Consider the following 144179-nt stretch of genomic DNA (forward strand, 5'->3'; position numbering starts at 1 on the left):
ACCTAGGATTGCTACTTTTAAAAATACTTAAAGGAAAGACTAGCACCCAGCAAAACCCCAAGAGATGCAAAAGAAATAAAAAGTATTGTTACTAGGAAGAAAAAAAATAATTAAAAGACTAATAATTTTAAGTCTGATCAATTTTTTGCTGACTGTACACATGAACTAGAACTATTTTTCACATCTCTTTTTCATGTTCTTTGGCTTGTCTCACAACATTAAACAAATGTGTTGTCTCCAGTTTAGAGACAAGGATGCCATGTGGGACAATGAAATGCCTTGCACAAGTCCAGGTTAATCACGTCAGTTGCTCTTCCCTTATCCACCAAGGCTGAAAATCAGACCTAGAAGGCCACCAAATTTGTCAGGCATGATTTGCCTTTAGTGAAGCCACGTTGGCAGTCACTAATCACCTCCTTATATTTCATATCCCTCAGCATAGATTCCAGAAGGATCTGCTCCACGATCTTGCCAGGCACTGAGGTGAGACTGACTGACTTGTAATTCCCTGGGTCTTACTTTTACCCCTTTTTAAAAAATGGGGATTATGTTTCCCTTTTTCAGGTAATGAGAACTTCACTGCATTGCCATGACTTCTCAAATATGAAGGATAGTGGCTTAGTCACTTCATTCATCAGTTGTTTTACTAGAATCATGTATGTGATGAAAGTTCAAACTTTCTGCATAGTTGAGACAAACCAAAAACATTTAGAAAAGTCAAATCACGTAAAATAGTCATAGCTAAGAGGCAGCAGGTTTTGCACCTCTGTCAGTTAACATTATGTATGAAAGGACTGATAGACTCAGAAAAATGGAAGGTTATTACATCAGAATGAAATTACATCTACTTTACTCTGAAACAAGATGATAAATGCATGTGCTGTTATTTGTTCCATATGACAAATGTACAGTTTTAAAAAACAAGCTCTTCCCTGTTACAGCAGCACTGAGCTGAGGTTCCCATTTGGACATAGATGAGACTCCTTATAATCATAATATAACTTTTGAAGCTTGGGTAAGATTTACCCAGAACACCCTGTCTGCTTGTTTGCTGTTGTCTTCATCTTAGAGCTCACAAAATTTAGGAACAGAAATATCTCTCTTCCCACTGTATTTATAAAGATGATTCAGAATACAGATTTCAATTAGTACATATTTATACTGCATTAACTCTTAGCTCATTTATTCTTTTCAAGAAATACTTTTTTTAGCAGAGCTTTTTTTACAGCATATTTTTTTTATTGAGGCAATTTCATTGACTTTTTTCCCTCAAATCATATCTGGAGATCAGCAGTTTATGTGTCAACACAATGCATTACCATCTCCCCAAGGTGGATTAGAGGTAAGTGCTTGATATTATAATATCTAAGAGCTTGCCACAATTGTTAGCTATAGGAAGGAGGAAATGTCACTTTGAAGTGGCAGAAGTAACAAGGTATGCCTCCACTATCAAGTTAGATAATATAAGACAATTCCCAGTCACTGGCATGTGAGTACGTATGTATGGCCAAACTTCATGAACGCAGATTTGGGCAGGGCTCTCCCCACGTGGGTGTGCCCTTCCAGCCTGCACAGTGGATTTTTTAGGTGAGGCACAGCGTGCACAGAACTGGCCCCACCGTTTTAAGTCCCAAGGTCCATCTGCCACGGCCGAGCGAGCTTGGACAGCGACAGTGAAGTCCTCGGGACTGTCACAGCACCCAGTACTAACCGGGGCTGACCCTGCTGAGCATCCGAGATGTGACGGGATGGGATGGCAGGGAGGCATTGAACTGCCAGGGGACGGTCCCACTGAGACTGGAACTCAGGTCCTTGGGATTCAGAGTGCTCTCCATGACACCACGGGACCGTCCTTGGCATGTGAGTACTCACAGTATTAGGGCATTACATGTTCCTTGTCATACTTCAAACTTCTGCCAATTCACATCTTCCCACTTTCTGGGCATGATTTGGGAGACAGAACATTCCCATTACCATTCCTGTTAGGCAGGCTGGATACAAACACTCAGGCTTGAGGACCAGGTGGGTTCACTAATTTAGGTGAGGGCCATGCCATGCCATGCCAGCCACAGTCTCTGCAGGAGTTCCTGGGCATGGAATGTACCAGCATAGATGCAGCCCACTGATTGCTGTGTACATCATGCAAACAGGCTTGGTAATCTATCCATGCTGCATTTCGCATGTATATTCAAAACAAAAAGCTGTATATAAATTTAAAAACCCCTGCAATATTACAGACCTCTGGCTCTACAATCATCTCTTCCTCACTCTGTAATCAAATGCTTGCATTAACAACAACATAAACAAAATCCAGTTCAGTGATGCATTTCCTTATTCAGTTTCCCTGCTAAGACAATGAGAGAAGAAACACAGCATGGCAATTTTAGCCAGGGAAAAAACCTCCCTGGTTCTTTTGTGGAGGGAGAATACAGCTTTTAATATTTTATACGATGTTTATTCCTACAGAGTCACATGCATTAAAAATGTAGATGGAATATTATCATTTAAATATTGAACAGAGATATAATCTCTACAGTTCTTATTTCTCTATGTGAAGAAGACAAGATTAACACTCTACACTTGCACCACTCTCCTACTGAGATCTCAGAAATAAATCTGGTACTCACCTAGCTATTAAACACAAATTTAGCTCCTGCACTCTGTTTATCGTGAATGTTTTCAGCCTGCTTTTCTCCTGAATGCATAAGAATTTCACTTTAATAATGAACACACAGTGTTCAAGGATTTCTATTACCTTCCTGCTAAAAGAGAAAAGATATTTTCTTTTGGCTGAGAAAATTTTCATTCCTGCTATCCACCTGACTAGTCTCTCATATTCTTTGCAATTCTAGGAGATTCCAAAACAACCCATTTTATCAGCATGCTAATTAAATCCACTCAGAATATCTCTTAATCAGTTTTACTCATTTTGTTTAATTATGTTGAAAATTCAGTGTGACCTACATTTTCAGTAAAATCATGGCTTGAACTAAGAGCAAACTCTAGTCTTGATCTCTTGCTGCTAATACCCGCTATTAGGAATGTGGAATTACCTTAATTTGTACTGCAACAACTTCTCCTTCAGTTCCCTTCTCACACTGAACCATTATAAAATAACTCTTCTGTTCAAGACTGTAAACTGCTTTTCATATTTCCACTCACTGATTCATAGTCTGCAAATATTAAAAAAAAATCCTCACAGCACAACACTTAAAAAGAACTTTGGAAAGCTGATCCAGACTAAACCCAATGCAGCAAACACACACCACACCCCCAACAACAAAACCCCCCAGAACTGAGAGGCTAGTATTAATCCAGATCTGTTTTCCAACAGAATTCACCCTCTGGACTACAGCAAAAATTCACAGAAAGGAGTACTGTAGCAGTGGAAGTGATGGGGAGGCTGGGGGAGATGGAAGTAGAGGCAGTGATGCTCTTCTCTGTAGCGTCAAACTAAATTGTCTGAAAAACAACTCAGGTGAAAATTGTCTGCATGCCACTTGTGACAAACTATGCTAAGATATGAGAAGCTGGGAAAGTTTTATTTAAACATGCATAGAATTTGTGACAAGAAAATGACAGCATCTGGTTTAAGTGATTAAAATGTATTATCAATGTATATTTGTTTGCCCTGATGTTTGTGAGTGTAAAGTTATTTCAAAAGTTGGTTAGAATGCTAATCATTGTGTAAATGAGCACACTGCACAGAGCACTGACCTCTTTGTATAGTATATGAGCTCCTCAGCATATCATGGGGCTTTCTTTGCTTTTTCAGAGCCCATCAGTGCAAGTTATCAGGTCATATGACTGGGTGGGCTCAGACAGAACAAAGCCAAAAACAATGCCCCCACTAAGCTTATTTGAACCACAGTGCCCAGTTTAATTTTCTCTGAAAGGAATTCAGAGGGTACACTTCAAAACCACTTTGAGAACTTAACATAAGGCAGCTTTTGATTTGGCTTAAAATTGCATCACTGTGCCAAGCCAAATTGCTAATGCAGACACCCTGCTAGTAACTCACATGAAGAGGATGTATGCCTGTAAAACTAAACATTCAGGTCATAAATTCTTCTTACCAATGAATGTTTGAATCCCACGACACGACGTCCATATCTCACCAGAGATTTGTATCAGTGTCACTGCCGAAGACTTTTACTCTGTTTATATTTCTGAAAAAACCTACTTGATGATGTAAAGTTTCCACAGTGACTTAAGGCCGAGTAATTTTATTTGTGAGATAACTGGACAAAGCTGACCCTCTGGAATACTTGGCCTCTCCAAATTCATCCTGGACTCACAGGATGAGGCAGAATAAATCAAAAACAGGTTGTTCAAAAATAATGCGAAAGGAGAGCTGTTGCAAACCATGTCCTAGTGAGACTGCACACACCAATATGATGTTCAAGCAAATCCCAAGGTTATTCAAAAACACAGGTATATGTGACTTCAAGTGACCCCGCTCTAGGTGCAGTGGTCTGACTCCAATTGGTTGAGGCTGGAAACATGTCCTTTTAAGGTGAAAATGAAACTTGTAAGGTGGTCATTCAGACCCACCAAAATCAGGGGCTGCAACATCTCCCCCTTTTGTTTCAAAGAACAAAGCAAAAATGCAAACAACATAATACACATAACTCCTTAGCTAACTTATCCAATGGGGAAATTGTTACCATTAGGATACTATCCAGACTCATGCATATTGCAACTTGAACAGAAAGGCTGAAAATTTTGAAAATTGAGAAATAACATTTTGAAAGTCTTAAATTTTGCTGATTCAAGACTTAACAGGGTATTTTGCAGGTTATACATCCCTACCTCCCCCTCTCTTTTCAAAATAGACCTTTGGAAGGAGGTACAGTAACCTTTGTAAACTAACACAAACCAATACGTGACTAAGACATGTATGTTTGGAATTTGCAAACTTACAACTAGTGCAAAACAAGAAACTTTTCTTTCACGTGTGAAATTGTGGTCTTTTTGTGCACTCGTCACCACACAAACCACTGTAAACAAAACTACAAATTTTATTAAACTTTGTGCAAAGTGTGTAAGAGTGCAGTCTGACTTCACTTAGCAAAGAAGCAAGTTCAGTCCAGCTGAACTAAATCTCCTTATGTTCAAGGTCCATTCTCAGAACTTCTGTGTGGCCATCACAGAGGTTTGAGAATGAAGCTTTGATTTTTAGTCACCTTATACACTTCTGGTAAAGCAGCAAACAAGTGTGAATTCACAGAGAAAATTCACAAAGGCTAAACATAAACACTTACATTTTGCAGAAAATGTTCAGCAGCTGAGGGGACAGGTGTCCTTATCCCTACAGCCTGCTGGGCAACTTGGTAGTGCAATAAGCTAAAAACTGCACTTTAACTGAAAATTAACAGAATTTCAAAATACAGGCTAAACAACATGCTAACTTGAACTGGACTGTTCTTGTTTGATTGGACAGTTAATGACTAGTCCTAGGCTACCACTGCTTGTGGTTGTGGTTGCCATATGGGGAAGGCAGTTTGGCTCCAGTTTCCATGAGATATTTGACTGGCTGCGCCCCATGGCTTGCAGCCCCTCTGGTTTTTTGGAGGCCTAGCTCCCCACCCCATGTTTGTTAGAGGAGTACCATCCTTTTTATATTTAGAATGACAATCATGGGTCTTGTGACCAAGCCTGTGACAACGGTTACATCTTCCAGTGAAGCTTTGAGTTCTTCTATATTTTGGTTGTGCTGGACAAGATTTTGTTGTTAAATTCCAGGGTCTTTTCCCCCTTTTTTGGATGGATTGTTTGCCAAGAGCTGTGGCCAGAGCAGAGGCATGTAGCCTTGCTTTTTCTTCCTCTTCTACCCAGGGCAATCTGGCACAGGCTTCAATTAACTGTACCAAAGTAGCTGTAGCTGGTAGAGAGGCTATGAGCTGTTTGCATTGAGGATTGGCATTATTAATTACCAGATCTTTCAATAAGGCTGGTTTCATTTCAGAGGTGAGATTTGGAGCCATGTCCAGGGCTTCTTTTACTTTGTCTACAAATTCCATAAATGTTTGTCCAGGTTTCTGCATTATTTGCATATAAGGTAGAGAAGGTTTTCCCTTCTTAGGCAGATTAGAGAATGCGGTCAAAGCAGCATTCTTTGACTGTTGCAAAATATGCATGTGTAATGCAGCTTGTGTTTGTGGGTCTTCATAAGGTCCTGATCCCATTAGCTGGTCTAAAGATGCTAATTTTAAGGGATGTCCAGTTTCTAAGTGTATATTTTTTGCCTGTTCCTCCGTTAACTGCTCTTTCCATTTCTGTAGAAATATCATATAAGCAGTAGAAGGTAGAATAAACTCCATTAAAGCCTTAGTGTCTGCTGGGATTAGGTTATTGTATTTTATGAAGGCTGTGACTTGGTTTTTTACCAAGGCATTGTCATAGCCGTATTGAAAGACTATACTGTGTATTTTTTGTGCAATTTTCCAATCAAGTGGCTCCCATTTTAAGCCTTGTGTAGTGTTAATCACAGGCGCAGAAACCAGGGGTTGCAGGGAAGGTGAAGGTGTACCTACTTCCGCAGCTAAGGATACTAACTCTTTGTACCTTTGCTGGGTATTAAATGTGAGGTCGTGAGGTGGCTCTGTGACTCCATCTGCAGAATCCGGTACCTGGGTATCAGAAAGCTTTGAAATTAAGTTAGCAGCATCGCGATTCTCAGCTCCCCCCACCCTGTTCCAAACAGGGTACCTTTAAACGGCTGTGATGTTGCTCTCCATTCTGGAATACAGCCGGTGGGTGTGGCTGTCGGTGATGGAGGCTGCAGGTACCAGGTTGCCGGCGCAGGGGGTTCCAGTGCCTGTGTTGGCAGCTGCGGGCAGCGCACGGCTATCGGGGAGAAGGTCCCCGCTGGTGCTGCAGAGCTTGGGTCCCGCGCGCCCAGCGCTGTGGGAACTCACTCCCGGGAGGCCTGCACTGTGGAACACCCAGGGGGAGCTCCGAGGGCTCCGCTCCACTGGGGAGGAGTCTCTCCCCTCTCCATGACGCAGTTGATCCACGCAGGAGGTGGTGGGGGTGGCGTGGGAACTGATCCGCCCCAGGGGCGGGCGAATTCGGAGCCGACCCCGGCCCCTGCGGGCTGTGGGGAACTTGCACCTGACGCATGCGCCGTGATTGGCAGGCAGTAGGGAGGGGGGTTGGGCGGTCCTTGCACCTCATGGTAAGCGCGGGCAATTCCTTTGTTTGATTTCATGGGCTTTGCGATCACGTGGTCTCTTTGTTTTCCTGGCCACGCGGTTTCGAGCCCTGCTGAAATGTCTCCCGCAGCAGTCTCCTGCTGCAACGGAGCGACTCCGGCATACCCACGGGGCGGCGGGGAGCGCCGCGGTGGCACCCCAGCCCCGAGGTACCCGCAGGGCATTGCCAGCAGCGGCGGCAGAGCCAGCGCCAAAGATGGATGGACGGGGGAGAGAAACTCCATGGGGTTTGTCCCCCCCCTCCACATGTCTCTCTTGGCTGAGGGCATCCCCCATTGCGCCTTCTCGGAGTTAGGATTTAAATAAAAGTCACTCACGGTTTGGCATGGCTGAATGTTTTCTGCAGCGTGTCTCGTGGGGTTCCAAGGTTGCTGCTGAGGTCCGGCCGCTTCTACAGCGGCAGCCGGTGGTCTCATTTGCTGTGCATAGGCTGTTCCTTGGTAGTTATAAGGCGGTGCAAAGACGACTTCTTGGCTTTTTGCAGTGACGAACGGCATGGAAAAGCTTTGATTCCATGGTTGCTGTGATTCCGTCGGGTTTCCCGGAGCGCGTGTGGGTACCGGAAGGGCACAGCGCTGGCTCCGCGGCTCAGCTCCAGGCTCCACGCTTGTGGATAGGGCGGCACGGGTGACAGCGGTGTGGCAGAGGAGTACCGCGGCGGGGGTCCCGAAGGCGGCACGGGCGGTGCCAAAGGGTACCGCGGCGGCGTTTCTGTGAGCGGCGGTGCCCACGGTGGTGCAGAAGGGTGCTCAGAGGAAAATCCACCCTGCAGAAGCAGGCTTTTTTCCCTTCTCTCAGGTAGCTCGAGGTTTTTTATGGCTTGTTCTACCTCTAACAGCATTTTCCTTATAGCTGCATATGACGAAATGGGCAGCAAAAACTCTTCGGGTGCAGTTTGCGCTAAATGCCACAAATCTGCCCCAATGTTATCACACAATTCTATGGAAAATGTGGAATTGGCATCGGTTAAGTGCCCTCGAATGAAGCACCAGTCCAAAAATTCCTGTAATGCTTGTCTTTCAATGTTTGTTTTTGTAACACGAGCTAAATTTTCAAATTTATCAAGCAATAAGTTCATTTTAGTCGAGTTGGTATTTCCCATGTTTCTTTAACTCACCGGTTTGAAGGTCGTGGTTCCTTCAGTCCACGTTCTTCCAGCAGCTCTCTAGGCCACTACAAAAAACTCCCAAGTTTACGGGAGACAGAAGCTCTCGGAGGCTTCTCCATAAAGCACCCAAAAAAATTGGGGCACAGCAGCTCTCGGGGGCTACCACTTAAGGTTCTAGGCAGGTCTGCAGATGGCTTCCATGTCCTCAAATCACGTTGAGGGTCCACCAATTGTTGCCAATCAGGCTCTAGTGAGACTGCACACACCAATATGGTGTTCAAGCAAATCCCAAGTTTATTCATAAACACAGGTAATATATGACTTCAAGTGACCCCACCCTAGGTGCGGTGGTCTGACTCCAATTGGTTGAGGCGTGAAAACGAAACTTGTATGGTGGTCCTTCAGACCCACCTGAATCAGGGCTGCAACAGAGAGCAGTTTGTGTATTATGGAAAAACGTTTGATATTAAACTGCCCTCTCTCTTAGGAAGGCCATTTGGAGGAAAAATGACCTTTCTTTAGCTTGATGAGAGCTCCACATAGACTGCAAATTCTGATCAAATTCAAATCAAATTCTTCTATCTTTCTACTTCTGTAAATAAACAACACCTATATTAAAGAGTGCAAAAAAAGGAAAGCAGATGCTGTTTGAAGTGTTTGTGTTAATGTACTATTTTTTCTACTCTATGTATGTGCAAACAAGGAAACATTTATCAGAAGTTTCTCTACTAGTTTCTTAGTACTAAACCCAGAGAACTTAATTACCCAATAGGTCCTTCTGGCTTTAAAATTAGTGTTGGTTAAATTGCATCAAAGCCTTTACAAGGTCAACAAAACCTTTGCATCAACCCTGCAGAAAGATTCCACTGCAGTGTGGATAGAGAATAAACCAAGAGACAGAGTCAATGCAGAGGAAATGTTTAAATGACACTGTCATCAGCACTTCACAATCTAATATAAGATTATGGTTTGATTAATTTATCAAGGACCCAAGTTGAGAGGAGATGATTAGGATAAAGTTTCAGATAAAAAAAACCTCCAGCAAAACACAGTAGCCTGAGGTAATTTTAGGGTGAGATTTAGAGCATGTTACCTATACTACATTTAAGGAATATGTTTATTACTCTGTGACCTGTTTGATTTTCAATGTTTTTTCAGTGCAGTATAAAAGGAATCAGATGGCCAACTACTGTGGAATAACATAAATTATTAGGTAAAAAGCAAGAAGCAATTAGTCAAGGAGAGAGAGCAACATGATCCACTTGAATCTGGGGTTTCATTAAATGTGGAAAACCAACAGTATCAGACACAATTTTATCCATGTCTGTAATACTATATGCCTGATAGTACTGGCAACTCTGTAATGGTAATATGTGCATTTAGGTCAGGTAGGTAGCAGATCAAAGGGCACACAAGGTCATTATATACCTATATTTTGTGGCTCTTGGTTTTGTTTTTTGTTTGTTTTCTCATTAGCAGTCCTTTTGGCATAAAAGTACTCTTCTCACACAAAAAAAAGCCAGGACAACGCAGTCATCAATCACATCCAGCATAGGTTCCATAGGGGAAGGTACTACTTGACAAAATTTCTTTGTACAAGGTAACACGCCTAGTTGACCAAAAGAAGCCATCTGGTGTAATCTTCTAGGATTTCAGTAAAGCTTTTGAAACTGTCACAGCATTCTTCAGTCAAGGGAGGTGATTGTCCTGCTCTGCTCTGTGCTGTTGTGGCCTCACTTCAGTTCCTGTGGACAGTTCTGTGTGCCACAATACAAGAAAGATCTCAAACTATTAGAGAGCACCCAAAGGAGAGCCATGAGGATGGAGAAGGGTCTGGAGAGGAAGCCACGAGGAGCTGCTGAGCTAATTGGCCTGTTCAGCCCTGAGGGGAGACTTCATTGCAGTTCCAGCTTCCTCATGAGGGGAAGAGGAGGGGCAGGCACTGATCTCTTCTCTGTAGTGACCAGTGACAGGACCCAAGGGAATGACATGAAGTTGTGTCAGGGAAGGTTTAGGTTGGATATTAGGAAAAGATTCTTCCCCCAGAGAGTGGTTGGGCACTGGAACAGGCTCCCCAGGGAAGTGGTCACAGCACCAAGACTGGCAGAGCTCACGAAGGGTTTGGACAATGCTCTCAGGCACACAGTGTGATTCTTGGCACTGTCCTGTGCAGGGCCTGGAGTTGGACTTTGACAATCCTTGTGGGTCCCTTCCAAACCAGAATATTCTGTGATTCTATCAACTTTGGAATACCTGATAGAGAATAGGAATTTGAGTTAAAACCTGTTCAACATCTGTCCCCAGTAGCGTTTCTCTTTCTACAGTGAGGGAGATTTCCACTATTCTCTCATTGTTGATATATCCCATTACTGGATAGTAGCCTCTCTTCTCCTATTTCCCCAGAAAATACCCTAAAGAAACTTCTTAAGGAATTTTAGAAGTGTTTGGTTTTACTATTTTTGAGTGGCAACATTTCCAAAATTCAAAATCAGAATAAAACACTGTTGTATTTAATCTGTGTACTTAGAACTTATTAATTGCTAATAAATACTTTTATAACTGGAATAGCGTCAATGCAGCATCAAACAAGGAAGTTATTATCAGTGAGGCTGCTGATGATTATTTATCACTGGTTTAATTCCTACAATTTTAATTTATGTTGGTGGAGATCCATAAGGTCCCAATAGCCTCAAAAGGATTTCACACAAGCATGCAAGCCTGTACTTCGTGACCAAACCACAAACTCAACGCTACTGTTAGCAATGGATTTTATTTTTATCACTCAAAAATAGACCATGAATAATCTGTAGTCTTGGAAGGCCTTCAGTGTGCTTGTAAATGGAAAAAAATAAACCCAAACCCCCCTCTACTGTATTTTCCTACTGAAGATGTCAAAGGGACTGAATGTGATGCTGTGCTTTAGAAAGCCACAAGTATAAATCCTTCCCCATTCTAGCAGTCGCTTAATGCAGAATCCAGTGTGACACAATCATGGAGACAGTATATTTCTAACTTGTGGGGCGGTCCCGTGGTGTAATGGAGAGCACTCTGGACTCTGAATCCCAAGGACCTGAGTTCCAGTCTCAGTGGGACCGTCCCCTGGCAGTTCAATGCCTCCCTGCCATCCCATCCCGTCACATCTTGGATGCTCAGCAGGGTCAGCCTCGGTTAGTACCGGGTGCTGTGACAGTCCCGAGGACTTCCCTGTCGCTGTCCAAGCTCGCTCGGCCGTGGCAGATGGACCTCAGGACTAAAACGATGGGGCCAGTTCTGTGCACGCTGTGCCTGACCTAAAAAATGCACTGCGCAGGCTGGAAGGGCACACCCAGGTGGGGAGAGCCCTGCCCAAATCTGCGTTCGCAAAGTCTGGCCATACATACGTTACATATTCGTAACTCGTCAAACGCAAGTCCAGGAAAAATGATGAGAGGTATTGCAGAGAGAAGCCCTATGGGACTACAGCAAGAAACAGCAGAAATTAGAACTAGCAGTAAGCACCTGAAGGGGCTGCCGTGGGCTCGTACAACCCAACCCAGCGCCCGGCTCTGCAGCCGTGGGATCAGGACACGGCCGGCGATTTTGGAGCGTGGTGCTCTAACACTTTCTGGAGTTTAGAGGCAAACACTACTTTCGCTCACTAAGAGCGTGCCTAAAGCACAAAGCGTCAGGAGGTCGGGGGCTGCTTTTTGCCCCTTTATTTTTGCCTTCCTCCCGCCCTGCTGCTGTTTAAAAGGGCGCCACAGCCGCAGGAACAGCGCGCTGCAAGCCCACAGCCTCACGCTGGCAGCAGAGCGGCGCTGACACCAGAGACATCCCGCTCCGCCCTCGGGGAGGATCCGGGAGCCACCGGGCCCTGCGGGCGGCTCAGGCTCCAGGGGCACTCCCAACCCGGACCACATCCCGCCGCCGCCTCCCGCCCGGGCAGCCCCGGGACATACAGCCTTCCCTCCGCACGCCCATCAACGGCCTCTTCGCCGCGGAGGCTCTTGGGAGCTGTAGTTCAAACCCACCGCCTCCTCTGCCCAGCTGCCCGGAGGACCCACGGCGTTCGAACTACATCTCCCAGCATGCCCTGCACTGGGGCGGTGCTCGCCTGTGGCGCCGGGAGGCTGTGCGATGGCGGCAGGTTTGTAATAGAAAGGCAGCACTGGCGGCCGGGGGGCTGGGCGCGGCTGCGGGACCGGCGTGAGGAGCGGGGCCGGGCTTGGGGCTGCAGCTGCCGCACCGCTACCTGCGAGGGGCCGCGGGGCGGAGCTGTCGCGGGGCGGGTGCTTCGGGGTCGGGGGAGCAGCGGGGGCTGTTGGAGCACTTGGAGCGTCCTGTGTGAGGGCCGTGTCCGTGTCCGTGTCCGTGTCCGTGTCCGTGTCCGTGTCCGTGTCCGTGTCCGTGTCCGTGTCCGTGAAGGAAGGAGGGCGCTGGGCCCCACCGAGGAACGCGGCTGTGCTCGTCTCCCCACCGTCGACCTTTGCAGGGATTCCTTTGTCCCGATCCCTATCCCTGCCGGCTCCTCGGGTTGGCACCTCCGGCAGGTGCTGCTGCCGTGACCGCCCTGGGAAGGCCTGGAGTGGCAGGCAGTCTCCGGAGGGTGTCTGAAAGGTGACGGGGGAAACAAACTGTGCTTGAATTTGCCTCTGCAGCAGTCTGTACCTCGCTGGGAATCTTCCGTAGCGTCTCAAAACGGAAGGCAGTCGGAAAACATCTCTGTGAGGGAATTGCGCTGTTTCTCGCAGTTCGTGCTTTCAGACTCTGGTTGCAAGCATCAGCCTTTGTACAGCAGGAAGATTAAGCGAGAGCTGGCATGGACTGATCCCTTGGGAACGAGGAAGTTTTAAGAAGTTATTTCCTCATCAGCAGGACTGTTGAGCCTGGGCTGCTGTGGTTGCCTGTCCTTTGTGTCTGGCCCCTTCTTTCCTCTGTTCCCTCTGACACACCACATGCACAGACAGAGCTACTTGCCCCGGGACTAGTTTGAGGTAGCAGGGCTGAGTGGTCTGGCTCCTGCAGCCACACCACCACCGGCAGCAGTTCTGGCTCTTTTTCTTCCTAAGTGAGGAAGTCATTCCTGGTTTATGGCACTTGCAGGATATGTTGCAGTCTTCAAACTTCCTTTTGGATGGATTTTTATCTTGGGATAAAGAAGCTAACAGGCAGTGTGGTTGTAGAGTTTCCACAAGGAACTTAGGAAGGCACAAAAATCATAGATTGTTGCACTTAAATATGTGGAGTAAAAACTTTGTATTTAGATGGACATATTTGAAACTCCGCATTAATATGAAGGTCCTGTGGGGGAAACCTCTCAACTCATCACCTCTCTTCTTTTGTTGCAAGTGTTTAAAAGAAATTCTAAATCCTTCTCTTTATTACTGAAGAGAATATTATACACAGCTTTATAATATTTGAGATGGTATTGCACTCAAATAAGACAATGCAGAGTTGGATTATGTTGATTTTTTTTTTGCACAGGATGTGTTTGTTACTCATTGTCCAAATTGTTTCTATTGATTGTGAATTATTTTTTATAAATACATTAGGTTGGTTGTAAGAGGGTAACTTTCTTTTACTGGGAATCTGTTACTGTAGATTTCTTAGTTTGTTTATCTGCTTAATTTTTAGGTGCTAAAAGTCGATAACCATCCAAATCCCTGGAACTTTGAAAGTTTTACTGTCCTAACCCTACATAACATAATAATGTTTTGTTAGTGCTGATCAGCAAAGAAAGGGGAGTACAATTTACAAGATGCCAAGTGTTGAAAATCTGAGTGGTGAACAAAACTTCATTGGACATTGGATGTTTGACAGTTCCCGAGCTGGAGTCTTATTAGATCCTGGTTTTACTGGTTTGAACTTCAAGAAAGAGAATTTGTTGCTTGCTTCTGAAAATAGCACAGCTTTACCTGCTGAAGTGTTGCGTCTTTCAGACAGCTCTTCTGTGAGTGCTGACTCCCTGTGTGAAGAGTCTGGCAGCTCTCAAACACTTCAGCAATATCCCACTGGAACATCTTTTCCAGCAGCAGCATGTACCATGGAAAGCTCTAAACCAGACTTGGTCCGTGCTGAAGTGGATGGGCAGAAAAAATCCAGTCACAGCGATCCACTCTTACAAAAGCTTGAACAGGTAAAAGTCCTAGGATTCCTTGACATACATCCATTAAGATTTAGTTTGTTCCTGCAAGTGATTTGTCATACCTGTAAGTAAGCAAAGGCCTTGCCATGTATAGGCCACAGCAAGCTTAAAGAGCAAGTCCCAAGTTACAGTTACGTGCACAGAAAAGTTGGTGTCCTCCTCGTGATGTGCAGTTACTGAGTGTCTAACCGCCATTGTTTCCAGGTGGCACAGGGTCCATTTGAAGCAAAATTGTTCTCAGAATCATTTTACCTGAAAGGTACACACAGTTTTACAAAGTTCCATTGTTGCTTCCCTGGGAGCTGTGGAAATGGCGTGCTGGTCATTACAGTGGTAGTTCTTCACCACAGGTATTTACAACGTGGTGAAGTTGTGTGTTCTTGTGTCTGTAGCAACTTCTTTTGTTAGTTCTCAAAGTAGGCGTGAACATTCATATATCTGGTTCTGTTCAGATGAAGACCCATGTTAGTGTTGAATGTGATAAAGTATCTAAGACATCAGGACAAAAGCAATTATAATGCTTTGATGTTCCTTACCATTTTTTTTCTAATGCAGGTATGTCAGTTAATCCACTGTAAGTGGCTGTATGTTACCTCATAGCTCTTCCCAATTACTAGGTACAAATTGTGTTAGCTGAAAGTGTTCAGCAGCACTTTAATAGATCTGACTCTTAAGGATTATGAACTCTTACCTTCTTGTCCACTCTATCAGCAGCTCCATCAGCACAAATCTCTGTTCACTCAAACGAAGAAGGAGAGTGTGTGTGTGTCTCTAGAGGAGAATTCCACAACTCACCTGGTGTTGTAAAAGTTTTCTTCTGTATTTTATGTGATAGGAAAATATTTACTCACTTTTTAAGTATTGTCAGCAGTATCAGTCAGTGGCTAATGACAAATATTAGCTGGTTTATTTGTGTCGTTAGTGCAATTATTAAGTCTCCTGTCTTAGGTATTAACAATCTATAACAAAAAATAAGCTGATGCTTGTCAGTTTGTTTTTCTGAAGATATTATTATCAGAACAGGTAGAAGTATGATTAATTTATTGAGTGAAGAGGTTGGAGATGAGACTCAGGTGATCTTTAGATCTTGATCACTAGCTCATAACTTCTACTTGCATAGTGCCTTCTGCTTTTACTGGGACTACAAGGGAAATTCCAGGGAATTTTTTCTTGTGTCTCGGATGACAGTTGTGATCCAGTTGTTTATCTGTGGAAGGATTGCATCAGGCCTCCTTCCTTTCCTTTGGAGGAGCTGTACCTAGTATGTATGTGTGCATTGGAGATACAAAGATGGACATGGAGGCTGCTGCCCATATCTGTGGTTTATCATAGAATCATAGAATACATTGGATTAGAAAAGACCTCCGAGATCATCAAGTCCAACCCTTGGTCCAACTCCAGTCCATTTACCAGATCATGGCACTCAGTGCCACATCCAATCTCAGTTTAGAAACCCCCAGGGATGGTGAATCCACCACCTCTCTGGGCAGGCCATTGCAATGCCTGATTACTCTCTCTGGAAAGAATTTTTTTCTGATATCCAACTTAAATTTCCCCTGGCAGAGCTTGAGCCCGTGCCCCCTTGTCCTATTGCTGAGTGCCTGGGAGAAGAGACCAACCCCCACCTGGCTAGAACTGCCCTTCACGTAGTTCTAGACAGTGATGAGGTCACCTCTGAGCCTCCTCTTCTCCAGGCTAAACAACCCCAGCTCCCTCAGCCTCTCCCCATAGGGCTTGTGCTCCAGTCCCTTCACCAGCCTTGTTGCTCTTCTCTGGACTCGCTCCAGGTTCCACTTCAGTTCCTGATGGAAAGGCCATTTCTGTAAAGGAAGTCTGGGTTGCAGGTTTGGTAGGGTACAGGATGCCCTGCCTTCATATGACCCTCAAAGCTGGTATTGAGGCAGTGCCAGGGACTCCTGCTGTGCAAGAAAATGAAGACTGGATTACTGAATTTAATCAGCATTTAAATGCTTGTTTGTTCAGAGAGCTTCGCGAGTCTTAATGTTGTTCAGTGCACTTTCTCTCCTCTCTTTTTCTTTTGCATCAGTACTGTACCTGAGACCTTGGAGAGAGGAACCACCCCCCTCCCCAACTTTTTCTAAAGATTTAATTATTATGAAATATTTAGTTTTTTAATAAAAACACAGCATATAGTAGAAGTTAACATTGAAAGAGCAGAATTGGAATATTTTCCCCATGCAGTAGAAATGAATCTTCTGATTTCTGTTGTTTGCAGATTGGTCAATTAAAGACTAATAGAACTGTTAATTGGGCAAACTGTGTATTCATAGATAAAAAATCCTTAATTTCCTTTATGTTACACTTGCCTAATGGAGTATCTTTGAAACAATAAATACCTGTTGTCTTGATGCTGCTAATCCTGTGGAACATTCTAAATAAACCTAGCCTCTGATACCCTTAATTTTTTGTTTGAAAAGCTGAAGGAATTGCAACAACAGAAACAGGAACAGCTAAAGAAACAACAGATGGAGCAACTTCAAAGGCTAATGGAAGAGCAGCAGAAGCTACTTAGTATGGTATCTGGCCAGACAGCAGCTCTTGGTAAGTTGAAAAAAAAAACAAACTGAAAAATTTAATCTCATTTTCCAGTTAAAATCTTAAAGTGTATTCTGTGTTCTTCATCTTAAGACCACTTGATTAGTCAAAGATAAATGCTGCATGGCTTCAGGGCCTGAAAGTTGAGAACTGCTGTAGAAGGAATATTGTCCTGTTTTTATAAAATGCCAACTGCAATTGTAACTTGATCAGTCTGCACTATGATGGGAGGCCTTGTTTTGCAGTACATATATGAAATAAAGTGTAAATCAAACAGTTACTTTCTGATGAGCTGCTTTCTCACAGTATTTTTGATTGCTTTAAGCTTTCAGTGTAGCCAAGTGAAGTGGTCCCTCCTTGTTTGTGCTCACACACGTTGCATCCAGGTGATGAACGGAACTAGACTCGAGAGCTGATCTGTATTCAAAAGCAAACACCTGTAACCTGTGTCAGTCTTCCAGTATGTTTGCTGTGTGCAAAGAGAGGGGACAGTTCTCTGCTGAAAAAAGCTTTTAGAGTTGAACAGTATTATTTTCTTCTCTTAGCAGTACCAGTCTAACCTGACTTAAATGATTTTCCTTCACTCTGCCTACCTGAGACAATTAATTTAGGGCTTATCTTAGGACAAGAAAATCAGGATTGCCTAATCACTTATTCTTGATCAGTAATGTAAGGATGGAGTCTGGGTGATCAATCTTGCTCACTCAGTGTGATATCTTTTCTCCTGTGGAACAGTAGTGTTGGAATACAAATACAGTGACACAGCCATTTTTTTCCTTCTAATTTCAAGGCTATACTCTAACAGCTGAAAGTCAAAAGCTCAGACCTGGGCATTCAGCAGGCTTAACAACTTCACACCAATTGCCATCATCTGGATATCAGAATGTCTTTGAAGACATAACTCATGCTCCAATTGCTTCTTCACATACACAAGACAATGATTCTTTACAAAAGTTAACCAACAAAGAATTCACCTCATCTTTGAAGAACAGCCCTTCAGAAGTGTCTGCCTGTGAAAATCAGGGCCTGTGTGTGCCTCTGAAAAGGCCAAATTGTTTGAATGACAAGGAAGGCAAATACATTACTGGTTAGTCATTTATAGAAAGATAATTTAATGTGGTGGGTTTTTTCCCCTTGTAGTTACTGAGTATAATTTTATACTACTTATTTTGAAAATTTTCTGATTTTTGTTGGTTTACTTGATTAGTTGGTTGGTTTGTTGACGGCTTACAGACCTCAGAGTTCCTGTTTTTGTCCATGGGAGTTTTGTTAAAATCAGTATGAGACAAAAATCAAATTGTTCTCAATTTATACATATGTGGGAAATAGAAGCCTGATAAGGGAATGCTTCAGTACAGCAGACATCAAAAATCTTTCCAGTTATTTTTTTAAGTCGTACATTAACAATAGCAAAGAAGATAAACAATCAGAGTAGACTATTTAAAGTCTGTGGAATTTTTTTTATGCATAACTGGATGTTCCTTTAAAAAGAAAGTGCAAATTCAAATAAGAATTAATTTGGGGAAATCTTAGGAATATTTTGTGTAGGAATTAAGAGAACATTGCCATGATGTTCCCCTCTGTTTTTAGTCTGACCTGAATGCTGCTTAAAGTATGTCCTGAAAACTGATTTGTTGTTGGGATGAAAAAAATTCTATTACTTTCACAGGAAAAAACATGTGGTGTCCAGAAAAAAAGATGGAACTGTTAATGGTGAATGAACACAATCACACTGATCCTTTATGTGTGGGAAGTGCAGATCTCTCTGAAAATTCCAGCAGAGGTGAACATTTGCAGACTGATACAGAGGAAAGGTAATTCAGACCATGATTATGCAGTTCTTATCGAATAACACAAGTTTGGTTGAATTCTGAGTCCTGATTGAAAGAGTTTGATACTCTCAATTTGTGTAGCTTTCTCAACCAAGGATTCAGTTTTTCCAGGTACGGTGGTGACCTGTAGTAGGAGAGGTTCTTGCTTGAAATTTCTTATGCTGTAAGAGGTGTGGTGTTGTGTATTGAATGAAGAGGTGTGTGTGGAACCTGGGCCAGGTTGGATGGGGCCCTGAGCAAGCTGGTCTAGTGAAAGGTATCCTGCCCATAGCAGGGCGGGTTGGAACTGGATGATCTTTAAGGCCCCTTTCAACAAAATCATTCTGTGATTCTGTAAAATGTCTGTATATGGCCAAGAACTATTGATAGTGGTTGTGGCAGAAACCTTCTCCTATGTGTGTGTTGGGTTTGTGTGGCCAGGTTTTGGTAGCAGGGAAGGTTATAGTGGCTTTTCTGAGAAGCTGCCAGAAGCTTCCCCCATGCCCAGTAGAGCCAATGCCAGCTGGCTCTAGGACAAACCTACCACTGGCCAAGGCCAAGCCAATCAGGAAGGATAGTAATGCCTCTGTGATAACAGATTTAAGAAGGGGAAAAAAAGTTATTGTGTGAAAATTGCGGCCAGAGAGGAGCATAGTGAGATTATGTGAACAACAATGCAGACACTGAGGTCAGTGGAGAAGGAGGGGAAGGATGTACTCCAGGCAGCAGAGCTGAGGTTCCCCTGCAGCCTGTGGTGCAGACCATGGTGAGGCAGCTGTGCCCCTGCAGCCCATGGAGGTCCACGGGGGTGCAGCCATCCAGTTGCAGCCCATGGAGGAGCCCACGCTGGAGCAGGTGGATGCCCAAAGGAGGCTGTGACCCTGTGGGAGGCCCATGATGGAGCAGGGTTCTGGCAGGGACCTGCAGCCTGTGGAGAGAGGAGCCCATGCTGGAGCAGGTTTTCCTGGCTGGACTTAGGGCTTGTGGGGGACCCATGCTGGAGCACCCTGTGTCTGAAGGACTGCACCCCATGGAGAAGTGACCCACGTGGCAGCAGTTTGTGAAGAACTGTTGCCCCTGGGATGGACTCACGTTGTAGAAGTTTGTGAAGGGCTGTCTCCAATGGGAGGGACCCCACAGGGAGGCAGGAGAAGGATTCCTCTCTCTGAGCAGTGGCAGAAACAACCTATGATGAAATGACCATAACCCCCATTCCCTCACCCTGTGTCACTGGGGGGAAGGAGGTAGAACTTGGGAAGGAGGGAGGGTTTGGGGAAGGTGTTTTTAAGATTTATTTTACTTTTCGTTATCCTACTCTGATTATATTTGTAATAAATTTAATTAATATCCCCACTTTGAGTATGTTTTCCGGGTGACAGTAGTTGGTAGGTGATCTCTCCTGGCCCTCATCTCAATTCATGAAGCCTTCGTTATATTTTCTCTCCCCTGTCCAGTTGCAGAGGGGAGTGAGAGAGCACCTTTGGTGGGCGCCTCATGTTCAACCAGGTCACCTCACTACAGTATGGTAAAAGATTTGTGTGTCGCATTGACACAATAACAGTAGCAGTTGGCATTGTTTTAAAGCCCCTATGTTATCAAGGCTGTTGTAGTCACAGCCCCAAAACACAGCACCATAGGGGCTGCTATGAATACAGCTCACTGCATCCCAGCCAGACCCTTATCCTGTGGAGGAAGGGGAGTATCAAAGGCGACACAGGGAACATGATCTCAGTAGCACTCCTGAGTGGGAAGGTGAGACTGTAGAGATCAGCAGTGTGACTAAACTACAAGTGAAAGGTTGGTGATTTGGCTGAAAGAAAGGGTCATTAAGAAAAACAGTGAAAGAAAAACAAAACCTGCAGACAATATATTTGAGATATGTATATTAACTGTTGCAGGGATTTGATAAACTATTTCTCAAAAGATAAACATGTAGTGTTAAAATGCATTTCTCAGTTTAACTTAATGACTAAAACACCTCATAATTTGTCATCTCTTACACAATTACACCTTAGGTTTTTGAATAGCAGTGATGTTAAACATAGTTACTTTATATAGAATTATAAGAGTTATTAGAGGGTTATTTTATATAGATTTTTTTAAATTACACTAGGCCTATTAAAGCTACAATGCATGAGAAGAAACAGACTTTTGAAGAATTCTTGGAAGAACAGATACAACTAGAAGAGCAACGTCTGGAGCAAAACCAGAAGTTACAGGTTGTTTATTAACGTTTTTTTAAAACTTTATTCTTCTTTATATATTGTGCCAAGATGTGATAGGTGCTTTAAAAATGTACAGGGAAGATGCTGGCATTGAAAGCTAACACTTCACATTCCTAAAAATAAAATAAAATAAGTTCCAGATATTCCACTTGTTTAAGTATTTGGAAATCCAGTAGAAATGTACCATCTAAATTCTACTCTTATGTGGGGCTTATTTGAAGAAATATTCAAACTGTGTAAGGAGCTTTTTAGCATTTTGTGGTTTAATTTTTTTACTCATTTTCAGGAGACAAATGGATCAGCTGTTCAAAGAATAATGATCAAAAGACCCTTCCTGAAAAGAGGGGAAGGCTTAACAAGATTCACTAATGCCAAATCTAAAATTACAAAACATGGAGAAAACATCTCAAAACTTCAACAAAGGGCTTCAGATGACAGAAATGTTATTAAAGTGGACAGATCACAAATACAGAAGAAAACTGTGCCTTCTGGCAAGGAACTGGTTTCTGAAAATCCTTTTGCACCAAGTAAAAATTACAACCACCTCAATAAAGCAAAACATTGCCCTATTCAGAAGATGGTGGTACTCAGGAATCACAATGGAGAAAATATCTTGCCATTAGAAACAGGAATGCAATCAGGAAAAAATCAAGATGGACAGATGAGAGATAATTACCCATCAGAAATTAATAACAAAACAGAAAATAAAGAGAACAGAGTAGGATTTGCTAAGTCTAACACTGGCAAAATCAAAAGCAAATTACCTGGCACAGAAAAGTCTCAGTTGTCTCAAGATCTGGCCAGTGCCTTTTCCAATCCTAAATGTCCTGTAGGTCACCCCGTAAAAGATTCAGAACTATCTTTTGAAATGTCATTTCAGAATAAGATGGAGAACTGGGAAAAACAAAAAGAAAAAGAGAATCTAGAATTAGATGAGTTTTTGTTTCTAGAACAAGCCGCAGAGGAATTATCTTTCTCAAGTAATTCCTCATTTGTGCAAAGGATCTTGGATCAAGATCAGCAAATTTTAAAAGGCCGTAGAATGTCTTCTACCCCTGTCAAGGCAAAACAGCAGCAAGTAAAGGCACTGGCTGTCAAACATACTAATGAGAAAAATAAAAGTGCAGACTGCATGGCAGAGGAAAATACACGTAATAGCCTAGTTATGCACACATCATCAAATTCAGGAACAGATTTTAGAATGGAGGATCCATTGAATAAAATAGACAATGTAGTATTTTCAGCTTCTTCCATGAAAACAGCTCCTGATTTAAAAAGTAATCATTGGATTGTAAATGAAGATAAGGGTGAGGGCAATGGAGATACTACTACAGATTCTGAGAGTGGATTTAAGACCTCAGTGAAGCAAGACAACAAGGATGCTAAGGCAGCCTTTGTGAGCCCTAGAGAAAGTGATCCAGAATTTTTTGATTGTAGAAGTTCTGTTACAGACATCAGCAAAGAAAGCATAAATGGAGATACTGACCTTGGCTTGTCAGACACAGATTGCATTGCACTGTCAAAGCAAAGGATTAGAAGAGCTACAGATGATCACAGAAGCATGTCGTGTATAAGTCGGAGTAAGTTTGAGTTTGATGATGACAGAACATGGAGTGACCTTGATGAAAATTATGTTAGCAGTGTTTTACCTGAAAAATACACTAAAATGCCTTCACAGATGGACTTCCTCAGTAAGAATGATTCAACTGTCCCAGATAAAGCAATAAAGAGAAAAGTTGCCTCAAAGAAAGCAGATGAAATGTCCAAAGAGTCTGCAGTGGACAGTGATTCAAGTGGACCTCCTGCATCAAGCCTGATGATGAAACTGTTTCCTTCACTGAAACCAAAACAGAAAGCAGGCTGTCATTTAGAACGTGAAACCAAGTTGAACGTGGAACAGGAGCCAGGAGGTGAGAGAACAGCAATGGGTAGAAAATGTTGAAGAAGATACATATTACAAGTTTTTCCTTCTAGCACTTAAGCTTCAACCTGACATTACACCAAAGGGTGTAAGTACAGACTTCTGCTGGAAGGAATGGCCCTGTTCTCCCCTTAGATCTCCTCTGGTTGCATGTCTGATGCCAGGTCTAACAATTATGCAGCTTGCAGAATGACAAGGATTGGTGAAAACTTTTTTTTTTTTGGTAAATGTTAGTTTAGTTTTTGATTTTTCCTTTTTCCCCTCTGGAGACTAGTTCTTTTGTCAGAGCAGCTCATTGAAGTAACTTGATCTGGAGCTGCTTGATCATTGTTTCTGAATGAAGGAAAGTATCAAAGGCCAGGTGAAAATGAAGTGGTACCTCCCTTTCCACTACAGTAAGGTAATGCTATGCATTGCTAGGTTAGCTTATTCCTCTTATAAGATATAAGGCAGTGGCAGCCCTGCCTGTATTTTCCAAGAGTAGTATAGTATGTAGGGAATTCATGTGGAATATGGGAAATGTGGATTAATTTTTCTGTTTTGCACAAGTTGATTTCATCTATATGGTTACAGTCTGTGGAGGACTGTCTCCAAAACCTCCTGTTGAAGCTGTTGTGTTTCTGCTATCATAAAAAATGGAGTTGTTCAGTGAAAGTGATGGCACAGCCTCCCATGTAAATCTTTGCTCTGTAAGGTTGTGATCTTGGTTTCAAACTCTGCTCCAATGAATATTTAGAATTTTGTTTAGGTTTTTAATGATAAGTCAGTTGACATGATCTTTTTGGATTTCAGAAAAATGGTACCATGTCTCCCAGTATCCTTCTGGAGAAAAGGTCCAGCACACAGCTGGATAAACACATCATGTGGTGGGTGAGCAATTGGCTCACAGGTTGAGCACAGAGGGTAATAGTGAATGAGGTAACATCAGACTGGAGTCCTGTCACTAGTGAGGTTCCACAGGGCTTCATCTCAGACTCAGTGCTCTTCAACATCTTCATAAATAACTTGGATAGAGGACTGGAAAGGATACTGAGTAAATTTGCCAATGATACTAATTTGGCAGGAGCTGTTGATTCTCTCAAAGTCAGAGAGTCCATGCAGAGAGATCTCGACATATTAGAGGACTGGGCAATCACCAGCCATACATATTTTAACAAGAGCAAGTGCTGGATTCTGCACCTGGGATGGGGCAACCCTGGATATTTGTAGAGACTGAGGAATGAGATGCTGGAAAGCAGTGCCATGAAAGAGACCTGGGGTCCTGGTTTATGGCAAGTTGAGCCAGCAGTGCCCTGGCACCCAGAGGGCCAACCATGTCCTTCCTGGGGGGCATCAGGCACAGCATCACCAGTGGGTTGAGGGAGGGGATTATCCTGCTCTGCTCTGCACTGAGGCGGCCTCACCTTGAGTATTGTGTGCAGTTTTGGGTACCACAATATAAGAAAGACATTAAGCCATTATAGAGTGTCCAAAGGAGGGCAATGAAGATGGTGAAGGGGGAAGCCACATGAGGAGCGGCTGAGGGCACTTGGTGTGTTCATCCTGAAGAAGAGGAGACTGAGGGGAGATCTCTTTGCAGTTACTACTTCCTCATGAGGGGAAGAGGAGGGGCAAATACTGATCTCTTCTCTGTGGTGCCCAGTGACAGGACCCAAGGGGATGGCCTGAAGTTGTGTCAGGAAACGTTTAGGTTGAATTTTAAGAACAAAGATGATAGATCTACTCCATATTTGAGGTACTTGAGTAAATAGTACAGAATGCTTTAAAATGTATCTTCTGTGTTACTGGAATAGTAGAAGTTTTTTGCAATATTACAATTGTCTCTAAAATAGTATTATTTTTTTACAATTTTTAAGCTGGTGTGTGATAATTGTTTGCTTCAGTCTTATGGATGCAGCTTAGATAATGTACATCTGGCTTTGCTTTGGCAGGAAACTCTGTTCCATCCCAGCTACTGAGAGAGAAACTCACTGAATTGGAAACTGAGATAGAGAGATTCCGAGCTGAAAACACAACTCTAACTAAACTCCGTGAAGAAAGAGAGCAGGCCTTGGCAAATATCAGGTGATTTTTAAATGAAACATTTTGGTGCATTCACTTACATAGGACATTGCAGACTATCATGCTGTCCAGTTATCAATAGCACCAGTAAACAATTCATGGGTAACAGTTACATGGGAGACAGGTCAAGAAACTTACACGGAAATTATAATATTAAGAACCCCTGCTAGGTTTATATGATATCATTGAAAGTTATACTTGAGAGAATTTGTGTACTTTTGTTCTGAGGGATAACACAGTCCTAAACTGGTCTTGCAGAACTGGTCTTCACACTGACATGATTGATGCTTTTGCTTTGGGTTAGATGATTGTACCAACCGAGAATCTTTTAATTTGAACTGGGGCATTTATAAGCGACATACAGAGTAGAATAATTACCTCTGATGATGTTAAATATGGCACACCTGTTCCTACCACAGCCACTTTTGTTTTGTTTGGAAACAGCATTGTGTCTTTGGCTGATGTTTGTGACCTCCTCTGTTGGCAAATTCTTTTCCCTGGTACTTTTGGGAGAGTGGTGTTCTAATGTTTTGAAGAATGTTGGAAGATTTTAGCCAAAGCTTTGCTAAATTCAGGATGACTCTTGTGACTAGAAGATACAAAAATATAAATTGTTTGGCTTCAAACACTAACTGTATGACAATTCTTACTCCTTAAATAAGTAATACCATTTATAGGTAAGTCTTCCTGGGGTTAATAGATGCTGAATTGGAATCAATGACCACAAAATACTGAGTCTTCATTTTCTTTCTTAAAAATCCAGATTTGAAGTAGATTTGGAATAAAACAACAACTTTGTTTCATAATTACAGGAAAGAAATTGCAGACTTTGAACAGCAGAAAGCCCAAGAACTGGCTGAAATAGAAGAATATAAAAAAAAGGAAATAAAAAAACTTCAAAAGGAGCGTAAAGTTTTTGAGAAATACACCACAGAAGCTAGAGCAATTCCAGATAAAAAGGAACGTGATGAAATTCAGGTATAAGGACATACTATTCTTCCAGTCCTCACAGGAATGTGGAAATTCACTTAAAGGCAGTCAAGAACTAAATTGTAACTTAGTTGAAATTTTGCAAGTGATATCAAAATGGGAACTGTTAGCAGATGTGGGTTAGTGGTGGACTTGCCAGTGCTGGCATAACAGTTGGATTCCACAATCTTAAAGGTTTTTTTCCAATCTAAATGATTGTAATTGAGGAATGGAACTACAGTCTTCCCAATGTTGTTTGATGATTTTAAGGCAAAACTCCTAACAAGCAAATCTCTTTGTCACATTTCCATACTAAAAACTGCTTGTGACTATGACAGATGATCTTCAACTTTGCCACAAAATTACCAAAGTTAAAATATTAAGTTGTGAGTTTTTATTCATGGTAGTGGATCAAAAGCCAAACTAGAACTTCACAGGAGTTTTATTCTGTCTAATGTAGTAATCTTCTGCAAGTTTCAAAGTTACATTTTATTATCACTTGTAGGGCTTCTGATACCAGAGATGTAGGAAACAAGATCTGTGTGTTTCTTCATTGTCAGGATGTATTGTATGTGAGATGTATAGAGAAGTCATACTAAACACCACACAGGGATTTCCCTTTTCCTTCCCTACAAATTGGCCTTACTTCAAAAGACTGAAGTAACATTTGCTGAACTGGCTATGCAGATTTATGTGTGTTTTGTGTGACAGTGTCCTCTCTGTTTTCCTGAGCCAAGATTTTTGAAGGGTCCTCTCAAAAGGTAGCCTTAAGGATTTCATGCTTCTGTCTCAAGTGTATTTGTATTGGCCAGTCTGTGAGGTGTAAAGGATGCCAAGAGAGCAATAAAACCAATTCCTGTGATGGAAATTGGAGCTTGTGAAGCTGAGCTGATGAATTTGGTACTCTAAAGTAAATAGTATCTTTCAGGGAAGAAATTTCTCCTGCCTTTCATCCCCTGTGCTATTAAGCTGATCTCACTTTTTTCTGCATGCTTGTATTTCTATCAGAAACTAAAAAATAATTTAATATATTTAAACATGAAAGCTCTTTAATTTATAAATGTGCATTTTTCTAAGGCTTTAAAACAGCAGATTGCAGAGTTACAGGAAGATTTAAAACGAAAAGAGGCAAAATGGTCAACCACCCATCGGCGCCTGAAAGATCAAATAGAAGCTTTAGTAAATGAGAATTTGGAGCTAAAAGAGGAAATCAAAATTATGGAGAAGTTTCGCCTAGAAGCATGGAAGAAAGTAGAAGCTGCTGGAAGCAAGAGGAAAATAGAAAACACTGCTATGACCCCCAAAAGAGCAGAATGTGTAAGTTATTTATCTTGATGTTTTACATGTATCTGAATACTCACAAGTTTTGTGTCATGTACTTGAACTCCAGTAGCTTCAACTTAGCTGTTCAATTTTAATTTACTAATGTGGGGACTACACTAGTGGTGACAGAGACAGAATTTTGTCAATGTCACATTCTCTCCCAGTGTGAATGTTCACAATGTGCAGCATCCTTTTTGTTGAGGAACTCACCTTAGAAACTCAGAATTATGCATTTATAAGAGAAAAATCATCGATGGGGTCTAACTTGTGACCCTCTGTCCCTTACAGATCAACCAGGAAAAGCAGGCAGTTCACTATTGTCTAAAGCAATTATATTAAGTTTAGAAACTGTAACTATTATTCTGGATTGCTTGTACCAAATTAACATTCTGTAGTTGTTGGTAGTGAGGGAGCAGATGGAGGAAGAGTTGGGCTACATCACACACGTCCTTCTGCTGACCACATCTCAAATGTGTAGTTTATGAAGAAAGCTTCCAGTAAATTTCATGTCATATGGTGTATAAGTTTTGTTGATGCTGCATGAACAGTTATATGTCACATAAACCACAGATACTCCCTTTCTTTTAGTGTTTACCAAACAGAGGCCCCAAAAGTCAGACTGCATCTCTGCCTTGTCCACTACAGAAGTGCAGCAAAATGAATGGCAAAAGTTATTCACAGGCAAAAGGTAAAAATGTTTTTCTGATCAGAGAATTTTGTTAAGTCTTTAAAATAAAAATAATGGGAATTTTTGCTCTGTGGAGTGCATCAGCACCTGAAAGTTGTAATGTGCTTGAGCATATGGAAAAATGCCTCCTCATAGGGTAGGATTCTGGAGAAAGCTGTGATGAGACTAGTGTCAGAGTGAAAATGCTTCTTGGTTGTATTTGGTGGTCTGGAGCACAGCAGAAGCTGCTTTGACCCTAAGATTAGCTCAGCTGGTTAAAACTTGGTTGTAATAATGCGAAGGTCATGGGTTCAATCCCCTATGTGGGCCATTGACTTAAGAGTTGGACCCGATGATCCTTGTGGGTCCCTTCCAACTCAGAATAGTCTGTGATTCTGTGGTCTGTTGCTTTCTGTAGTCCAAAATGGCATTCATCATTGGTGTTCTCCAACCAGCAGATGTTGATTAGATCACAGAAGCACAGAATGGTTTGGATTGGATGGGACCCACCCAGTTCCATCCTGCTTCCATGGGCTTTCCACAAAGCCCATTCGATCTGGCCTCAAACACTTGCAGGGCATGCACAACTTCTCTGGGCAACCTGTTCCAGTGCCTCACCACCCTCACAGGGAAGAATTTCTTCCTAACTTCTAGATGACTGTGTTGATAGCATTGGAACTGTTGTGTCTCTTCTGAATCTCGTTATCAGGATCTGTAATCATATGGGCAACACTGTAGCAGGTGTTCCTTGTTCACAGATAGGAGCAAAGGCTCTTTGCTTTCCTGATGAACATACAGAAAGTCATTACAGGATATTTTTTGACACTTCTGACAGCTCAAGCAACCATCATGTTATCTGTCAGAGGAGTATGTGCCAGAACTGGAGTTAGTTTTATTTTGATAATTTAATAGGAGAGGCATGGGAAAAGTGTGTGCTAATCAGTTTCTGTTAAAAGGTTATATTAACCTTCCTTTATTCATTACAAGACGTAACTAATAATGTTGTCTAAATTCCTGGGGGATGGGAATCCTATGTAAATCCACAGAGATGAAATAGGAGAGAAGGTGCATTATGCCTTTTGCAGTGATTCTTCAGTTGCAGCTTCTTGCTGATACAAGAAGCAGTGGCAATGACCAATTCTTTTATTGGCATATGCCTATTCTTTTAATAAATATGCCACTTTCAATTCCTGCTGCACTTCAGAAATGTAGATGTCCTGCACAGCTTAACCTCATATATAATTGTAACAGTTTCAGTCTCCAATTTAACTATTACATGTATCTGAGTAGGAAAACTTCCTAGAACACCTGCATCAGGACCTGCTAATGAGAGAAGCAACTCTGAGACAGTGACAGCAGTAGAAGATTCTTCTAAGACTTCTACAGTAGTAAGTCTTGTGTCTTGATTTCTAAGAGGGAGGAAAAAGCCTAAAATGAAATAATAGTTATTTGTACTTAAAAGAGTATCTGGAAGGTGACTGATAAGGCTGCTTCTTATATTCTTCAACTTTTACTGTCATACCAGAAAATGGCAAGGTATTAGTCAATGAAGAGTGTTTTACCTGTGTCTAGTAAAGGAATTATTCTTTGGCTCAGGAAAAAAAATAAAGTAATAATCTCCTGCTCTTTTGAATTTTGCAAAATGTTTTACCTTTTAAGAGAATTAAAATAGAGGGATGTTCATATGCTCCATGCAGAGCAACTGCACAAGGATCTTGTAAATAGCTGAAATAATTCTTACATTAATTAATTGCTGTAGGTCACATTCAGGCTTTATGGAACTTGTTTCATACCCTAATATGTATTTCTTAGGGAAGTTGAGCACCATGATCAACATGCCACTGAATTCCACTTTAGTCCAGACTACAGCTGACCACAGACAACCAATTATTATAGTCTGGTTTACCACTTGAGTTATACTAGAATGCCAGATTGTGTTTATGCCTTCCCATACTTGTCTTCCTTCCATTCCTAAATGTTTCCTAAAATGCCTGTCAGCACAGGAAAAAATGTATAAAGACAAAGCTTAATGTGAGTTTGTTTGTCATCTCAGGACACCTCTCCTAATGAAGCTCATGTATCACTACCATCTGGTCCTGCTTACACAGGCAGTGAAGAGATACAGAGAGAAACTCCTTATCCTGATGGAAAGGTGAAATGAGAGCTTGGCACTCTGAAATTCAGGAAGACAACTCTTGTGAAAGATGAATGAGAATATAAGTGTGATGGCTCAATACTGACCTCTCTGCAATGTTTTCATTAGGTTGAGAGGGTTTTGAAAAATGGATGTCACCTCACATTTTTCCCAAATGGAACATGGAAAAAAGTGGGTTCTGATGGAAAGACTGTAACTATAACCTTCTTCAATGGGGATGTGAAGCAGGTTATGCCTGATCAAACAGTGGTATGTACCCTACATCTTCCACGTTTTCCAATAAATACTTATTTATGCATATGTGTGTACACACATATTTAAAACTGCTTACTTGTTATGTTAAATCTGAGCTGTTTTCTGCAGATTTATTATTATGCTGATGCTAAGATTACACATACTACATACTCTGATGGCTTAGAGGTCTTGCAGTTTTCAAATGGACAAATAGGTAAAGAAAACACCCAACCTAATTGTCAGAGTAAGTACCCATATATATATATATGTATATATGTAGTAAATATCTTGTCTCAAAATACATTTCAGAGAAGCATTATCCTGATGGCAAGAAGGAAATTACCTTTCCTGATCAAACGATCAAGAATTTATTTGCAGATGGACAGGAAGAAAGTATCTTTCCAGACGGCACCATTGTTCGTGTTCAGCCGTAAGCTTTGCCTTCTTCTTGGGTCCCTGGGCTGGGACAGGAGCACTTGGGGCTCACGGGCAGGGGCACTGTGTGGTTACAGATCTACTTCTCCAGGTTGACATTTGCATAAACTGTACTGTGAACATGTATGTACTGCTTGAGGTTTGGGGGTTTTCGGGTACCTGGGAGGAGACAAAGACTGAATGCCTGTGGGTGTTGTCCTGACCTGACTTTTCTATTTGTACATAATCCTAGAAAACATGGGAGAGCCTGGCTGGGAGGCAGGTCTGACAGACAGCTGGGAATTGCAGTGCTCAGAACAGTGTTCTAAACTCTTCTTGCACTGCAATGCATTTAGTGCATAGGAAGCGCAGTAGAAGCTCCCAAGTATAAAGAAGTCATCTCAGTTTTACAGAAACAGGTTTTTAAGTATGAACCAGATGGGATATTTAAGAGAACACATTTTTTGCACAAATACTGTATTTTCATTTCTTCCTTCGTTTACCCTTGCACATTTGATGTTTGTTCTGAGATTAATCTTAAGCCTATGTATAATCCTTACAAAATACTTTTTTTCCCCTTTAATGCAGAGATGGAAGCAAAACTATAGAGTTCAATAATGGCCAGAGAGAACTACATACATCACAGTTCAAGAGACGGGAATATCCAGATGGTACTGTCAAGACTGTGTACATGAATGGACAGCAGACAACAATGTATGTCTCTGGAAGAGTCAGAGTAAAGGACAAGGATGGGAATATTATCATGGACACTAAGTTGTAGGCAATGTCAAAACTAAGTCTTAAGACATCAGCAAAAATAATGTACATTCCTGTAAACAAGGAAGTGACAACCCTTGAAACTTTTTGTGTATATATTGTTTATAGTTTTTACAAAATAAATTTATTTTTATTTGGTGCTACTACATCACAGCTTTTGCTAATTTTTTCCCCATTTCCACTTTCAAGGAGCAGTTTATTAAGTTAGTATTCTGTTGTGTGGTTTAGAGAGTGTTTTTTAAATCAGCTGTCAGTGGAAACTCAAGCAGCTGTAGATTACCTGATTTTAGACATCTAAGGACAGATTTCTCAATCCAAGTTGTGCTGTTGTTACCTCTGCTGTGGTGAAATACAGCAGGTGGCTACATATAAGAGTTGGGTGTCAGTTTACTTACCGTTTCACTTGAGAGTATATGAATGGCAGCACTCCTTTTCAGTCAGCCTTAGGCTATTCTTTTTCCTTCCTAATATTATTGTTTTTTCTTCATCTCACAGTTAGGAGGCAACGGCCTTAGGAAACCACAAAATCTGTTCCATAAACTGCTCATCCATAGTCATAAGGCTAGGACAGGTGAGACTTGGGGACAAGTCAGTTCTCTAAGCTACTTGAACACCCAAACACCAGAAAATCAACAGAAGTAATTTCATCCAGTTCTTCCACCTATCAGCTGTTTTTAAGCTGACTTGACTTTTAAAATTCTGCAGTACATACTAGCAAAGAGCTGCTGCCAGGCTGGTTGCTCTAATTCCATTCTTGGGGATGCTGAAAAATTTGTTTCATTCTCTTGCACAGTGGAAGGTCCTCACTTTCTTCTTGTCCCTTTCTCCTCCGTGAAAGCAAGCTCCATCTTTACTGTGTCTATGCCCTTTTTTGTCCCAGAGTAGCAGTGAGAACTGTGCTCACTCACACCCAGAAGTTGCTTGGTTGGGTGGACAGACAGGTCCTGGCCTTCCTGGCACTCTCAAACAGCAGCTCTTACATAATTCAGGGATAAGTCCCTTTCCAGCTGGGTGATAATCAACTGGGTTTTGTGTTTGTGTTTTTTTTTAATTAAAATATATTGAAAATGAGCACATGACACCTCTCTTGGGTCCACACGTCTGGTTAGTAGCAGAGTAAGCATGGAAATTGTGAAAGAATCCTTCCACTGCCCATCTAGACTGGCACAAGGTGCCCTGCCCTCACAGCACATCTGGGCCCTGCTGCTGAGGTCAGCTTTGTTTCTCTGCTTTCATGGGAGCCTGAGGGAAGAGACGTGTGCAGGGATGTATGTATGAGCACAGACTAGAGCACAGGAGGTTCCCTCTGAACAGCAAGAGGCTTTTTTTACTCAGAGTGGCTGGACACGAAAAGCGGTTGCCTGGAGAGGCTGTGGAGTCTTCATGGTGTGTGTGTTCCCTCCCATAGGGAGACTGAAAGGGGCTGAGCTTTACTTGTAATAGATTTATTACAACAAAAAGACTTCCAAAGAAACCTTACACATTACAGCAGTAAAGGATAACAAGCTCTCAGATGCATGCTGAACAAACTGTTTATTCCCAAAACTCTGAAGTGAAAGACGCATAACAACACCTAAAAGTGAAAACAGAAAACCACAACACAGCAAACATGTTTCAGAATAAAGACAGTAATGCTCCCCCACCCAACTGTTTTCTCCCTCTCCCGGGTGCTGGAGATGTCTGTCACCAAATAAACCTGAAACAGAAGTTATGTTACAGTAACAGAACTATCATCTTCTCTCCAAGTCTTCTAACAAGATACTAAAACAAATGTGCCCACCATCAGCTTGGTATCTTTTACCACTATACGTTAGTTCCATCTACTCCTGTGATAAGGGTATCACAGAACAATACTTAAGGCTCCAAGGTCAGAAAAGATTGAGATGGGAATACAGTTTGACTATTTCAAGATCAAAAAGTAAACATCTATTAGGAGAGTGCTTATTAAATGGGAGGGGAAAATACTACATAACAGAGTTAGCCAAGAAATCTGAAAATCCAAGTCTCTGACTCTGGATAACACACTGTAAAGCCCTTCATTAAAAATACTCCATGCTTGACTAGCTCTATGGATATGGATGTCTGCCTGAGTAACCACTGGCATCTGGCATTGAGATCAGATGAAATAAAGAGAATTAATTTTGATTATATGGGGAGAGTGCACCACCACACATCTACAAATTACTTTCTTCAGTTACTGGCAGCAAAACCTCTTTATGTTACATCACATTAGAGCTCTTTGTTTCACTACCTGTTAGTTCTTAAACCTGTAACTGGGCTTCAGTTATGGTATGTAAATAAACTATTTTTTTAAACAGCTTTCTGCTTTATATCAAATACTTATTAATCGAGTGAATGAGGACAAAAGGGATTTTTCTTAAAAATAAATTCTAGAAAGTCAACATTACTGGCAGTTTATAATTTTTTAAAAATTTGTGAAATCATCCCTCCACAATGGCATGAATTTGTAGTTCACAGTCACTGTACTTACATGTCACTCGTCCAACTCTGCAAGTCCCATTTCTATCAGTTTCAGATGAGCTAGAGTTTTGTCATCTCCATACAAATAAATGGTGACCTCTGGTGAAAGAGTCTGAAAGTTGACAGTTTTGACAGTAACAAATTTAAATCTCATGCTGACCAATACTGAAAGTTACTTTACTGGCTACACTCACTGCCTAAATGGAACTGTGAATATACGAAGAGTACTTCAGTTTTTAAGTAAAGAAAACTGGTTTTAAAATAGCAAGAATGCTCAGAGACTTTGTGATTGCAGGATTAGGAAAAGCATCATATCACTCTCTCTCTTTGTCAGCCTTCCTCCATAGTAAATAGTTCTCAAATTATGAGGATCCATAGTAAAACAGCCACTTAAAAATTAGAGTGCTAGAAGTGCTAGAAGACATTTTATAACCACAAGGGCTAGCCTTTGAAAAAAAAAAAAAGAAAAAAGTGTTTCTCACAAGCACGGATGCAGAGAGATGTTTTCCTTCCACGCAGTCTGCCATAGCCCACAGTGCTTGCAGGCTCCATTCTGGGGAATAAGGAATTCGATCCGTGTTTCTGTCATCTGAAGCAGGTTTAAATCCAGCCAACAGAACTCGTACTGCCTGGACAGGGTACTTCAGTAGACAGTAAGGTATGTAGCGCAATCTACAACAAAAATGAGAAGTGTTTGCCTGCAACAATGCACCCATCGAGCTCAACCCTCCGTAAGGATGTAAGGACGGACAGCTGAATGGTTCATGCGGGTAGATTTACAGTCTGGAAACTGGGATCAGACTCCCTGCTCTACGGCAACATGCCAGCATCAGACCAAACAATTCCCAAGGTAGCTGGGCCTGCTGCAGGACTCTGTACAGCACCTATCACAGAGAGGGCCAGCAGCACACAGGCCCCTCAGCCTGCCAGGCACAGACTGCCCCTCCACCACAGCCCTTGGGAGGAGGGCTAAGGGCCTAACACAGACCTGAGCACAGGAATCCAAGTGCAAATCACGACAGCACAGGCTCCACAAACCTCTGTGGCTCAAAGTGCTGGATGCCTGAATGTGCTCTAGACACACTACTGGAAACAGGTAGCTTGGGTTTGTATTATCACCTCCCCATTGTTCTATCTCTCTACCCCAGAAGCTAAGCTAGGGAATGGGGAGCAGAGCAGGAAATGCAACCCTGAAATAAAACACACCATCTCCCATATCCTAACAGTCTGTGAAGGAGGAAATTGTTCAAATCCCCATTTTATCTCATCTTTGGCAAGGATGCTCAGATTCCCCAACCAGTAAAGAGCAAGTCAATGTGAATAAGCAGTACACAGAACCCCCCCCATGTATATGTACATGTACTATATATACATACTATAGTTCTATCCACATATATACATTGTGTGTGTGTGTAGATATCTGTCTGTCTATCTTTGAGAAATTCAGACAAGCTTAGGGAACCCTAAAAGCCTGGAGTGTTTGAGACACTCAGCTGACATCTGTGTGTCAGCACAGGAGGAGTTCTTAGCATGGCTCACCACCAAGCAAAACAGATATTTGAAATTCCACTTTCTACACAAGCAGGGCAGAGTGTGTCTCACTCAGATACTCCCCCAACCCTTATCTTACTCCCCCAGTTATCTGCTGTGCAGACTGCAGTCACACAGGATTGGAAGATTTTTTTGTACACCTGGAGGGCTCAGTCCTTGTTTTGAGTAAGCTTCTTGGGTGCAGAAGCAGATTATACGCCTGAGCCTACTCACAGGAGACTGGAGATAATAGAGAAATCTGATATTGTAATAATGGGCTTTTCAGAACAGCCTGAGACAGAAGCAGGTGCACAACCCCATACCCTGCAGACGGTTATCTAATCAGGCAAACCCCTTTTTCTCCAACTAAAATCAATGATAAACAATATATATGTAGTTATACAAAAAGAAATTATATATGTAAAAATACATGAATTTCTTTATAAAGACATATTTCATAATTTAAGTGTATACATACATACAGACATTTTATGTGTATTGTATTCTTATATATTTACCTGTGCATTGGAGCAACCGAGTAAGTCCCATAGTCAACGAACTGAATCTGAATCTGAACAGGGTCAGACTCTGTAACAGAGAGGAGCTTTGCTCTATACCATAAACCATCCACATATTCTGCAAGGCAAGGCAGTTCTGTAGAAGAGGAACACCACGTAACACCTCAGAATACTCAGCGCAGTACAAACTGAACTTGAAAATCCACTTTACTCTGTGACAGAGATTGTTTCTTTTTCCTTCTCAAATTCATGCTATGATTTCATTCTATACATCCACCAATTTTCTCTGAACTCCAATTCACAATCACTAGGTATGCAATTTAAGTCAAGTTCCAATACTTCACAAGGTAATTACAAGAAATAACAGTAAATTGCTTGGTAGTGATCCAAACACTTTAATGTTAAAACTCTTCAACCTCTACTCTTTTGCACATGCCAGTAAGTAAACAAACTGATCACTAAGAGAACAGACCTAAGTCTGGAGGACACAGGGCAAATGCTGCCTAAATCCCCAACCAGAGTTTAACCAGTTGGTAGAATCAAGTACTAGCAATAACCGTTTTCTTCACAAAGTTTTAGACCCACATACTTTATGTTATTTTAGGCCCAACCGCTGTGGACAGGGGAATTGCCCATCTTTTTGCCTAAATGGAGAAATCCAGAATTAAAGTGATGTTCCTTAGGGTTCACATTACTTCTAAACCTTGGTTACATGATTTGTTGTACATAACATTTGTCTTTGGAATACTTAATAGCAAGAATTTCATAGTTACAGCTTCCGTTACAAGCACCTTACGGGAAAAGTTCTATTACTGCCAAATGCAATCTAAACTCAGTTCATAACTTTAACAGGCATCAGAAGTCTGAGTTGTGTCCATTATTTTCAAGTGGATCAGAATGACACAAATGCCTCAATTTAAAGAAAAGTAAAAATGTTATTGTAGTGTATCATATGATTATAGTGCAGTGTTACTACTTCTGCTCCAAAAGTTCTATTTAAAGATGCATAGAAATATTCCTATTTTTTAAAGAGAAATCCAGGGTTTTGGTACATCTACATGAAACAATAGGGAAAACAAACACAGTAATGTACCTTTTACAAAGCTTCTTAGAAGAGGAAAAGACTCCACAATTTTATTGCACCACTTCAGGGCCTCATCAAGGCTGCCTGTATAACTGCTGGCAGCGCTCTCTATGCCAGACTGCTTCGGAAGGTTCTCAGAACCATCAAGGCAAATGTAAACCTACTCAAGGAAAAGACCCGCATGTTACAACTTTTGAGCAGATGACTTAAAAGCTTTCAATCCCATTGGTGATCAACAATTATTAAAAGATGACTTGTTCCTATCTTTGAAAGGTTAAGCACATTCTTGCTCCCTTTTCTTCTCTATTTATCATTCAACATTCGAAGTCCATGTAGGAATCCTGTATTTGATTAATGCACAATACATTCTGCCTTAAAAATCATCATTGTTCTGCCAGATTAAATCCAATGACCTAAATTCTTATTATACAGCGTTAAGTACCAGACAGCAGCATTGTGAACTCTTAAAATTCATTTTTTTTAGAGAAATAATTAGTATTTCTCTGCTCCAACCCATGAAGGTGTTTCATTAAGAGTTCACTCAGGTGGCTGCCCTGCATAACTACCTGCATCAATTAACTCAGTACCATTTTGCAACATCTCTAATGCTCTGAACTTGTTATCCATGATGTCCTTTTCATCAGCTCCAGGGGACTGCAAGATATGAGAGATGTTTCCGAGACATACCTCCTTAGGGGACACCAAATGGGTGACTCTGACAGGAAAGGTATCTCCTGGAACAGGCAGTGGTGGCAACACGTACCAGGGCGAAACAGGAATGTCTCCTGCAGAGAGCCCCTAGATCAAGACAGACTTCAGATGAGCACCACATTTAGTGACAAAATGGAAACTAGCTGTGGTCTGACTCTGGGTTCAAAGAAGTTACCTAAGAATGTGTATCAAAATGAACAGTGTGTCCTTGACAAAAAAAAAAGAACTTTTTCTTTCAATACTTACCTTTTTTTAAAAAGAGCTTTAGCTAGAATAGAACTAATTAATAATTTTAAAATATGAAGAACATATCTTTGAAATGATCTGAACATACTGACATACTAACTTGATTGCTGTTAATTTAAAACTGCATTAAATATGGAATTCCCTTTAAAGAGAGAAAAAAATTAGAAAGAGAAACTAAAATCACAGCAATTAATTGGCACAGATAACCCTGCATGTCATGCCCTGTTTTACTGCAGTTTGTCAGAGCAAGTTATCCCTTAAGTGCAGGGCAAAGAATAAATTACACTCCTCAGCCCCCACAACTATCATTGCTTCAAAAAGGCAACAGATACTGCAAAATACAGACACATCTCCTCAGTAGCATCTTCCTTTACACCCAATGTATTTTACAGTTTGAAATTCTACATGTCATTAATGCATTTGGTTCACAACAAAATAAACCCTGGTGCATTAAACTATGCCTTTATAAGGATGCACAGCACATAGCTAAGCTGGATCACACATCATGAATACAGCTCCTATTCTCTCTTGTACTTCACTATGATGCACAACAAAACATACAATTTCTGCAGTGACAGCAGCGTACTATGTACAGTAAAATTATTTTCTGAATCAAAAGACATAAGTTGAAAAATAAAACACATTGGCAGGCTTAAACAGAATTAAGAAAAAAATGAAGTAACAGTCTTAGCAGTTTAAATAAACTTGATCCTCAGAATCCAAGAAAAAAATTTAAATAAAATACAGAGCAGTTACTTATATAGGGTGTTTTTAAGACAACAAAGACAGGTGAAAATTTCAATCTTTCCCTAAAGAAGAACCGATAAATATCCCAGACACTTGGAATAAGGAACCTACATAATTCCCTTAGAAATCACTGGGTTTATGTTGAAATACTTAATCCAGTTTACTTTGGAATATCTTCATCCTTGGATATTTTTCTATGAATAACTAATCCCTTCAAGTGATACAAATATTAATCTATTCCTATCATCATTTTAGGCTTTAGAGGAACACAAAAACTAGTTGGACTTCAAACAGAAATGCAAACATCTCTTTTTCTTAAAGGAGTCCATGAAGAAACTCTTGGCTATTCATTATTCCACACAATCTTATCAACACATCGCACGTACTCAGTTACTGCTGTTCACATCACAAAACCATACGAAAATGTCAAACAAAAAAACAATTAAAAAAAATAAAAGGTCACAACAAGAATCTGAGCAATCTTTTCCATGTTAGAGTAACAACAGTGAAAGAGATGGACACACACACGTCTCACCAGCTTTTGCATGTCCAGACGATCCTCAGCAATGCAGTACTTCTGCTGTGCCATGAAGGACGAAAGTGATATCCCACCAAAATACAGGCTGATGGACAACTTGTCCCATGGGTTATTTGGTAATTCCTATTTCCACAAGACAAAACAGGATTATAATAGTAATAGTGTGACTGAGGTTTTAGAAGCAGTGACCAGGAAACTCAACCCTGTCATGCTGATATGCACCATATTAATTCACCAAAGACACAAAACCAGTAAGCATGGCTACTACATTAATTATCACATGAATGGGACTGTATCTCTGGAATGGCAGCACCAACTACTCATTCTGACACTGAAATATTATTCCATGCTTGCTCACTCAAATTCTTCTCCTTCACAATTTATCATTAGAAATTAAACTATCTGAAATTGCTTGGTTTTAGTCAATACAGACCATATGTTTCCCTATAATGTTAATGTATACATTTAAACATGTCCCTACTTAATCATATAAAAATTTAATCACTTAAAATAGAACTTATACTGTTGGTAGTTAGGTGACTTGTCAAAATGACAACACAATAAAAACAGGATGAAAAAATGTGACTACCTCTAAGGCACACATTTAATAATACAGTAAAAGCCATGGGAGATAAAAGGTTAATTTTGTTTTGTCTAAAAAAAAGTATTTACTGCTATACTCCTTCATGTATTATTCTCAATGCCAGTTAATAGGAAACCCCCACCCCCAACTAAGCTTCATTCCACATCTATGACTAAATTAAGCTACCTCAACATGTATTTCAACCTCTTCATTTGTAAGTAGTTCTTGTAGGCAATGTACTGCATCCTGCTGCCAAAAATTTCCAATCTATTTGAAGAAAAGCATGAAACAGTAAGATGCTGGTAAGTAATACTCTTCCTATTCCTAAGATAGGTGAAAATATGTGATTATCATTAAAAAAACTTACTTGAAAACACAAATCATTGGTTTGATTTGTCTACAACCATTTAAATAGTATCTATTTGGTGCATTAAAGCTTATGCAACAATGCCAACCCACCATTTTCAGATCTTGAAATGGCTTAGAAAGAGATGCTGCTTGCCAAATCTAACCTTTACTATGTACATAATAATGTGTATGTACATAATTATCTGAACCATAATCCAAAGACACAATAAAAGAATCTAAGATTACAGACAACAAAACACAGAGTACTTTCAATACTTCTTTTATTCCCTGCAGTATGTTTGCTTCTCAGCCCATAGCCCTACAAGCCAGTCTTTCACAGAATCATAGTATGGTTTGGGTTAGAAAGGACCTTAAAGATCATAGATTTCCAACTCCCCTGCTATGGGCAGGGACACCTTCCACTAGACCAGGTTGCTCAGAGCCCCCTCCAGCCTGGCCTTGAACACTTCAGGTACGGTGCATCCACAGCTTCTCTGTGCCACCTGTCCCAGTGCCTCACTACTCTCAAAGTAAAGCTTTTCTTCCAGCCCTCTGATCATCTTCCTTGTCCTCCTCTGGACTTGCTCCAACAGGTGCTGCTCTTCAGGTGCTCTCTCGCTGACCTGTGATCCCTCTCCAGGGTTTACAAGCTTATGACCAAAAGATGACCTTCCTCTCTGACAGATGGACCCCACAGGCCCCCAGCAGACCAGGTTTCTAAAAGCCACAGCCACTGGAAAAGTAGCCAAACCCCTGGCTGTGGCACAAGTCCTATAATAATCTGTTAACTCACCAGGCTGGGACTGGAGCTTTCAACCCCCTTCTCTTTGACAGGCAGGAACAACTCCCCTGAGATTAGCTCAGTTGGTTAAAATTTGGTTGCAATAATGCCAAGGTCATGGGTTCAATCCCCTGTGTGGACCATTGACTTAAGAGTTGGACTCTACAATCCTTGTAGGTCCCTTCCAACTCAGAACAGTCTGTGATTTTGTGACTGATGAAGAAACCTATTAGTGCTCCAGAGACTCTTAACCACAGCTCTTGGGATCTGCAACCCTTCTTGATCCTGCTCAAACTGCTCCGGGCTCTGTCCTGGGGCCAACATGAAACTGCAGCACCAGGTGATAGGAGTAGGCTGTGTGATTCTTGGCAGTCTCCCTGTGACATCCCTCACAGGAACCCCAGCAGGCAGTACCCCTCACTCAAGAGCGCTCACTATTATCACCTGTTGCCTTTTCTTAGTTGCACAGGTGGTTATATGGGGAGCAGATGGCACTGCCTTACTCAGCTGATGTGACAGGTTTGTCCTTGTCAGCCTGCAGTGCCAAAGCTGTCCTGCAAGTGCACACCTCAAACTTTGGGGCAAGTCTCTTCTTCCTGCAGGTCCTTGCCATTGCAAGCTTCCACTCTTCTGCATTATTGCCTCCACTCCCTTCTGTGTGTGCCACTGGGGGAGTTTTTCTGGCTGTTTGGCCTCTGGCTGCAGGTCCACTGCAGACTGCACCTGGAATCAGCTATCCAACCCTTTCTCAGCTTCCCTGATGTTACAAAGTCCTCCCACCACCTCCTGCAGTTCAGCCACTTGCTGCACTGAGTCCCCCACATGGGCACACCCTTTTGCAGGCAAGTCTGCTGCATGTCCCTGCCCCAGGAGAAAGGTCCAGGCTCTTCCTGCAGTCTGACATCTGCACCAGCAGGATTGATATTGCAGACCCCATGCCCTCACTGGAGCTGCAGCCTTTATCTGTTTAACTGCTTCCAGCAACAAAAAGGCTTTCTCTAAAAGTTTAAGTGCTATTTTCAGTAATTCACATTTACTAAATGCACCATATAAATGAAGCAAGGCGTGATAATATGTGAAGATGTTATTTACAAAGCAAATAATTACTAACAAAACCACCTAACACAATTCACTTGTACCCGTTTACATTGTTTCCTACACAGCAAAGTTCAGAATGATAGAAACACTTCTGCAGAACTTGAAGATCTGCAATTTTCTGTCGATTTTGCATTAAGAAATCCAGGCCTTATTTCTTGTTGCTGTTGCAAATGAAATTGTCACTTCGAAGTATCACCCTGCCAACTACTCCAGTGTCCTGTCTCACAAAGGTTTAGCTCTCCTGACAGTGCCTTTGAAGCACAGTCCCTTCATACAGCAATCTGTCTGTTCCTGATAAAAGGCTGAAATGATTCTCATCAGGTCTTCTCTGAATCCTTGTAGGCAAGAAAAAACACCAGGAACTAATCTCAACTTTTCCGTAACAAAACAGTGTACAGATTTGAGCAAATACCTACTAACACACAAATTTGCCATTACTCACCGGTAATGTCTTGTAGAGCTGACATGGGATGCAGAAGGGAGGAATATCAGTATAAAGTGTAGTTGGATACAGATGACACTGAGGAATGCTCTCTGTGTAACCACGGTCTATGTACTGTACCTATAGGAAAAGCAAAGCTTTCCTGAAATCATTCCTGGATTTAAAGTTAAGTTTAGAAAGAGAAAGCATTCATTTACAACATTCACTTTTTTGGAGGGAAAAAAAATGGTGTGATAGTAAACAGGTGATGTGACAAAGTGGAAATGAAAGAAAGGATTAAAAAACTGGTATGGCAGATTACAAGCTCTGTTTCCAAATTTCTCTTTCAAGATTTGTGAACCAGGATAGTGTTAGACTTTGCAAATCTACATTCAAAAATCACAAGCAGACTCAAGAGGTTAGGTAAGATTAACTGCTGATGAGAAAAAGTAGCAGAAAGAATTGAAAACAAACAGCCACTACTTTCAGCATGGGGATAGGGCAGGGGCAACGCCAAACCTAATTGTTTTCAAAGCATTCTGCACATGGTAAGAAAAACAATAAAACAAGAAAAAAACCTAAAAGGGATTACTTACAGGTGACCAAGGGTAGCTTTTTACCCAAGGAAATTTATCATTACTAGGAAAACTATGGGAAAAACTGTGACAAGTGAAAGAGGTACAGAATTAATCTTTAAAACAAATGTAAAATTCAGGACAGTAATCACACTTTTAAGCAGAATGAGCATCTGCATTGTCAGTTCAGCTGAATGAGAAAACATGGAGATTCTAAATTTAGTTTAAAGGATTGGATTATTTGCCACTATTTTTAAATGTACATATGCATATATTCATACATACAACCTCACTGTAATCCAACTCACCTGGAGAGTACTGCCATTGACTTCTACAACTTTCCCTCGATACCACATGATATCTGATCCTCTTACAACACAAGCTTCTCCCCTTTTCCAGCCATAGGGTATCAGAAGACCAAGGCCTTTGAAGGCACTTTGTATTTCAGTCATCAATTTGCTTAGTGCATTTTCTTCAAGGAAGGGGGGGGGGAAATAAAAAAAATAAATTTAAAATAGTCTATAACATACTCATGCAAAGGGTTTCCATACTTAAAACCCAGCAGATTCACACAAAGACATGTATAAACATAAAATACATGTGCTGCAACAAAAAACACCTTCCAAGAGTGATACAAAATATATGTGCAACATCTAGTATATATGCAAACAAGCTGATACTTAAAAAGTAAACTGCCTCCCCAGTTCAGAAGCCCTTAATAATACAGGATTCTCATCTCAGAGCAGAGTCTATAACTATAACTGACACCCTGGCAGGACTAATTCAAGAGCCATAAAAAGCACAAACAAGACAACAGACTCCCAGAGACACTGGTAGGATGCCACGAAACAATACATAGCAGGTGTCCAGAAGAATCTTTTCTGCTATAGGTACAGTCTACAGCACTAACTCCTGGAACAATACAGCCCTGGGCAACTCAGGTTCCTGTATTTTGAATTTCAAAGTTTTATGGTATGATCTAGCAGTTACATGTACTTGTGGAACAAAAAAATAAATTAGTGTTCTCATATGTAAACATTTCTCTAAAGCACAACATACTGCCATGGTACTGAATACTGACACTCCACCTGTCAGATAAAAATGAACCCCTTTCAAACAGTACAAACATAAAATATTACAAGGTATGGAATCTATCACAATACAAATAAAGAGCCCAAGGAAATTGGATACTGAGCTCAAACTGAAGGAAAAAACCCAGTAATATTTGAGAGTCAGGCTAACTCCCAAAAATCTTTATGACTGTTTCATGGTTAAAGTAAATTACTCCTTTTACTTTATTAGTAGTATAATGTATCACAATCTCAATGTTCCAAAATAAAGCACTTGCTGCCTTATACAACACTGCCTAGAGAAGAAAGGCAAGTAACCTGCCTGTCCAACTGCTTGGGGTTTTTTTTATTTCTTAGGAGGTGGAAGGACAGGAGAGCTGATTCAAGGACAGAGCGACATGTCTTGGGCATTTGGGTTCCCTCTGCTGGGAAGTTGCAGGACCTCTCCCCGCAGGAGGAGGGGCATGTGCCCCTTGCCCCCCATGCCAAAGGACATGTCTCCTCCCAACAGCGATTTTTCAAAACTGTGTTCTGATGCACGACATGTATACTAGAATATGTATCTGGTATATGCTGATACACGAAAGTGCTCAGACGCATTAACAAACATTTTCTTCTATGTAAGCTTACCATATGATTTTGGTATTATATAAATAGTTCCATCACCTCCAACACAACTCACAACAGCCAGAAAAATTTTTGCTTCAGGTACGACAGGAGATGGGTATGCTTCATCCATTCCTGAGTGAGGCAGTGACTTGTCTGTTTTGAATGACTTTTGTTCGCTCTCCGAAACAGTGATGTTTTCCTCTGGAACAGCTCGGTTTCTTGCACATGCAGTTTTGGAATTACAAACATCCACTTGTGTGTTCTCTTCCTCTAAATGTACATTCAGATATTCCTTGGAGACTGAGCATACCATGTCAGCTTTATCAGTTCTGGTAGATTCAATCAAATCGTATCAATAATTAACCGACAACTTGAGAAGCACCAAAGGATAAAATAATAGAAGTAAAAAACCACAAAGGTGGAAAATACTTGTTAAAATACTGTCAAACATCTTGTCTACCAACTTAAGAGAACTGAAATGTGCAATGGATACAATTAATGTTGCGCTCAAATAAGTTCTCTGAAGATCAAGTTCTCTTGCTATATATGCTTTAGAGGACAATCCAAATTTTTTATTTCTTAGCTTATCCAAAAGTGAATATCAGAGTCTACAAGAATATAAAAGTATCCAAACCTCCTGTTTCTAAGAGCCAAACCCTGTTCAATAAGGTATTCGGAAGTATCAACCATTTTTCCTCTTTCATCTTTGTGAAGAATTTTCACAGGCAGTGCACAAGACCCATCACTTTCCTGGAAAAAAATGAGAGAGCTGGGAAACATATTACAATACGCATTTCCTCTAAACTATAGGCATGTTTTTAATTTTATTTGTACTGACTGCAAATCAGACATATTTTCCCTTGTTTTATTAGAATGAACTGCCAAACACTTGTCTTCCTTCAGCAGGAGCTTTAAACCCACTCATAAATAACTACACTCATCACTGCTTTTATTTCTATACACATTATAAAACCTCAGTGGCAGCTGCCAACAGACACTGAACAAATCAAACCTTTAAAGTTTTTTTTGTTAATAGCAGGGAAAAATCAATTATTGATGAGGTTCATACAGCACTGGATTATTTTTTTCATTCTTTGATGCCTGAAAACTAATACAGTAACTGCTGAAATCATTCTCATCATGAACTTGAGCATCTGGCTTTTCTGTCCATAAAGGCTGTCAGCATCCAGTGATCCCAAAGATACAGGTATTATTCTCCGGTAACTAAATATATCCAAGACTAAGTTCTTTCCACACTGGGTAGCCAAACTGCTCTAATGCTCCAGTGAGTAATACAAATAGAGCAGAAAGAAGAAAATGCACCTTTTTCCCTACAGCAAACAGCTATCTAAGCAAATTCCACTCAGAGCTTTTTGAACAGTAAAATATTCAGAAAAAACTGAATTAACAGACAGCCTAGCAGAAATTTTACAAATACTACTGGTTCTGATTACAAACCTGTATGATTATTTTTACTTGTGCTCCAGTTAGGAGATAGGATAAGAATTCACACACTGTTGCTGTCCACTGTGAGCTTCCACCTGTTGGTCTAACATAGAACAAAAGATAATCTCTGGTACAAGAGAAGTTGGTGTCTCCTGAGCATAACTACAAACCCTTCCCTTCACTGAGAATTTTTTTTTTGACTGCCTGAACTGTCAGGGGTAAAAAAGATAATCCTCTTTCATCAACAGTAAAATGAAATGATTATTCATTTCTGGATCTCTTTGAAAAGAAGGATTAAAAAAAATATACCCCCAAAACTTCAAAATGAGGAGTATCGTAAGTTCCAGAAGGATGACCCCTGTCTTAACAGTCTAGAAAAAAGGAGACCTTCTGTGCAGTTCCATGAGATCTGATTCAGCTCAAATTCTGAGCCAAGGAAAAAATCAGTGACATAGAACTGTTCACTATTTTATAATTCAACATATAAATATTATTTACTTCTATAGCACAGTTTCTGCTTTATTGGTAATGTGGTAGAAAAAGCCCCCAAACCTTTATAAAATAAACCACAGTCACCACTCCATTGCTTCGTTATTCAAAAAGCAAACCACATCCAACTCTTAGATAACCAGTGCTAACACAGCAAAATAAGTTATGTCATTATTAGTTTCCAGTGCGGCTACTCAGAGTAAGGGAAAGGCTACCTTATATCCGTCAACCAACATTCTATTGCTAATGTGCTAATTGCCTTCATATTTTCCTCAAGTTTTCTTAGACAGCTGATCTCCACTGTTTTTTCAACTCCAGAATCATAAAGTATTACCTGTTACAGAGAAGAAACACAATAAAACAGAAAAAACACTCTCAGTGTTACCTGTAAGTAATTCAAAGCACACCTGAAGAGGCTAAAAAAATTTCAAACATTACCAGGATTCAACAAATGGTTTCTGCAACAAAGTACTTCATCACACCATACCAATGACTACCACAGCATACAAAGGAGACAAACCACACAAGTGTGCTCAAAGGGGGTTCAATGCCTTTTCAGACTTTTAGTAAACCAAGAATTGCTGAAATAGCTCTGCCACTCCGCTCCCTTTTTATTCTCATGCGGTGGTGCATCACCACCAGCTTAAGGTTCAAGCAACAACATGACTACATGTGTTCCTGTGGTGCTGCACTCTGTTCAACTGGCTCCAGCTCTTAACTAGGATCATTAGGTTTGAATTACTGTGACTGATTTCAGTTTCACAGACCTTCTGGAATCTAATCTGAATTGTGAGGCCTGTACCTCGGGAAGCTGTGCCATGTTCCGAAGTTTAGTGTAAATACACAGAAAGTCAGCCCCTCATGAGCCTTCCTGAACTTGCTAAAGGCATTGGAGCTTTGTCAAGACAGTCAACTTACTTGCAGCAATGCACAACATAACTTAAACCCTTAACAAAAGGCCATATGAGAAAATATTAACACAGAAGTAAGAAGCAAAGATTTGACCATATTTTAATTAGTGAATGCTTACAAGCTTAGAAACCAAAGTATGAAGCCTACTATGCTAAGAGGTTTACCTCTGCACTTGTTTCAGAGATAATCCTGCTTATTTGACCTCTTTGCCACTGTCCCACATCAGGTACGTAAACAGCACAGTGCATACTGCCTTCCCACTTCACAGGCTGTGGCTGGGATTCCTTGTAGATGGAAGCCATCTCCTCCTGTAAACTAACATTAAAAAACCCACTTTTGTTGTACTAAAATTTTATATAGCGAATAAAGGGCTTATTCAGTCAATCACTGCTTAAGTAGCAAACTATAAAGTTTTAGTAACAGTTTAACAGAAACACAGTAGTTTTTCTTCATGATGTGTTAGGAAAACATCAAACAGGAGCTACAAAACACATGCAACCTGATGAAAATTCTGCAAGACTATCGTGTTTCCTTAAACAGTGGAATCAACCTGAGTGATCCTGACCACATTATACAGCACTACTTGAAAGATCAGTGTTCTCTCTTGACAACTTCAGAGTGTGGGACTCATTTAGTGCCATGACGAATGAAGCAGAACTCTAGGTAGTTACAACCAAGAAGGTTAAAAAGATAAATACAAAATAATCAACTTGCACTAAGCCATAACCTGTCCATTTAACTGTCTTCAAACAGTACGTACTATTATCTAAAAGTTACCTAAATATTTATCAAGAGAAGGCTCATGTACTATGCCCAGAAATGTTCTTCAAACTTCCTAACAGTTTACTGGAATCACAGTGAAAATTACTATACTTAATTCTGTGCCTTAGGATACTGGTATTAAACCAGACTTCTAATGAAGGAATGGGAAAGAGAAAAGAAAGAATAAGATTTCATCCTTCTGGACAACGCTGCATTCATCAGGCCTCAATATTTACTACATTAAAACTGAAACAGGAGTCAGATCATGTACTTAATTTGGAATCAGAAATATTAATAAACTAAAACATATTGCCAACCTGTCTTCTGTTCCTATACTTTCCTCAACAAAGCATTATCAGACAGCAGCCTTCAAAAAGTACAGTGTCAAATGCAACTCTATTCAGAATTTGTTACTTCACCACTCTATAGTAAGAGCATCTTACATGAAAAGTTCTTTGAATCTTAGTACCTTTTCAGTATTACTTCAGATGATAGCAATCGTAGAAAAATTTTACTAGGAGACACGACATGGCTAATTCTCCCCCTCATCTCTTTCTTAGAAAGCAACATGAAATCTCCTTCATCCACTTCAGAGGTTTTAGGAATTTCTTCTAGAGGATCATCCCATATTTCATTGGGCTCTACCACAGTGTTTTTGGTGTACCTGTAAAGAGCACAAAATAATTAGAATGGGAAGTTTAAACACATTTTAAACAAGCTAAAAACAGTTCAATAATCCCACTTTGACACGAAGGGAATTATAACTTAAAAAAGCAGACAAAAATCCCAACAAAAGACAAAAACATTTATAAATGCTACTTCTGAAACACTCAGGATAGTAATTTTTTTCTCCTTCAGAAGGAGATTTGACATTCTTATGTCAGATGGAAACAGTATGTGTTCCAGGCTGCCAGTGAAAGCTGAACCTCAGTGTTTGTGTCTGTCTTAAAAGACATTAAATTATCTGCTTCTGGAAAGCAGTGTGGCCTCTGAGTAAAACCTGCAACATTCAACTTCTACAATGTGCAAATACTTCTTTCAGAAGAATATTAACATTAGCGAAATATTTACCTTTCTAGCATTCCCTAAGGATACAAATACAACATAACTGGTGCTAGCACTTTCCTAACTGAAGTGTTAGATCAAGTATAATCACGGTAATACCTTGTTTGAACTTGTTTAAATTGTGTGGATTTGACAGAGTGAAGCCCAGTAGCAATCAATAGTTGCCTGGTATGTATTTTGAGCCACCACCAGTTTAGTACAAATCCACACAGACTGTGCCACCTAGAGATTGTACCAGGCTGCAGCCTGAAGAAACACCCTTTAATACAAAAGAATTGGTTTCTTGCAAACATCCCTGGTTGAAAGAGACAGCAAGCCTGAGTTTAACTGCTGGCCATTTCTGCGCCTCTGGGAGGAAGGTATTTTCTGTTTTCAGAGATCTAACCACCTGTCTTCTTCAGGGGAAGAAAAACCAGTGCTTTGTCACAGAGAAAATTCCTTGATGTTTAAGTACTGAATCATCCACTACGTAGGCTACAATTGTTCATGCAAACCTTCCTGATGCAGGTGCTTGGAAACTGCTGGGTAAAACACTTAACCTGCAGAACGAGGATGGAAATGTACACCATAGCTCAGAAATACACTTACTCTGTAAGCAACTCTTATGAACTATGAAGAGAGAATCTCCCATGGAGAGCTCTCCCAAGCGAAATACATGTTACATGTCTTACAATCCCACCCTCTAGTAACTCCAGTATGGAATTATGAACCCAGATCCATCAGGAAAAAAAACCTACCAATTTGCAATGGACTTCAGACTCCCAGGTTTCATTCTGGAATTCTGTATGGACTACCTCTTATCCCAGCACAAGAGTAAGTTTACTGATGCTTGCTGATCAGCAAGTCAGCTTAAACAGAGCATCATGTTCTCCTGCTCATACTGTACTAGTTTAGAGGAGGCCTGAGTATCCCCTAACAGCATTAAACATGAAAGGTAATAATACCATAAATGTGATTCTAAATGATCTAAAGTGTATGCATGGCCAGACTTCGCAAACGCAGATTTGGGCAGGGCTCTCCCCACCTGGGTGTGCCCCTCCAGCCTGCGCAGTGGATGTTTTAGGTGAGGCACAGCACGTGCAGAACTGGCCCCACCGTTTAAGTCCTGGGGTCCATCTGCCACGGCCGAGCGAGCTTGGACAGTGACAGGGAAGTCCTTGGGACTGTCACAGCACCCGGTACTAACCGGGGCTGACCCTGCTGAGCATCCGAGATGTGACGGGATGGGATGGCAGGGAGGCATTGAACTGCCAGAGGACAGTCCCCACTGAGACTGGAACTCAGGTCCTTGGGATTCAGAGTCCAGAGTGCTCTCCATTACACCACAGGACCGCCCTAAATGATCTAAAGTAGGTTTACATTATTCAGTCTTGCCTTGTTGCAGACATTCACCTTCACAAACAGGAAATTCAGTAAGAGATTATGACAAATGAACTCTGAAGAGCTACACACCTACACACACTGGAAAACAAAGTGAGCTAAAAAGCCCCAAGCCCCCCAAGAACACCCCTTTGCCCATCCTCCCCAAGAGGAACATCACTCCAACTAAACTCCACAGTGTACTGGGTGTAATGTTGGTAGCTGGGGGACGGGGGTTGCAGGGTGACAGACGGGAGAGGCAAGTGCTGCCCCATGGCGCACACAGCTCTGCAACACGCCCTCAACAGGGCACGGCTTAGCCCTCCCTCAGTAATGCTGGTGACAACTCTAACTTAATGAAGGGCAGAAAACAGCAGGGAGAGAGAAGACGGAATACAAAGGACAACATAGGAAACTCCAAGATCCTAGGAACAGAAGGTATTTTGTGGGGCAAAGAGGCCCACTCCTGAGGGACAGAAGCCTGTGGAGGGTCCATGCTGAAGCACAGGATGGAAAGAAGGAAGGAGTGGCATAGATAAACTGTGTCCAGAACCCAACGCCTGCACCACTCACTGCCTCCCTCAAGTGTAACCTGAGTGTAGGAGGGGGAGCAGAAGTGCTTGGAGTAAACCTGATCCCTAGGGAAGGGGGAGGGTAGGGGCTATAAATGTTTGTCTTGTGTACCAATGCTGGAATCAGTAATTAAATATTTATGCCAATTAGTAATAACCAAGATAAATCAAATCTGTTGTGCCTGCAGCAGTACTTGGTAAGCAATTTCTCTGTCTTTATTTTGATCCATGAGGTTTTTTGCTCCTGTTTCTTTGATTTTTCTCCCAGTCCAACTAAAGAAGGGGGAGTGAATAAGCAAACAAAAAATCCACATTAGTCGAGTTACCAGTGTTACACAGCAACTTCTGTTAAAATAATACACCTCTTGATTGAGGGCTGGAAGCAGGCATCTAAGTATAGATGTAACATAACAAAATACCTTAGTGACAGTGACAAAACAACTCAGTTGTTCAGGTTTAAATAAAGCTGCTCAACTTTACAAAAATCTTGCTAAAAATTGTGGCTGTGACAAGTACAAGAACTAAGTGTCCCTAAGATTTAGTTGTATTTCTGAGGTAGAGATGAAAAACCACTTATATATTTCCTCCTGAGAAAAGCAAATACAGGAATTTCCTTTTGGAATAAGAACTTCCTGCTTAACACTCTTTCCATTTCCATCAGCATTCAGACATTACTAATGAAAGAGTAATTATAGATTTTCATGAATACAGCCCATGGATTTTCTCTGTAAAAAGGCAGCAAATTAAATGCAGCAGTGTTATGTCCTAATTTACACCAGCTGATGAATGGGATTTGTAAATTCATTTCTCACAAATGTGGTAAATTCCAGCAACCAAAGGTGACATACTAACACCAGTAATTTTGGTACACAAATTCAGTATTTCCAAATATTTTAAGTTATGCACAGTGTATTTACCCAGGAATGTAGGATGCTAGGTCTTCTTCAACTAGCTGGCAGTTAACACTAAGCTTTCTCCCATTATCAACAGGGGAATGGAAGAGTTCAACAGATAAGATGTTATCAACAATTTCTGTGAACGAATAATATAAACATAATTAGTGCCAATCAAAGACAGTATAAAAACTATTTGTTATTCTGGAGGTGTAACAAATGGTACTAGAAGACAGAATTTTCTAAAATTACATTTGATACATTAATTCATTCTTAACATCAACAACATGCAGAGGCTTAGCTCTTCAAATACCCATAAAATTCACTTAAAATACAACAATAATTACTAAATAGTTTTGTACAAAAAAACAACTCCTACATTTAATTCCATTTATTAGATGGGTTCCAAACCACCATTCCACAGGGGCTGAAAAATAACGAGCTGCATATGAACAATAAATGATATTGAGAAAAATCCTACTAAGGTATGTATGTGTTATCTGAAACTTTTTGGGGGGTCCAGGGGACGATTTAGAGTGGCAGCATTCACACACTCAACTACCAGTAGTCAGGAAGTGTCAAAAACAGCTAGTACTCATGGAAACAAGATCATCTGAATAAACCAGAATACTTTTATGACCTAATGCTGGTGTGGTCTGTAAAAGACAACATAAACAGAGCTTTTGTCAGAAGTTGTATCTGTTGTGTCTCCTCCAATTAGTTCATGTTTAGATATTCTCACTCCAGGCTACCTTTAGTATGTACGAACATAAGCATTTCAAATAAATTCTATTCAGAATATGAAAGTGCATATTTATACACTTGAGCTGACTTAATAATAAGTAAATAAAAATTAATACACTCTTGATAACTTACCAATAATTAAACACAGCATAAATTTATCTTCAGTCATTTCTTCAAATCTTTTCTTGGCTTCTCTGTTCCACTCATCTGCCCCTTTAAAAGGCTCAATGCAAGCCAGCCTACACCTGATTGCCTGAAGAACAACTCAAAATCAGGCATCTAACATCATATATGTGTCCAGACCATCTCATTACAACGAAATCACAGACTTCATTTTGCTCTCATGCAAGACAGGATGACCTTGGCTTCTGGTTCCACATTACCACTATTTGACAAAGTTTAAAATCATGCCCCTTCCCAGTAGCTGAGTATGAACCTCAAATTCAGATACATTTTTGCTAAAATAGAAAGAGCTTATTTCTCCTTGCCTTTCTTTACAGTTAGGCACAGAACTGATGCAGAGATCAGTAAAGATTACTGTTGAGAGGTGATAAAGAAAGCCTTTCTCCTATTTTGCTTATAATGTAATAATCTTAGATGCTTTGAGTCTGAGTTAACATGACTATATCATTGTAAAAGTCTGAAGGTCAAAACAGAACCATCACAACAGTACCCATGACAGAAAAAAAACTGTCAAATTTTGAACTTTATTAACTAGAAGACATAAGAAGGACACACAAGGAATCTGCTGAGAGTAAAAGAATTTTTGTTTAGCATCTTTGTTGCAAACTTTGGCTCAATTTTAAATTCACTGTGAATGTTACTGTTTCCCCCTTTTTTACTGCACCAAAAATAACACAGGTGAGGGAAAAGGGAGACAAAGGAAATAAAGGTAACAGAAAATGTTTTCTGCAGGTATTCTTGGGCAGTCAGAAATATGAAAGTAAGTCTGACTGACAGATTAACCAAACGTTCAAAGAATGGGCTGTGAGTGACAAAACCAGAACTATATTAAGTACTGCTTATTCCGATCCTGGCCAAAATTTCTGCACCACCCAAGCCCAAGACCTGCAAACTGCTATTAATGGGCTGAAAGAAGTCTAACTTCTCTTAAAACAGCCTCATTCAAAACTCTTCAACAACCAACCTACATTTAAGGCAATGCAGTATATGGGTACGTGTGAAGATTTATCAATGCTTACATGCAACAGGATAAAGCCGCATAAGCAATCTCACTTCTGATACCCTCACCTTCTGAATGTTTACTTTGCAATCCTTTGTTCATTCACATTTCAAAGAATTCTAAATTCTTAAAAATTGCTTTAAAAAGACATACAGACAAAATATATTAAGTCATCACAAACCCTGGCAAAAAGGAAGCTGTTTAATTATTTAAGTTATTTATTTCATAGTGTAAACAACCCTCTATCTTCCTTTTCATTCACTGAGATGCTATTGAGTGTTTAATGCAGGCCAGCACTGACTTACCTTTTCTGGAAAACTCAGAAACTCCTCTTTTACTCTGCGTATGTCTTTATGAGATATATTAGCAGTGTTGCCGTAGTCAACATATTTTACTGTAACTTCTTGACAACTTGGCAGCCCTTCAAGAAAAACAACCCAAGTTACTAGAAAAAAAAGTGATTATCTGACGCAGGTTAAAGCACCAGAATTTCAGAGCAAAACTGAAACATCACACCATATAATCACTCACACAGTATAGTCAGTCAGTATAAAATTTTCACATTTTTATTACCCAATTCAAAATCTGTATTCTTTTAAGAGCCAGCCCTTTGTCACTGAACTGACAGCATTGGCATTTTGGTCCCCTAACAGCTAACCACTTTATGAGACACTGGCATGAATACATGACAAGTAACCATATGAGCATGCAGACATGCTACACTGCCCATACAGGCAACACAGAGGTCAGCAAAAGTACAAGCCCTCTCCATTCCCTTTGGAATTACTACAGGGAATTATTAACTTACACTAGATACACTCACAGGTTGGCCATAATAGCCATACCAGTAGTTCAAACTAACAGTTAGTGAAATATTGTTTAAAATAATTATACCATACAATTCCAATAATATCTAGAAAATTAAGTATACTGCTTCTCTCTGTTTAAAAAGAACAGCTGTATAAACCAGTGTATTAATAGCAGAAGAATCAAAATTAGTGCTGCTGACTTTATGAAACCGTTAGTACCAGAATGCCTAAGGAAAAGAAAGGCTGCTTAATACTGTTTATATTCAGTGTGTGACTCCAATCCAGGAGCACATCCAACCTTGCAACCCAGCATTAAACAATCAGTGCTTCACCTTTTATCTGTGCTCTGTACCAATTCCCATCCTCTTGTTTCGCAATACAGGCTTGGCCTTCAACTGGGCAGAAAATTCCCAAGTTTTCCTCATTCTCATGTTTATATACCTCCTGAATTTTCTTTTGAAGAGATAAAGATTCCAAGCTTTCTCTCTAAAATTGGAAAAAAAAACCAAGCCCAAAACAAAACATAAATAGTAGGCATTTTTTCATGACATTTTTGCTCTTTAAAGGGATAATAGTTTTCTAGTAGTATACTTTCTCATCTACCCCCCAAAGTTAAAAAGTCATTATGAATACATAAAGTGAATTAAAGAGTCTAAATATTGTTGAGTATTGCCCTGCTCAATCGCCATTCTAAACAGTAAAACACACAGAAATTAACCATGTAACATAACATTTTTTGTCCGTTAACCTTCTGTGATTTTAAGAATTCCTGAAATTAATCTAGGATCCCTCTAGGATTGTAGGAATTAATATTACTTGTTAGTTCTAGGAATCCTAACACTGGTGACAAGTGACAGAACTTAATAGAAGTTGTAGCTTGTTTTGTGTGGACTACAAGTAGCTCAACATTAAAACGTTTGCTGAGTTTTATTTAAATATTCTTTATTTTTAAACTTACCAACCAGAGGTAGAAATCACTTGGACTATTAATGTGACAAACTACAACAAAGACTTCTTCTCCTTCTTGCGGAATATTAGGTGGATTGTAGCGCAAGATGGTATTCTTTTCTAACTGACTGGGAGCCTGTAATCTAAACTCAAGGTAAACAAAATGAAATCTGTAATGAATTCACTCAAAATTAACTGAGAAGGAACAGTTTTACATTCATAAAAATCCACCACATGGTCCTATAAAAGTAACTTGATTCATTATACGTGTAGCTTAAACTTGCCCTCTTGCAGCTTGTACAGTTAATTATCTCTATCTTCTCCCATCACAAATGTAACGTGCAGAGAATGATACATGGCAGCTGGCTCCTAAAAAGCTTTTATTTGGGATGCAGTGGTGTACGTTTGAATTGTTAAAGAAAAGGTAAAAGGCGAGATTCTTCTACCCATTGACAACACCATTTTCTTTTAGATTTCCTTTTCCTCACTTGTGAGAAAAAGCCATTACATGAGGAACATAGATGCAGTAATAAAATTATCTGCCACTGCTCCAGCTACTGTAACTAGTTATACTCCAACACAAACAATGACCTTTCAACGTGTGCTTCACTTTGCAAGTATTATTCCATTATCAATTATGGCATAAGAGCATAAACTAAAGGAAAAAACATACCTTGCCAAATCTAAGAAAACTAATGTATCTTGGAGAGACACTGGTACATCACTGCTGATTTCAACAAATGGAGGTTTTCTCAAATCCACAATGAGAACATCATTCTCTTTTCCAAATACTATCATCGAAACAACTTTATTATTTACGATTTCTACAAATTTTCTCTTTGCTTCCTCTCCCCAGCCTTCACTCTGTGTTAGAAAGAAAAAGTCTCCCAAGATGTCAGAGAACATTAAAACAAAAAAAAACAAATAATGATTAAAAATAAAATCAAAGCAAATGAAATACTGAATGCAGACTGTCTAGTCTGTAGCCAGGACAGTACTGGATAAAATACACTTACTAATCCATCACAGAAGAATTCAACTGTATAAAACTGAGTCAAATTAAAGGGCTGCAGTTTCCAGCATGTTTCTTCTGAAGATTCAAGTCTTATTCCCTTTTCATTATTCTGATAAACTACAATTGTCTCTTTCATTTCATGTCTTATACTTCTACTCTACCCATTCATGTTAAAGTTTATTATCTTCTCGTGTCTTTACAAATGTACAGCATGGTTTAATCAATTTATACATTCCTCCTCTCCACAACATCCTGTATGATGTTTTATCTACCTCAAAAAAACCTGACAGAATTTATTCTCTGGGATCAAGTTAATGCATTTCTCATTTGATACTGCAAATCTGTGACTTTTAGGTGTGAAAAAAAATGAAAGCATGTATAAGGAAGGCATTTTACCCACATTTGTGAAAATTGTCCCAGATCATTCCTATTTCAAGTTATTTTAGTCAACATCTCACATTGGTAAAAAAAAACGAAACCCAAACTGACCAGCAATGATACTGTCAGAAATACACAGCTGTACGGGACATAGGGCATTCCCATGTGAATGTGGCAAAAATAAAGCAAGCCTAATAAAAAGTGAATACTGAAGAAAATAATGCTGTGATATGTATCCTTTTCTTTGTAATGGAATACAGACTGATAGCACTTTTCAGTATGTGGCAAAAAATTTTAATGAACAAAAGGACAACCCCTGAAAAGAGTCTCTTAAAAATTCTGAAGCCATTTCTTCTCTGGATGATTTTTGAAAGTTGCTACTTGCATACACTTATCAGGCAGATATGAACTAAAAGTACCAGTTTTGCAATTCATTTCTAAATTTGACAAAAGAACATATCTAAAATAAGAGTAGTGAGATTTCAGCCCAAAATACATATTTGTAAACCTAGAGGTTTTTTAAGAGAGACTGCTATAAGCTTTTATTTGCTTTTCAAAGAAAGCAATGCAACCCATGTGTTTACAGGAGGTAATTTAACTTCATTAAAAAATACAATATACCCTGTACTCTTAAGTCTCATTTTGTTTATAGCAGAATCAGGTAATTTTAAAATACATATTTAAGTTCTTGAATATAAATCTTAAGGAAAAAAGCTCCTGAAATACTTCAAAAGCAGCTTGTACTTACTGCATTTTTGGGAACAATATCCTTCAATGAACACCGTACTGCTAAAGAAGGAACCGCTGCAAGTTGTGTCTCAATGTGCCGATCAGGCTTCCTCACAAACAGACAAATGTCATCGGTTTCGATGGTTTGCAGAGCAGCAGAATCAGGCCTTTCACTGGGATCATATCTAATGTCAATGGGAATAAACGCAGTACTAGATTAAAAGCAAAAACCAAACTCAACACCTAAAAACCCCAGACTTCTAATAAAGGTCATTATTGCAGTAATTGGCATAAAGTTCTATCAATGAAATAGAACTAGAAAGTCTCAATTAAATAAATTTTTCTTTTAAGGAAGAGGACTTGTGTTCTCTTTTACAATGCAAGTCTAAGTTAAATATTTTAATGTATGAAGGCTTGCACACTTTTGTACTTAAATACACTACCACTTTTTCTGTGGCAAACACATAAATAGAGAATACTAGTGTCATTTGGGTATCCAGTTATCTATTTGTGTGAAGGTGAGGAAGGGCTTGTTTCTCAGTAGAGATCTTCTTGAGTAACAACAGTTAAGGACAACAACTGCAGACAAAAACCTCTCTCTGTAAACATACCCTGAGAAAACCAGAACTATGGAACTTCCAAAATCAACCAGGAATACTTTCAGCAATGCAACATCACACACTCTGTATCTTATTGGATCACAAGGCTTCCTCCGACTTTTACTTTCTAGGGGAATTAGTTCCATGATAGTTCCACGGCACCACATTCCAGTTTCCTTATTCTTAATGAAAGTTCTAGCACCTATATGGAAGCGAATAAAAAGGGCTCAATTTAGTACTTTTAATTATTTCACACTCCAACTATTATTACAGTTCTGCATAATATTCCAATGTTCCCATCCTCCACACACATAGTAAAAGTGCTATTGCTAAAACAAAGACAGTAAAAACCATGTCTCAATAGCCACTGGAAACCCCCTCCACATTCATTTACAGTGTCTGTAAGGCTAGTATTAAGAAGTCATTTCTAGCAAACTTTCTCTACCTCTTAGTAAAGTGGCAAAAAAGCATTGATGTATGAGGTTATTAAATACTTGTTATCCGTTTTCCAAACACATTCTAAGAGTGGGCAACATGATCAACACATGGATTAGAAAATTCTAGTTTTTTAGCCTTTCATTTTTACTTCTAGAACAGTGCTATTCAGTGAACTTTAAAAAAAATTCATCTATCCACTAGAAGGGAATGTTGCTTGCATGACAGAAAGCTGTTTTACTGAAGTCATTAAAGAACTAGGCTTGCCATTACAAGCAGTATACTGAACAAGCTATCAGTTAACAATTACCACTTAATGCTAGAAAACGTGAAGTTTACAGCCAGGTGTTTCAACTGCTCCGATTACTCTACACACTCAGTTTGTTGGGGTTGAGAAGAACTGCAGCCTTTTTTTAGTTCTACGTGTTTTGTTCATGGGACTTAATGAAAGCCTATTTTACCAAACAATGTGCACAATGCTTCTCTAAAAAAATCAGTTGTAGATTCCAGAACACATAAGGACTGCTTTACTGTGTAAAGGGGTAGGGGAGGAAGAAAGGAGTTAGGATAATAAGGAATGCATATTGCAAGGTAGAATTTTAAGCTATGTAGACTTTTAAAAATTAACCATTTACCTAGTTCCAAAATGTCTGAAGGCAAGAGATATGAATTCTTATTACAACAGAAGTTTTCCAATTTCTTCTGCAAAGCCAAAGCTTCTTTCCTCTGTGAGTAACTTCGAATATAGAAATGGCATGGATCTATAACATGGCTTACAAACACTAATTCTGTCAAACCTGAGTAAGGCATAAAACAAATTATCAAACACCCTACAAGTGACTCCAGCAGATATTGTCAGATTTACAACTGGGTTTATGTTGCAATCACTCAATCACTGTCACCTCTGCCCCCATCTCTGAACTCTACAGATCCCAGTCAAAGGACTGTAAAGATTATGGCACCTGAAACACTGAGGAGGTAAGTAGGACTGTGCTTCCCAGTTTAGAAAATGCAGTGTCCAGAACAGATGCACTGCACATTTCCAGTGGGTAAGATGATATCTGGATAAAAAGTCTGAATGGCTCAAAGACTTGACCTATAGGTGCACGAACTCCTGTGGATCAACCCTGGTCACTATTTCCAATGATGCGATGAGTCAGCTACCTTGTCATAAGTGTAGAATCATAAAATCATTAAGGCTGGACAAGACCTTTAAGACTCTGAGTGGCTCCTGGACAGCAGCATGGTAGGATCTGCTGGACTTGCTGCAGTATGACAGCAGCTGTCAGTACTGCAGGGTCCAACACTGGAACAAGTACTTCAGATTCAGTCTCCCTAGAGCAACAGGGGGGAAGGATCCCTCCATGGACCTGTTCGCTATACTCTAACTAGTACAGTCCAGGGAAAAACAGACAAGCTGAGGAACCTATCTATTATTCCCAGGTATCACAGGACAACAGCCTGTGAAAAGATTCGGAAAGCTGAGGCAACTGATGGAAAAGAATTCTCCAGGAGCCAGTATCAGAAACTCTGAAAGGGACTGCAACAACCACAGGTCAAAAAGAATCATCATGGAAAAACTGGATACCTGTGAGAAAGTCTTCACTAAGCTAAACAGAGGGATAAAAACCCCGATGCTAGCTCATAGGAACTGAAACAATCATTAAAGAACTGGTAGGAGCAAACTAACTCCAAACACAAATGACATGAAAATAACATCAGGCTTGACAATGGAACATTGAAAGCATCAGGTATTAGGAAACTTGCCTTCCAAGTCATCTTCAAGTATTTCTTCTATTATCACATCAGGCATTTCTTCTTGGTCATCAAGGACAAACATGTCTTGTCCATTATCTTCACTGTATTTGGGGAAAATTTTATTTAGAGACAAATTAATGTAATTCAGTCTGTTTCCAGAAAAGCACAAGTCAAAGCAGAGGTTTTATTAAGAACTTATCACTATGTTAAGAAAAAACCTCCTAAGAGCTGCTAAGAATAAACTGTGCTAAGTTTTTGAATACCAAGGCAAAAAAAATCAGTGACATGTTTCTGAAACTGAAAAAGAACTTGTACAGACAGAGCACATATTCCTGGGCACAGTTCAAGTGCAAGAGCTACCCCTGCTTAGATGATCAGAGACCACAAGGACAAACTATTAGAAAAAAATGTTAATAATGTAGTAAGATGGTTCATGTTAAAAACAAAAGGCATGACAGATGCTTTTGTACTAACAGATAGTCTTTATCGTAATTTGTAGAATTTTCAATTATAGGATGCAATAACCCTTTCCTAACATAATCACTTTTATCTACAACAGCCCTCACAGCAACTCCAGTCCATTTTCTCAAGTTTTTGTCAAAGACCATGGGGGGAAAAATAAAGGGAAATAATAAAATAAAAACAATTACAATTTTAAAAGTAGGAGTTTTATTTTTTTGTTAATCTTAAGTAATTTCTTTTGGCATTTGATGCAATCCGTATTTAGACTGTGAATTGAAAATACCAGAATTTCACTATCTGCTGTTCATTTCAGAGATTTATTTACACTTACCTGAAATAATTTTCATATGCTGAAGGGATAAACATCTGTATTACATGTATTATAAACATGAAGACATGACACTCAGGGACATGGTTTAACAGTTGCCTTGGCAGTGTTAAGTTTACATCATTGGACTCAATGATGCTAAAGGTCTTTTCCAACCTAAGTGGTTCTATGATTGCATCATTAAATGCCAAGCAAAGTTGAAAAAAGCACACAGCATAAAAAAATGTGGATGACTTGAACAGTATAGCAAAATACACATTGGTGAAACACCGGTAAAACCAAAGGACTGAAACACTAATTGGACTAACTGACTCAAGCATCTGAAGTTTCACTTTGATTCAATATACTCTTAGAATTCTGTAAGCATATATAATTTTTTTAATTTCATCTCCAATAAATACCTGACCATTAGAAAAACAGGTAAGTTACTGTACCTATCCTCTTTTATAAGAAAAATAACTTACTTCAGTGTCATTCCCTGTTTAATCTTGCCCAAATCTTCTAGTGAAGATGTAACCTTGTAACTGTTCAGGAACAAGCTCAAGAAGAGAGAACAAGTATCACAGGTGACATGAATACCTAAATCACTCTGACAGTTTCAGATCTATGGTATTTTTCAGCACAGTAAGAGATTAATTACATACTCCAGTTTATTTCTTCCACTCCTATAAAACAACAGATTTGGCTGCTCATTTATCTTCATATTTATACTTCAAAATTCTTATCTTTTGCTTTCTCCCTCATGCACAGAGTACTGCAACTCAGTTTTCACACATAGTTTAGTTAAATAAATTATTCTGCACAGAGAAAGAATTTTATTCCTGAAGAACTAAAGTATAACTAAAGTCCAAAATGTATGTTTCTGTTTATTACACTAATAATTACTTTCTTTACCAATGAAAAGTGGCAAAATCTTCTAAGTACTTCTACATTTAGGCTGAGAGAACTGTAAACAATTTCAATTAAATCCTTAGCTTTGCTGTCCAGTTTTAAAAACTAACAGTTTATGAAAACTGAAGTGTAAACAGTATTGAACAGCCATCTGTTCTTGCCTCCCACTGCCCCTTCAGGAATATACCCATTATTTGTTCTACAACAACCTTTAATGTCTACAGAATGATCCTCAACTTCTATGCACTTCCTAGTTGTGATTTTTTCATCTCTGGTATTATTCTGGAGTGGCACAATTTACCTTTTAAGTATTTTCCCCTTCAAATTCTTCACTTTTGAAAGCTCAGCCTCAATTGGCAACTTTAAGTCATAAATAACCTGAAATTAACAAATACAATTTTAACTACCATTACAGAGAGAACAGATTACACAGACTCCTGTTATCTACAACATGACAAAGCCAGAGCATAACACTTTTACTTTTATGGAAGAAAACTCAAGAGTTTAGCCAATAGCCAGTTCTCAAATTGATCTGCTTACCTTGCTACGACCTAATGGCTGGTATTCTGTAATGTCAGCATGTAAAAAGAAGTAGAAATCAGATATTCTTTTTGTTTTAACAGGAAGAAAGTGACTTCTAAGTAAGAAAACAGCCCTAGGGAAGATGGTGGTGGCTGCCAGTTCCCCAAAAAAACACAAACCCAAAAATCAAACTGGGTAAGATGGAAGCAAATGACACAAAAGCAAAAAGGATGGATTCAAGGAAAAAAAGGAGGAATTAGATTTCTTTTCTGGGTCAGATGAGACTCAGTTTGTTCATATGGAAAGTGATGAATGGATGCAGGGAGCATGACTCTGAAAAGCACACTTCTGCAAAGAATGACAAGACCAATTATTAATTCTTTTTCTCAACACCAGGGATATAAAGGCTCCAAATGAAATAACTGGGTGGCACACTTTGAAAGAATAGAGGGAGCTATTTTATATACACCTCATTTCAAATAGTAAAATACGGATCTCACTGCCATTACATAAGAATGCATACATATAGTATAATGCACATATACACAGCCATGCACACTGCCACAAGCTTTAAGACATTATTCAAGGAGGTATTACATGAGCTTATGACAGAACGAGATAAGGTTTATTCAGTGTAATGATCCTGATGTATTCTAGTGATTCCGAAATCTTTAACCTTCAACTTCCTATAAGTTCCTAAGTGCCCAGTTTCTTCGATGCTTCCTGCAAGCATCTTTTCCTCTCTATTGTCAGAGACAGGAGACTTCAGAGGATGGACCTTTGGTCTGATACAGCATGGCATGTAGCAAGGGTTTCTATGAACAGCAGGTGAGGAGGAAAAATTAAAGTAAAGGCCTGAGACCAGGAGGATCAGGGGGGCTGTGGCTATTAATTCTGGAGTACTTCCGTGAGAAGGTTCGAGCACTCTGGAATGAAAAAAGGCTTCAGAGACTTCTGAAGTGATGAAAACACCACCATTTCACTGAACAGTAATGCATCAGTTTTCCTTTTTCCCCTGCTCCATCTGCTCTTTCAGACAGCAAACTCTTTAAGACAAGAACCATTATTTTTGCTTCGTATCTGTCACCAGACTAATTTGTGACCAAGACCAAATACAAACTCTGTGTGTCTGCGTAGAGGTGGGATAAGAATACAATACTGCCAAAGTGTCAGTATTGAAGTCAGCAAACCAGCATCACACAAACTTTCAATTTTGAATGTATTCCTTAAAAATAAATTATTAAAAATAAATTATTTCACAGTGCAAGAATGCAACTACCTGAGCGAGATCACACTGGTTTCTTAGAGAATGTGAGAATTTTAATTCCTTTGCAGTCCTAATGGCACCAGTCAAGTGCTTTTTCTTCTGTTCAATGACTTCTTTAGCTTTTGCAATGCTAGCACTGTAGTTGTTGATGTTTTCCATCAAGTCAGCAAAGAATTTCCTCTTCCTGTATTAAAAACACTATTTTTCAGAATTTAATATGCACTCAGCTGCACAGATTCAAACAAACACACAACTACCAGTCATACCACAATGCAAAGTGGATACATCTCACACACAAGATCATCTTCCCCAAACAGTGGAAAGTAGAAGCAAGGGAAATGCACTTGATAATCAGAACAACAAAGTTAAGAGCTCACACTGCAAAGTTAATTTTGTGAAGCATCTTTTTAATCAAATGTTAGAAGCACTCTTCCATTTAAACCTCCTGATATTTCCAAACACATTCAACTGAAAACTAGACAATTGGATTTATAATTCAATCTATTAACACACCAGATCCCCTTCTCAGAGGCTCTTCTGGAAACCTAAGCTTTGACATCTCTCTTTCCCTTATACCTGAAGATACTGTTTTTCAAAAGGAAGTAATAAAGCATCCTCAGGCTTCTATCAGCTTGAAAATTTTCAGAAAGCTAATTGTAAAAAAAAGTTATTCCTCTTGTTGAATTGATTATTCATTAATGAAAGGATTAAAAAAAACCCTCAAAATTCAGCTTTTGAAGAAAATTAACACTGGGACTAATTTTTCTTATTTTTTAAGGGCAGAGGCTGCATAAACTACTGTTTTCCAACCATGCAAAGCAGCTCCAAGATATCACAATGAAAGGGCAAAAACACTGCACAAAAATTAAAGACAGGTATTATGAAATAATGCTGTGAGAGACTAAAATTTTGTTTAGAACTCTTACCTGAATTAGAAACAGTTTCTTGATAAAAACAGCTCATCCATGCATACTATAAAACTAGATTAGTACCTTGAGAGGAGGGTAGTAATAAGTTCAAGACTTCTATCTTCAGCGTCTGTGACTTTATCTCTTTCATGCTTCACTTTCGACTCTAAGTATTCCAGTATCTATTTTGTTCAGTAGGAATAAACATGCATTTATTAGTTCTTAATCATTATTTTATTATTCTCCTGAAGTTGCTTCTTTTAAAATTCGGAACAGAAACAATGAACAATAAGACACTGATCAACACTCCACAGAAAGAGCGACCTTTAAACCACTTGCAACTCATTACAGCCCTTGGTTTTCTTTAAATTCAAGTCAGCTGGCACTGTTTGGAAACTCAACTGAAGCCTTTAGGTCTATGAGGCAACAAACAGATCTTGGGCCAACGGTCTCACTTTGCTTACCTGATATTCAAACAGGGCACCATACACAGACAACTGAGATTTCTACTGGGTTATAAAACTCACTGTGAGCATAAAGGGAAAAAAAACAAAGAAAAAAAGATTTTCCCTCTAACTTACTGTCATTTTTGTCACTACAGTTACATTTAATGAAGAGACTATGGGAAAAGATCTAATTAATGCACCACTGCCACTGCTTTGACAATTCTTGATCTTTGCTGAAAAGCTGTTGCAAGACCACAGCTGTACCTATGAGTCATTTTATTATAGCTACTGAAATGGTACATTTTAACAAGATGCCATTAGTATATGAAATAGGAATTCAACATAGCTCTGCTTAACAGACTGGCCACTGCTACAGAATTAGAAAGGGAGGCTTTAACCCATGCTTACTGGAACTAAGCTTTTGAATCACTACATACTTCTAAACTTGTGTCTCTTACAAATAAAAGGTAGGTAAATGGCCAAGACAGAACTGCAGTATTTTCTACAGCACATTTAATAAGAGTTAAAGTAAAATAATTTTCATTGATGAAGTTCAAAAAAGTTACTCAATAAAACCTATTAACAGCATTATTTGGTATTTTGGGATTCTTCCTATGTTTTACAGTGCATAAAAATGTATTATTTGACTGGTTTTGCATATCCTGTCCATTAAATTTTTTATTCCTGTTCCCCATGTAATTTCTTTTCCACCTTTAAATCCAGAAAGAGGCACAGTAGAACTACAGAGTTAACACAGTTGCCAACGCAAAAACAAATGCTGAGCTCTCCCCTGACCCAAGGAAACACAAACTTAGTATTTAAAGACTAGCTTCCATATGATTCTGGTAAGTATTTGTATTGAGTTATTAACTTTAAATTATCTTGTATACTCCTCTACAAACTATTCCTCCAGGCTACAGCCTGGAATTTAAGGCTGTATATATACACAAAAATACCATAAACAGTAAGTTGAAGGACAAAAGATATCAAAACAAAGGCAGTAAGAGCACATTTAAATGGTACACTAATGTGCCGAGTACTCATAACAAATACCTTCAATCAAGAACAGGATTTACTCCTTTGTGATTTACTTAACTGATTTTTCACCCACCTTGTCTGCTTCACGGAAGTGGCCGAGATTACAGACAGCTGTGCACAGAGCTTCCTCAACATCCTGGCCACTGCTGTTCTCCTGAGAAAAGATTGGCCAATGAACACAAAGTTCGACTAAAAAACAAGATGGTCTATAACCATTTGCCACTCTGAGAGAGGCACTTGAGGTGCATAAGACCAAGCAGCTCCATAGAGGCCAACGAGCCCAAAATACTTAGCTCACCTGAACTTCTCTGAGAACATTTACAGTGTGGTATTTCTGGAACAGATTCTAGATTTCTTTTTAAAATACACACAATTTATTTGCACACACACACACACACACACAAATCAAATGAAAAGAATACATGAAGGAAAAGTAAAATAAAGTTACTAATACAGAGGAAAGAAAATAGGGAAGATTGAAAAATGGGAACACTGCAGCTTAGAAAAAAAATATTTAGGACTATCACTTGGGGAAAACAAAAAACATAGTAAGCTCCCAGTATGAGGCTGATGTGAAAAAAAAAATTCTAAACTTTAATGGACTATGACAAAACTACTTAAGAAACCACAACAGACATTTCCAAGTTATGATTCCTTCAAAATCAGTGTATAGGACCATCTCCACAGAAAAAAACCAAGACTGGTACTGGATGTATCGTTCCTTTCCATTTTACTCTGTCACTTTAAAATATCCACATTAGTTCCCCTGGCCTAAACCTTCACAAACCTCATTCAGGTTAGGAAATTTAATAGAATGTTTAAGGAAAGATCCATTTGTCCAACGACCTTTTTACACCAAATTATTGCTATAATGATGTGGGCATGAGCCTTGCAGCCATCTCAAAACTAAAACCTAATTAAGTCCCAAACCCAAATACTGTGAGGCCTGGGGTGTCTTAAGAAAAACTAAATTCAAAATACACAGTTTCACAGCCAGCTGAATAGAACACTTTTCATCTGTGATCTTGTTTGGAAGTTTGAGCTGCACTCATTTTATCAAGGTATTTTATTAACACTGCAGCTGCACATCAGTTCTACAGTAAGATGGAGTAACAGCATGTAACTTTTAAGGCTGCAGCGTTTCATGTTTTAAGAAGCTCAGTATTAACCAAAACAGTAAGTGAGACTATAAGGAAATCCCGTGTTAACACACCATGTCTGCTGTTGGAGCTAGAGCTGGTTCATCCCTCAGGTCACCATTTGAAGAAAACACGTGATGAACATTTTTCTTTTCAGTATTCTGACTGAAGGGCCTGCAAAACAAAAATTTTCCAAGGAAAAACCCTATGAATTTTAAATAAAATATCAAACTTTCTACAAATACTTTACATGCATAAGTAGTTCAAAATTTATCACTAAATACATACATATACATATTTTTGAAACAGTGAAATTCACACTGTGATAGGCAGCAGATACCTCTTTTTTCAAAAAATGCCTTTCTACTAAAATGCTCTTAAAAGTAACTTTTTCATTTGACAATTTTTGCAAGGCCTAATAAACAAAACCTTAGTAGCTGGTAGATGATTCTCATCCTCAGTGAGAGTAAATGTATGACTATTAACATTCCAGGATTCATTTTTCATCTGTTGCCCAAATATTATCTTTCCAGATACTGATTATGCTGTTAAAACCTTTAGGATGCATGAGACATGATACCAAAACCATCTACTGGCAACCTGTTAGGAAGGCTATTAAATTCTGTTGTATGATCACCTAGACTTGCTTTTCTGTAGCAGCTGACAAGACTCTTCACAAAACCAAATAAACCAGGCTTTTTCCAGGAAGGAGGCACTGAGTTGTTCTTCCTGTGGTCAGTTTGTTCACTCTGACAGACTGTAAGAGAATCTGGAAAATACTGCTGCAGAAATGGACAGCTATACATGAAACCTTTAGTTTCTATTCCACTTGGGGCAAGGTTAGCAATGCATGTTACATGTGCCAAACTCGGAAGACAAATTTCCTACATCTTCCTTTCAGAACATGTCCCTTATGTAGCAGATCTGAACAAATTATCTGGGACTGTTCTTTTTTGTATGAACATTAATCAGCAGCAGATGGGGGAAAAGAAGCACTTCAGTGGTACAGCCCTTCCCACCACAGCCTGGCATTTCAGCAGATCTCTGAACCCTTACCAGGTATTTACCACAGTGCTTAAAGATTTCCCACATTTTCAAGCCAAACTAATTTGTTTCTTGTTGCCTCTCAATGAAACCGTATTTACTCAATGTGTTCCCACAGTACTAGGCCAACCATACTGAGAACACATGGGTAAAGTTTAAAAAACACATTAAAAGTCAGCCCTACAGAAATGTCTGGAAATGCTTACTTGCTCAAGTCCTCCTCCAGTCTGATCTGACACATAAGAATGTGAAAAAGGTTTACCTTGCTGGTCTTTCTGAGTTGCCACCACAAAGATCAAATTGAATGTAAGTTCTGGTCTAAAATCAGAGGCAAAAAGGAAAAAGCAAGTTCAAATACCGGGTTACAGCCAAGTTCCAGGAAAGTGTTCTATAAACCTGTTTTCATCTGCAGTACATCAATTAGATCAAGCTTCAAAGAAACTGCTGTTGAATTGTGCAAGGGGAAGTCCAAGGAAAGAGTTTCCAAGCAGAAGTTCTGTAGCCATTGGTGCATCTTTGTGATAATCAAAAAGCACTCCTAGCAAAAGGAATCTCAGTTTCCTGTTTTCACGTAGTATTTTTCCCCCTAATTATGCAAAATTTGCATTATATTGCACTACCAAAAGACTCTACAACTTAAGTTTTTCATCAAGGTTTAATTGCAAGGCTGAAATGCCAGATTCGACTTACCTGTATTTTGCAACAAAATGCTAAATCTGAATTTTGTAGGACAAAAAAAACATCTGGCCACACTTTAGCTTTAGCATAAACTTAAACAAAAAGCACTTAGTGCTTGTCCAAAATAAAGATTTCTATGGAAAAAATGGTGTTAGCGTGTCATAACACAGAATAGTCACACACAGAACATTTTTTTTAAATGCAGAAAGAGAGGTGTCTTCATAACTCAAAATGTACATATACATCAGCTTCTTTTTTGTACACTGTGTACAGATCAGAGGATGGAACAGAGATGGCAACATGAGGCATTAATGAGACTAAAACCAGGCTTTGGACATCTCACGTGCACTGCACAGCAACAGTGCACAATGAGAAATGCTGGGCAAGTAGGTAGTCATATAAAGTGCAGGCCCTTAGTTCAGAGGGGACTGCGCTTGCTTTAATTCCTCTCAGTGAAAACGTCCAAGATCCTTTAACATCACTATCTAATACCACCACAGTGACTAAGGAACAGAACCTTTAGATCAACTTACTTCCGTAGAAGAGAAACAAAAAAAATCAGTATCTTCATCCTTCACGTCACCACACAATGCTGTAAAAGCAAGCACAGAAAACACTCCTGTAGGGCATCCTTAATCCATGAGACAACAGGAACACACGATCACCAGAGCAGTCTTCTAGACAGTATTTATCAAGTCAAGAAGAATTAGAACACTGACTTTTTTAATGACAGAATTCGAAAGCTGGGAATATAACATATAGAAATTATAAACAGATACAGAAATTATCTGGGAATTATAAAGCCTGACTTGCATGTAATGATTAGGGTATTATCTGCATCATTAGCTATATTATGTTGCTACTACATTAAGGACAAGATAAACACTTAACATGCAAAAAGGCAAAAGAAACCACACATTTAAAAAATGTACCTTAAATACAGGCAAAAGAATTGTTTCACAAAGCACTCATAAATATGTATTTGATACATTTTTGCAGCTCTTGGAAAAAAGCTACTCATGTAGAAAACACCAGAAAAATGAGGTTTCTTTCAGAATAAACTCAACAATAGCTTTGTCAAGAAAACAGTAGGAGAGGAAGCAAAAGGCATTGAATCTTCTTCCTAACTACTGGAAACACATTAAATAAACAATGTGCTAATCCAATGTGCCAGCCCATCTACTGTCCTTAACAGACCATATAAAATACAAAAGTGTGCACACAAAAACACCTGCTGGAAATACAGGATCCAAAAGCCTCACCTTTCATATTCAAAGCTTTTGACATATCACACAAATCACCGTTTCTCTGATTTGGTTCTGCAAAATCCTCTTCTAGCAGCTTAGGAGATGCCTTCAGAGGTAAAAGTGAAAGTTTCAGATCATCAAGGACACCAACGAGAGAAATGAATGCTGACTTTCAGCTCTCTTAGAACTAAGCTTGCCCACTTTTGCCAAATGACATTACAAAGAAGGTGCAGTTAAGCAAACACCCACACCCCCCCACCCTGACACAACAAAAAACTTGTTCTCATCTGTTAACTTGAAATGTACTTCAGCACGATCATACTGAATTCAACATACATAAACGCGGTACTACAACTTTTCCATATACAGAATTCCAGGCAAGTAGAACTAGCATTAATGAGTTGTTACACAATCAATTTTAGTCTCATTCATAGTTGTTAAACTGAAAACATACTGAATAGATCAACAGAGATTTAATTACTTGTAAAAAATACATACAGATCCCTGCCATATAGGAGTAGCGTAATAACTCAGTATCAAGAAGTTACATTTAAGATGTCTTTCCATGATGCTAAAACTGTTCACAAACCCTGTATTTTACTCAAATACACATAAAAATGGACTCGCAACACTGCAGAATACAAGCATTATTTTCTATATTTCCTCAATTCTATTTCCTGATCATAAAACTCAGAACTTTTAAAGCCATTAATCTCAAAAAGTTATATACCTCACAGCTTTCATTTTTTTTCTGTTAAGTTCCTTATTACTGCCATCCAGTAAGGAGATCCCTTTGTTTTTACTCATGGGGTCTGACTTTGGGAGGAGAGAAAAAAAAAGCTATCAATTCTCTACAACATAACCTTGTTCATCACTCGACCCAACATTACAAATTCACATCACTTTGCAAGGTACAAAACGAAAGCAATGAACACAAAAACCATACAAGGCACCCACCTACTTTTTCCTTGAAAAGCAAATCTTTGAAGTGCGACAAAGCAGCGCCCGATTTGCGCTCCCCACCACTCCACCCCAATCTTCCCACCGATGGTTTTCAAACCTCTTTCCCGATCCAGCCCTCTCCCCAAGATGCTCTCTCCTTACTGCAGCCTGTCCACGCTGTGGCATCACGCCCTGCTCAATCCTCCCCGTGTGCTGACCCACCGCCCTTCTCTCAGCAATGCTACGCGGCCCCTTGGCTCCCCTTCCAAATTCGCTTTTACCCCACACCCTCCCCGCTCTACCCACTTTGTCCCATCGTCCCGCGCTCCCACCCCACCCTTTCGGCTCTTGTTTGGGCGGTTTTTTATTGTTGTTTGGCTGGGGGTTTGTTCTCGCAGTGCTACTCCATGACACGTGCTCTTCCCTGCTCCCGCCCGCGGCGCCCCACGCACCGCTGCCGCAGGTGTGTGCCGGAGCGCACGTGTGTATCTGAGCGCAGGTGCGTGTGCCGGGCAGGGGCGCTCCGGGCTCGGCGGGACAAGCCGTGCCGTATTCGAGTTCCCCTCACCGAGGGCGGACAGGCAGTGGCGGCAGCACCACCCCTCACTCTGCCCCGCGGAGTCGCTGCGCGCCAAACTGCCGCCCAATCGCGGAGCTTTTCAGCGCCGCCTCAGCCAATCACGGCCGGGTGCGTCAGGGGCACACGGCGGGACCCACCCCCACCCCTTTCGCGCCGCGCCCGGGAGCGGCGTCTGCCCTAGGGATGGGATCGCGCTCCCTGGACGTAGTGCTGCAACGAACCAGCAGCCAAGTGCCACCCAGCTGCTCGCTCGCTCCCCCAACACCGAGATCGGGTAGAGAAGCCGGAGAGTAAAAGCCAGAAAGCTCATGCACTGAGATGCAGTATAACAGGGAAAGCAAAGCCGCGCGCACAAGCAAAGCAAGGCAAAGCAAGGAATTAATTCAGTGCTTCTCATGAGCAGGCAGGTGTTCAGCTATTTTGAGGAGGGCAGGGCCCAATGACACGCAGTGGTTACTGGGGAAGACCCATGCCATCACCCCAAACGACCCCTTCTTCATCCTTCTGTGAGAAAAATCTCAGGTTTTTAACCTATTTCCGATGACAGAATGGAATTAAATTAACAAAGCAAAGATTCAATAAATTGCACGTGAACATTACCTCAACCAGCAACAGTAGCTAGAGAGACCCCACCCAGGAAGCCGTGGCTCACTAGGTTTATACTCTCTTGACGCCCCTACGTCCCCTGGGTAGCCCAACCTTTTTCTTCCTTTTTTGTCTTCAGTCACTGGGATTGGATGTTGCCACCTCGGGTTCTTGACACTCTATTGGTCTTCTTTTTATGGTCAATTTTTTACTGTGCAATCATCTCTGATTGGTCATGATGCTCTCTCACCCAACCGGTCCCTGTCACCTTCAAACCTCCCCTAGCAGCAGCCCCTGAATGGTTCTGCGACCTTTACAGCCCTTCCGACTTGCCTTGCTCACTTGACACCCCACAGTAAAAATCCCTCAAATCCCATAACTTTAATAGAAATCTATTAACTTGAATATTAATTAAGAAAGGTTTAACAATTAATGATACAACAATCAATTAGTGAAATTAGCGAAATTAACATTTCATTTCCCTTGCTTGTAACAAATCCCTCTGTCAAATTATTCCCTACACTTCTTTCCCCCTGCTTTACATACTGCTCTCGCTGTCATCTGGTCTGGAATATCCCTTTGGTCACCTGGGGTCACCTATCCTGGCTGTGTCTCTTCCCAGCCTCCCCTGTCTCCTTACCAGCATGGCAGCACAAAAAGCCTGAACTGCCAAACCACTGCTCAACCATAACAAAAACATTTCTATACCATCAACATTCTGTTCAGCACAAATCTGAAACAGCCCCATAGCAGCCATACTGGTGAAGGAAATCAACTCTACTCCAGCCAAAACCAGCACACTGGATTAGGAGCCATTTGAGCTTACTTTATTCTACCTGCATTTTCATTACTTGCACAGCAAGTAAGAGATGTTTTTTTGCAGTATTTTACTCCTTGTTTTTGGTTGTCATAATACTCTCTAGCTATCTGTTTAATCACCACTAGTAAAAAACAGTTAAGTTTTAAAATTAGCAATACATTGATTTTCCCCAGCTGATGCCCAGGTGTTAGAAAAATAAATTCCTTGTTTGTAGAATTGCCTTGTTAAGGTTGAGGGCTGGATACACTTCAATGATCTCAGACCCATGGGGAGGTTGCCAAAACTTGGGAAGGGTGGGCACAGGGAATGCAGAATTCACAAGTCACAAGGACACTTGGCAGAACTCCCCAAATGAGGATGAGACTAATAAAGCCCACTTAGCAACTGTGCAGGAATCAGCTGCAACTGGGAAAAAGGTAATTTCAGCAGAGGGACATTAGGACCCCAACTCAGGGCCCACTGATTCATGAAACCCACTGACTCAAGAAGAGAGTGACTGAGAAGAGAGAGAGTCACTTAACCAGTAGAAGGCAGAATGCCAATCAGTAAGACAGCTATGTACCTTGTAGCCAATAAACCATGAACTCTTTGTCTGCTGAACTGTATAAATGGTGTAAAGTGTTGATGGTGGCAGTGCAGCCTTTTGATGGTTAGCACCCAGCTCCCTGCTTTGCACAGACTGGACTGAAGAAACAGAGATACCTCATCTCGGTGTGTAAATCAGTGCTGCACGTCAGGCAGTAGCCTACATTTGGGACAACACTGCAACTTTTAGACCCTTGCCAAATCATGAACTAAGCCAGCTTTCCAAGAGTCAATTTTACTAACAAAATCCAAGTCATCCATGTTTTGCACTGGTAACACTGGGATCTAACCTGCACCTATAATTTTAAATGTACTAAGCGAGTGTTTATGAGGCTGGGATAATAAGATAGAGTTCAGCAGGTTACATAAACTCTGCTCAAGGTTTTCTCAGTAGCAGGGAGCACTGCAGTTGGTGTGGCCAAGGCAAACAATAACTGTGGAGAAAAGAGCCAAAAGAGGAGAGTCCCGTCTGCTGAAAAGGCAGGAGGAGAATTTTAGGCATAATGGAGAAGAAAGCATGAAGAAAATAGAAGTTTAAAAATGATGCAAATCTGTGGAGATAGGTCCTCACATACTTTTTGGTAAAACACCCAAATCAGATACGTTTGTATTGGTTTTATCTGCACTTGCATGTGCCTGATCTGTTTGTGAGGGCTGGAATTTTTGAGATGTTGTCCTCAAACTGCTTCAGCTTGTAAATAACTTCCTGCAGAAGGGGACAAATTAACTGTCTCTCTCTGCCCCATAAGCGCTAAACTTCATTCTCCTTGTTCTGTGAATAACAGTCATCTTTCCTCTCAGACTCTCCAACCAGTTTTTGTAAAAAAGTTAAAATCACAGGTGTTTTTTCAATATGTATTTAGCTTTGGAAATTGCTTCCTCTAGCAATGTGGAAAGGCTTGTGCACCCAAAATGTTGTCTTAATCTTCCTTATTCTATGTCAATTCCTGCTTATAATTTAACTCATAAACAATTTCTTAAGAACATAATGAGTAACAGCTGAGGGGTAAAATGTAGGGTGGGGATGGCACAGAAAGGGAAATGATAGGAAGGTTTGTCTTGGTTACAGATCTGAATGAAATTTTAAACCAGCAGTGTACATGGTTGTCTAAAAAGCAGCCTAACTATCTATGAAAAGCCTAATTAGCTCTTTGGTGGGATGACAGCTCATCCTTGCTTATTATTTTAGCTTTAGCTCCATTTAATACATAAGTGAACAATAGCAACAAATGCTTAAGTTATAATTTTCTGCTTATGAATTGTGTCAAAATTCGTAAAAATATAGCTGCACATTCTCTGTGGCTTTATGAAGGAATTATAAAGATAGGCATACAAGTTGTGTTATATATCATGCATTTTGGACGTGGTACTGAGTGCCATGATCTGATAAATGGACTGGAGTTGGACCAAGGGTTGCACTTGGTGATCTTGGAGGACTTTTCCAACCCAATCGATTCTATGATTCTATGATCCATTATGGGTTTTTGTAGCTCTGTGAGTCCAGACCTGAGAGAATAAAAGAATGTACACAGCACCCCTTCAATTTTGTGCTCACACCACTCTGAAAATCTGAAGACGAACCCGGCAACTCGGTTTGATTGTTTCTGAGAAGACAACAATAATCTTCCAGGAAGGAAGGAACAGCCTGTGCCTGTGCCATCAGCTGTGCAGAGCACACTGCTGGTATTTCTCAGTTCCATGCTGGGTGTGCGTGTGGTGTGAGTGCCCACGGGGTGGCAGCATGGGCTAACCCTGGGAGCCCCGCAGCCCTTGGTGGGCACTGCTGAGCAGGCTGGTGGCTGTGCTGTGAGCACCGCAGTTATATTTTAAAGTCATAGTCAAATGCAGTTTAAAAACGTACATAAGGTCATAGTGCAGTGCTACAGGCTGGGGAAAGAGAGGCTGGAAAGCTGCCCGTAGGAAAAGGACCTGAGAGTGCTGGTCGGCAGCTGCTGGACATGAGCCAGCAGTGAGCCCAGGTGGCCGAGGGCCAGTGGCATCCTGTCCTGTACCAGCATTAGTGTGGCCAGCAGGACCAGAGCAGTGATTGTCTCCCTGCACTCAGCACTGGTGAGGCCACACCTTGACTGCTGTGCTCAGTTTTGGGCCACTCACTGCAAGAAGGGCATTGAGGTGCTGGAGAGTCTCCTGAGAAGGGTGATGAAGCTGGAGAAGGGTCTGGAGCCAATGCCACAACGCAGAAAAGTTTGTAGGTAGGGGTTGTGCAGGTGTATTGGAAGTATGTTTTCATTAATTGCATAGCATTAACAACTGAAGGTTTACACATTAGACAAATAATTTCAAAACTATGGTGGTCTAAAAGAGAGACCACTGATAGCTGAGGGAAATGTACTTAATCTCAACTCACAGTTTCTGGCTCAGAATAATTATTTTTCACATGTATCACAGATTTAGGTTACTTACACTATGAAAGAGATTAGACTTCAAGATCATTAGGTTTTTTGTTAACTAGGATGTACAAGTTTGTGATTTCTAGAATTACCCAATATGCAAAATTTCTGCTCTAACAATACAGCTGGTATTTTCTTCAGTGGATTTTCTGTCATTCTAAATAGTTAATTTTTACAGCTGTAGTATCTGGCAACAGTCACTCAAAAAAAAAAAGAAGGTTACCTCTTACTCATCTTCAGTTACTACGTTGTTTTTATCACTATGCCTAAATGACATTTTATCACCAGTCAAAGTTGATCTAAACCTGTGCTGTTGCTGAAAGGGTAGGTCTTGCTTTTTTCTCATCCCAGGTGTGTGTTCACCCTTTCCTGGTGCTACCACTAGTGTTTCTGGTGCCATACAGTGAGCTGGATGTATAGGTGGCTGTTGAGTAACCATTCAGTTCCCTTATTACTCATACTGAGAACTTTTGCATTTAACAGTGCAGTCAGTGGCTGTTCTTACATAAGCTTAGTAGTACCACTGCCCAATAACCATTTTGTAGTGGTTATTGGGGTGCTTATATTCAGTAGCTATTATTTATCTGATTTTATATGAGTGAAATTATTTGCAAGGTATGCCAGATAATTTTTTCCCATCCACCCTGTTTGTTAAAACCAACAAACTATCTGTAAATGTAATGGTGGACAGTTTGGTCCTCGGTACTTCTAAGGCATTGGTGCTGAACTCACACTGCTTTTTTTCTCTACAGAATCTGTTTTTCTGTCTTAGACACAGAGTAGGACATCTGTTGAGTCTGTCTTCAATTATATTCATAGTATAAATATGATATGAAAATTCATAGGGATAAGAGTGTTTAGTCTAGAATGTTATGGTGATTTTTAATAAGACATCTTTAATGCTTGAATCAAGCTTTCATCCGTTAAAATTCCCCCTACAAGTTTTTTTCTGTAAGCATAACACAGTACTTTTTTAACACTCAGTAGGGAAGTACTAGTCAGACATTGAGTTGTGAGTTTGCCTTGTCCCTTGTTCTTGGCTGCTGAATCTGGGAGCCTGAAAAAGTGAGACTGTTGAAACTCCATCTCTCCAGGTCTGGTAGCGAGGTGTAAGTATGTATTCCTAATTTTAATTTACTGTTAAAAAGACTACAGTGCACCTTGATCACATAGCATAAATAGGGGTCTCTGGAAATAAAGACTTTTTAAACAAGCAGAAAATCTTTTTCTGAACTCAGCTTTCAACCTCTGAAACTCAGTATATCTGTAGCAAGGCACAGATTTGGGCCCCAGTACAGAAATGAGTATCAAATAGTGGAATTGCTGCATCATGTGGGGATCTGACTGATGCCTCTGTGTGGGCACTGAAGTTGGTTTGGGGGTATTTCAATTACTTTTGTGTGTATGGAGTGTTATGAAAGATGTTGAAATCTTTCTGCTGATCAGCCACTGTTAGTCTCATTGAAAATGAAATTTTGTCTCTACGCAAACCAAGCTTTCTCTTGTGTTCTTTAAATCTTCAAGAAACTTGGTTTCACAACAAAAATTCTATCTGAAATTGCTGATGAAATGCTCTTTCCCATCTAAATTTTTTGAGCATAGATTATTGTTTAGTTAGTGTAACGGGGAAGGAAACTCTAGGTTTTTAGGGTCTAAACACGTAGCTGAGAAGAACATGCTGGTGATCAGGCTTGTTATTTGTTTTTACCCTATCATATAATTTAACTTCAAGGTCACCTTTTATTGCTTAAGCAATTTTAAAACACAACTTCAGAAATACAAAAGCTGCCTGGAGCCTTCAGATTTTATTGGAACCTAAGGAATAGCAGAATTTGAATAATGCGTGAACCAAACATTGACAAATTATAAGCAGTGCTTTTTGGAAGCCAGTATTTCAACTGCATACGTGTTTGCGTAGACCAAAATTACTAGAAACTTTCCAGGAAAAAAACAGAGTAACTCTCTGTGCCACTGCTTTCAGAAACCAAATGAGATGATAGACAATGTTAATAGTGATTCCGTAGTCTGTGGAATATAGCAAACTGTGCTGCAAGGGCTGCGTGTAGTTTTGACGACAATATTTCTGCTCATGCAGAGACACAACTGCTCCAGCTATATTTGATGGAGCTTGTTTGCAAGAGAGTGAAGACGTGGTAACCTGGGGAACCAGAGTCCTGGTAAACTTTGCAGTGCACACTGAGGCTTGCAGTGTCACCCTCTCCTATTAATGCTGTTAGAACTGTCTGGGTCCAAGGTAGTTAGATGCATATTGCAGCTGCATCTCTTGCTGTAGTATGTTTATTGTTGAGAAACAAAGATGAAAATTTGCCAGTCGCAAGTGGAAGTGGTGGAAGCAAAGTCTTAGAAAAAGCATAACCACCCTGGAAAATAGGCACGGTCTCTTCTTGTATCCATAGAGAGTATATATGGCAAATGTGCTGAAGGAAGATTTGGCTAATGACCTGTGTTGTGAGTTTGTATACAATGGTTATGGGTAGTCACCTGAAATGGACAGAGAAGACATTTCTTCTCGCACTTCTCCTTTGTGGTATTTCTAAGCCAACAGCTAAGCACTGTAGGCCATGCTGGATGGTGAGATCTGATCCTGTGATAAAGAGTACTCGATCAAATTGTGTTCTTTCAGTAAGAAAACAATTTATTAGAAGATTTTTTGGAATCACCTATGTGAGATGAAAGGGAAAAAAACAGTATTCTTTTGGTGCCTGTACACAAAGTTTCAGCAGTTCAAGATGCAAATGGTATTCCCTTCACAGCAGATTGTTGCATGTATGATTTCCCCTGTGTGTCTGCATAAACTTTGTAGCATCCTGCTGGGCTGCTCAGGTTTGGTGCCCCTTGCTGGACCTCTGTAAGACACAACCACCAGCTTCTTTGTCTTTCATAACTAATACATACAAAATTGTTGATGTCTTAAGAAGGCATTTAGAGGATTTATTAGTTAGAATTCTTCATAGTGCATTGAAAATGGATATTGATGAAGGAAGAGTATGGATTATTTCTATGGTTCATAAGGCTTTGTCTGATGGTTGTGAGCTTGGATATTGAGACTGCTGAAATGACAGTTTAGTAATATAGTCCTCCACTAACTCCTTGTATGATCTTGAGCTAGTTAGTTACTTGACCATCAATTCACCTTGTCCGTTTTGATTGTTTTGTGATATTTTCTCCAAAACTGTAGACAAAGGAACTGGAAAAGCTATTAGGACAAAAAATATTGCATACCATTGGTTCTGAATGCTATTGCTTTACTGACAAAAGTGATGCTGTTTAGAAAGATCCAGATTACCACCCTGTGGCACATCCATTCCAATACCTGTCATTGTAATTATTATCAGACCAGTTCTGCTTAGTCTAGGAAAGAGAAAGAATTTTACTAGAAGGTACTCTATGTCTTAAGATTTTTGTGTTATTCATGCATAAAGTAATGAAATCAATGACAAATGGAAAATCTGAATTTAAAGTGACTGCTATGTCACATTCTCAGGACTGTGTGGGTTTTAGTTTTCAATCTACATAAGGTATAATATTAAATATCCAAGAAACACTGAATTTGTGATACTATAGAAAAATAGATTGTATGCTTTTTCTGCCTAAAGTTTCCTGAAATTATCTTTGTATTGTTCATTATTTGGGGTGTGCATCTGCTCTTTGTGAGAGTGTAAAGCATTGCTGCTGTGTACACAGCGCATGAGCATTAATATACCCAGAGCTTTTGTGGAATGAAAAAAAAAAAAAGAACTGTATTTTAAGTTTCGCTTCCTTTCAAATTACAAGAAAATATAAGGAACGGAAAGTATTTTTGTTTACTTTGGCTGGTATTGCTGTCTGCTTCATCTTTCATCTACTTATCCGTGTTTCTGATTTTTTTTTCTGGAATAGTAATTGAAATGTGTGGTTAATAACTTTTATTGGTGAAAAAGCTATTTTTTAGTACATTCTTATAATGCTGAGCATAAAATTGAATTTGATAATCACACATAAAGAAAATTACTCCAAATCACTTTCAGTAGAATACATTTTTATTCTTTGCACTTGCAAGTAAAAATCACTCTGAATGATTAGAAACATGCAGAGATTTCTGTAGGAAAAGGCTTATATGGACTATAACTCTTAGGATGGATATCACTGAAGAACAGAGTATAGGATAGAATATTCTGTAAGAACATGGACAGGCACAGTTGTTCATTCCTTCTAAGTAACATAAGAACCAGAAGGAACCTGATGAAATGATAAAATGACTGACTTCAATTAAGCAAGAAGGGCTTTTGAAACCAGTCCACAATTTGACATTAAAAACTACTTTGTACAGAATTATAAATGTATTAAAATACGATCAGTCAATTTTATGGTCCATGAATCTGATCAGTAGTTAAAAAGTAGTTCAAAAGGATGGTGCACACATGATGTATCATAGCTCTGTTAGTCTTTCAGTGCTCATAGCAAGAGAGTTTACTAAGGGAACCACCATTCCATACTGCCCTATTTTTATATGTTTGCTCTGAACACACACTTATGGCCATATCTCTAGTTGTCTCTTTGTATGGACCAGTATAGTTTTGGTTTTGTTTCCATGCTAATTGATTCTGACCCCAGGAGTCTAATAAAGGTCTAATAGAGGGTTAATGTAATAGAGTAATACTGTGATTTTTGGAGAACTAAATTCAGCCATGGCATAGGATGATTAAGTATACATATAATGAAATTTTAACATACATAGTTATTTCAGGTGTGATTAGCTTTTAATACATGGTTTAAAAGCATTTATGACTAATGCATTAGTGCATTTGTATTAGCAGTGACTAAGTAGTTATATCTCATCTGTTTGATATCACTAAAACACATTTTGAGCTTTAGTGTATTCCCTTGTTGGGTAAACATTCCCATTAACATATTGGCTAATACATTGACTTTGGCAAAGATGACACTGTTTGAGTTGAGAATGGGAAAATCTTCTTTTGCATAAAGATACAATCTTCCCAAGTATATATAGGCTGATGGCTTGCTGATGGAATGTAGTGTTGTTCCGGCACCTTATTTAATTCAGACAAGAGCGTTTTTGTGAATACTTAAAATGTGTCTCAAGTTTCTAGAATTTTAGAGAATATATAATGAAAATTTATGACATATTCTTGATAAAAAAACTTGAGCATTTTCTAGTGTCTTTTTGTCTTCTGTAAAGGAAAGGCTTTGCTGGATTTTCTCTCCATGCACAAAGTTCCTTTGCCAAGGAGGCCACAGAAGGATTTACATGGGTTCAAGGGAAGGTTAAAGAAATAATTAGAAGAAATCTAGTTAAGAGTTACTGAATACATAATTAACTTCTAGGCACTGAAGGTTGGGGGCAGAGAGCAGACAGGCAAGACTTGAACTTGGTAGCTCTTGTAGTATGAAAGGCATGGGCCTTTAGCCACAGTGCCACAAGGTAAGAGAAAAGGGTTGGAGGACTGTCACCTGAACCAGTATGAGGGATCTCTTGTTCACAACCTCAAATTTGCTCTCCCTCTAAAGATGCTTCCCAGCTTCAACTCTACTTGATCAGTAGCTGCATTCCTAGTGAAACTAGCAACATGTTCTTCTAAGATTCAAAAAATATTAGTTCAAGAGTTTAAAAACTCTAGTTATAAAATACTAAGAATTGTAACAGGGCTCCTCAGCATCCATTTTAACCAACTTCCACTTTGAAAGAGTCTTTCTATGGAAAATTGCCTATATTCATAGGCTTTCAACTTAGCCTATGGATAACCTAATGGTGGTAAACATAATTTTAAAAATTTGGATTCAAACTTAAGCTCTTGAATCATTACTTAAAAAGTAAATTTCCCTTCAGAATTTTCAGTGACACTTGGGAGCACAGTTCTTCTGATCTTAACAGGACCTGTACTCCTAAGTTAAAGCCTTACTCAAAGCTTGAAATCTGTGCTTCCATAAGATATGGCTATTCATTCATAATTACAAAAATTCCACAATTTCATTATAACCCCAGTCATTTCGAGTCAGGTGACCTACCGAATGTTTTCCAGTGCACTTGTTAGCTGTTGTTGTGCAATATCATAAAGTTTCACTTTGAAGCCTCCAGCAGCAAACACCATGGCCCAGCTGCGACCAATGAGTCCGCTGAAAAGAAAAAAATAAATATCAGCCAATTCATACACCAGCATTTATTTTGGGGAAATACATCTTGCAAGCATTGTAAAAAGGAAAAAAGAGCTTTGACTCTTTAATATTTGATTAAAAGATCAGTTGATGTTGATAACAAACAAGTGTCTTTAAGAGCTACTGAAGTCACAGGCCCTCAGCAATTCACAAAGTACCATAAGCACATCAAAAGGGAAAAACCTATCAACTAATCATGGGTTTGATACTACTTTTCCATCTAGCCACCTCTAGCACTACCTTTATTTTTAGATGAATCAGTTTACCATGCTGGATACACACAGGAACAGTCTGCCTACATCTTTTGGTGAAATCACACTACTCAGCAATAGATAGAGGAAACTTGCAGTAACTGACAGTTTTATCATGTCTCTTGAAGCAATGCAGGTTGTAACTTAGACGTATAACAGGCATCAGCCTCGAGGCATCGTGTCACAAGCATAAGTAACCTGAGATTCCAAAAAAAAAATTTGAAAAAATTCCATAATAGAGACAAGATCAGAACTCCATACCCATGATTTATTACAGTGGGCTTTTGGTAATTACATGCATTTCCTGTCATTCCCAAGACCACTGTATTTGCAGCATTAAACTTTAGTGATCTCTGGCAACTGGAAAATGCAAGGCCACTTGGGCATCAATAAAAGATTAAAAGGGGAGCAAAAGTCAGAGATAAACCAGTGGAACAGATGAGAAAAGAAGGTTGGGTTTTTCATTAGAACTACAGAGAACGCCAGGTAAGTTGACGGTAGGTATCAGCCCTGCACTGTCACATCACTGTACACCACATCATCATTACAACTTCATGATAGCATATTTGACCCCAAGGCAGTGCTTTTTTGACACTTTAAGCACTGTCATTTTGGGTCCAGTGCCAGATGAGGTCGTAGGGACCAGATCTCCTCACACAGCTTCTGTGGGTGCTACCAGGAACAGGTTTTCTGCCTTCAGTGCAATAGTGCCACAGCAGCCACAGGGAGCAAAAGCCCAGCTCTCCCAACCCTCCACATACACTTATGAGAAATAAAAGGTTCCCAAATGCCAACAATAAGAGCTACTTTTGTCAGTGTCACAAAACAGCATTGAGACTCACATCCTGAGGCTTCAAGTGGTCCTGCTTGTGAAGTTTGCTGCAGTCCACACTTGTACACCAAGGTACAGTGGTGTGTAGGGGACTGCTTCTGTCTGGCACGTTTCCCCTCAGATCCACATCATTGTTCAAGTAAAGAGCTTCAGGTTCAGCTCAATGAGAGTGTGAGAAAAATCTCGGCTCGAAGAATTTTTAGAGAGACGAGTTGAAGGAGCAAAGCAAAATAGGGTTTAATGGCCAAACTGCGCGCACAGGGTGCCTCGCCACAGCGAAGTCGCCGGGGAGCACACGGGGGAGGGGGAGGTCACCCCCATTTATTTCCTTCACGCCATGCCCTCTTCCCTCCCATCCAGGAGTCCATCCCTCTGTAGTCCATGTATGGTCCTGTGCACGCTGATTCGAGGTTACTCCATCACTTCACTTCTTCACTACCTTCTTTGGGCAATTTCTTGCTGCGTCATCAATGCCGATTTGCCCATCCAGTCGCCCTATCAGGCCCTACCACCGTCCGCAGGCCCTGACAACAGCCCCCCTTGCTGAGGCTGCTGCCTCACAGACTGCCCGCCAAATTCGCCTGTCTAACCTGCATGTGGAGAAATCGCCCCCTTAAAGGGCCATTCCACTTTTCCAAAAAGCAATTAACACAGAACCTTTTAATTCAACTGTTCAAATCAACCAAAACCCCTTCCTTCCACACCTCCCACAACGAACCCTCTCTTTTTATTTCTCACAAATCCCCCCTTTTTCTTTTCATCCTTGGGTTCGTTGTGGGTCTCGGAGTATTAAACTTCATTTTCACACTTCTGCCTCTCATCTTCCCACACTTTGAGAAGCTTTTCTGCTCTTTTCTTTCCTTTTGGTTGACTAGTCTCTGCCTTCAGGATTTCCGGACCTGGGATTCCGCTGAGCTTTCGGCCATCGTGGCCACCTGTGTGCTTTGAACAAACTGATAGAATTAATCTCATAAACTAAGGGATCAAACAGGGGAGATATATTAATCCCGTACTAACACAGAGAACAATAATTCCAACCGTTTCCACCAGGCTGTCCTATACCTGGTTTTGTCTTTTGTTTCTTCTGCTTCACTGTTCTGGTAAATGAACCAGCAGAACTATTCTTCATTCTGCGGACATTCCAATTCGGGCTCATCTCCAGGTTTAGGCTCCAGATTTCCAGCCATCCTATATTGAACATTCCCTCCTCACACCCAGCCTTCAAGTGTTGATCATAACAAGACCGGCTTATATAGGGGTGTGGGATTTAAAGGTTTTCACTACCCCCCCTTTATAATAATAACACCGGTGATATTTTCCTATGGTCACTCGAAAGATTCCAGTTAATAACACTGATGATACTAAGAGTTTCAAAGGAGGTCCGGTATGACATTCCCTTCCGCCTACCATGGCTATTGGGTTGCCTCCAACACCAGGTTCGGGTATCTTCTTGCGGCAAGGGGAAGAGGTCAATCCGGTCTTGCCCTCCCTCCTCGTGGCCGAATTAAGTATGTTTTCCGGGGTAGTGGATACCTTTTTACCTTTGCATCGTAATCTTTCCACGTTGCTATTCAGCCGAGATCTCTTGCCTCACTCCTTTGCTTTGTCACCTGTCAACTACAGAATTCTGGTTAGTCTTCAGTTTTATTCACTCTGGGGTTTACCGGACCTTTAACTCTAGTATGATGAGTCCATCCCTTCTCCTTGGTCCTTACTGCTGTTTCAGTTGTTAACAATACCTCATAGGGACCCTCCCACCTGGGCTTCAAAGGTTTTTTTCTCCCATGCTTTTATCAATACCCAGTCACCTGGTTTCACTCTGTGCACCTTACCCTCCACTCGCACAGTCTGAGGCAACAGACCTTGTTCCCGTAACTTTTCCAGTCTGGTTGATATCACCTGGACATATTCTTTCAAATACTTTTCTCCAAGTTCTAAGCTGGGCGTTCTCATCTGTCCCTGCACCAGAGGGTATGGCATACCGAACAGCATCTCATACGGAGAGATGCCAAGGTCTTTCGAGGCGCAGTTCTAATCCTGAATAATGCCAAAGGGAGGCATTTTACCCAAGGTAACACAGTTTCCATCATCAGTTTAGTCAGGGTATTTTTCAGTGTTTGATTCATTCTTTCTACTCTGCCAGAGCTTTGAGGGTGCCAGGGAGTGTGATGTTCCCATCTAGTTCCCAGAGCTTCACATAAGGCTTTCAGTGACTTGGCTACAAAGTGCGGTCCTTGATCAGAATCCACAATCTCCGGTGGCCCAAACCGTGGAACTATTTGTTCCACCAATATCTTTGCAACCGTTTTAGCATCCGCTTTCACTACGGGGTAGGCCTCCACCCAACGGGTCAAATGGTCCACAATAACCAGTAGATGCTTCCACCTCTGTTGTGGGGGCAGGTCTGTGAAATCTACCTGAACGCTTTGGAAGGGCCTCAGTGCCAACCCTCTTCCACCTTTCTGACTACTCCTTTGAACTTGCCTGTTAACTTTTTGGCACACTAAACATCCCACAAGTACTTGTTTTGTTATTGTATATATTCCCGGGCATATAAATTCCCTCAGGAATGCATCTACTAAGGCCTGTACTCCCCAGTGTGTTCCGTTGTGCATGGTTTTCACCACCTCCCGGGCCACGGCACTCGACAACACCAACCGGCCATCCTGCATTCTCCATTCCCCTTCTGGGTTACACTCAGCCCCCATTTTCTTTAATATCTCCTCCTCCTTCTGGGAGAATACCTGACGAGGAACTTGGTTTAGATGTGCAACCAGAGCCTTTATGAGCACCTCTGATACCTCCTCATTGGTCACCGCTTCCTTTGCCCTTCTGTCAGCCTCCTCATTTCCCCTTCCGATCCACGTTTTTCTGCCTTGATGGCCCCTTATGTGGACCACCGCTAATTCTTCAGGACGGTGTATTTCTTCTAGCAACATTTCCAACAGCTCCCCATGAGCCACCTCTTTCCCTTGGGATGTAACCATCCCCTTCTCCTTCCAGATTTTCCCAAATACATGAACTACACCCCAAGCATACTTGGAATCTGTGTATATGGTTCCTACCCCTTCACCAACAGCTCGGATGGCACTTATCAAGGCATAGATTTCACATGCCTGGGCTGACCAGGCTTTGGGCAACTTTCCTGTTTCCACCACCTCCAAACTGTCCCCATCTATTACAGCATTACCATTCTTTCGTTCTCCTTCAATTACCCGAGCTGATCCATCAACAAATAGGTGTTTCCCTTTACCAATAGGCTCCTCCAATAAATCTTCCCTAATTTTGGTCTGATACTCTATCAGCTCTAGGCAGTCATGTTCCAACTGTTCCATTTCCCTTTCACTCTCCCCATATAGGAATTGTGAGGGATTGACAACACTGCTGCTTACCAGCTGCAGGTCATCCTTTTCTATCAGGATGGCCTCATATTTTAATATTCTTGTATTGGTCATCCATCTCCCTGCCTTCTGGTTCAGAATAGCCCTCACATTATGAGGGGTGTGGATGATTGTCTTTGCCCCAAACATCAATTTCCTGGTTTCCTTCACCAGTTCAGCAACTGCTGCCACTGCCTGTACACAAACCGGCCACCCCTTTACCACCGGCTCTAGGATTTTAGACAAATAGGCCACTGGTCTCCTAGACCCTCCGTGATCTTGCATCACGATCCCCTTCGCAACTCCACCATCCACATTCACGAACAGATCAAAAACTTTGTCCAAATTTGGCAAGGCCAACACAGGCGCCTTTAGGAGAGTTCTTTTCAGCTCCTCGAACTGTTTCTCCTCTTCTGCCATAAAGATTATTTCTTCTGTCTCTCCTACATCCTCTGCCAATTTCTCATACATAAATCTAGCCCGTTCACTAAAATGTTCTATCCACATCCGACAGAACCTGATTAACCCCAGAAACTTCCGAACCTCTCGTTTGTTCCTAGGAATTGTGATAGCCAAGATCCCTTGCAACCTTTCCGGACACAACGTCTTTCCCTCTTCCGTCAGTATGTGCCCCAAATATTTAACTTCTTTCTGTACAAACTGAAGCTTTTTTCTTGATACCTTCAACCCTTTTTCAGCCAGATAATTCAGCAGCCTAACAGTTTCTTTCTTCACAATTTCTTCACTTTTTCCTACCAACAGCAGTCGTCTGCATATTGTATCACTACCACCCCGTGCTCCACCTGGAACCCTACTAGGACCTCCTCCAGAGCCTGCCTGAACAAATTGGGCACCTCAGAAAATCCTTGAGGAAGAACTGTCCACCGGTACTGCTGTTTCCTTCCAGTTTCCGGACACTCCCACTCAAAAGCAAAGATATCTCGAGACCCCTCTTCTAGTGGGCAAGTCCAAAAAGCATCTTTAAGATCCAACACTGAAAACCACCTACTGCCAGCAGGAATTTTCCCCAGCAGTGTGTAGGGGTTGGGTACCACCGGGTGTCTGGTCTTAACCACTTTATTGACTTCTCTCAAGTCCTGCACAAGCCGATATGTCCCATCAGCTTTCCGTACCAGTAATATCGGGGTATTATACGGAGACATGCATGGCTCTATTAGTTTATCTTCCAAGAGCCCCTGAATAACAGGACTCAAGCCTTCCGTCCGTCAAGAGGTATCGGATACTGTCGGATTTTTACTGGCCTTTGCGTATACAAACTCACTCTAATAGGATTAATATTCATTTTCCCTCTTACTCCCGACTCGGCCCAAATCCTCGGGTCTATTCCCAAGTTTTCTTCTAGCATGAATAACTTTACTGCTACTCCTTCTCCCTCTGGAATAACTCCAACTCCTAACAGTCCCATTAAATCTTGCCCCAACAAATTAACTCCAGCATTAGAGACCACTAATAGATTCCCTATCACCTGTTTTCCATTTCCTCTAATTTCAACTTCTTCTAACAATGGTACTTCAAACCTTTCCCCCTTTGCCCAGGTTCCCCATACACTCTCATTGGAAAACTTCAAACCTTTAGGTATCTTTAAAACACAAGAGCGCTGTGCACCTGTATCTACCAAAACCAAAATTTCTTCTTTTTGGGGCCCAACCTTCAAATTTATCAAGGGCTCCTGTGGTGTTCCTGCCTCTATTATATAGAGTCCCTGACCCCCCTAATCATCAATCTCATCCTGGACCTGGTAGACCATGGCTTCTTTCCTCATCTTAGGACAGTTTTTCTTAATATGATTTTTCTCTCCGCAAAAGAAGCACCGTCCTTCTGCCTTCAGCCGTCCAACCTCTTCATCTGTTACTCTCCTATTCCTCCTGTCTTCGCCTCCCTTCTTCTCAAAGCCCATAGACCTTTTGCTCTCAATCTCATCTTCAAGTACATCCTTACCCATAGCCCCTTCCTGTTTATTCACCTCACGTACTACAGCCATCATAACTCGAGCCTTATTCTTGTACCTTTCTTCATCACGCCTCACATACACCTTCTGCACTTCCTTCATTAACTCACTTAACTCTTTCTCGTGCCAGTTCTCTATTTTCTCCAGCTTCCTTCTTATGTCAGGCCACGACCGCGTCACAAAGATCATTTTTAACACCTCCTGACCAGCTGCTGAATCCATTTCTAACCCTGAATACTTTTGCATACTAGCTTTCAACCTGTTCAACCATTCAGTAGGGGTCTCATCCTTACTTTGTCGCTCCTCAAGTGCCTTTGACATGTTACTGAATTTCAGCACCGCCTCTTTTATCTCCCTTATTATACATACCCTATAATCCGACACGTGCCACCTCCCTTCAACTGTATTCTGGTCCCATTGGGGGCGAGCTAAAGGCATCTTGTGTTTGCCCCTCTGACCTTCCACACCACCAGGGTGCTCCCTGTCCCTTACTCTGACTCCAGCCTGCCTAATCATCTCTCTTTCTTCTCCTGTAAACAGGATGGTCAATATAGACTGCATCTCTTCCCATGTATACATGTTAGGCCCTAAGAACTGATCCAGATCCTCAGCCAATCCCACAGGATCTTCCAGCAGTTTTTTCATCATTTGTTTAAACTCCCGTACCTCTGAGCTAGTCAGGGGTGCATTTACAAACCCGATTCCCCCTTGGGCTCCTTGCATGGGGACCTCCCTTAAGGGATACAGTTCTGAGTCCTGTTCTCTCTCTTGTTCCCGTCTAGTTACACTCCGTGTTCTTGGGGGTCTTGGAGCTTCTTCCTCCAAATCCTGTCCCCCCTCTGCCCCAGGGTTATATGGTGGGGGATTAAACAAATTCCCATTCTCCATATATTCCAAGGGGTCCCATCCAGTCCCCTTCTTCTTGGGTCCTGTCCCCTTCTCTCCTCCATGGTCTCCCTTTTCCACTTGTACCGCAAATATTCCAACACTTTTAATCCAGCATTCTGCATATTTAATCTCTTCAGCCCCTCGAGCACACTTCTTATGCACATAGTTATTCAAAGCCTGACACAGCCAAAACTCGAAGGACCCATAGGGAGGCCATCGAATCCCATCTCTTCTGATGGGATATTTTGTCCATTCCACAGCACAACATTCTACCATCTTTGTCTTATCCAAATCCCTCGTCCACTGAGTCCTATACCAAGCCTCCAACATTCGTCCCAGTGGACTGTCTGAGGGGATATTATCTATAGTCATTTCCTCTTCCCATTCCTCCTCTGAATTCTTACTTTGGGAGGAAACCATCTTAATTATTCACACCACAACTTGTAAGTTGGCAAGGTTTATATCCCCCTCACCACGGGACCCGACAGAGGCACTACCCCTCTCCGTCAAAGACTTGGCAAGAATTTCCCGTCTCACCATGGGACTCAATTATCCTCCCCCTTCTCGGGGGAGCTCCGTCTCGTTTATCGATGGCGCGGCCTGTCCGCCACCGGCAAGGGGTATTGTCTCCCCCCCTCTGGGGCCTATCGGTGGCGCACTACCGGGCAGGTATCTCCCCCTTGCCAAGGCCCAACGGGCTACTAACAGGGTACAACCCCTCCCCCCCCCCCCCCACCTAGGGTTCGGCAGGGCCCTCCGGTATCCGCCCACCGGCTTTGGGCACGCCTCAACTGCTCAAGTCACCGCCCCTTGCGAAGGCACAGCCTCTCGTTGCCACCCTGTCGGCGACCACGCCCCCAAACTCCTCCCCGGCACCACCTCTCTCGGTAACTGAGCAACCAAACTCCTCCCCGGCACCACCTCTCTCGGTAACTGAGCAATCAAACTCCTCCTCCGGCACCACCTCTCGGTAACTGAGCAACCAAACTCCTCCTCCGGCACCACCTCTCTCGGTAGCTGAGCAACCAAACTCCTCCTCCGGCAGTTTCCCCCAAACCACTCGCACAGCACCTTTTCGCGCCGCTCCCAAATCCCTCGATTAGTGGCGTGAATTGCCTCTATCAAGGCCACACCCTTTCCCCTAAACTAAATGGAATTAAATCCTCTAATAGTAGAAATACCTGTTAACAAGATAATTTTCCTGTTACAAATGCATTTCAAATCCAAACTACAACATGTGGTGGGACATACAAAGGCACATGGTGTGGTCCTGTGCCAGGGCCAGGAACTGGACTGCAATGATCCTCGTGGGTCTTTTTCAACTCAGGATATTCTATGATTCTACATACCTTACTCATATGTTTTATTCGTAATGAGGTTCTTCGATCCAGTTTGTTTTCAAATTGTACATAAATCGATTTATTTACTTGCTTTACTGAATACAGACTATATTGTAAATTGCTGCTTAGGACAAAATCATACTGAATGTCTTTTGCCTTTAGAACTGTTGTGAAGTGGCTGCTTTAAAAGCTTTCAATATAACTCTATGAGACACGTCATTTTCTAACTTTAATTATTTTAACATAATTTATATATTTTATGCACACAAACTCAGAGATCGCAAATATAAAATAAACTTTTAAATCTCCTTCAAGAGCCAAAACACTCCTTTAACTTACTGTTTCTGTTAGGAAATATTAACTAAAAGAAATTTATGTTAAAAAGTGCTATAGAGGTGTATTTTTAACAGCACAGAAATAAGTGAGGTAATAAATAAAGATTCTAACACCGATACTGTTCAGAGGAAAGTAACATGCAATATGTATCTATTGATGAGCTAAAAAAGCTCAGAGTATTAAGGTAATAACATAGACCAGTCAGAAAAATATTAACCAGTTGAATGATGAATTTTCAAGTGTAAGATCATGACCTGAGGCTTTAATTTTTTAATGGTCTTAAAATAAATTTAGTTACTATAAAGTTCAATTACCATTTCACCCTTAAATTTTCAACTTAAAAAATATTTTGGAAGGTTAACTATGATAAGGGCTTTAATTTTAAATGAGTTTTGTAATTTTTTGCCCCTCAGTAATTTTTAGAGGTATGCTGACAAGATGCATTAGTTCTCTGAGGAGTAGTTAAATGCAGCTTCACTGTCTGTGGCAGTCAAACTACCTGAAGTCTCTGCATGACAGCAGAAAATCCAGAACACCTAGTCAGCCCAGAATTCAATGCTAGAAAATTGCTTTTTAAAGATTATAATGGGAGAATTACTTTTTCAATTTAGACCATTTTCTAAACGCACTGATTAGTTGCTGATCAGATGAACAGTTCAACTGGCAGAGCAAGGGCAAAGTACACACTAACAGCAATTATAACAGGCAGAGATGATGGCCAGTAACCCCTGAACCCAAGTCTCTAAGTCCTGGAACAGTCCTTATTTGCAATGTTACCGCTCCAAAAAGACTCATACACCATATATTGAAAGGCAAAGAAATTCCTGCTTAAGAGTTAGCTTCATGGGCTCCTTAATCTGCCCTAATTTTTCACTGATGTCACTGGATCTTGTAGTTGATGTCTTGAAAGGTATCTGAAGAAAAACCTCATCGCATCTGCAGTTTGCTTCAGCTCCACAAGTATGTAACTTGATGCCAGTCAGAAGACTGATCTGAGGCAGGGATGCAAATCAGAAGGTGGGAAAAGAATGGGACAACTTCATTTAGTGACTCTGCTGGCTTAATCCAATTTACAATGATCAGGAATTCACAGCCTACAGTGTTACTTGGACTATATACTAAACTTGCTACTCTGCTTTGTGGCAGCTTCATGGTCCAGCTTGGCCTTTGGATTTAGCCAAAACCAGTGAAGACAATTACATCATCTTACTTCATTACAGGGTTTCTTTCTGTAGCTTCATAATGTGAGATCATGTCATAATCGCAGCCCATGAGTGAGGTCCTGGGTTGCCACAAAGGATCCTGAGGGTTTGTGATAAATTTTCATACATTTTTACACTTCATAGCACCAGAGAGAAAATAATCGTAGACTGACACAGCTTTTAGAAACATGAAAAAAGTCTGTTGAGACTCTTATGTTGTTGTGAGGATGTCCAAAGTAACAACTGGACTGCAAGGCCTAAAGATCTGTGCCAGGGAGTGTTCCCAAGCTCCTGGCCCCTGGGGCAAACTCCAGCAGTGTAGGCAACATGCAGTACTGGAAGGGGCTAGACTGAGTGCTGGAGTTACATGTGTCTGAGGTCAAAATAGCCCATTATAGTGTTGGCTGATTACCATTCTCTAATATAATTTCCAGTTGGATTAGAGTCCATGCAGACGACAGACCACTTCCAATAACTGGTTTGAGTGTATGCACCCAATTTTGGAGAGTAAGAAAATTTGACAACATGAATGTGGCCAAATTACAGTGGTGCCCCAGCACCATCTCATTTACAAAGTAGATGCACTGCCTACTTAACACAGTGCCTTCTCTCCACTCCTCTAGATACTTGGGCTGAAACATCAGAATAGTGCTGGGCACCAGTATGTCCAGGTCCCTGATATGGACAAGCCGTACAGCAGAGCTAGGACTCTTGCTCCAGAATCTAACCACCACTCTGATACATATTGATGCAGCTGAGGGCAATGAGAAAGAGCCAAAAATCATAGGCTCAATTACATATGAGTAGTCACAGCCAGGAAAAGGGGGCTATAAATGTATATATAGTTCTTGTCCTGAAGTTCATAATCTGTGGTGAGTAATGCACCTGAAAAATTTTCACACATCAAGATTGTTATTCTGCAAAATACTTGCACTCCAGAAACTTCAGGGATAAAGATTCTCATGCTCAAAGGTCTCAAGTCTGAAGTTTCTGTGTGAAAGTGGTTCATTCACAGAACGTGAACAGGTTAATGCAAGAAGTGATAATGTCTTAATACTTCTTTATGTTATCTTTGTTTCTCTTGATGGGAGTCAGAGTAGAAAGACCTTTCACTCATATCCTCTGCACCTTATCTCTTCAGAAAGGACTTTGAGGCTGAAAGGTGAGCAGCAGAAGGCCCTGACATTCCATGATTCACACAATCCTTGGCCATAAAAAAGGTGTTCTGACTGACTCTGCACTGTATATTGTATTTGCAGCCTTCTTATGCCATTAGCATAAGGCAGTAACGGTAGGTTAAAATTGGTCTCATAAAATATTTTCTCTCTCAAAAATACCATAGGCTTGTTCAGAGATCCCTGCTCTATTCTGTTTCCCATTTAGGCATGTGAAATTTTCCTCACAGTATAATGATTTGCTGTGAGCAAATCAGCAGATGCTCATCATGGGTTTCAAAGTACCAAGAGAAAGTAGCAAAAATGGTAGGAGAAATCTTCTTTTTCTAAGACATTAGGGATTTTTATTTTTTATATAGTTTCTGAGATTGGCATACGGGAAGTCTTAAAATCTTTTTTTCTTTTCATTGAGACATTTAGTTTTAAAAGCAGATTTCTAAGCTGATTGGAAAAAATAGTGTGGCTGAACACCCTCAGAGTGAGTGGTGACTGTGATGAGGTCTGTGCCCAGAGGAACTGGCTGCTGCCTGAGAGCCATCCCTGCATGTGGAGTCCTGCTGTGCTCTGGAGAGCACATGCCAGCAATACTTTGGAGCTCAAGAAGCCAATGCTCTCAGAGTCTCTCAGGTATGGGGCACATGCTTGACTGAAAGATTTGATAACCATGCAAGAAGACATTTACTTTACCAAAGTAGATCTGTTTTACTCTCACAAGAGAATCTATGACTTAAAAGGACAGTTTTCACCATAAAATGATGGTAGGTTGGCTTTACTTTTGGTAAGAGACACAAAGAAACTTAAACTAGTTACAAAGATGAGAGGGTTGTCTTGAGGTCCCTTCTATGATCCTGTAATCCTAAATTCCCTGCTATAGAGAAGAGTAGAATTCTTTCCCCCATTCTGAATTTTAATTGATCTCTAATGTTTTGGAAACATCAACTAATTCATACTAATAATTTTCCCTTTAAAGTCAGTAAATATTACCCCGCCACAGAGTTTGATTTGCACACAGCAAAGCAATGCCTAGCAGACAATAGATGTTGTTTCCATTTGTTTTCTTTATCCTCTGGGCAAAGGTAGGCAGTCTGATCCTTCACAGCTGTTTTGTGTTCCTCTTCCATAAGACGAGAAAAGGAAAGAGGAAACAAATTTTCTTTGCACATTTATGACCTGACATGACTTTTCTTTCTTAGAACACAATCTCTCATCTCAGAAATATGGACAACCATACACACACAATCACAGAATGGTATGAGTTGGAAGGGACCATACAGATGATGCAGTTCCAGTCACCCCTACCACAGGCATGGACAACTTCCACTAGTGCAGGTTGCTCAAAGCCTGTCCATCCTGGCCTTCAACACTTGCAGACATGAACGGGCACAAAGGGAGTTGTGATTCCAAGAGGGTGGATGAGAGACAGGGCTTTATATCCTCCTCCTGCAATCTTGAAACAGGAGCTTTCCCCATAATAAACTCTAACTTTAGGTATGAACTTCCTCCAAGTATTCTGGCAGTCCCTTCATTGAAACTAGAGACTGTGTGTGCCAGGGCTCAGGGCACAGCAGGGGCTACAAGTGCACAACTGTCAGGGCTCCCCCTGTCGGGTGCAGTCAGTTCTGCTGTTATGCCAGGTGTGTCCCTTTGTAGCAGAAGGACCTTAAGGGGCCCTTTGTGATGCAGGACATGGTGGTGCCCAGAGACTCTTGTGACATGCCAGAGCCCTGCCCTACCCAAGGGCTATAAAACGAGAACAGAACTCAGCCAGTCACAGAGACAAGATCTCCCAGAAAGGATAAGTTCCATGGATCTCTCTCTCTCTCTCTCTCTCTCTCTCTCTCTCTCTCTCTGTCTCTCTGCAAGACAATGGAGATGGACATGAAGAGGATGACAGGAATGGGATGGACAGCAAAAGGATGACAGATACAGAGGAGGAGAAAGGGAACCCCAAGTCTCAGGCTCCCCAGGGCCATCAGCTGGACCTGCGCAGAAGGCCAACTGGAAATCCTGTCAGGCAAAGCAGCACAGCCGGGTCAATGCAGAAAGCAGGATTAACATCCCATCAGCTGGATAGACACTGGAAAAAGATTTCCTGGATTGACATTGGACTCCATGCTGACATGTCATCAACTGGATCAATGTAGGATTAGCGGCTGATATCCCATCACATGGATCAACTTTGGATTCTGGAGTGAGATCCAATTAGCTGGATTGAGGCCTAATTCTGGACCGACATCCTATCATCTGGATCGACCTTGGATTTCACAACAGGGTTTGGCGGTCCCTGGGGTGTTGGGAGGTGGTCTGGAAAGTTCCCTGGGTTTTAGGAGATGAGCCAGCTGGGCCTCTGTCCCAAGCCTGCCTGTGCCTGGCTGCTTATGGTCTCAGGATTTTGAGTTGTGAAAAGTGGTTTGTTACCACAGGAGGGCACAAAGAGGGTTATCCCTGAAAGGACACGGAAGGTGTTCTTTCTGTGTGGATTTGTTGCCCTCGCTCGGTGCACAATGGAGGTTGTTACTCCCCGGGAGTGAATGGAAAGACAGGGCTTTCTCTCCTCCTGCTCTAATCTTAAACTGCAGCTTTAACCATAACAGCCCCTAAATTTAAGCATGAACTGACTCAATGTATTTTGAAATTAAATTTGCAGACTGTGTGTGTCAGGGCTCAGGGCACTGCAGGGGCTACAAGTGCATAAGTGTCAGGGCTCTCCATTTCGGGTGCAGTCAGTTCTGCTGTTGTGCCAGGTGTGTCTCTTTGTGACACAAGTGCCCTTAGGGACCCTTTGTGATGCGTGACATGGTGGTGCCCAGAGATGTTTGTGAAATGCCAGAGCCATGCCCTGAGCGAGAGGTATAGAAGGAGCGCAGAGCTCAGCCCCTCACAGAGAGCAGCTCTCCCAGGAGGGAGAGATTGACTCTGTCTCTGTCTCTGTCTCTCTGCAGGACAACGGAGATGGACAAGTAGCAGACAACAGGGAGGGGCTTGAGAGTAAGAGAATGACAAGGATGGACAAGGAAAAGAGGACCCCCAAATCTCAGGCTTCCCAGGGTCAACAGCTGAGCAAGCAGAGGTGGTCAAGTGGACATCCTATGGGCCAGAGCGGCTCAGCAGGATCAACACAGAAAGCAGGATTAACATCCCCTTACTGGATGGACACTGGAAAAACGACTGCTAGGTGGACATTGGGCTGTGCACTGATATGGCATTGTCTGGATCAACGTTGGATTCAGAAGAGAGAACCCATCAGCTGGATGGAAATGGGATTCAGAATGGACATCCCATCAGCTGGATGGACCCTGGATTCTGAATGAACATCCTATGATCTGGATGGACCTTGGATTCCGCAGCATGGTTTGAGGGTCCCTGGAGTGTGGGGGGAAGGGCTGGTCGGTCCCTGGGGCTCAGCAGAGACACGAGTGGTACCTCTGTTCCACTCCTGCCTGTGCTGATGGTCCCATGCATGGCAGTTGTTTGATTTGTGAAAATGGGTTTGTTATGTTGGGAGGGCACAAAAGAATTACCCTGGAAAGGGACACAGAAGGAGTTGTTTCTCCATGGATTTGTTCCCCTGAGACCTGGCACAAAGGGGCTGTTACTCCCAATATATATATAAGGAGCGCAGACCTCAGCCCGTGGCAGAGATGAGCTCTCCCAGGAGAGAGAAGTTCACTGGATCTCCCCCTCTCTCTCTCTGTCTCTCTGCAGGACGACAGAGCTGGACAAGAACAGGATGGATAAGGATGGGATGGAGAGTAAGAGGGTGACGACGTTGGATAAGGAGAAAGGGGACCCCCAACTGTGAGCCTGCCCTGGGCCAACAGCTAGGCCTGCAGTGGAGGCCAAGTGAACATCCTGCAGAAAGCAGGATTAACATCCCATCAGCTGGATAGACACTGGAGAAAGATTTGCTGGATTGACGTTGGACTCCATGCTGACATGCCATCAGCTGGATCAATGTAGGATTAATGGCTGACATCCCACCACATGGATTAACACTGGATTCTGGAGTGAGATCCAATCAGCTGGATTGAGGTCTAATTCTGGACCGACATCCTATCATCTGGATCGACCTTGGATTTCACAACAGGGTTTGGCGGTCCCTGGGGTGTTGGGAGGTGGTCTGGAAAGTTCCCTGGGTTTTAGGAGATGAGCCAGCTGGGCTTCTGTCCCAATCCTGCCTGTGCCTGGCTGCTTATGGTCTCAGGATTTTGAGTTGTGAAAAGTGGTTTGTTACTACAGGAGGGCACAAAGAGGGTTATCCCTGAAAGGACACGGAAGGTGTTGTTTCTGTGTGGGTTTTTTGCCCTCGCTCGGTGCACAATGGATGTTGTTACTCCCAGGGGGTGGATGGAAAGACAGGGCTTTCTCCCCACCTGCTGTAATCTTGAACAGGACCAGTACCCATAATAGCCCCTAAATTTAAGCATGAACTTCCTCCAAGTATTTTGAAACTAAATTTTCAAATTGTGTGTGCCAGAGCTCAGGGCACTGCAGGGGCTACAAATTACACATGTCAGGGCTCTCTGTGATGGGTGCAGTCAGTTCTGCTGATCTGCCAGGTGTGTCTCTTTGTGACACAAGTGCCCTTGGGCACCCTTTGTGATGCGTGACATGGTGGTGCCCAGAGATGCTTGTGACATGTCAAAGCCCTGCCCTGAGCGAGAGGTATAGATGGAGTGCAGAGCTCAGCCCCTCGCAGAGAGCAGCTCTCCCAGGAGGGAGAGATTCACTCGATCTCTGTCTCTGCCTCTCTGCAGGACGACGGAGATGGACAAGTAGAGGACAACAAGGATGGGCCTGAGAATAAGAGAATGACGAGGATGGACAAGGAAAAGGGGACCCCCAATTCTCAGGCTTCCGACGGCCAACAGCTGGGCATGCAGAGGAGGCAACGTGGACATCCCATGGGCAAGAGCGGCTCAGCAGGATCAACACAGAAAGCATGATTAACATCCCATCAACTGGATGGACACTGGAAAAAGGACTTCTGGATAGGCATTGGTCTGCTTACTGCTATGCCATCATCTGGATGAATGTTGGATAAAGGGCTGACATCCAATCATCTGGATTGACATTGGATTCAGAACAGACATCCCATCAGCTGGATGGACCCTGGATTCTGAATGAACATCCTATGATCTGGATGGACCTTGGATTCTGCAGCATGGTTTGGGGGCCCCGGAGTGTGGGGGGAATGTCTGGTTGGTCCCTGGGGCTCAGCAGAGACATCAGGGGTACCTCTGTTCCGCTCCTGCCTGTGCTGATGTGCCCGTGCATGGCAGGTGTTTGAGTTGTGAAAATGGGTTTGTTATGTTGGGAGGGCACAAAAGTGTTACCCTGGAAATGGACATGGAAGGGGTTGTTTCTCCATGGATTTGTTCCCCTGAGACCTGGCACAAAGGGACTGTTACTCCTAAGAGATATATAAGGAGCGCAGAGCTCAGCCCATGGCAGAGAGGAGCTCCACCAAGAGGGAGAAGTTCATTGGATCTCCCTCTCTCTCTCTCTCTCTCTCTCAATCTCTCTCACTCTCCCCCTGTCTCTGTCTCTCTCTCTCTCTCTCTGTCTCTCTGCAGGATGACGGAGATTGACAAGAACAGGATGGACAAGGATGGGATGGACAGTAAGAGGGTGACGAGGATGGATAAGGAGAAAGGGGACCCCCCAACCGGTGAGCCTGCCCTGGGCCCACAGCTAGGCCTGCAGTGGAGGCCAAGTGAACATCCCGCAGAAAGCAGGATTAACATCCCATCAGCTGGATAGACACTGGAGAAAGATTTGCTGGATTGACGTTGGACTCCATGCTGACATGCCATCAGCTGGATCAATGTAGGATTAATGGCTGAAATCCCATTGCATGGATCAACACTGGATTCTGGAGTGAGATACAATCAGCTGGATTGAGACCTAATTCTGGACAAACATCCTATCATCTGGATTTCACAACACGGTTTGGTGGTCCCTGGGGTGTTGGGAGGTGGTCTGGGAAGTTCCCTGGGTTTTAGGAGGAGAGCCAGCTGGGCCTCTGTCCCAATCCTGCCTGTGCCTGGCCGCTTATGCACATCAGGAGTCTGAGTTGTGAAAAGTGGTTTGTTACCACAGGAGGGCACAAAGAGGGTTACCCCTGAAAGTACATGGAAAGTGTTGTTTCTGTGTGGATTTGTTGCCCTCGATCGTGGAACAGTGGAGGTTGTTACTGTTAGGTGGCGGATGGAGAGACAGGGCTTTCTCCCCACCTGCTGTAATCTTGAACAGGACCTGTAAGCATAAAAGCCCTTAAATTTAAGCAAGGACTTCCTTCAAGTATTCTGTCAGTCCCTGCATTGAAATTGCAGACTGTGTGTGTCAGGGCTCAGGGCACTGCAGGGGCTGCAAGTTCACAAGTGTCAGGGCTCCCCGTGTCGGGTGCAGTCAGTTCTGCTGTTGTGCCAAGTGTGTCCCTTTGTGACACAGGTGCCCTTAGGGGCCCTTTGGAATGTGGAACATGGTGATGCCCAGAGATGCTTGTGACATGTCAGAGCCTTGCCCTGAGTGAGAGGTATAGAAGGAGCGCAGAGGTCTGCCCCTCACAGAGAGCAGCTCTCCCAGGATGGGGAGATTCACTCGATCTCTGTCTCTGTTTCTCTGCAGTTCGACGGAGATGGATAAGTAGAGAACAACAAGGATGAGCTTCAGAATAAGAGAATGACGAGGATGGACAAGGAAAAGAGGACCCCCAATTCTCAGGCTTCGCAGGGCCAACAGCTGAGCATGCAGATCAAGACAAGTGGACGTCCCATGGGCCAGAGCGGCTCAGAAAGATAACTGAGAAAGCAGGATTAACATCCCATCAACTGCATGGGCACTGGAAAAACAATGGCTGGATAGAAAATGGACTCCGCACTGATATGCCATCACCTCTGTTCCGCTCCTGCCTGTGCTGATGTGCCTGTGCATGGCTGGTGTTTGTGTTGTGAAAATGGGTTTGTTGTCTTAGGAGGGCACAAAAGTGTCACCATGAAAAGGGACACAGAAGGGGTTGTTTCTCCATGGATTTGTTCCCCTGAGACCTGGCACAAAGGGGCTGTTACTCCCAAGGAGTGCCAAGCTCAGCCCGTGGCAGGGAGGAGATCTCCCAGGAGGGAGAAGTTCACCGGATCTCCGTCTCTCTCTCTCTCTGTGCAGTCCGATGGAGATGGACAAGAACAGGATGTCAGCAACAGGATTGACAAGAAGAGAATGATAGGGATGGGATGGAGAGTAAGAGGATGACAGGCATGGAAATAGAGAAAGGGGTCCCCCAGACTCAGGCTGCCCAGGGCCATTTGCTAGCCCTGCACAGGAGGACAAGTGTAAATCCCATTGTGCGGAGTGGCTCAGATGGATCAAAGCAGAAACCAGGATTAACATCCCATCTGCTGGATCAACACTGCAAAAACTATTGTTGAATGGACATTGGACTCCTCAGTGACGTGCCATCAACTGGATGGACACTGGATTCTCAATCAACATCCTATGATCTGGATGGACACTGGATTCCGTAGCATGGTTTGGGGGTCTGCAGAGTGTGGGGGAAAGGTCTGGTTGTTGCCTGGGGCTCAGCAGAGACACCAGTGGTACCTCCATTCCACTCCTGCCTGTGCATGGCAGGTGTTTGAGTTCTGAAAACGGGTTTGTTATGTCAGGATGGCACAAAGAGTGTTACCTGAGAAAAGGACACGGAAGGTGTTGTTTCTCCCTGTTGCCCTGAAACCTTGCACAAAGGGAGTTATTACTGCCAAGAGATATAGAAGGAGCACAGAGCTCAGCCCAGGGCAGAGAGCAGCTCTCCCAGGACAGAGAGATTCACTCAATCTCTCTCTCTCTCTGCAGGATGACAGAGATGGACAAGAAGAGGACGGTAGCAATAGGATTGACAAGAAGAGGATGAGAGGGATAGGATGGAGAGTATGAGGACATAGAGAAAGGGGACCCCAAGTGTCAGGCTGCCCAAGGCCATCATCTGGGCCTGCAAAGTAGGCCAAGTGGAAATCCAGTTGGGCAGAGTGGCTCAGCGGGATCAATGCAGAAACCAGGATTAACATCCCATCATCTGAATCAACACTGTAAAAACAAGTGCTGGATGGACATTGGACTCTGCACTGATATGCCATCAGCCGGATCAACGTTGGATTGAGAACTGACATCCCATCAGCTGGATCGACATTGGATTTAGAATGGACATCCCATCAGCTAGATGGACACTGGATTCTGAGTGCACGTCCTATGATCTGGATGGACCTTGGATTCCGCAGCATGGTTTGGGGGTCCCCGGAGTGTGGGGGGAAGGTCTGGTGGGTTCCTGGGCCTCAGCGGAGACACCAGCGGTACCTCTGTTGTACTCCTGTCTGTGCTGGTGTGCCCAGGCATGGCAGGTGTTTTAGTGCTTAAAACAAGATTATTATCTCAGGAGAGCCCAAAGAGTGTTTCCTGGGAAAGGGACATGGAAGGGGTTGTTTCTCTATGGATTTGTTCCCCTGAAACCTGGCCCAAAGGGGGTTGTTACTCCCGAAGAGATGTAGAAGGAGCACAGAGCTCAGCCCACGGCAGAGAGCAGCTCTCCTAGGAGGGAGAAGTTCTCTGGATCTCCATCTGTCTCTCTGTCTCTGTCTCTCTCTCTCTCTCTCTGTCTCTCTCTCTCTCTCTCTCTGTGCAGGATGACAGAGATGGACACGTAGAAGATAACAAGGATGGGATGGACAGTAAGAGGATGACGAGAATGCACAAGGAGAAAGGGGGACCCCAATTCTCAGGCTTCCCAGGGCCAACAGCTGGACATGCAGAGGATGCCAAGTGGAAATCCTGCAGGCAGAGCAGCTCAGCGGGATCAACGCAGAGAGCAGGATTAACATCCCATCTACTGGATCAACACTGCATAAACAAGTGTTGGATGGACATTGGACTCTGCACTGACAGGCCATCAGCTGAATGGACATTGTATTGAGAACTGACATCCCATCAGCTGGATGGACACTGGATTTTGAATGAACATCCTATGATCTGGATGGACCTTGGATTCTGAAGCATGGTTTGGGGGTCCCCAGAGTGTGGGGGAAAGGGCTGGTGGGTCCCTGGGGCTCAGCAGAGACACCAGCGGTACCTCTGTTCCGCTCCTGCCTGTGCATGGCAGGTGTTTGAGTTGTGAAAATGGGTTTGTTATCTCGGGAGGGCACATGGGAAAGGGACATGGAAGGAATTGTTTTTCTATGCATTTGTCCTCTAAAACCTGGTGCAAAGGCAGTTGTCACTCCCCAGAGACAGAGAAGGAGCGCAGAGCTCAGCCCATGGCAGAGAGCCGCGCTCCCAGGATGAAGAGATTCACTTGATCTCTGTCTCTCTCTCTCTCTCTCTTCAGGACAATGAAGATGGACAAGAAGAGGACGACAGCAATAGGATTGACAAGAAAACAATGAGAGGGATGGAATGGAGAGTAAGAGAACAACAGCGATGGACATAGAGAAAGGGGAACCCCAATTCTCAGGTTTCCCAGGGCCATCAGCTGGGGCTGCGCAGGTGGACAAGAGGAAATTCCGTCGGGCAGAGTGTCTGAGCCGGATAAACACAGAAAGCAGGATTAAGATCCCATCAGCTGGATCAACAATTCAAAAACAAGTGCTGGATGGACATTGAACTCGGCACTGACATGCCATCAGCTGGATCAAAGTTGGATTCGAAACGGACATCCTATAAGCTAGATGGACCTTGGATTAAGAACCGACATCCCATCAGCTGGATGGACACTGGATCCTGCAGCGTGGTTTGGGGGTCCCTGGAGCATGGGGGGAAGGTCTGGTGGGTCCCTGGGCCTCAGCAGACACACCATTGGTACATCTGTTCCACTCCTGCCTGTGCATGGCAGGTGTTTGAGTTCCGAGAATGGGTTTATTATCTCAGGATGGCACAAAGAGTGTTATCTGGGAAAGGGACATGGAAGGGATTGTTTCTCCATGGATTTCTTCCCCTGAAACCTGGTGCAAAGGGGGTTGTTATTCTCCAGAGATATATAAGGAGCGCAGAGCTCAGCCCCTCGCAAAGAGCAGCTCTCCCAAGGAGGGATAAGATCCCTGGATCTCACTCTCTCTCTCTCTGTGTGCAGGGTGATGGAGATGGACAAGTAGAGCACAACAAGGATGGGATGGACAGTAAGAGGATGACGAGGATGCAGAAGGAGAAAGGGGCCCCCCAGTTCTCAGGCTTCCCAGGGCCAACAGCTGGGCATGCCAAGGGGGCCAAGTGGATGTCCCATGGGCCAGAGCGGCTCAGTGGGATCAACACAGAAAGTAGGATTAACATCCCATCAACTGGATGGACACTGGAAGAAAGACTGCTGGATGAATATTGGACTCCATACTGATATGCCATCAGCTTTGATCAATGTTGGATTTAGGGCTGATATCCCATCAGCTGGATTAACATTGGAATTAGACATCCCGTAAACTGCATCAAGAATTCCAGAGTGGCATCCCATCAACCTGATTGAGGCTGGGTTCTGGACAGACATTCTATCAGGTAGATCGACCTTGATTTCCACATGCCAGCAATAGTTGGGAGCTCAAGAAACCAATGTTCTCAGGGGCTCTCAGGTAGGGGGCTCATGGCTGACTGCAAGATTTGGTAACCATGCAAGAAGCCATTTACTTTACCAAAGTAGATTTGGTTTTCTCTCACAAGGAAATCTATGGCTTAAAATAACAGTTTTCACCATAAAATGATGGTAGGTTGGCATTACTCTTGGGAAGCAACACAAAGAAATTTAAACTAGGTATAAAGATAATCGGGATGTCTTGAGGTCCCTTCTATGATCCTGTAATCCTAAATTCCCTGCTATGGAGAAGAGTAGAATTCTTTTTCCCATTCTGAATTTTAATTGATGTCTAATGTTTCAGAAACATCAACTAATTTATGCTAATAATTTTCCCCTTAAAGTCAGTAAATATTACCCACATCACAGCCTTTCATTTGCACACAGCAAAACAATGCCTAGCAGACAACAGATGTTGTTTCCACTTGTTTTTCTTATCCAATGGGCAAAGGTAGGCAGTCTGATGACCCTGCCATCCTTCACAGCAGGTTTGTGCTCGTCTTCCCTAGGAGAAAAGGAAAGGGGAAACGAATTTTATTTGTACTTCTATCACATGACACAATTTTTATTCCTTAGAGCACAGTCTCACATCTTGGAAATACGGATAATCTAACACACAGAGTCACAGAATGGTTTGTGTTGGAAAGGGACCTTAAAGATAACGCAGTTCCAATCTCTGCTACCGTAGGCATGGACAACTTCCACTAGAGCACGTTTCTCCAAGCCTGTCCAAGCTGGCCTTGAACACTTTAGGGATGGAGTGGCCACAGCTGACCTGGGCAACCTGTGGCAGCACCTTACCACCCTCACATGGAAGCACTTCTCTAAAATACTGAATATATTAAACTATAATAAACTATGGTGAAACAATTCTTGTTTAAATATTGGCATGGTGAATGGACCGTTCAGATAAAGACGTTCATCTTATGTGGAAACTGGAAGCAATGGATACAGCCCACACATCTCCAGGAAGCAGCTGAGTTAGACAGCAAAAGCAGCTGCACAGAAGTCAGTTCTTGCAGTTTGGAGATTTAAATCCCCTTGGGGGACAAAAACCTGCGGGTTTTTTTATTCTAGTACCTATGTTGTCCTGGGTTACTCCTTCAACACAAGAAATGGAAGTTTTATTCAGAGCCCACTGCACTCAACAAACCACTTATCCTGGGTTGATGCATGAGAAAGAAACAAACGCCACAGGCACTTGGGAATCGTCTGTAGTTTTAGACGAGATCTGTAACGTTTTGGGCTGTGGCTCTGGGAATTGCATGTATGAATGGCTCAGCTTCGCGAACGCAGATTTGGGCAGGGCTCTCCCCACGTGGGTGTGCCCTTCCAGCCTGCGCAGTGGATGTTTTAGGTCAGGCACAGCGTGCACAGAACTGACCCCACCGTTTCAGTCCTGAGGTCCATTTGCCACGGCCGAGCGAGCTTGGACAGTGACAGTGAAGTCCTCGGGACTGTCACAGCACCCGGTACTAACCGGGGCTGACCCTGCTGAGCATCCGAGATGTGACGGGATAGGATGGCAGGGAGACATTGAACTGCCAGGCGACGGTCCCACTGAGACTGGAACTCAGGTCCTTGGGATTCAGAGTCCAGAGTGCTCTCCATTACATCACGGGGCCCCCATCCTTTAAGTCCTAACGTTCAGGTGTATGCTCAAACGCTCTAAGAGCTTTCCCGCTGTTCCCCTTGCAGCAGTAAAGAGCCAGCAGGCTGCTCTGCTCAGCCGCGGCCCGCCTGTCCCTCACGGCAGCACCGCCCACCCGGGACCGCGCCCTCGGCTGTGCCCGCCTCGCCCGGCCGTGGTGCAAGCGGGGAGCGCCGCCGTGTCCGGGCAACGCCGGCCGGGGCACGGGGAGGCGGGAGTGGGGCACGGGGACCGAGGACCTGGGACAGGAGAGCCGGGAAGTGGGCCCGCCGGTGCCCGGAGCCGCCTGCCCTCCGCCGCTTTCGCCGAGGCGGAGCCGCTCGGGGTGCGTCGCCGCCCCCCTCCCCGGGCGCAGGCCGGGGGAGCCCGCGCGCGGCGGGGGGACATCATCCTCCTCGTCCTCCTTTTTCTCCTCCTCGTCCTCCTGCTCCTGCTGCTGGAGAGGAACCGTGCCCTTCGTCCTGCCTGAGGCTCGCTTGCTGAAGGGCATGCACGTCGTGTTCCTGATGAAATCAAACGCTGCCGCCTTAGGGTTCTCATGAAAACAAGTAGCCAGGCAAAGGGGTCTGTGCTCCGTAAGGGAAAGGCCACCAGGCGGATGCAGTGGAGTGTTTGAGAAGAAAGGCTTTGGAACCCGGGCTGCTTTAATGCTGGCTGCTGAAAACTTCTTTGGCTTTGCCATCTGTATACAACATTCTTCATGTATGATAGATACTTCATACATGACAGATTCTTTCTGCAACATTCTTCACATCTTCATATCAATAATGGCTTTGGCTGTGTTGATATGAGGACGTGTGAAGGAAAGGTTGAAGCTAGAGAAGATAACTTTCATTAGATTTAACAACTACTGTTTGGTCTAATAAAGACAATCCTGAGAATATGAGAGAGTTATCTTAAACGTGAATTAGCTGACAATGGAAGGATACCATTTGAGAATACACTTACTTGTTATAATGTTACTTGTTACAGTTACAGAGTAGTAATACAGTTACTTGTTATGATCATTCAGTTTTAATGATGAACATAGTTTACAGTTTTCATAATTGGTATAAGTACAAAACAAAATATTCTATGAAATGTTGCCATTTAATACTGTTTATAGGCGAGTCCTAGCTCTTTTTAACTTGTAAACTTCACATTTGTGTTTTACGTTTTTAAAGATTTACGTAAAACCACTGAGATAACATTTGGCATGTTAAATGTTTCACAGGAAAATGATGCAAAATGTGCGTCTGGCTCCTGAGAACGAGGAAGATGATCTCTATTCTGGCTACAATGATTATAATCCCATGTTTGACACAGAGGTAAAAATATTTGCTGTTTCCCAACTTTCTCATGTGTAGATTTGTAACTTAGAAATACAGGGCAAGACCTTGTGGCTACAACTATGTACAAGTTTACTACCACTTTGAAGTGAAATTTACTGTTTAATTCTTGGATAGTTTTCTATTCCAGCAAAATATTTGCATGCATCTAATAGGCTGTAATGGTTAGAATTTGTGGAGTGTAAAATCTGAGTTATTTGTAGATACATTCAGTGTAGTGTTTCTCAGATTGTGTGCAGCAGCAAGTTTTCTGACAAAAGAGGCAACTCATTGGCCAGTAGGTCATTGACCTCTTGCTGTGCTGCTGCTGGAGAAGCCCACAGAGGAATGGAATCCTGTCAGTCTCTGCAACCAGCAGAGCATCTGTGGTGTCTTAAGATAGCCCTGGAGACCACTTTCTGGTAACTCCTGGTGTGGTGTATTTGGAAGAACAATGGGGTAATTTGATTCAAACCCACGACAGGTGGCATCTTGTGTGAAATCCGAATGCCAAATTCATGGGAGTTGCAGAATGATCTGAGAGACGTGAGATGTCTTAATGGATTGGGATGGCAGGTGTTAATTTTAAAATTCAGAAATAGCACGACTAGTAAACATTTGGATGGAAATAAAAGTTCATGTTTTATTACTTCAGCTCTGCTTCCTCAGTGTGTTTTTATTTTTCAGAGAATAATGAGGTTTTACACTTCCTAATCTAAAATACCGAAAAAGACAAATACTCTCATTGTAATTTCATGTCAGCAAAACCTGTTATTCAGTTTTCTTCGGGTCAAGCATTTTGGGAAGAATTACTGTATTTTACCTGTCTGCTTTTAGTAGTCAAAAAGTTCTGTAATTGTGACTTTGGGTGTTGTAATTTTAAAAGGGTTGATTTTTTATTTTAACTTTTGTAGGATTTAGAAAATGATGCAGCTTTTCAACAGGCAGCTAGAACAAGTCATGGAAGAAGACCCCCTGTAAGTACCTTTGAAAATACATTTCAATAATGTAGAGCTTCTCTGGAGCCTTAGCTCTAACTTAGGCACTGATACAAATTCATCTTGGGAATCTCTTACCTTTTCTTTCTTGTCTACTACTAACATGAAGATGCAGATTTTAGTTATTTATATGAAAAAAAGAGTAAAAAATTAGCAGTCCATGAGTTCCATTAAGTTCTGGAGTTATTCTAGAACAAACAAGGAACTTTGCTTGAAAATAAGTATTCCTGTTTGATAAAATGAGGTAAAGCCTCGTTCAAGAGCAAAATGATACATTCAGAAAGGACTTTTTTTAACATTCCAAACATAGAATTACTGGCTCTGACATACAGTTACAAGGTTGAAATACATACTAGAGAGTGGAGTGTAGAAAAACATGTATTTATTGTTCTGATAACTTTTTCCTTCATTAATGTAATTAATGTCAATTCCCTTATTTTCATCTTGCTTTGACTTAATCTTAGATCAGTTTTCAAAACCAAGTGTAAAGTTGGTACCTGTACTTTAGAAGTACTTACTGTATGTCTAAAGAAGAGCTGGAACTGCCTGATTGTTACTTCTTTGTCAGAATAATCTGGTTCTAGAATGAGAATCCTTTCTGTAACAATTGGAGCATTATTTCTATGAAATCACTATGGAATTTATATAGAAAGACTAATAATTGACCCATATGCTTGTTAATTGATGTAAGATTTTTGTTTGATTTTTTTTTTGCCATGCAGGTGACAGCCAAAATTCCTGGCACATCAAGTTCAAGTCCTTTAGCTACTGGATTTGGGGTAGGTTTTTGTCTGTTGTATCCTTAATGAAAATGGCATTTACCAAAAAATATATGTACCGTTTAATTCCTTACACAAAGTGAGCTCTTTTTAATTAAGGATTTCATTCCAGTGAAGTGCAAAGATACATTAATTTAAATTCACACCTCTTCACTTGGTCAAGGCATAGTTACTGTCATTTTCTTTTTTCTTTTTCACAAAACATACTGAAAATCTACTTCCATACTTCATAAGGCATTAAAATACAAGGTATTAACCAGGTTCTCTTGCAGAGGGAACAGAATAGCTTGTTATTTTGGCTTGGGAAAGTTTTATGGATATTAAGGTGAAATCAGTCTTAAAAAACAGGCTTTGAAACACCTCTAGTTTCATTGGAGAAAGTTAGTTGTGTTCTTTGGTATTCTTAACCTTTTTTAACTCTTAACAAACCCCATATTCTAATAAATTTTAGACCTGTTAGCCTGACTCAGTAAAATATGAAAAACACAATGCTCTTGGATATAACATACCTTAAGTTTATGACAAAGAAAAAAGGGCTGTAGATCTCTTATGCAATTAGTTCAAGAACACCTAAATTCTATTATGTCACTGAAGTACCACCTTTACTCTGAACTGCCTATTACCTGCTTTGGATGTGTTAGAATCATGGAATTTGGGTTGGAAGGGATCTTTAAAGATCAGGTAGGCCAACACTCCTGCAATGAGCCAGGGACATCTTCAGCTAGATCAGGTTGTTCAGACTTTTGACGATGCTTTTTCTTAGCAGTTGTATTTGCAGATCTTGAGTGTAGTACCAAGCTGCAAGAGAAAAAGCTGTCTTGTTAAATGAGTGCACAAAAATGCACTTCCTTGGGATAATAAAGGCTGAGATGTTTATCTGTGGCAGTAGAGCAAGAAACTTCCAAGGCATTGTCCACTCCACAATACTATATCTTTCACTCGACAGATTTTGTTCTTCTACACAATAATTCTTGCTAATACAGATTCATCCTTAGCAATAAAGATGAAAAACAATCATGATGTGTGTGGATTGTGAGTCTAATAGTAAAACACAGGCTTCTGAGTGGGAAGTAGGGGAATACTTTTTCATGGCCTGAAACCCTGTTTGTATTATGTATTTGTAGCACACTTTAGCCCTTGCTAATAAATATTTCACATGTATTTCTATACATTTGTAACACTTCTATGGAAAAACAGTTTGTATCATTCAGGAAATTGAAGAGATATCCATTGGCAGTTAAAAATGTATCTGCATTTATGATAAAATAAATCTGCATGAAAGTATAACTTAAGTATAACTTAAGAGATTAATACAGGGACAGACTTTAACAGCTCTACTCAGAATTTTACTCAAGTATTTTGTGTAAATTACTTGTTCAATTTAAAGATAGTAATGTCAGTAATTTAATAATGGCCAGTACTGCTGCCTCAAATAATCTTCTATGTACTTCTTTATAAAAGAGCTGACAGAAATATCCAGATACATTAAAGAATCTTCATTGCGAATTTGTGCTAACAGAAGTGTTCAACATCTTTTAGAAGATCCAGTGGAGGGTGACAAAGGTGATTAAGGGACTGGAGCATCTCTTACAGCAAATACTGGGAATTTGGCCTGTTCAGCCTTGAGAAGAGGCAACAGAGGGGTCCTAAACAATGTATATATATGTATCTGAAAGGAGGATGACGAGAGTGTGGAGGCAGGCTCTGCTCAGTGCTGCCAAGCAGTAGCATGAGAGGCAAAGGGCAGAAACTGGAATACAGGAAGTTCTTCACTGTAAGGGTGACTGAGCACTGGAACAGGTTGTCCAGAAAGGTTGTAGTATCTCCTTCCCTGGAGATATTCAAAACACCCACTCAAATAGCACTCTATCCTAATATGAATTTTATGCTTCACTTTTTCAAGCTGAAGACCTTGGAAGGCTAAAATCCTCATTCTGTGATTTGTTATTAGAAAGAAAAATTAGGGGGAAATACTGTCTTTAGTAACATAGACAATAAAACTGCCACCTCTATAATAATCCAGAATCTTACTATCACTATGACAGCAATTGTGAAAAAAAAACCCAAAAGTGTCTGTCATCTGGGGATGCAACAGAGATGTTTAGTCCTACTAACACCTACCTGGAAAGGGGAAAAAAACCCCAAACCATAGATTTTCCTCTTCTTTTGTTACCAAGCCTTTTTTAGCACAACACATGAGGTATCACATACTTCTTAACTTCTGAACTCCAACAAAAGAACTGACCTACAAGGGGCTCTTGAAGGCACTCCTGGTTGCCTCAAGCCTTGTTACAGAAATGAGGATGCAACACACCATAATCCTTTTTTTTAGGTGCACCTTACACCCCACACCAGCTGACACATCACTCCAGGGCATCGTGAAGAGAGAGTTGATGCCTTTAGGTTAATGCTGATTGTGAAACAATATGAACTTCAGCATTAAATGCCGACACAGCAACATAAGGTTGTGCAAAGAACCACTCTATAAATGTACTCTCTCCCTCTCTCACATGCATATGAAAGCTGTATTTCCAGGACCAGCCAGAAGAGGGTACATAGGACCAACCAGACACTGTGCCTTCTAACATAAGAACTAAGGGTCAATCAAAGCAACTGAGGAGTTCGGTTCAAAACAAACAAAAGGGAATAGCTCTTCACGCAGCGAAATCCATGTTATTTTCTCCATTTTTTAAATTACACTTGTCAGGCTGAAACAATGCATGGAAGCTCTTCCCTGTAAGTCGCCTTTATTCCAGGAATCACTGGAGTTCTGAATGGAAAATGTGAAACCTGTTCTTCTAAACTGAACAAAAGACATGGCCAGATTCAGGTGGTAAAGCAGTGGCTGGAACAAGGAGAAAAACAAATCCAAATCAAGCAGACTTCTGTTAAAACAATGGAAAATTCTAAAACTGAATCAGAAATGCTAGAAATTCTTCAGAGTGTATTTCCATGTATTTACAAAGCGGAGCTAACTTACATTCCAGGCAAAGTTGATCAGGTCATCCATGGTCAGTTGTTTTCAGTCTTTCCAAGCACGTCATAGGTCTGAGTCCTGGACACACATTTACAAACCCAGATCAAGTTGTTCTTATCCTGGAGTTGCTAATGAGTCCAGGAAAGAGCCTACACATGGGTTTGAAAGTATAGGGCTTTTTTTGTTTGGATTTGGGTTTGGTTTTTTTTAAAAACACCCCATCCATCTCAGATGGGGTTTTGTATGGAGTTTGCAGTTGAGGAACGTCATTCAAAAGACAGGTTGGTTCAGCAGCTTCTGAATATAGGCTTGAAGGGAGATTACTTTAGAATGTAGAAGAAAAGATCTGTGGTGTTTGTGAAGGTGTAGGTGGCAAGAAAGGACTTAAGGAGAGAAAGTTTGGTAAAAGGTGTATCCATCCCTGCCCAAAGTAGTCTACTGAAAATATTACCTGGTTTTATTTACCTTGTTTTTTTTGTTTTCTGCTGATGTAGCAGTAGAAACTCTTCTTAGGACTGATAAGAGCCCCTAAGTTTTAATAATTCTTGAGGTTAATAAGAGCATTATATTTTCCAGGTTTCCTGTAATGTTATTTAAAGGTACAGCTTCAAAAGGAGTTCCAAAGGTTATACAGAGTACTGTTAAACTAATGTTGCTTTCCATTACAATAGTTATTTGGGTAAGGCTGGAGAGAAATAAAGATGGCAAAATAGCAGTATGACTTCACTGGATTCCTTCTGGAAAATTCTTGAAGACATCACAAGAAAAGGTTTGAAAGCATGTTGTGTCTGGCTTACTCTTCTCCCCCCTGTCAGCCAGCTGAAACCCTCTGAAGACACCCAGGGCCAGAAGTCTTCTGAGCAGAAATGGCCATGTAGAATAATGTTTTCCAAATGGGACTGGTTCCCTGCAATCACTCCATGAGTGCACTTTCAGCCCTTTTTTAGTCCTACTTGAGAATAAACAGGCTTGTCTAACCATTGGTTGTTAATAAGCTGGCAAAAATGAAATGGGACCCAGAGAAGTGGAGAATACCAGCTCTCTGCTGCTTGTGATGAATTATCATGTCTGCAACCATAACAGGCATTTGCTATGTCACCTTAAAAGTCAGTTTATAAGCATGTGGATTCCTAGATCTGTGCAACCTGACCACAATTCACCTGAACACTCTATTGTAATTAGCTGAGAAAACACTTTTAGAGAATCAGTCTTTATGTTCTCGAAAAGCTGATTAAAGCAAAACAGATGAATCACGCTTAAAAGTTCCTATTTTTCTCTACTGACCATAAAGGTAACTGAGAGAGACAGCTGAGACTGGGATATCTGCATTACAACCTTTTGCTGAGATGAATTCTGCTCAAATGATTCTGCTATCTAATAATGTGTCTGGAAGAGCTTTCTCTTTTCTGCAACCTGTACAAGTTCTGTCCATGCACATTAGCATGTAGGGTTTGGGATTTATTAATGCTATCAAGCATGACTGAGAAAGACCAAAGTGCAACTGGTTACTACAAATGAAATTTTGAAGAGGTGTGCAGAAGTGCCAAGGGTGTCTGAAATCTCAGTCCCTAGGAAAAAAAGGAAAGGTTTCACATTATGCTCATACAGCAGCTAACTTTTCAAAGTCAAATTAATTCAATCCAAGTGGTAAAATAATCTGACCACAAGAAGCACACTTACAGGGTATCTTTCTTTTAGCAGGATAGCCAAAAGAACTGCTGTATGAAAGAGAACATCTTCGTGCTCCACAAATCACGTTTTTATCCCCTCTGATGGCAGACTTCAGAATTGTTGTTCTAGTATGAGAATTTAAAGAACATTAGTTTAAAAAAATATTCACATTATAGCTTTTTAAAAAAGATAAAAGGAATTGTGACATTATGGATTTTTCTCTTTTGAGTTTAAAAACTAAGACCTATACTGTAAATTTATTTGCAAATTGCTGTAAATGGGATTAATATAAATGCAGTTCTAGAAGCATTCAGTTAAATTAATAACATTAACTGGAATTACATGTCAACTTTTTGCCAGGTTTTGCAAAGGATAGTAAAAAATTAGTTCAGTTGGCTTGGCTTTTACTTACTTTCTTTGTTTCATTGTTTCATTGTGTTTTCTATTTGTAATTATTACTGTAATTAGTTGATAAAGGTTTATGGCAAACAATTAATAAAGAGCCATGGACACAAAAAACTTGTTTGTGTTTTTCTAATAAGATATAGCATTTGCTTTCTGATGATTCAAGTGGCGGTTATGTAAACATTTCTATTTTTGATCCTTCTAAGGCTTTTGTCTCTTGTCTATTAAGTATTTTGTGGGGGAAAACATGATCATCAAGTCGGCAAACTGCCTAGGATTTTAGAATGGCATGAAAATAAATAATTGCACACGATGAAAGCATTTAGGATATTACATTGTGATCATTTCATGTCACTGGCAGATGCATTTCAGGAAGAAAAACAACATTACACAAAGTCTAGCAGTACAGTAAACAAGAGGATTTAAAGACTGATGGATATCGCTGTCTGTCTTTCCCTGGGATAAAGTATCCAGTGGAATATGTTAAAATAGTTTGGGTTGTTTTTTTTCTTCTTTATTTCATATTTTTTTCTCCACAACAGAGAAATCTGCAGGTGACTGATAAATAGCAAGACTTTGGCCATCTGTAATTACTCTTCTTGGAACAGAGGACCTAATTTCATAGAAGTGTTTCCCTCCAAGATCATCTGAATTTGTACACATGTTACCTTGGTCACCTACCTAATCCTAAGAAGGAATAGAGTTGCTCAGTGCCAGGTTTCAAGAGCAAATAGTACAGGTTTTTTATAATACTCATAATTCCCTTCAAAATCCTAATATGTCTGATATTTCCCTTTATTTATGTCTTACCCTTGCTATGACTGTAATGCTAATACTCATCTGAACTTTTGCTCAGAAGAAAAGTTTGAGTTATGTGCTGCATCAAAGGAGAAAGTGAAAATTATCATTAAAAGACAAGGTGACCTAATTTGATGTAATGAATCTACTGTGTTAAAAATAGCTTAGACATGTCTGGCTTTTAGAAGTGCACTTCCAGAAGACTAGTAAAAGGCAGTGGCATTAGCATTTTCACAAAAAATTTCTATGCCATATGCATATGGCAGCAGAAGCTTTTGACAGCTCCTATGGAGCTGTAGATGTATATTTTAAAATATTTATCTTTCCCTCTGATTTTATAAACTGGATCTATTTAATAGAAAAAAGCAACTTGAAGACTTTTCACATGCTTGGTTTTTGTCAGCCTTTTTGCTTGGAAGCCCTTGGAGTCAGGAGTGCCATTTCCACCCATCTTCTTGTGTGAACCTGCTTTAGTATCATTGGAGTCCCCTTGGCTTCTCCCATTTGGGAAACTACACACTACTGAGTGAGTAATGCAGGATCTCTGCTCCATATGCCTCTTAGCCTGATTTAGTGGGAGTTTCAGCCAGAGTGACTGAACACATTTTCATTTTGAAAGGAGCAGAGGAACTGTCCCACCAGTAAGGAGTGACAGAAAAATAAAGGTTATTCATAATGAGAAGTTGTTTAATTTGTGGCAAACACATAAGGACATACAGATTTCATTTACAGGGTTGGCTCTTGTGGGCTTTATCTTCAACAATAACATAGAAGATAATAGATGTTGTTTGCTATGTTCATGCAAGGTCATGCAGTCAGATTCACTTCAGAGGAAGGCAGGAAGTCTTTGACGTTGGGTGCTTAATGGTGCAATAGGTTTTGGAAAGGACAAATGCTGTGCTGTATAGAAGCAACATGTCTATGCCTTGTCTTCTCCGTGACCCACCTGTTCTCTGAGTAGCAGCTTTTCTCAGGCATTGTTGTGTCCTAAAACCATTAGTACCACTTTCTTCCATCAGACATTGCATTGTGGATGTCCTCAACTGAGATGTAAACTGTGCCTGTAGATGTTCCGTGAAGGATTTTGAAATTATGTAGTTTAGAAATCACAAAGTAAATGGCAGTCCATAATAATACTATTGTCAACAAGATGAGTATCATCTGAAAGATCCAAGTGTACTTTTTTGTTTGGCAGGCCTCACTACTCAATTATGCTGGGTTTGGGGAAGAACATGAAGAAAAGTATGGACTGGTTGAATGGTGTACCAGGGAAAGCAGCCAAACTTGTCAGGGGGCAGGAAAGCACTGCCAATGAAAAGAAAATTAAAGGAATGCAAATAACAGTGAGAATTTGGACTTTAGCTGAAGTAGAGACTATTTAGGGTAAGTACTATGAAAAAGTTCAAATGTGAAGGAGAGACAAGCACTTAATGAGATAACTGATGTTTGAAACTACTGCACACCTTAAGAATATATTAAAAACATATTTTTTAGGAGCAATATTTGACCCTAGTTTAGAGTAAGGTATTGGACCATGGCCTACAATGTTTTTTCTCTGCCTGTTGCCTATGAATGTATGGCAACTACCTACAACATTGAGCGGCAAAAGGTAAAAACTCAGAGCACCAGTTGTGTAGCTGTACTGGTTTTGGCTGGGATAGAGTTAAGTTTCTTCTTAGTAGCTGGTATGGCGCTGTTTTGAATTTATGCTGGAAACAGTGTTGATGACCCAGGGATGTTTTTGTTACTGCTGAGCAGGGCTTACACAGAGCCAAAGCCTTTTCTGCCTCTCACCCCTCCCCACCAGTGAGTGGGCTGAAGGTGCACAAGGAGTTGGGAGGGGACACAGATGGGACAACTGATTCCAACTGACCAGCGGGATGTCCCAGGTCATATGGTGCTGTGCTCAGCAATAAAAAGGGGGAGGAAGTTTAGCCAGGGAAGTGTCTTCTCTGGGTCTGGCAGAGCAGCTGTTCGCATTTGCATCACTTGTCCTTCTTGGGATTTTTTTTTTATTTTTTGCTTTTCCCCCCTCACAATTATGATTACTATTGTTATTAATTTTTAACTATTTGACTGTCTTTATGTCAACCCACATGTTTTGTCACTTCTGCCCTTCTGATTCTCTCCCCTATTCTGCTGGCAGGGCAGAGTGAGTGAGTGTCTGGGTTAAACCAAAACAGCATCTTCACTGGATCAGACCAATAAATCAGCATGACCAAGTACCTCTCTGGAGTGCCTGTATGCTAGTGTATGCTCCATGGGGAACAAACAGGGGGGTTACAGCACTGCATCTACCTGAAGGGTTAAGTCTCACTGTGATCCCAGCAACATGGTGGGGTAGTTGCAGTGGATTGGAAAAACAAGCTGGGAAGACAAGAAGGAAGAGTACAAGAATATGATAGACAAACTGGAACAAGTCCATGAAAGGCCATGAAGATGATTAAGCACTTGAAGCACCTTCCATATGAGGAGAGGCTTAGAGAGTTACGACTTTTTATCCTGGAAGACACTCAGGGGTCTTAATCAGTGTTTATATCTGATGGGAGGGAATAAAGAAGAGGGAGCCAGAGGTTTCTCAGTGATATCCAGTGAGAGGACAAGATGTAAAGTGCATAAGTTGAAAAATGGGGAATTCTGTGAACAAAAGAAAAAACTTTCTTACTCTAATGGTGGTCAAACATTAGAAAAGGTTGTCCAGAGACTGTAGTCTCACCCTCCTTGAGGATATTCAAAGCCCAGCTGTGCAGAACCTGTTCTAGGGGACCTTGATTTGAGAAGGGACGTTGGAGTAGATAATCTCCAAAGGTCCCTTCCAACCTATCTCAGTCTGTGATTGTATCAAACAGTAGTAAATAGTGGGTGCATAGAGAAACATCGTAGGTACACATTGCATCTCTTCTTGTTTATCCTTTTAGCTTCTGGAATCAGTAGGTTAAACATTAGTCATGTTTAATAGTAATTGATAGATCTTCTCTGCATAAATCTGTTTAATTATTTTAAACCTGTTTATGCTGTCTCTGGCATGCTGTGATAATGAGTGCCACAATTTGATTATGCAGAACATAATTCATGCAGCCAGAACTATAAAACCAGGCCAGTGAATTCCCCAAAGCGCTAAGTTCTTAGCCATTGATACCAGCAGGAAGATTGCATGTGAATCAGATGGAGAATGAAACTTTCTGAACTAACTACTAAATGCTTAGGTCCTTATAATATTCAGTGCCTTTTTTTTACAGTTGCAAATCACTGAGAAAATCTGGTTTACTGCTGTATTTTCTTCACTTTTATCTTTCTGCTCCTTCTTTCCCTTCACTGCATTTGAACTTCTGTCTTGTTTTTGTTGCATTTCTTTCCATAGTGTAACTCTCAACTGCTAATGGAGCTATTTTCGCTCCAGTGCATGGCCTATCTGAACCACTAATATGCCTTCTTCTTGATGAGAGAGTTTTGATATCAGATGACTTCCATGTACTTTAAAGAAGATAGTCCAGTAAAGGAGGATTTAGGACTGTGGGAAAATAATGTTGATGATCTTGCCTCATGTTTGTAAGGCTCTCTGCAACCTTGAAAAATGCTAACTCATAAAAATGGTGATGGGGGATTTCTAGAGATCTTTATATATATGTACCTATGGCTACATAAATGTATTGTGCCATCTCACACATTCAAAAAACTTTCTGTAAAGCCGTGTAATTTAAAAGAATACAGTGCAAAGACCAATATTAGGATATATTTATACTTTGACAACACCATCTAATTCATATATTGAGTTACAATCTTGGAAAATTACTCTTAAGGCTTTTCTCAAACAATACAAAATGAATAACTAATGAGTTTTCAATAATGTAAAAAAACCCCTGTGCTTTTAAAAATGCTTGAAATGCCATTTAAATTACTAAAGCTGTTTTTTACTGCTACAGTTACTACGATCACTACCAAAAATAACACAGCTTTGTAACTGGTCCCGATCCAGTTGAAGTAGACATTGTTTTTGTGTGAAAAAAAACCTGGTTAAGGATTAACTTGAGTTATATTGGATACAATCCATGTTGATTTTAAAAACGATACATCATTACGAGCTTGAATTTCTTGCATTTATCTTCACTAGTTTGGAACATTATTGTTTTAATGTATTAAGAAGTACTCCAACTCTTTTTGTGCAATTTCTAAAATTACCAGAATTTTAGAAAAATAAGAAACAAACATGTAAAATAGGGAAAGACAGAGAAATTATGTTAGGAGGGCTGGATTCTGAGTAAGTGCCTTGCATTATGTAGGACATGCGTGGCTGGCTGTGGAAGTTAAATCTGCTAATTTGGCCTTTAGCTCGCGGACAGCTCTGTAGCCACAGCTCTCGTGGGCCTGTGTAATTCCAACCATTATGTTCTGTGTGAAATTGTAGGTTTCCCTGCCTGTCCCCACACCCTCAGTTGGCTGTTCATGGTGCCATAAGTTGGGCGGCAGGTGTGCTACCCAATCTCATTCACTTCCTTCCTTCTTACACTCAGATCTGGTAGTTCTGCTCACTCTGAGGCCAGTGGAAAGAAAGACAGAAGGACTTGTGTGTGAGGGCCTGTGGTGGAGCATTTGTTTCAAAGACTGCACTTCAACATTAATATAGTCTATTGGACAAAATTGAAATGTCCATAGAAGCAGCTTTGGAGAAAGAGGTTTTGCCCGGATAAACTACAAAACCAGAGGGACTGGGATTAGGAATATTTCCTGGGAAAATCTTTCCCTTCATTGCACTGACAAGGGGATGAGGTACATGCACAACAGCCAAAACCAGACACAGAAGTGGTAACCCAACATCCTACAGAGCCCCACAGTATTAATAGCATTACCTTCACACACGTTTCTACTTCTTGTGGACCTTTGTGAGTCTGCTGATCTGTAAATTACAAGATGACAAGCATGCAGGGAGCACAGCTTTCGCATGTGTGACAGAGTTCAAGCAGATGGATCTTTTCAGCCTAAGGGACAAGGGAGGGCTGGAGTAACTAACCTGCTGTGTCTGTATGGAGAAGGTCAGAAAGCATCTCTCAGCATTTCCACTGTAACAATCTTCCTGGTGGGAGCTCTGCTGCTTGGACTGAGCATGAAGGTTGGTCTGCTGTGCTGGAGGGATGGGGAGAGCATGCACAGGTCCAGAAACCTGCTAGCACTCTCTGTCAGAGCTGACAAGGCTTGCATAAGAGCTGCTTAGTGTGCTCTTGGAGTTCAGGACAGTGCATGGCATACCCCGAGAATACGACTGTGCACAGAGGCCTGAAGAAGACCTTTGTGAAGAAACTCGGCGGTGTAGAATATGTTAGGAGGGACAGGCATTGAGAATTAACCTACTTTTTTTCTCTAACAGCTTTATTTAAAAAAAAATCTGAAAAGGAGGCATTCCACTAAATCTCTGTGGAGAAAGAAAAGTCAGAATCTTGTGAAATTATTGTCCCTTTGACAGCTTTTTCTCTCAGAGCTGGTTTAAACACTGTTATGATTAAACACCGTTTAAACACTGTGTGCTGTACACTGTGGCTTCTAGCACTCAGCTCATTGCAGGAGAGGGAACCAACACACAAAGAGATGGATTTTCATAAATGCATCCTCCCACTTATAAATACACAGTAAGAAATTTAGCAGCTAGCAAAATCTAATCTAATCTGTTCTAATCTAATCTAATGTTTAGCATGGATTTTTCATTAAAAATTAGTAATAAGAAAATTACTGTGACAATATCAGGCAGGCAAGGTTGGACTGGGTAAGGAGAATGTCACTGTTATTGCCCAAAAGTTTTGCATTAATTCTTACTTTTCTACCAAGAAACTTCCTACATTTTTATTCTCTATGATACTTTTTTTTCATCTGACATAACTCATGTGAAACTGTTTTATTCATGGTGGAAAATGAACATGGGGATGAGAAAGAAGGTTCAGGAAGAAAAGTAAATAAATAGAAGATTCAGTATAAACCCTTGTAATATCAGGCAGGCCACATTAAGCAGTAACTTTAGAAGCATAAAGAAACTAATTCCAAATGGAGTAGCATACTTCTTACTGCATGAAGGTGAAAAAATCTCGAAATACTGAGTCTGCCAGAGGCTACCAGCCACTCAGAAACTAAGAACTACCCTTCAGAAAAGTGAGCAATGCACAAAGATATACAAAATATCATCAGATCAAACCTCTAGCAGACAATCCATTGGGAGCAGGTTCTTGTCCTGTTGCTGTAAAATTGCCTGTCTGAAAGCCAGCAGGGGATTTGCCTCCAGCAGTGTTACTATAGCTGTCCCCAGCAGACTTGTGAAGAGCACTGGATTTGTGTGCAGAGTTAGGAATCTTACAGTACCCTTCTCAGAGGGCTACTGTCTGTGGTCTCACTGCTCCTGCAGTCTTAATATGTAACATCTCGAAAGCGTTCCCTATACACTTGAGAATTTAGAACAAAACCTTTGATCAAAATGATGCATTTGGTAACAAGCTGGTTGAGTGTCAGAATCAACAACAAAGACAGTCTAACAAGTGAGTTTTGCAGAATACATACACAGCTATATGTAATCAAGAGTTTATTGTTAGCTGTGCGGTGGTCAAACACCAAACTGAATCTGTAGTTTCTCCACTCCGTATGAGTAATGGTTCCTCCAAGGGTGCTGGAACACGTCTTAAAAATTATGAGAGAAATTAAAAGTGAGGGAAATAGAAAGCGTGTGAAAAAAATTTTTTTTTACACAAGCTGTTCTCTTTATCATTTAAAATGTTTTAAAAGCTGTGCTTGGAAGGCAGTGTATGTTCCTGTCTCCTTTTTATTAACAAGTGATGAAGAAGGGGTTTCTGAAAAAGATGTAGGATAATAGAACTGGGTGAGGATACTTATTTGCAAGTGATCCAAGCATTTCAGAAGGGTACCATTAAGATGAAAATGGCTATGTTAGAAAATATTTTTAAGCATTTTAATAAATATTGTACTTACCAGTTCTTTGTATTTTTTATTTCTGTGTCCATTACTGTATGTTGAATTGCAGATATGAGTAACTTAATATTTGTAAAGAAAAGAACTTGAAGGCCAAAGATTATGATATTTTACATGATAAAGAACAGGTAATGCTTTTATCTTGATACCATGCTAATGTTAGGCATCATCTATCAAAACTACTGTTTGTTCCAAGCAGAACTAATGTGAACAGATCAGGCTCATTGTACAAAAGCAATGCACTTTATTTACAGAAGCAAGGAGAAGGTACTGCTCACAGTTTTTACTTCTGTAGTGGTAAGATCTCTGTGCCTGAACCCTGATATCCATACATCCTTCTGAGATGTGTCCAGCTGTTGTTTAAGTGAAGTTTTTATTGGACCAGGATTAACTTGGTTGGTGTTTCTTCCTTTTCTTCTTTGCTCCATTTGTTCCATCTGAAAAGGGAAATTTTCTTGTTACTTGTTCTCTGTACCTAATGTGACTACTTATACTCTCTTGCTAGTGGTTGTCATCAGCAGAAAACACGTTTGAGCAGTTGCATGTGGGAAATGTGCTTACCATGTGTGATTTTCTTGGAGGGGTGAGAAACCACTGGCTGTGAGAGAGTAGTCAACTGGAAGTCAGACTGTCCCAAATATGTTCTAGGTCAATACATTTAGCCATAATACTCTAGTTTTGAAATTCCTTGCAATAATTTCTGCATCTTGTAACTTTTGTTGCCAGTTATGGTAAGCATAGAGACTACACAAGCTCAGTGTTTTGCTTTCCATTAGAGAAACCAAATAGATCACGTTTTTAATTCTTCGATAACAAAGCTCTATCTGGATGTGCTACTGTCATTTGAACAGCTTCGTGAACATTTGTCTGTATGACATGAGCACCAGACAACATGCTATGTACTGAATTATTACCACTTCAGCTGTGTAGTGTCTGTTAATGCACTGTGAGGTTGCATTTTGCTCTCAGCAAAAATTAAGTTGCTTTCAACTAAAATGAAATTATTCTCAGCTCTTATTCCGTTGGTTATTCTGTCACACCCTTGTCATTTTCTCTGCTTTCTCATCTGCCAAATTACACAAATTTGTTTTTTTCACTCAAGTTTGCAGACACATTAGCTTGTCAAAGTTATGTATTTAGTTCGTTAGTTAGTTATACCTTTGAAAAGGTACTCAAATAAAAAATATCATTATAAGAGTATGAATATTGTTATGACAGTATGGGGAGCAGGGGATGAACAAGCAGAGATCTAAAGTTTAATTGTTCCTTTCTTATTCCTTGTTCTTGTACTACAGGTTCCAAATCTAATATTGTGATGTGCCAAAGATAAATAGAGGTAATGAGCCAGAGGCTGTGTTAGCTTCACTAAGAGGTTTTACATATGCACCAAAAAAAGTGGTATGACAGATGGTCTTAGCACTGTAGTCTAACTCTAGTTGTCCATGGACTCATAGCTGTCTGATATTTTCAACCAAGTATTCTGAGCTAAAAGGCTAAACTTTCTGAATTGAGTGTGCTGGAGTTCAATCAATATTTTGGGGGTTTCTCTTTTTTTTTTGTTCGTTTGCTCTTTCCATTTTCTGCTTAGCAGTTTGTAACTGTCCTTCTGCAAGTCTGGTTCAAATTTTCAGGGTCATTTACAGAGGCACCAAACACCAGGGAAAGTGTCAGTTTTGGTTTACATCTGAGAACAGCCCCAGACATTGTACTGTCTGAAATATTAGAGAACGGCTGAGTTGATTTCTTCCTCAAGTATAATTGTCTTTACAACTGTTAAAATGTCCAAGATGTCTTACTTAGGGAAATGTTTCACACAGAAATTCAGAAGTCATTATTTGCTCTATCCCTCTGCTGTATTCCTCTTTTAAACATTTTTGTAAATTAATTTTTTTTATTTTACAATTGTGTTACTGTAAATGAACTCAAACTGGTATGAAATGGCTGTGAGGGAGTGGAATACCAGATCCTCCCTCAGTGCACTGATATATTGTGACCGGAGTACTCTGTTCTGACATTTAGAGAAGATAATGTAACTGTGAAAATGTCATGTTCATTATCAAGATCTGAATGTCATAATCCTTTGACCTGAATTCTGTAAAGATTCTTAACTATAAAGAAAAGTTGCTGTGTTTTCCTTCCCCTTTTGTCTTCTGAGTGGAGTTTCTGCTGCTTTGAGCACAACGCTGACATTTGTTTGAGAACTTAGTGGCAGGCACAAAATCACATCCTGAAAACAAACATATAGAGACTTGGTGAGACATGCTGACAGCTGGATAATTTCAACTGTGCTATTGTTCAGATCTCCAAAGGCAGATGTTTTGTAGAAAGTGAGTGTCACAATAAAGGTTTGAGCAGTATGGGTAATACTGACTTCTAGATGCTCATGAAATACTTGACTTCTGATAGATTCTTCTTCTCTGAACCCAGGCAGGAGTGAATGTGAGAAAGATGATGGGTTCTTTATATGGTAGCTTGTGTGGCAAGTGACTGACTTGCACAAACCTAGAAAAAAGCTGCTGTATTGCAAATGCTAATGCAATCTGTGACCTTTGCATAATAAGAATATTGATAACAGATTTTTCAATGGTGCCCTCATTAATAAAGTGTAGGAAATGGGACTAGTACAATGGGTGTGCAGCAAATAGAATTAGTCAGTGTCTTTAATCATCTCTTTTTCATGACTGAGCTGCTTTACGCATGTCTTTCTTGGAGGCATGGGCTGGAATTACACATCAGATCTCTGCAACCTCATTAATATCCAAGTAAAGATCAATATGCTTTTAAAGATTATGCCAGACAGCTTTCTACCTGGCCTGATGTCTGAGAGGCCAAAGGTGCTGAAGTCTAACACTGATAGGGGTATTTATCCAGTTTCCAGTGAGGATGAAGGCAAGAATGTCCACTTAGAGCAAGACATGAATTAATTCATTTTCATTGAACTGCTCTGCCAATTATCTGCTAATTTGTACTGAATCTTTGTAACAAGAAGCAGAATATCATCTCTGTGTTCACCTGGCAAGGACGTCACTTTGCTACTTGGGAACAATGCTGGAGTTCTTTCCAGGAAAATCGTAAAACACGCTTCTAAAGAATGTGGGAGATAGCATAATAGAAATAGCCCAAGAAAGTAAATATTAACCTGTCAAGCACTGAAGAGGAATTTATTGCAACTGTATAAATGTGTGAGAAAGCTGAACACAGCAACACTGCTTTTGTGAAAAGTCATTGATGCTGTTTATGAAATGTGGACTTGGTAGAGTCCTCTGGTCTCATAGTCACTTAATTTCTTACTTCACTAGATACTTATTTTGGTGACTTTTTAGGGCTACAATGCATTACAGTACAAGTCTTTGCAGTCACTTAGATGTTTCTTGCAAGCAGTTTTAGACCAAAATTAGGTTCGGGAGTAGACTGAGTAATTAGCTGAGGCTGGGGATGTTGATAGTGATCTCTTTGCTGACAGTATGGAAAGGTGTAATTACTCTTTTTTGAAATTAGTTTAGATACTGTCGGTTTGTTGCCAGTGTGGCATATACAGTATTCTAACAAAATAAATGTTGCCATGGACACATATTAAAATTATGTATTACCTGTCAAACCTCTAAAGACTGAAATGCTATCTGCAATTAGGAAAAAGGTCCAAAGTAAAGAATAAAGAACTGCACAAGGGATTTTGGATGGTGTGGTATCTGCTCTGAATTTCTCCAAGTAACATCTATTACTTCAGCTTTGTGTTTTGATTACCTATAATAGGGAGAGAAGATTGTGAAAAATCTGTATTTTCTTGAAATAAAGCTATCAAAAAGTAAAAAGAGTAAAATGATGAACAAGAGGCCTGTTTTCTAAAACCCGTATCTGTCATGTGCTCCTGTGGTCCCACTCCCCAAGCATCCATTGTACCTTGCTCTGAAAGTGTGCTTGACAACACCACTGTCAGCTGTGGCTGGTCGAAAACAGGAACAGGTTGCCCAGAGAGGTTGTGAAGTCTCCATCACTGGAGATATTCAAGAACTACCTGGATACAATCCTGTGCAATGTGCTCTAGGATGACCCTGCCTGAGCAGGGAGGTTGGACCAGACGATGCACTGTGGTGCCTTCCAGCCTGACCCATTCTGTGGTTCTGTGTTCATGAGCTGTTTGCTTTGAGCACCAGATCCCAAACACCCAGACGTGCCCTTCAGCCTGTGTATACAACCTTCATCCAGTGTGTGTACATGTATGGCATATCCCCCTGCTCTGATACTGCAGTGGGATATCTAAGGTGGACTTTCCACATGGGCCAAATGTGCCTAGTGACTTGCCAAATCAGAGCCCAGACTGGGGCTTTTTCAGCCTTTTTCAGTTCTGTGCATATTTACATGAAGTAGTTTGGTCTTTTAGTTTCTACTGTATACAGTTGCAACCAGTGTGTGCATAAGTCTTTTGCCCCTATCTTGTCTGACAGCAAAAGTTATCCCAGGCAGCTTCTGCATTGCAAAGAGATACCAGCACCATTCTTACTCCATGCACATGTACAAACATGCAGATAGCATGCCAGGAGAAGGAGCCAGAGGAGCTGTTTCCTTTGGCCACACAGTATTCTCATGATTCCCCAATGCTGCAGCCCTGCCTATTCTGCTTCTACCTGAGCTACATTTCCAGATGCTGCTGAAGGCAACGATGGTGCATGGCCCTATAAACACTCACCCAGGCCAGTGTGAGGTCCTACTCTTTAAGCTGGCACAACCTGTTGTGAGATATAAATAACAGTGTGTCTTAAATGGCCATGAGTTGTCCTTGGGGATGGGCAGCACAGGAGTTAGAACTCCCAGTCAGTCCACCTCTTCTCATCATCAGTAATAAATCAATACTAAACCCTAAATGCCCTGTCCTGGGTTCATTTACCCTGTCATGGTGTTCTTGAGGAGAAGGAACTAATAAGGCTTTTGGGGGCATCTGGTCAGATGAAGAAAAAACATTTCCACATTCCCTCTAAAACAAAAACTGTACCTCCAAAGCCAGCTTCCCATAAGTACAGTTCTGAGAGGGCTTAGGGTCTAGCATCTTGCAGTTAGTGCTTGGGCAGTGTGACCACTGAGAAAAGACCCAGACTCCTCAGGGAAGATTTGGAGATGGTGTTTCATGTTGAAATTTTTAGTTTATAAGAGTGCTGACGTTCTTTTTTCTGTCTGTTAGCTGAGTTGCCAAGGTAGACACTCCCCTGTCCAGATTTTGACAAGCAGCTTTTTGGTCATGTCTGCTCTTTATGAAGTTTATCAGGGGGTTCTGAAGGGTCTGAGGTGCAGGATGGCAGCCTTCCCTCCATAAGGCAGCCTCTTCAAGGGGCTGAGAAACATGTCTGAAAGCTGAAAGAGAAGATCATGAAATCAAGAAAACCAGCTGGCCATTTAAATTTTTTATATATTTGCCACTGGCACGCACACTTTCCTTCTGTTGTTAAACTTACTTAAATTCTCCCTAGCATGACTGTCAGGGGATAAACCATTTCCCCCCTCCATTGCAAATTTCAGGCAGCAACATATCCCACACATATCTTCTAGCAAGTATGTAGCACCCCCTGGTGCTTCAGCACATCTCACATAACTTTCCTGTAGTGTTTAGGGAAATACAAGCTGGGGGGTTCTGTTCACCCCATCAGCAGATTCCCATCTCCCTGGGGAAAGTCAGTTGCTGTTAACATCACCTGAAAGCAATGGCCTCTGCAGCAACTCTGTGGTGCCCTAGTGGTCCTTTCTGACTTATACTTCTCTGGAACATCAAGATAAGGTGTCAGGAGCATCTTGTCTAGTCGAGGTTCTGGCACCTTTTGCAGTATGTATGAGTCAGATTTTTATCTGCTTATTTGGTAATAAAGGGGAGCTATATTTTGTCACCCTCTATTCTTAGATATTTTGCTTAAGTTTTACTTGTGTTGTCCCAAAGTGTCAAATTTAGATGCTGCTTTCCATTAGAGACACATAAGAGAAGATAATGCAGTTCATTATGAATAATTTTAATTGTATTTAGGAGCAATTCACACTGTTAAAAATGATACCACCTGATTATTTGTGAAATAATAGAATATACTGTATTCCAGGGGTTATAATGATCAGATTGCTACTCTGGTACATACTATGATGAAAAACACTTGCTCTCACTTAATTTTTTCCTAAAGCAATTGAAGTTCTTCCTCCACATGCATCTACAGGCCTCTGGCTTTTTTTCAAGGAGGGTCATTCCCTTCCAAAAGGTAATTTTGCTTGACTCAAGATTGCCATTTTAGGGTAGGGGTTTATAATTTTCACAGATGTTTTTAACACACACAGGGGTTGGAAATTACAGTGACATAACCTCTGGGATATGACATGAGCTATATTAACCATTGAAAGATGCCTCTTAGGAATTAGACAGTCATGATTTTCCTCCTTTGCGTAATTTTAGATTTACTTGTGCTGAAATCTGTCATTTTATCCCTCAGTCACTTGGTGGCAAGACCCTTCTGCATTTCTGTAGCCAAAGTATGTAGCCATGTGAGGACCTTTCCTCTTGTCTGGTTTAGTTAGGTTTTGGAGGAGTGTCTCATAGTAAGCCTGACCAAATGTGTTTTGGAAACAAAAGTAGATTATAGCAAATGCATCTTCTTTGTCCACGTGTTTACTGAAGTATAAACAAACAATTCTGACTGATTTGTGATGCTTGACCTCTGTGAAGACTGTGTTGATCTTCCCCTCTTGTATCTTAGAAGAGTTGCTACCAATTTCTTTGGAGTAATGCTGAGGTTATTTGCTTATAGTTCTTCAAATTTTTTTCTCAAAACCTTTGTGAAAATGGTTGCTGTTTTCTGGACGTGAGGCAGTTTTAAAGGGTTTAGTGGTCTGGCTTTTTTATCCTCGAGAGTATCTTTAAAAATCTTGAGTTCCTACTGTCTTTTCCCGTCCAGTTGTTACCACTCTTTCTTTTTTTTCACTCCATAACTACTGCTATCGACACCTTGGGTTGAGACAGATCTTTCACATGCTTAGCATAAAAAAGTTTTCTGATGTGTGCCAGCATATCCTCTCCTCACCCCTGCCCTTTTTCCAGCAAATACAGTTACAAAATACACTTAGTTTTTCTGCTATGGTTACTTTTTATTTTCTGGGTCTTTGTATTATAGCTTTATCATCTATTGTCTCTGCAGCATCTCTGGTACATTTTTTGTTCTTACTGTGTTTGAAAATTTATGACGTTTTTATTCCTTGCCTTGTTTCTGTTCCAGTTATTTGACTTTTTTTCCCTGTGTACCTGAACTCTGACAAAGTATTGCAGCTGTCATCACAAGAATTATTGTTTGTATGAATTACTGCTTTTCATTCTTTTCTCCTTTAGAACAGGCCATGCTCAGAACAACAATAAAATCAGTAGAGTTGATTAGTGATCTTTTTAAAGGAAAGGAGGATTTACAAACCTTCAATTTTTAGAGCATTTCTGTGATCTTTAGATCCAAGAATCCCCCATCTGCTGGTCTAGCAACCCCAGGATGTGGTCCTACCTCAGTCTCTAGTGAAGAAATCATGATGCATAAAATTTCAGCCCCATTCCCCCTTTTGATCTTCATTTTAATTCAGAACATAACAAATGTCTGACATATGTTCGAGGCTACAGTACAAGACTTGGCATCTCTAAGACTTTGTACCCAAATGCTTACTTACCCCTCCCCCTGAAGCCAAGTGAGGGGACTATGCACCCTTTGGCAAAGAAACTGTGATCCAAATAGTCCCTTGTACCAGCTAGAGACCTGTCAGTTCTGTTGTTTTAGATGCATAATTTTATGAAACCCCCCCACTTTTTAGCTTTTGAGTGTCTTGTTTTTTGTGGAAGTCATCCAAGTGACTTCCTAAATATGGGGTACAAAATTGCCAGGAGCATTTGAAATTTTGGACTCGTAATTCTTTCTTTCAGCTAGAGGAATACTGAAAAAGAATAATTTTACTGAAAACAACAGGAACATATCCTGATACATCACAAGATGTACAAAACAAAATGTCTTCCTTCTTCAGGCAATACTGGCATTTCAGGTTTTTCCTTTCTAAGGTTCATCCATGAACATGTCACTAAGCTGGCTAATCAAGTCTGAAAGGCTGAGGCACCCATTCTTTGCTTATAAGCTTTTACTGGAAGCCCAGCATTTGAACAGAGTACGTTAAATTTCAAACAGCAAAACAGAAAGGTTTGAGGAGTCTTTTTGTTCCTTGTGTTACCTTTCCAACCTCTGGCAGTGTTCCATCTATTCTGGATCACAGATGCAATCATTTAATGAGGAAAATGTGAGAATATAATATAAACTGTGTGGATATAAACAATTCAGAAATAAAGTTTATGAAACTTTTCAGACTATCACTGGCAAAATTTATGATTAGTGAGGCAAACCTCCAAATTTTACCTCTTTTGCAAAGAGTTAAAGCAGGTTGGTATTGAGCAGACTGGTTTCCCAGGTCATCTCAGATGAGTGACAGTAAGCTCTGATGCTTGAACAACGGTGAAGGAAATAAAAGTAAACTCTTCTCTCCCCTTGAGTTTTAAACTAGTTTGGGAAAATTTTTAGCCTCTACACTATAGAAAGTGGATGTAAGTAAGAGATTACTATTGGTTACCTGACATGTGGCTTTATTAAAATGTAATACCATAATATCAATTTGTAGGAATTAAAATTGCCATACCTAATTGTACTAATGAAGTATCTGCTTGTAAGATGTATTACCTTTGATTAAATTCCTCAGAATTAGATGCCTGTAAAAGATGCAGAAGGTGATGTATTTAATCTTGGCCCCAAGGAGATGCATCTTTGCTGCTTTGCATGGATGCTCTGGAGATACATTATCTCAGCTGTGTTTTCTAGGAGTCTAGTTTTGTTCCCACTTTCTCCTCTGATCTTCTTCACCAAAACACAATGGAGACCTTTCTGGTTTCCTTTATTTAGCTGGCAAGTACAGGAATATCTCCTTCACTGAAGGAATCTGATTGTGGCCCTGGGCTGTGGAGCTTGCTGGAGTCTTCTCTTTATGTAGCAGAAATCCAGTGACTTTTTTCTCACTAACCAGAAGAGCCATTAAATCAGCAGTGCTCAGGACAGTTGGGATGCTGTTCAGGACAGGTGGAAAAGGAAGGTCTCATTACTAGTGTAGCTCCACACTGGAACCTTATTTAGGAATGCTGGATAGGTAACTTCAGGTCCCAGTGTCTTATTAACTGTGGCAACAAGGCAAGGACTACACCTTTCCTCCCTCTGAGAGTAAGGTATATAATACAGAAGTCAAAAATTCTCTTAAGTAAGCAACAACTGAGATACGTATGTCAAAGGTCATCCTAAGTACTCACATGATATGGAGAAATGCTTCATGGAAATGAGAACTGGTAGGTTACAGAATCACTTCTGAAAGGAAGCAGGAAGAATACTGAGACTTGCAACATTGACAACTGGCAGGCTGTAAAATGTACTTCAACTGTAAATAAGAAAATGTAAATGCAATCCTAGAGTTATTATAATACTGGAGTTATAAGGAGGCGTATTTTGTTGCCCACTTAATGTTCTTCCCCTCAGACTTCATAGAATCATTTGTCCAACCAAATATTCTTGCCTAAGTTATTACTGTGCTGGATATTCATGACCACAAGATTCATTCAGAAACTGAAAGCAGGTCACATCAAGTCAGAGGATGAGGATAAATTGATGGCAATAGGAAGACGGTGTTTTTAAAGAAGTGGGTTAGGCTTGCTTTAGTCTCATTCGACTGTTAGCAGATGGCAATGCACTCCCTTTCTCGGCAAATTCTTTTCACAGGCTCTCTGTGCAAATGCATGTGGGGGCAGAAGTTATGATGCATTTCTAAAATAGAAAAATAACTTATAACTCAAGCTTTATATATTTTAAGCTATGATGAACAGCTGCGAAAACACTTACTTATTTTGACTATTTGCCCTAGCTTCAAAATTTGTAATTGAAATGAGAAATCACAGGGTGTTCCCTTTCTATTTCCTTTCTTAAGGATTTGTGTGCAGGGCTCCTTTACCCCTGTGGATTCCAGAGCTATAAGTAATGCAATAAAAACTTGATCCAAATCTCACTGAAACTGGCGAGTGGCTTTCCATGAGCTTTATGCGGTTTTCTGATGGACCTCCTCTAGCTTTGGACCAAGCCAGATGCCTTCCTGCTTTCACATCCACATGAAAAGCTTTTCCTATTTAGAGGGTCTTGTTAAGAAGCTGGTGCATGACTGACCTCAGTTTCAGGTTCTGACATGCCTGCAGAAGTTGCACATTTGCAGCTTCTCACAGTTACAACTCTGTGTACTGGTGTTTAAACTGAAGTAGAAATGACAGCATGAGGGGCCTACTGTCTGCTCTGAAGTGGGCTTTAAGAAGATACTGAGCTCTTAGCCTGTGCTAGTCAAAGTAGGCACTAAAACAGCCTGTGCATAGAACTTGTGGCCCCACCCATCCAACTGAGAAGTTTTGGCAATGATAGGGTAGAGCCTTCTAACTTGGTTCTTGGATTTGGAGACACAAGCTTCCTCCAAGACCCCAGTGTGAATGCTTGTGCATCTTGCTATTTTTATATTTTCCCCATATAGCCTACCATCTGCTTCACCCACTTCATTTAGCAACTGAATGAAAAAGTTGTTCTAAAAGCCCCATAGGGACTATAGAGTGATTCATGACCAGGTATAAGAGGAATATTTCAAAGAAAACTCATTTGAGTTTGTTTAAATTTTGAAAGTACCTTTCCAGATGGTACAGGAACTTGTAAATGCAGATGATCAGAAGAAATTAATTCCATAAAAAACAAGGAACCATAAATTGAAATGTAGTGATGAGCAGTTCCATGTAACTGACTTCATTATCTACAAACGAAAAATGAAAAGTTATTCTTCTGTGGGCCTACCCAATCCTGCACCTCAGTGTGGCTTTGAGAGTTACAGGTGCCACACTCATTTACTCTGTAAGACATTTACTTGTATTAAATGAAAACAACTTCTCAGAGAAGTACATAGATTCAAAAATTTTCACATTGCCAGTGGTAAACATTTGATATACAAGAATGTCTTGGCTCTTGGGATTTAATTTTTGATGTTGCCACTTGGTGTTTCACAATGAAGAGTTTTCATTTGTTCTCCCATATGAATCCCATCAAATTGTTACAAAATGGATTCAGCCAATAATTCATCTTCTCCACCTTTACATGTTTTATAGCCAAATGGAAAAAATTCTTCATTCGTAGTACTTTAAATTTAGCTTTATCTGGATTCATGAACTGGATCATTCTAATATTTTTTTCTAAGTTTTGTTTGTTTGGGTTTTTTCCAAATAAAAATGTAGTTAAACTTGTAATGACATAAATAAATTGAAAAAGTTGCATAATACCTCCATGTTCCACAATTACTGTCAGCACTATTGAGAAAATTCTCTCTCCTTATCAAAGTATCTTCAGTAATAGGGAACTTTTTAACTTTTCAAATGTAATCCTTGAAAATAGTCTCTCTTGAAGCTCAAGCGTATTTGGCACATATTTTTCACGATCTTAAAATAGATAGTCTAGTGTTTTGAGATCAGGATTAAAAATAGGAGAACATATGAAGCCCGTGGGTTACTGTTGATAACACAGTTATGGATAATTCTGGGCAGTGGAGGCTTGACATAATGTTACCTTTTCCAAAATCTGAGTAAACACTTGCTTATAACTAACTTGTCTCATATTTTTATTCATCAGCATTGCTGAATACTATGAATTCCCTTTTCCAAGAGTGTCTTGAACTAGTGATTTTCAGTGCTTGTAAAACAATTCCCTTTATCTTCTCTTTACATTGTTCAGTCATTTATTATTCTTTACAATTTTTGGTCTTAAGTGTTTAGGCTGAACTGCTTGATGTGTGGCAGTGAAATGCCACAGGAATGCCCAGTTACTTTTTCATTTGTGTGAAAGTCCACAAGTGTCTCAAATTTGATTCACCATTTGTAAGGAAATACGTGGGGTTTGATGTAACAAAACCATTTTCAGACATTAAGTTCAGAAACATACTTGTCATCTGAAAAAAATAAAAAATATTTCTCTTTGCCCAGATTATCTCTCAGTGGATTCATTGTATCATATCTGAATGGACTCATTCTTTTTTTAGGTGTATCCTGCTGCATATTTTGATGCATTCAATACTTTTAGACCTGTGTTTTCAAGAATGATGTGGCAGAAGAAAATATAGGTTTTTTTATGCAGTCCTTGTCATATAGGAGCTTTTGATATTGAACAATAGAACATGGCATCTAATAAATAGTAAAATGGGTTTTAGTCCTTGTTGATGTGCATCACATTATAGTGGATTAGGAGCTTTGAAAAAAAATTATGAGTTCATTAATAAAATGAATTTGTTCTTCTCAAAACACTGTAATATCACATTACTTCAGTCAAATGTTATTTCCTAAGATGCTGCTCAAGTAATAGGAATTCTTCTTCAATTTTTGAAAACCAGTTTTTTCTTGACACCTTTCAAAGTGGCATATAACAGTAAGCATTCTACAAAATGTTTTATTTTTAATAATGTTTTTCTCTCTCATTCAATCACTATGTGCTTGAGTATTTATTTGAAAAACATCTCCCAGAATTTGGTTTTCCTTTTTTACTTCCAGGCTTCATCATTATGAAGCCAAAAAACTTAAGAATCATGTTGTATGTATATGTTGTGCCATTGCAGCAGAGTCTTCATTCCATCTTTTCAAAGAGTGTGCATGTGGGGAAGCATTGTATGGGTTTGTCATGAAATAAATCCTTTTATACTCAGAAGTGCTGCAGACACTGGTCTGTAGTATTGGTGCCCCTGCAAATCTCTCTCGGGGCCAGTGGTGCTTGTGTTTCATTACCATTGGCTTTGGTGGCATCTGCAGAGAGGGAGAGAGTCCTTAGGTTTTTGTAGTACTGCAGTGAGGTGTCTGAAGGAGACGTACAAAAGCTGCCCTGTCCTCTCCAGTTTACTTCAGTTCCACCTGCCTCATTTACTTTAGAGTGTATTTGGTTCTTGTTTTATATTTAATTTCTGGTGATGTTCTTTCCATCTTTTGAACTCTTCTCATCTCGATGCCACCTTAAATGTCATCCAGTGTCTACAGTCTTCTTGCCCAACCATTTTTACTTCTCTCAAAATAAACTCCTCAGATCATTTAAGTAAAACATTGCCAACAGCCATTTTATTTTTATTTGTTCATCTTTACAAAACTAAAGTCTTCAAGTAAGTATAAGGAGATAAATCAGAATGTAAATAAATAGACATTGAGCAAATGACAGTTCCTGGAATTAAATATATAGTACTGAGCTTGCAAATAATTAGCTGACGTGTTTTTGGGTTGTTACACTGGTGCAATTCTAGCTAAATTCTCCTACTTTAAATAGTGAATGATGTAAATCTATCTAACCAGCATCAGGAATTCCTCAGAGCTGATGTCAGCAAGGGACTTTCAGGAATTTCAGAGGGGAGATATTTGTAAGCTGAAAAAACGTTTTTATTTAGTTTATTATTAGGATTAAGACAAATAGACTCATTATCCTAAAGCCTTTTTAAAAATGTAATAGTTGCACAGTAAGACAAAACTGAAGGGAACTTCTGTGAGGTAACAGACTCTAATATCTAAGATACATCTCCCTTGGAATGTTTTCTGTTGCAGACCAAGCTCTAGTGAGATCACACACACCAATATGATGTTCAAGCAAATCCCAAGTTTATTCAAAAACACAGGTATATATGACTTCAAGTGACCCTGCCCCAGGTGCGAAGGTCTGACTCCAATTGGTTGAGGCTGGAAACATGTCCTTTTAAGGTGAAAATGAAACTTGTAAGGTGGTCATTCAGACCCACCAAAATCAGGGGCTGCAACATCTCCCCCTTTTGTTTCAAAGAACAAAGCAAAAATGCAAACAACATAATACACATAACTCCTTAGCTAACTTATCCAATGGGGAAATTGTTACCATTAGGATCATGCATATTGCAACTTGAACAGAAAGGCTAAAAATTTTGAAAATTGAGAAATAGCATTTTGAAAAGCTTAAATTTTGATAATTCAAGACTTAACAGGGTATTTTGCAGGTTACACATCCCTACCTCCCCCTCTCTTTTCAAAATAGACCTTTGGAAGGAGGTACAGTAACCTTTGTAAACTAACACAAACCAATACGTGACTAAGACATGTATGTTTGGAATTTGCAAACTTACAACTAGTGCAAAACAAGAAACTTTTCTTTCACGTGTGAAATTGTGGTCTTTTTGTGCACTCGTCACCGCACAAACCACTGTAAACAAACTACAAATTTTATTAAATTTTGTGCAAAGTGTCCAAGAGTGCAGTCTGACTTCACTTAGCAAAGAAGCAAGTTCAGTCCAGCTGAGCTAAGTCTCCTTATGCTATAGTTCAAGGTCCATTCTCAGAACTTCTGTGTGGCCATCACAGAGGTTTGAGAATGAAGCTTTGATTTTCAGTCACTTTATACATTCTTGGTAAAGCAGGAAACAAGTGTGAATTCACAGAGAAAATTCACAAAGACTAAACATAAACACTTATATTTTGCAGAAAATGTTCAGCAGCTGAGGGGACAGGTGTCCTTATCCCTACAGTCTGCTGGGCAACTTGGTAGTGCAATAAGCTAAAAACTGCACTTTAACTGAAAATTAACAGAATTTCAAAATACAGGCTAAACAACATGCTAACTTGAACTGGACTGTTCTTGTTTGATTGGACAGTTAATGACTAGTCCTAGGTTACCACTGCTTGTGGTTGTGGTTGCCATATGGGGAAGGCAGTTTGGCTCCAGTTTCCATGAGATATTTGACTGGCTGTGCCCCATGGCCTGCAGCCCCTCTGGTTTTCTGGAGGCCTAGCTCCCCACCCCATGTTTGTTAGAGGAGTACCATCCTTTTTATATTTAGAATGACAATCATGGGCCTTGTGACCAAGCCTGTGACAATGGTTACATTCTCCAGTGAAGCTCTGAGTTCTGCTGTATTTTGGTTGTGCTGGACAAGATTTTGTTGTTAAACTCCAGGGTCTTTTCCCCCTTTTTGGGGTGGATTGTTTGCCAAGAGCTGTGGCTAGAGCAGAGGCATGTGGTCTTGCTTTTTCTTCCTCTTCTACCCAGGGCAATTTGTCACAGGCTTCAATAAACTGTACCAAAGTAGCTGTGAAAGCTTCTAAAATGGTCTTTTGAGTTACCAGAGGCTTCCCTGTTCTAGGAAGATTAGAAAAGGCAGCTAAGGCAGCATTCTTGGATCTTTCAAATCCCTTTTTTACTACATCGTGATTCCCAGCTCCCCCCAGCGTGTCCCAAACAGAGGCTTCTTTTTCTTTAGGTGCTGTGCCTTTAAACGGCTGTGATGTTGCTCTCCATTCTGGGCTGCAGCTGGTGGGTGTGGCTGTCAGTGATGAAGGCTGCAGGTACCAGGTTGCCGGCGCAGGGGAAGTCCCTACCGGCGTGGGGGGTTCCAGTGCCGGTGTCGGCGGCTGCAGGCAGTGCGTGGCTATCGGGGAGAGGGTTCCCACTGGTGCTGCAGAGCTTGTGTCCTGCGCGCCCAGTGCTGTGGGAACTCACTCCCGGGACACTTGCGCTGTGGATGGCACGCAGTGAAGGGAACGCCCAGGGGGAGCTCCGCTGGCTCCGCTCCACTGGGGAGGAGTGTCTCCCCTCTCCATGACGCAGTCGATGGGCGTATCTATCCACGCAGGAGGTGGTGGTGGTGGCGCGAGAACTGATCTGCCCCAGGGGCAGGCTAATTCCTCCCGTACTCCGGCCCCTGTGGGCTGCGGGGGACTCGCGCCTTGCACATGCGCCTTGATTTGCATGCAGTAGGGAGGGGGGTTGGGAGGTCCTTGCGCCTCGTTGTAATGGCGCGCAATTCCTTTGTTTGATTTCGCGGGCTTTTCAATCACGTGGTCTCTTTGTTTTCCTGGCCACGCGGTTTTGAGCCCCACTGAAATGTCTCCCGCGGCAGTCTCCTGCCGCAACGGAGCGACTCTGGCGTACCCGCAAGGCGGCGGGGAGCGCGGCGGAGGCACGACTCCAGCCCCGAAGTACACGCAGGGCATTGGCGGCAGCGGCGGCAGCGCCGAAGGTGGATGGACAGGGGGAGAACTGCTTTCAGGATATAAATAAAAGTCACTCACCATTTGGAATGGCTGGATGTTTTCTGCGGCGTGTCTCGTGGGGTTCCAGGGTTGCTGTTGAGGTCCAGTCGCTCCTACAGCGGCAGTCGGTGGTACAGGCAGGTAAAAGGTGGGCTCTGGGCTCATTTGCTGTGCATAGGCTGTTTCTTGGTAGTTGTAAGGCGGTGCAAAGCTTTTTGCGGCGATGGACGGTGTGGAAAAGCTTTGATTCCATGGTTGCTGTGATTCCGTCGGGTTTTCTGGAGCGGGAGCGGACGGTGCTGTGTGTGGGTACGGGAACAGCACAGCGCTGGCTCCACCGCTTGGCTCCGGGCTTGTGGATAGGGCGGTGGCGATGCCGAAGTGAATGGCAACGGGGGTCCGACGGACGGCACAGGCAGAGAAGGGTACCGCGGTGGTGTTTCCGTGAGCGGCGGTGCCCACGGTGGTGCAGGAGGGTGCTCAGAGGAAAATCCAGCCTGCAGAAGCAGGCTTTTTTCCTTTCTCTCCAGTAGCTTGAGGTTTTTACGGGCTCGTTCTACCTCTAACAGCATTTTCCATATAGCTGCATATGACAGAATAAGCTGCAAAAATTCTTCGGGTGCAGTTTGCGCTAAATTCCACAAATCTGCCCCAATATTCTCACACAATTCTATGGAAAACGTGGAATTGGCATCAGTTAAATGCCCCCGACTAAAGCACCAGTCCAAAAATTCCTGTAAGGCTTGTCTTTCAATGTTTGTTTTTGTAACACGAGCTAATTTTTCAAATTTATCAAGCAATAAGTTCATTTTAGTTGAGTTGGTATTTCCCATGTTTCTTTAACTCACCGGTTTGAAGGTCGTGGTTCTTTCAGTCCACGTTCTTCCAGCAGCTCTCTAGGCCACTACAAAAAACTCCCAAGTTTACGGGAGACAGAAGCTCTCGGAGGCTTCTCCATAAAGCACCCAAAAAAATTGGGGCACAGCAGCTCTCGGGGGCTACCACTTAAGGTTCTAGGCAGGTCTGCAGATGGCTTCCATGTCCTGAAATCACGTTGAGGGTCCGCCAATTGTTGCCAACCAGGCTCTAGTGAGACTGCACACACCAATATGGTGTTCAAGCAAATCCCAAGTTTATTCAAAAACACAGGTATATATGACTTCAAGTGACCCAGCCTCGGGTGCAGTGGTCTGACTCCAATTGGTTGAGGCTGGAAACATGTCCTTTTAAGGTGAAAATGAAACTTGTAAGGTGGTCATTCAGACCCACCAAAATCAGGGGCTCCAACAGTTTTCTATGGTGGCAGAACAACATTTTTCATTCTTACACCTTAGAGCACACAGATGGCCTATGTCAATGCAATCACCTTTCTTGCTTAGCTCAGAAGAGAACAGATGATGGAAATTAAATTAGAAACATGAAAGTACCAAGTCAGAAAGTGCGTGTGAGAGATCTGCTCATTTCTCTCACCTCCACGTCTGCAGCAGCCTCTGTGTGCAAAATGTGGAGGCCCTTGGTCTGCAGGAGCACGAGGGGTGGCTGTTGGAGCGACTAGAGGCTTTGGAAAGGCAAGCTGGAAGTGACTGACCTCAAACAGGCCTGTGTATGCCAGACAGGAAAAAGAAGATAGTCTTCAAAAGTGCAGTAATAGAAAAGGGAAAAAAATATCAAAGGGCAACAATACAAAGCACTGGACTGTGTAGTAAGGAAGTAATAGAAAAGTATCTTCTGCAGTAAGGTAGGAATTCACCACTCAGAAAGACCTGACTAAAGAGAGCTGTGTTACTAAGAGCTGGATGTAATTAGCAGCAACCAGTATGAGCAACAACTGTGTTACAGCCTTGAAATACACAATTTTGTTACCTTGATGAACAAGGCAGGATGTTCTCATTGGATATAATCTCCCCAACAAGTGCTCTCCTGGAGTGGCACTCTCTGTTTTAGCTGTGAATGCTCAAGGAGGAGTTAATTGCAGAGGAGCAGACACAGGGAAGGATGGTTTGCATGACAGAGGGAAGAGAGGAGAATTTCTTTGTGAAAATTAAAAAAAATCTTAGTTTCTTCCAGTAAACTGAAGATAGAAAGTGGGCATTATTGCTTTCCATAATTTAACTGGTGGTGGCAGAAGGGCAAGGAGGACATGAAGGACAAAGATAAATGCTGAAGAAAAAATAGGATTATTTAAACACTATTGACAATTTTCGCACAAGACCTAGTCTTGCCTTGAAAATTCTCAGTCACAGAGACAAAATTGTTAGGGTCCTTTAGGAGTAATTTAGTTTTGCAGTAATGGCAGAGTAGGTGCCACAGAAGGTCAGGAGACCGCAGTGGAGGGAGGCGCTGGGGTTCTGTGGTGGGTTGGGGGAGGTGGAGGAAGGGCTGTCTGCTTCTTGTGGGTCTGTGGGAGGTAGGGCTAAAAAAAGTTTTAGGGGAAACTTTCAGTCAGATAATAGGCCAGTGTCTCTCTAGGCTTTTAAGCTGCGTGGGTGAGAGGACTGGCCATAGCTTGATGGGGAATTTTGGATGTGGATAAGGTGATGGAAGACACTGATTTCTGTGTGCTGGGCAAGGATCTGTATGTACATGGGGAGTTTTTTGCTGTTTTCCTCTAGTGCTCCTCAGAAGAAAGGAAAGCCTTAGCCCACCTCATTACTAAGGTTTAACAGACCCTCTCCTACCTCTTCAGTTGCCAACCTACTGCTTATCCTGCCACAAGAATATGTTTAAGTGGGAAATGAGAAGAATATTTTTTGCTGTCGTGGAAAGAAGACTCTGGAATGAGAACAGTGGAGCCAAAATACCTAGCAATTTAAAAGTGGAACTAATTCACTTCATGAAGGTCTTTATGGAACATTTACTGCAGAGCAAGACCCAGTGATCCTGGACATCCTTTGCAGTCATGTACTTTGATGGAAAAAATACTCTTAAGTTTTGTCTTCTTAAAGATGCCTTAAAGAAATGTTTTATGCTCAAGGAATCAAGACAGTGAAAGCACTGCTAATGTCTATACACATCAGTGGTTTCTACAGAAAAATCACAAGGCTTGGGCAGCCAGAGGGGTGCCCTGGAAATTAAAGTGCTTTTATGAGAATATCTGACCCATGCTGTGACCCTGTCTTCTATCTTGCTTTACTACAGATCTGACTTGTAGCATACTGGGTTTATAGCATGCATATACTTTCTCTATAAGTTTAAGGAGGAATAAAGGAGCAAAACTGAATAAAGTGATGCTACCTTGAGCTAGGTTTTCTGTTCCTACTGTAGCAAAGAATTCAAGGGCCAGCCTTCACCAAATCACTTCAAAATATCACTAGGATTTTTTTCCCTTTAAGGTGAAGAAATATTGGAAAAAAAGGCCTTAAAATTTCATTACACAAAAACTATGAAGTGCTGTGAATTCAGGATATTTTGTAAAGCAAAGGTAAATATGAACAGCATGAAACTGAACAACTATCAGTCAAGTCTGTCATTTTTATCTGCATCATTAAAGAAAATGGTTTCTGTCAGAAAGAAGGTTTTGGCTGAGTGGTCATGATTAAAGCTTTAGACATCTATTCTGATGAATAGCTACCCTGAATATTCAAGAGACAGCTCTTCTGTCAGACATAATTCTTCCAGAAACAACAAATATGCTTTGAGTATATATTGTGGAGACACGTCAGCTGTGATGTGAACAAGCAAACTCTGCTAATACTGGACTTGACTTTCCTCTGTCCTGCCAAAAATAGAGGTTTATCATCTGCAGCCTTCGTGAAAGACACTTATAGGCTTTCAGGTTTTTTTCTCCCATTTCCCAGCAAGATCTCCCACTCCATTTAAAGTACCTGCCCAAGTGTAGATTAAATGTCTTTTAAGAAAGAAGAGGAATAGCTGTGATGGGTGTTGAAGCATTCAGTGCTTCATAAGCCAGAAAGCTTTCCACAAGGCAATTGGTGTTGGCAAGGATTGCAGCCTCCACCCCAAAGCTATTCCTTGCACAATTAAACAAGCTATTGGACTGTTTTCCAGGCAACATATAAGGTTTCACTTGGAAAGAGAAAATCAAGGTCAATCCATCAATGCCATTAGCAATCAATAGTAGATTTTTCAGAAGGGAGGTGGGCAGGGTGGTTACAGTGCAGTACCTCAACCCACAAACCTTGCATAGCTGGGGTAAACAGAATTTTTTCATTTTGCCTTTTTTCTTTTTTTTTTTTTTTTTAATGAGGAGAGAGGATAAAGGTCATGCAGAAATCCCAGTTCCTCCTTCTTGTTTATGAATGCAATCAATAGATCTGCTTTAAATTAAGGAACCAGTTCTTCCTTTCTTCTGTGAAGGATTAATGTCAGCATTAATGAGGCCAGCTTCTCTTTGGAAGAGAAAGTCTCTCCCAGATCAACAACTGAGATGTGAATCAAACCAGTGATACTTTGAACTCCAGTGACATTCTTCACCTTTCTTTTATTGAATACTGGGAAAAAAACGATCTGATTGTTCACTACACATCAAGGCTCACATATTCGGATGCAAATAAAGATGTTGTGTGCCCACTATGGGACTGGTTTCCAAAGGGCTGAAGCATCCATAGCAGAGATTCATGTCAATGTGATACAGTAGTGCTCAAGACCTCTGAAGAAACCAAGGCCAAGTTATTTTAAACTGAGTATCTGTCTACATGAATGACGTTCATAAAAAGCAGTGTTTAGTTTGAAAATGTGTATGCCAGTGATTTTCCCATGAACACATTGAACCTAATAAAGCATTTGAAACGCCAGGAACAATTTATAGTTCATCTAGCATTGTGATGGTTTTTTCTTCAGTCTTCTTTATTTTCTCTCTTTTTCTCATATGCACAATTTTTAATCATTCCTTGTGAGAAAAATTTAAGCATGAAGGCAGTGCCATGAAGGTATTTTTACTTTCAAGGTGTCTTTGTAATATTAGCAGGATACATATTGAGTAGTTGTTTTCACTCACATGACCATTGCCAGCTGTGCATGGGATTTTTCTGCTAAACAATCTGTATTAAATTTACATTGCTAAGGGAAAATTTACAGTGTACAACTCAAGGGGCATCCAGCATCAAGGAGTGATACATGAAGATTAGCTTTTAAAAGAAAAAGCCAACCACCTTCTGTTTTCTTACATTGCAAGGAGCACAGCAAGATGATGAAGGTGGGTGCTCCCCTGTCCTGCAAAAAGTGTTCAGGTCAAGTGGGAAAAAGTAAATGAGTCTGGGAGGACAGCTTGTGCTGTTAGATGACAGGGCCCACTGTTGTCTGTGCGTAGACAATAAAAGCAAAAAGGTACCTGTTTGTTTGCATAGCTGCAGAAGTGTTGAAACAGCCATGAAAACATCCTTTACTTTTCTGGACAGCAAAGGCTATGGCAAAGATCTTCTTGTTATGTGACACCAGATCTTGTCATAAACTTTGCTCATAATCTGTGCTCTTTACTGTGGTACTACAGAAGCTGCTGCTGCAGTTTGGGAATGT

At 41.1% G+C, this 144179-nt stretch overlaps 2 protein-coding genes across 3 annotated transcripts; one reads left to right on the plus strand and one right to left on the minus strand.

The window, feature by feature from the left end:
- The first annotated feature begins 12426 nt into the window (after positions 1-12426).
- Positions 12427-31710, plus strand: CPAP (centrosome assembly and centriole elongation protein). Of its 2 annotated transcripts, XM_071554500.1 has the most exons (17): positions 12427-12451; positions 13939-14440; positions 16888-17011; positions 17796-18092; positions 18675-18819; positions 20930-21035; positions 21328-22951; positions 24894-25026; positions 25836-26001; positions 27070-27309; positions 27904-28003; positions 29273-29370; positions 30036-30134; positions 30246-30386; positions 30501-30585; positions 30681-30801; positions 31374-31710. In XM_071554500.1, exons 2-17 carry the CDS (start codon positions 14063-14065, stop codon positions 31564-31566), a joined length of 4050 nt encoding a protein of 1349 aa, XP_071410601.1. In that variant the 5' UTR covers positions 12427-12451; positions 13939-14062; the 3' UTR covers positions 31567-31710. The 2 variants fall into 2 exon arrangements, with proteins under 2 accessions (XP_071410601.1, XP_071410612.1); XM_071554511.1 differs by lacking the exon at positions 17796-18092.
- Positions 31711-34056: 2346 nt separating this feature from the next.
- On the minus strand, positions 34057-71775 carry RNF17 (ring finger protein 17). Its single transcript, XM_071568439.1, has 35 exons — positions 71704-71775; positions 70984-71074; positions 70255-70313; positions 69306-69361; positions 68074-68173; positions 66934-67014; positions 65461-65558; positions 64481-64652; positions 62981-63057; positions 62253-62327; positions 61008-61099; positions 59876-60037; positions 58818-59007; positions 58226-58391; positions 56754-56948; positions 56095-56232; positions 55469-55622; positions 54633-54748; positions 53277-53397; positions 52425-52539; positions 48981-49175; positions 47914-48064; positions 47053-47171; positions 46361-46451; positions 45537-45652; positions 44924-45231; positions 43532-43695; positions 42670-42789; positions 40187-40267; positions 39415-39540; positions 37863-37973; positions 37185-37335; positions 36092-36227; positions 34526-34715; positions 34057-34155 (listed from the first exon to the last, which is right to left on the minus strand). Exons 1-35 carry the CDS (start codon positions 71773-71775, stop codon positions 34057-34059), a joined length of 4488 nt encoding a protein of 1495 aa, XP_071424540.1.
- Between the last annotated feature and the right edge of the window lie 72404 nt (positions 71776-144179).

Source organism: Pithys albifrons, chromosome 1 (assembly GCF_047495875.1).
Source record: "Pithys albifrons albifrons isolate INPA30051 chromosome 1, PitAlb_v1, whole genome shotgun sequence".
Lineage (NCBI taxonomy): Eukaryota > Metazoa > Chordata > Aves > Passeriformes > Thamnophilidae > Pithys > Pithys albifrons.

Coding starts and splice junctions, on each gene's coding strand:
- RNF17 (XM_071568439.1), bottom strand. CDS start 71,775: ATGAGTAAAAACAAAGGGATCTCCTTACTGGATGGCAGTAATAAGGAA. Junction 54,749..55,468: donor GTACAGAGCACAGATAAAAG/GTGAAGCACTGA, acceptor TTTTTCTTGAAG/GGCTGCCAAGTTGTCAAGAA. Junction 42,790..43,531: donor TCAATGGCAGTACTCTCCAG/GTGAGTTGGATT, acceptor CTTTTCCTATAG/GTACAGTACATAGACCGTGG.
- CPAP (XM_071554500.1), top strand. CDS start 14,063: ATGCCAAGTGTTGAAAATCTGAGTGGTGAACAAAACTTCATTGGACAT. Junction 22,952..24,893: donor CGTGGAACAGGAGCCAGGAG/GTGAGAGAACAG, acceptor TTGCTTTGGCAG/GAAACTCTGTTCCATCCCAG. Junction 28,004..29,272: donor AAGTTATTCACAGGCAAAAG/GTAAAAATGTTT, acceptor GTATCTGAGTAG/GAAAACTTCCTAGAACACCT.